The sequence below is a fragment of the Tachyglossus aculeatus genome, chromosome 9, assembly GCF_015852505.1.
Source record: "Tachyglossus aculeatus isolate mTacAcu1 chromosome 9, mTacAcu1.pri, whole genome shotgun sequence".
NCBI lineage: Eukaryota > Metazoa > Chordata > Mammalia > Monotremata > Tachyglossidae > Tachyglossus > Tachyglossus aculeatus.
In genome coordinates, this window is record NC_052074.1 from 60,458,411 (window position 1) to 60,602,589 (window position 144,179).

The window sequence follows — 144,179 nt, forward strand, 5'->3', positions numbered from 1 at the left end:
AAACACTTAACAAATACCGTTATTATTCTTACCATTATTATTACTATTGATTGTGTTACATTTGCAAAGGTTTAAAATATCATGTACTTGACAGTTGGAGCTAGACAATACGGGAAAGTTTGGGGGTTGATATTTATTTTATTTTGACTGATCAGTGAAATGTGGCTGGAAGTCAGTAGGGTAAATTTCTTCTTTCAGTACCAAATATGACTTGATGTAGCTACCAGAAAATCAAAGCACTGCCGGAAAAAAAAAAACCATCTCTGTTAAAATAGAAATTTCTCCCAAATGAGGCTCACTCTTTCTAGATTTTAATCAGGCTTGTCAGGTGAGTTCTGAATTCTCACTGGGTATGAATGGGAGGAAATCAGCGCCAACCAGCTCACTGGGCTGTTACAAGAAATAATTTTAAAACTGATTGCGAATTGTAAATCTCAAAATATGGTGGGGGAAATACTCAGGTCTTTGTTGGAGATGGAATTGTAATCAAAGGGAATTGAAGGAGGAATAATTATTGTAGCCCTTGTCTCCTGAGAACTACGTGTCCCAAGATATACATTTCCCAAGGATTAGATTTTGTAGAATTTACTGGGAGACTTTAATCTTCTGAGGTTGAATGAGACCACCTAGAAGAATTCAGGAGGTCCTTGGCTAATCACCAAGCCATGTACAGTTTTTAAAATTAGGAGAGAAGAGGCTTCTGCTAAACCGTTTTCCCATCTCCCTCTTCAACCTCTGGCTGGCATTTGGAGAAGTAGCGTAGCCTCAGTGGATAGAGCCCAGGTCTGGGAGTGAAATAGCCATCTGACTAATTCCGGCTCTGCCACTTGCCTGCTGGGTAAACTTGGGCAAGTCACTTCACTTCTCTGTGCCTCAGTTTCCTCATCTGTAAAATGGGGATATAGACTATGAGCCCCCTTTGGGACAGGGACTGAGTCCAACCATGATTTACTTGTATTTCCCCCCAGCACTTAGTAGAGTGCCTGGCACCTAGTAAGTGCTTAACAAATACCACAATGATTATTATTATTGTTATTTGGTCTCTTTCACTTAATGTCTAATTCCCCACTTTGTCCCATCACAGTGCTCTGCATTTATTCATTCATTCTATTGTATTTATTGAGCACTTACTGTGTGCAGAGCACTGTACTAAGCACTTGGGAGAATACAATAGAACAATAAACAGGCACATTCCCTGCCCACAATGGGCTTACAGTCTAGAGGGGCACACAGTACTCTGTGAACAGTAAGCACGTAATCTATACTATTACTAACTCAAGAGCCCCGATTCAGTGCCTAAGGGCTCAGAGCACTGTTTTGAGTGCTTGCAGAGCACTGATGGGTCCCTCCTGAGTGTGGGTTAGGTGGGTGGGTACTGAATGTCATCTAGGTGCTGGATGTCTGTTTAAGGGTGGAGAATGCATCTGCTAATTCTGTTGTATTGGATATCCCCAAATGCCTCTGCTCGGAATCGACGCCTTATCGTGGTAGGAGAGTTTGTGTCTGCTGAAGAAGCTTAGCGCTGTGCCAAATAGGGCTCCCCGTAATGGAAAGGTGTGAGCCGATGCATCAGACAAAGTCTATTCACCTGTGCTGGGCAGAAGTGGCATGGGAAAGACTCAAAGGGGGATGATCAAGCCATCAAAACATTGATCAAAGACAACAGCAGAGACTAAAGTTTTTACTGCCTGGAAGAAGGCAATGGTAAACCACTATGATATCTTTACCAAGAGATCTCTGTGGATACACATACCAGAATGATGTCCTGCCTGTAGCTTGGAATGCCCTCCCTCCTCAAATCCGACGGACAATTACCCTCCCCCTCTTCAAAGCCTTATTGAAGGCACTTCTCCTCCAAGAGGCCTTCCCAGACTAAGCCCCACTTTTCCTCATCTCCCACTCCCTTCTGCGTCACCCTGACTCGCTCCCTTTGCTCTTCCCCCGCCCAGCCCCACAGCATTTAAGTACATAGCAGTGATTTTATTTATTTGTATTGACTGTAAGCTTGTCGTAGGCAGGGAATCTCAGTGTTTATTGCTGTATTGTACTTTCCCAAGCACTTAGTACAGTGTTCTGCACACAGTAAGCACTCAATAAATATGATCGAATGAATGAATGAAGGAAGGAATGACAGAAGATGAGACGTTCTGAAGAGGCCGTTTCCATGGGAGTCGCTCTGGGTCAAAAACCACTCAGCATTTGAAGAAGACGGAGTGCTTCTGGAGTGCTTCTGATTGAATTGCTCTATCCATCAGGCAGAGATGGCTACTACCAGAGGCCAAGGGATCAGCTCAGAGGTGGAACTAGTGGTCTTCAGCTTATGCCCTTCTGCCTTTTCCAGGTGCATTTAGCATCAGGGTCACCTCAGGCTGAAGTGGAGTTTTCTTCTAAAGCAATTGTGCACCGGAATTTCGACAAATTTCTACCAAATCTACCTGAGCTGTGAACACCCACGACCAGTCAGCCTGTGCCCACGGTAGGGAACAATTACAAGCGAGGTTTAGCAGGTGACTTTTCACCATTTCACCTTGGCTGTCGGACACAGGCGATAATAAGAACGGTATTTGTTAAGCGCTTACTATGTGTCAAGCACGGTTCTAAGCATTGGGTTAGATACAGCTAATCAGGCTGGACACAATTCCTGTCCCTTATGGGACTCACAGTCTTAATCCCCATTTTACAGGGGAGGGAACCAAGGCACAGAGAAGTGAAGTAACTTGCCCATGGTCCCACGGCAGACAAGTAGCAGAGCTGGGATTAGAACCCACGCCCGTGCTCTTATCCTCTAGACTATACTGCTTCTCACCAGGTAATGTCCATGTGTCTGTAATGCTGGTGATTTTATACCTGCCATTCCATCTTGGTCTGTATGGACTAAGCTGGGGTGGATTGATCCCTAAGGCACTTACAATTTTCTTTCATCCCGGTTCAATTTAGGGTTCAGCTAACTCAATTTCCAAATGTTTTGGTCTAGCTAAACTATGTGAAATAGTTCAAGATTCCTAATGCAGTTGCCTGAGGAATGAGAGGCAATGACTGAATCTGCATAAAGAAAACCTAATGTCAGTTGGAGAACATTTTTGAAAATCCATATACTTCTTAATGGCCCTAATGAAATCTGCCTCATTAGCCAGTTAATGATCGGGGAGTTTGCTAGCCGTATTTTATGTCACGCTTTCGACATGTTCTTACATAAAAAGCATTCGTTTGGGGTCGGGCACGTGTTTTTATTTTTTCTCCCCCGTAAGATTACGTCAATCAATCAGTGGTATTTACTGAGCTCTTTTTGTGGTATTCATTGCTAGCTATGTGTCAAACACTGTTCTAAACACTGAAGTAGATACAAGTGAATTTGGTTGGACACAGTCCGTGCCCCACATGGAGTTCACAGTCTAAGTAGGAGGGAGAACAGGTATCCCCATTTTACAGTTGAGGAAACTGAGGCACAGAGAAGTTAAGTTGAGTTGCCCAAGGTCACACAGCAAGCAAATGGCAGAGCCGAGATGGTGCAGAGTACTATACTAAGCGCATGGGAGATTACGATAGAGATGATAGATACAATCCCGCCCTCACGGACCTTGCAGTTTATCCTCAAATTTGCCTTTTGATTGGTCCAGGAGGTGTTTGATTGACAGCTGCTACCAAAGATGTTAGCAACCCTTACGGCAGACTCTCTGGACTCTGGGAACTGGCTCTTCCCCTTCCCGCTAAGTGAGCCCAAAGGAAGGGAATCAAGATGGGTGACTGGAAAATCTGAAGTGACTTCTAATAATAATTAATAACAATTTTGGCATTTGTTAAGCACTTACTATCAATTGCTTCAGATACCTCAGGGCCTGAGATGGAGTCTGTGATAAGATGAATGGTCAGTGGTCTCAGGAACTAAATCTGCTATAATAATGAGGGGCATTTAGGTTACCGCAGAGATTTGTGTTCAGTACGGGATAACTGGGATGCAGGGCTTTGCAGGTTTAGATGCTATAAATTATTTATGTAAGACTTGTTATTTTTAACCTTGCATATGACACGCTGGAATTTTGCCAATCTCCAGTGAAATGTTCTAAATAATTTATCGTGTGTTCCTTCAAAGTGCAATAAATTCTAAAGCCTAAGAAATGTTAAATTTAATTTTTTTTGGCTCTTCGGCTAAGAAGAGGGTTAAAGGGGTGAAACTCTTCTATTTTCTTTGAACTTTTCTCAGTCCCTTGTCTCCTCTCAACATGCTAGTTGCTTTTCTCTTCTTAGATGGTGTTTTTCCTCTCATTTGGCATTTCCAATTTACTGGACTTTTTTCGTTGGCCTCCTTTATCTCCTGCTAATTTTACTCTGCCCGAGTTGCTAATTTCTAATTTTATTTCCAGTAAGAGGTTGTGTGTCCTACTGGAGAATTGGTTTATTTCTGAGTTCTCACAGCTTCCAGGGGTATGCATAAATCTAAATTTGAATTGGGATTTATGGAAGTGCCTGGTAGACTTAAAGACGAGGGAGCACTGGGAGATTTAGCAGCTGACTTGGAAAAGAATGCCAGGCCTTGTCGGGATTTCAAGTTCATCATTTCTCACTTTGAAGTCTTGAGAAATTGAGTGAGCTTTGACTCACGATTTTCATAGCCCTTCATATTCTCATCCAGTTGGGATTATATCTGATGTCCATCCGGGGTGGAAGTAGGGAAGCGGCCTGGCCCCATGGAAAAATGACTGGCCTGAGAGTCAGAGGACCTGGGTTCTAATCCCAGCTCCACCATGGATCTGCTGTGTGACCTTGGGTAAGTCACTCCACTTCTCTGGGCCTCAGTTCCCTCATCTAAAAAATGGGGATTCATTACTTGTTTTCCCTCCTACTTAGACTGTGAGCCCCATGTGGGATTTGATGATCTTGTATCTATGCCCAGTGCTTGGTAAAGTGCTTGGCATATAATATATACCCCACAATGATTATTAGTCAGTCAATCGTATTTATTGTGCGCTTACTGTGTGCAGAGCACTGTACTAGTGCTTGGGAGAGTACAATAGAACAATATAACAGACACATTCCCTGCCCACAACAAGCTTTCAGTTTAGAGGGGGAGACAGACATTAATATAAACAAAATCACATATATGTACGTAGGTGCTGTGGAGCTGGAAGAGGGTGATGAATAAACGGAGCAAACCAGGGTGACGCAGAAGGGAACGGGAGAAGAGGAAAGGAGGCCTTAGTCAGGGAAGGCCTCTTGGAGGAGATGTGCCTTCAATGAGACTTTGAAGGCGGGGAGAGTAATAGTCTGTCGGATATGAAGAGGGAGGGAGTTTCAGGCCACAGGTAGGATGTGGGCAAGAGGTTGGCAGCGAGATAGAAGAGATTGAGGTACAGTGAGACGGTTGGCATTAGGGGAGCATAGTGTGAAGGCTGGTTTGCAGTAAGAGAGTAGCTGAGGCGAGATAGGAGGAGGCAAGGTGATTAAGTGCTTGAAAGCGGATGGTAAGGTGTTTCTATTTGATACGGAGGTGGATGGGCCACCAGTTATTAATATTATGAAGTAAAAAAGTTAAAAATCAACTGATACTGGAAGAAGGGGAAGGGCTAAGGGAATTAGAGGAGCCAGGGCTGTGGTCCCTAGGCTGAATTGGACACAGCGGTCCCACTAGCCGGAGGGAGGGAGAAGCAGGAGCGTTGGGATAGCTTCATCCGTCTCCGTTTTGGGGCAGGTCCGCGCCCCTGGCTGGAGCCAGTCCCCCTGTCCTAGCATCTGACATCTAGCATCTAGAGAAGCAGTGTGGCTCAGTGGAAAGAGCATGGGCTTTGGAGTCAGAGGTCATGGGTTCAAATCCCAGCTCTGCCAATTGTCAGTTGTGTGACTTCAGGCAAGTCACTTAACTTCTCTGTCCCTCAGTTACCTCATCTGTAAAATGTGGATTAAGACTGTGAATCCCCTGTGGGACAACCTGATCACCTTGTAACCTCCCCAGTGCTTAGAACAGTGCTTTGCACATAGTAAGCGCTTAATAAATGCCATAATCATTATTATTATTATCTGATGGCTCCTCTGTGGCTGGCTAGGGGCCTGGAAACCTCTGGAAAACACGGCTCTCTTTATGGACAACATTCCTCCTACCTGCCAAATCCCTTCAAGATCTTCCATTCATTCATTCAATAGTATTAATTGAGTGTTTACTGTGTGCAGAACACTGCAGTAAGCTCTTGGGAGACAGACACATGCCCTGCCCATAACTAACTCACAGTCTAGAGGGGGAGACAGGCATTATTGTAAGTCAGTAAATGACAGATATGGACATGAGTGCTGTGGGGCTGCGGGGAGTGGGGATGAACAAAGGAAGCAAGTTGGGGTGATGCAGAGGGAGTGGGAGAAGAGGAAAGGGGATTTTAGTCAGGGAAGGCCTCTTGGAGGAGGTGTGTTTTCAGTAAGGCTTTGAAGAAGGGGGCCATAATAATAATAATAATAATGGTGACTGACTTGGTGCTTTTCCAGGGGGTTTAGGCCTTGGGATCAGTGTTGTTACCAAAGGGGAGGCACAGTGATGGGGGAAGGAGGAAGGGTGTGGGGTCTTTATTTTTCTTTTTTAATAGTATTTTGTTAAGCGCTTACTATGTGCCAGGCACTGTTCTAAGCGCAGGGGTAGATAAAAGCTAATCCAAATGGGCACAGTCCTTGCCCCACAATCTTAATTCCCACTTTATGGATGAGGTAGCTGAGGCCCAGAGAATTGAAGCTACTTGCCCATGGTGAGCCAGCAGACAAGTGGCAGAGGAGTGATTAGAACCCAGGTCCTTCCGACTCCCAGGCCGAGGCTTTAACCACTAGGCCACATTGGTCTTCCACTCGTCTCCATCCATCTCCGGCAGCTTCTTCCCCTCAGCTCCAGGCAGCCATCACTCTTCCCTACTGCCCCCAGCCACCCCAACGTGTGCCAAAGTTTTTCCGGGGGATTCACAGGGAAGTGGGGACAATGTAAGCAGATTTCGGGGCTCAGTCTCGAAGCTTAACAAGCTGCAGGAAGCTATGGTTTCACCCCTGGCTTTATCTGTCTTTCTGGGACACTTTGTCCCTTCTGATTGGGCTGTGGAAAAATCAGTCAAATGGCTCTGCCCCTCGTCTCCTGGTTGACGTTGGGCAAATCACTCAACATCTCTGTGCCTCAGTTCTCATCTGCGAAATGCAGTACCTGTTCTTCCTCCTACTTAGACTGGAGAGCCATATGGAACCTGATTATCTGATTATTAGGAGAAGCAGCGTGGCTTAGTGGAAAGAGCATGGGCTTGGGAGTCAGAGGTCATGGGTTCAAATCCCGACTCTGTCACGTGTCAGCTGGGTGGCTTTGGGCAAGTCACTTCGCTTCTCTATGCCTCAGTTCCCTCATCTGTAAAATGGGGATGAAGACTGTGAGCCCCATGTAGGACAACCTGATGACCATGTATCTACCCCAGCGCTTAGAACGGTGCTTGTCACATAGTAAGCGCTTAACAAATACCCTCATTATTATTATTATTATATCTTTCCCAGCACTTAGGAAATTGGTTAACAAATACCATTATTATTATAACTACGATAATAATCATTCTTATTAATGATAATAAATAATAATAACGATCATCATGCTAATAATCAATAGTACTGTTTGTGCTTATTCTGTGCTGAGTGCTGTACTAAATGCCAGGGAGAGTACAGTGGAGTTAATAGGCACGATTCCTGCCCACAAAGATCTTATAATCTAGTAGAGAAGAGAGGCCCTAAAATAAAGACACATTTCTCCCGGAACGGCCCCAACTCCATCTGCAATTGTTCTGGTCGTGTATCCATAGAGTTTTCTTGGTAAAAATATGGAAGTGGTTCACCATTGCCTCCTTCCATTCAACTTGAGTCCCTGCCCTCGACTTTCTCCCGTGCTGCTGTTGCCCAGCACAGTTGAGTTTTGACATGTAGCAGACAACCTAGACTTGCCACTGGCCAAGCTGGGAATGGAATGGGTAGGCCTCTGCTTGACTCTCCCTCCCATAGTCGAGACTGGTAGAGGACTGGAAACTCTACAGGTGCGACCCTGAGAGGGGAGTCATAATTATCAGTAGATTGATAATCCAAACTGGTCCTTTCGTTTTAAAATATCTCTGCATTGCTACATTTGGCTTCGGTGGGACTAATAAAATTGTACTAAAGCCTGGTATTAGTTCGCTTAGCTCATAAATTCGATTCGGTGTTTTAAACTCCGTGGGATTTTTGCAATCAGAATCGACTAAATGAATGCACCTCCGTGGTATAAATCAGCCAGTGTGATAGACCTTTTTGAAGGTAATATAATAGTCGAATAAGAATTCATTTAACGTCAAAATCTCTGTGATGTAGGCATGTCCCAGTACCGTTAAAGAAGAAGGGAATTAAAGGCTCAGGAGTAGAATCTATAAATCTGGGAAAAGACATTATAAATCATCACTCCTATGTTCTAACTACCTAACTACATTCTCTTATCTAGCCTGAAGAGCCAATCCACACCTGGGGATTGGGACAAAAGCAAACTCTTTTTAGGGGTCCTGTGAGACCTATTAAGAAGGAGTGTTAAAGACTGTTGGATATGGGAATTACCAACATTTCGGATAAAGTATGTCCCATTACTAACCCGTTATGATCCCTAAGTTGAAGACACTAATCTACATTCTGTTTGGTGTCCCCCTTTGGAAGTACTGAGGCAATTTTAAATCTAGTAAAGAAAATGGGAACGGACTGAAATATCATTTCCAATCAGTGGCATAATAGAGAACAACTGGTAAGACAGTTGCGATTGGCTTCACTCCATAAATTCTCTCCCTCTTATTCACCTGCTTCTCTCACTACCCTCCAGATCACACTCTTCACTCCTTTTCAATGGATCTTCTCACAATAAAAAGCAGCGTAACCGAGTGGATAGAGCACGGGCTTGGGAGTCAGAAGGACCTAGGTTCTGCTCCTGGCTTTGCCACTTGTCTGTTGTGATTTCACTTATCTGGGCTGCAGTTTCCTCCTCTGGAAATGGGGATTAAGACCATGAGCCCCATGTGGGACAGGGACTGTGTCCAACCTGATTAGCTTGAATCTACTCCAGTGCTTAGTACAGTGTCCGATACATACCATGGTTATTATTGTTATGTCTCAATCTCATCTCCTTGGCCTCTGGCAAACTTAAATTGGTATTATTTTTAGGTTAATTCTGTAAGTTTCTATGCTTCTGACACTGTCTCTTTCCACCGTTTGCCGTATACAGCACTGCGGTTAGTCATTTGTGATTGCTCCCAATGTTATGGCCCTGATCACCGCCTTGCTAGCATTTCTCTCAGGTGATTTGGGGGGCAGGAGGGACAGGGAGGTTATTTTGGCACTAGCTGGTAAAATAAATCACTGTTTGGGGACCTATCACAAACGGGAGTGGAGGAATTTACAGGTTTCCCAGAGGGGATAAGTCATGCGATGCTGTTGAACAGAGAATAATTGGGGATTCTTCCATCTCCCTTAGCATTTCATTTCTTTACTAAAGTCTCTTGGGAATTTAGGCCCACAGGTTCATACCAGCTTCCAAACATACGACGTGAACCGGTTTTCTGCACAGAGCTTTCAGTCTGGATTTCAAGTTTTTATCTCAGGTGGCTATTATTGAAAACTAGGTCTAACACTTGCGATGTCTTTCTGAGCATCACATTTGAAAGATATCTATTCGTATGAGCTCTGATACGCTTGTGAACTCTTTGGCATTTGGTCCATTCAGTTGGCTGTTTACAAATGAGGGCTCCAGCCACATCCAGTTGGCTAAGTTGACTTGGGACTAATTTATGTGCCTTATTAAAGGCACATCTCCTCCAGGAGGCCTCCCCTGACTAAGCTGTCGTTTCCTCCTTTCTCACTCCCTTTAGCATCACCCTGACATGCTCCTTTATTCATCTCCCATCCCTATGGCACTTACGTCCTTATCTGCCATTTACTTATTTATATCAATGTTTGTCTCCCCCTCTATCAATCAATCAATCAGTCGTATTTATTGAGCGCTTACTGTGTGCAGAGCACTGTACTAAGCGCTTGGGAAGTACAAGTTGGCAACATATAGAGACGGTCCCTACCCAACAGTGGGCTCACAGTCTAGAAAGTGGGCTCACAGCCCCTCTAGACTGTGAGCTCATTGTGGGCAAGGAATGTGCCTGTTTATTGTTAAATTGTACTCTCCCAAGTGCTTAGTCCAGTGCTCCGCACACAGTAAACGCTCAATAAATATGATTGAATGAATTGTGAGGGGTTGGGAATGAGATGGATGAGATTGAGGCACAGTGAGAAGGTTAGCATTTGAGGAGCGAAGTGTCCGGGCCGGTTTGGAGCTCACAGGACACCGTTTCGAAGACGCCCTGAGAGCCCAGGGGATTGTGGAATCCCAGGTGCCATTTTTTCCTTAGCACGACATGTAAATTCCTTGAGGAAAGATGGCTCTTCCATTTTAGGGATAAAAGCCACACGCAGAGTCTGGAAAACCTTCTTCAAGTCCACTAGATGGTGCTGGCTATTTAGGAGCTGATTTTTGGTTCTGCCCGGTTTTCTGCATCATCCCAAGATAAGGTTTATATCTGTCCTTGGGGCCTGTTAGAAACCCTCCAGAATTCCCATCCTTATAGATTCATCCATTCATTATTTCGATCATATTTATTGAGCGCTTACTGTGTGAGGAGCACTGTACTAAGCGCTTGGGAAGTACAAGTTGGCAACATATAGGGACGGTCCCTACCCAACAGCGGGCTCGCAGTCTAGAAGGGGTAGACGGACAACAAAACAGAACATATTAACAAAATAAAATAAATAGAATAAATATGTACAAATAAAATAAATAAATAAATAGAGTAATAAATACGTACCAATATATATACATATATACAGGTGCCGTGGGGAGGAGAAGAGGAGGAGGGAAGTACAAGTTGGCAACATATAGAGACGGTCCCTACCCAACAGCGGGCTCGCAGTCTAGAAGGGGGAGACAGACAACAAAAGAAAACATATCAACAAAATAAAATAAGTAGAATAAATATGTACAAAGAAAATAAATAAATAAATAGAGTAATAAATACGTACCAATATATATACATATATACAGGTGCTGTGGGGAGGAGAAGGAGGTAAGGCAGGGGGGATGGGGAGGGAGAGGAGGAGAAGAGGAAGAAGGGGGCTCAGTCTGGGAAGGCCTCCTGGAGGACGTGAGCTCTCAGTAGGGCTTTGAAAGGAGGAAGAGAGCTAGCTTGGCAGATGTGCGGAGGGAGGGCATTCCAGGCCGGGGGTCGATGGCGGGACAGGCGAGAACGAGGCACAGTGAGGAGATTAGCGGCAGAGGAGCGGAGGGTGCGGGCTGGGCTGGAGAAGGAGAGAAGGGAGGTGAGGTAGGAGGGGGCGAGGTGATGGACAGCTTTGAAGCCCAGGGTGAGGAGTTTTTGCCTGATGCGTAGGTTGATTGGTAGCCACTGGAGATTTTTGAGATCCACAGATCCACCGCAGCCCCACTGGGCTAGATTGGCACAAATGCAATAACATTGGGGGTCCTTGGTCTTCTGGTGACAGAGATTTGGAGTTTTGGGGAGACCACCCATCATCAGGATTTGACAAAATCTCAAGAGTGAGATAGATCTCGGGCGTGCAGGCTTTGAGAGTTCCTTTTTAAGATGCCAAATGAACAAGCAAATGAAAGAAAAGAGTGTTCCCTTCTGCCCCCATTAAGTATGAGGTAAGCCTGGGCCTGAGCTTTTGAAAAAAAGAAAATAATAGCACTTGTTAAGCACTTATTATGTGCCAAGCACTGTTCTAAACACTGGGGTAGATACAAGTTAATCAGGTTGGACACCACTTGGGGCTCACTGTCTTAGTCTCCATTTCACAGATGAGGGAACTGAGGCCCAGAGAAGTAAAGCGATATACCCAAGGTCCACACAGCAGACAAGTGGCAGAGCCAGGATTAGAACCCAAGTCCTTCTGACTCTCAGGCCTGTGCTCTATCCATTAAGCCATGCTGCTTCTTATATGACATCATGCTTTGCTTATGACATTGCAAGCATTTTAAACCTCTTCTGTTTTGGCACCTGTTTTGAATTTTTTTTTTTTTAGTGGTAATTGTTAAGCACTTACTATTCATTCATTCATTCAATCGTATTTATTGAGCACTTACTGTGTGCAGAGCACTGTACTAAGCGCTTGCTTATTATGCCAGGCACTGTTCTAAGCACTGGGGTAATCAAGCTAATCAAGGTGGACTCAGTCCATGTCCCACATGGGGCTCCCAGCTTTACTCACCATTTTACAGATGAGGTAACTGAGGCCCCAGAGAAATGAAGTCACTTGCCCAAGGTCGCATAAGCAGACAAGTGGCAGAGCTGGAGTAGAACCCAGATCCTTCTGATTCCCAGCCCCATGCTGTAGCCACTACATCACACTGCTTCCCCAATCAATCAATCGTATTTATTGAGCACTTACTATGTGCAGAGCACTGTACTAAGTGCTTGGGAAGTACAAATTGGCAACATATAGAGACAGTCCCTACCCAACTTTGGGCTCAGATGGATATGCCAGTGGATTCTGTTGTCTTCACCTGGGAGGGCCTAAGTTGTCTGAGGTGAAAGTGCCAGAGCAACATATCATCATGCGTTACGAGCTCTGTGAATATCATCAGAGTGGGCTCTTTCACCAGCTGGTGAAACAGTGATTTCTAATAAGGTATTTGTTAAGCACTGTTCCAAGAACAGAAATACAAGAAATACAAGTTAATCAGGTTGGTTACAGTCCATGTCCTGCACGGGGCTTACAACATTAATCCCCATTTTAATATTATTAATAGTAATAATAATAATTGTGGTATTTGTTAAGCATGTACTATGTGCCAAGCACTGTTCTAAGCACAGGGGTAGATACAAGGTAATTAGATTCATTCATTCATTCAATTATTGTTGAACGGAACTGTGAGCCCACTGTTGGGTAGGGACTGTCTCTATATGTTGCCAACTTGTACTTCCCAAGTGCTTAGTACAGTGCTCTGCACACAGTAAGCGCTCAATAAATACAATTGATTGATTGATTGATTGATTGTGCGCAGAACACTGTACTAAGCAGGGTACTAAGGTTGGACACAGTCCCTGACCCAAATGTGGATATGTACCTAAGTGCTGTGGGGTTGAGGGAGGGGTGAATAAAGGGAGAAAATCAGGGTGACGGAGAAGGGAGTGGGAAAAGAGGAAATGAGGGCTTAGTCAGGGAAGGACTTGTGCAGGAGATGTGCCTTCAAAAAGGCTCTGAAGGTGGGAAGGGTAAGAGAAGCAGCGTGGCTCAGTGGAAATGAGCCTGGGCTTTGGAGTCAGAGGTCATGGGTTCAAATCCTGGCTCCGCCAATTGTCAGCTGTGTGACTTTGGCCAAGTCACTTCACTTCTCTGGGCCTCAGTTACCTCGTCTGTAAAATGGGGATTAAGACTGTGAGCCCCCCGTTGGACAACCTGACCACCTTGTAACCTCCCCAGCACTTAGAACAGCGCTTTGCACATAGTAAGCGCTTAATAAATGCCATTATTATTATTATTATTGTCTGTTGGATAGGAAGAGGGAAGATGTTCCAGGCGAGAAGCAGAACGTGGATGAGAGGTCGGCAGCAAGAGAGATAAGATTGAGGTACAGTGACTAAGTTGGCATCAGAGGAGCGCAGCATCTTTCTAGTCTTACATATATGTGTTTCATCTTTTCCTGTGTGTCTGCCGCCAACCTCATCCTTCTCTGCCACCCGGCATTTTCTTAGATTGCCAGGCCCCTTGAGGGCCAGGACCGTGTGGAGATCTCATCTGTGTACCTCTTTCCCAGTGCTTAGCACACAGTAGGTGCTTAATACATCTGCTTACTATGACTATTACTGTGGGGTTGGATGGAACCTGGAGTGGTCATGAAGCCCCAACTTCTTGCTTTTAGATGAAACCAGGGTAGGGACCGTCTCTATATGTTGCCAACTTGTACTTCCCAAACGCTTAGTACAGTGTGCTGCACTCAGTAAGCACTCAGTAAATATGATTGAATGAATGAACCAGCTCAGAACCCTCTTGGTCAGATGGACCCAGCCATATCCGTCCCACACGATGTGAATGTAAGGAAGAACTGGTCACTTTCCCAGGATCAACTCGAAGAGGAGGGATAGTTGTCCTGTAGACAATCACCTTCAAGCATCATGTGATCAGTATCATTCATTCAGTCATTCACTCAATCAATTGCATTTATTGAGTGTGTACTGTGTGCAAAGCACTGTACCAAGCGCTCAGGAGAGTACAGTATAAAAATAAATAGACACAATCCCTGCCCACAAAGAGCTCACAGTCTAGAGGGGGAGACAGACATTAATAAAAATAAATGTCACTTATGTACATGCATAAGTGCTGTGGGGCTGGGAAAGGGGATGAATAAAGGGAGCAAGTCAGGATGACGCAGAGGGAGTTGGGGAAGAGGAAAGGAGGGTTATTATCAGGGAAGACCTCTTGGAAGAGATTTGGAGCCTCTTGGAAGGCTTTTAAGGAGGGAGAGTCAATGTCTGTGGGATATTAGGAGGGAGGGCTGGAGGCAGGAGGTTGGCAAGAGGCCGGCGGTGAGATAGATGAAATCTATCATTCATCAATCTATCATCACAGTGAGATCTGTGGCTCTCACGGGATCACCGACTGCTGGCAAAGGGGTGGGGATTTAACCTTCACTTTTTTCTTTTTATTCATTCATTCATTCATTCAATTGTATTTATTGAGCACTCGCTATGAGCAAAACCCTATGCTCAGCGTTTTTTTTATCAATCCATCTCTGCGGTTATGGCACGGCACATTTTTTAGTCCCGGCTCTGTTCAGTCTGAAAACCCAAATCTATTCAATTAATGAGAAGCCAAGGAGCATTTGTTTCAATAGCTGCTTTGATTTTCTTTGGTTGGTATCATGAAAGTAGTTCAACAGTCACATTCACCTCGGACTATTAAAAGGAGCTCCATAAGGCACAGGAAGCTTGCTTGTTGGGTGATAGTTAAGACACCCTGCTGTGAGAAGGAGATGAATAATGTTTTTTAATCTTTCACATATCAACTTTCTCCCTCCAGCTTACTGCAAGCTGCATTTTGTTCATGGTTTATCTTTTCTCATCTTTGTTACTAAGTCAAATCGTCTTTGCATCTGCATTATGTGAAACCTCTGACATTCCTTACAGGTTATCATTCCATTTTGGAAAATCCAGTCACATACTTTTGTATTAAAAAGAATCTCTCTGACTATAGATCCAAAGGCTTCATTTTCATTCCTGTGCATTTGTCAGTTGAATTTCCCATTTTTAGCATTATCTTGTCTGTGTATTGTACTTTCTCTGCCGTTTGTCAAAACGATTTTAAAAGTGGCATTTTCTAGTTGTCCTGTACAATGGAGTATGAAGAATAATTGGACATAAAAATAATGTTGGAAAATATCTTTATTTAGTAAAACATATATACATATATATATATATATTTTGAGAAACCCAGAATTCAGCTGCACAAGTTACAGCTATCAGTCATTGATCTTATTGAAGACATGGAATAAATTGCTTACATTTTATTTATTTCTCATTGTGGGGAGGGTTGACTCTTGTAGAATCAGCAGGTATAAGAGAGATTGGATCTGTTGTTAGGCAAGCAGCTATAATGGATTCCTAGTGATAAAGTCACATGGTCAGTCAGTTAATTCTATTTATTGATCACTCACTATGTGTAGAGCACTGTACTAAGTACTTGAGAGAGTACAACACAGCAATATAAGCAGTTTCAAAGATGATTCTACTGACAGCAACGGTTTTATCATTACTAAATTGTAAGCTCCTTGAGGTCAGGGATTCTTTCTGCTAGCTCTATAGAAATCTCTCGTGTGCTTAGTACAGTGCTCTGCACAAGGCAAGCACTCAACAAATACTGTTTGATTGATGATCGTTATCATCACCGTGATTTTCATCTGTATTTCTGGAGTGCCTAGCATGGGCAGAACACTATACAGGGAAGTTTGGGGCCTCTAATAGAGTAAAAAAAAATGGTCCCTTGTGAGCAGAGTCTTGTAGGACAAGAGGAAGTAAGAGCTAGAAAAGAAAACTGAGAAGGAATCAGAGATGTAGGTAGAGTCATTACGGGCATTCATTCATTCATTCATTCATTCATTCATTCAATAGTATTTATTGAGCGCTTACTGTGTGCAGAGCACTGTACTAAGCGCTTGGGAAGTATAAGTTGGCAACATATAGAGACGTTCCCTACCCAACAGCGGGATCACAGTCTAGAAGGGGGAGATAGACAACAAAACAAAACATATTAACAAAATAAAATAAATAGAATAAATATGTACAAGTAAAATAAATAGAGTAATAAATATGTACAAACATTTTTACATACATACAGGTGCTGTGGGGAGGGGAAGGAGGTAAGGCGGGGGATGGGGAGGGGGAGGAGGGGAAGAGGAAGGAGGGGGCTCAGTCTGGGAAGGCCTCCTGGAGGAGGTGAGCAGGAAGCGTGTCTGCTAATTCTGTTGTACTGTACTCCCCCAAGGGCCTAGTACAGTGCTCTGCACATAGTAAGCGCTCAAAAAATACCATTGTTTGATTGATAGGGAACCAAAAAAGAACCGTGTTAGTGAAACCAAGGATGGACACTTGCTCCTTTTATTCATCCCTCTTCCCAGCCCCACAGCACTTACGTACATATCTGCCATTTATTTATTTCTATTCATATCCATCTCCCCATTTAAACTGTAAGCTCACTGTGGGCAGGCGATGTGTCTGTTTAGTGTTGCATTGTACTTTTCCAAGCAGTTAGTACAGTGCTCTGCCCACAGTAAGCACTCAATAAATGTGATTGAATGACTGATTGATTGAATGAATGATTGAATAAGGGGGGCCTTCATCTTAAAGAAGAAGGGGAATGCCTTCATCTTAAAGTTTCTGCTTTAAACTAATATTAAATAGTGCATTTGGAATGACAATTTCTCTTGCTGCTTTGGAAAGCAAATCACTAGGATTTAGGCAGTCAGTCCCCATTCTTTAAAACTAGTGGCTCTCCCCTCCCTGACCCTTGGATATACTCTCTTGCTCCATCTATCAATAATGGGTTTTTTCGTTTGCTTGTTTGTTTCCTCCTGACCCTCAATCTAATTATTCTACTCTACGGTCAGCTGGTTTGGTGTCTCTATGGACAGCAGTCTCTCTCTCACTTTCTCTAAGCTTCTGGTGGTTTGATACGCTAGTGACTTCGAAAGAAAAATCTCAGAATTTTGAAAGTTCCGAATACAGAGCATTAAAATGGGAAATCCATTCCACTGAATTCAAGTGGAAAGAGCTTGGACCTGGGCGTCAGAGTACCAGGGTTCTAATTCCGGCTCTGCCATTTCATCATCAATCATATTTATTGAGCGCTTACTATGTGCAGAGCACTGTACTAAGCGCTTGGGAAATACAAATTGGCAACACATAGAGACAGTCCCTACCCAACAGTGGGCTCACAGTATAAAAGGGATATGTACAAATAAAATAAATAAATAAATAAATAAATAAATAAATAAATAGAGTAACAAATTTGTCTACTGTGCAATCCTAGGCTACTCACCTAACGTCTAATGTCTCTGTGCCTCAGTTATCTCAGCTGTAAAGTGAGGATTTAATACCTGTTCTCCTTCCTACTTAGGCTGTAAGCCCAATGGGGGACAGGGACTCTAACCTGGCTAACTTGAATTTACCCCAGTGCTTAGAACAGTGCTTGACCCGAGAAGCAGGGTGGCTTCATGGAAAGAGCCCAGGCTTGGGAGTCAGAGGTCATGAGTTCTAATCCTGACTCCACCACTTAGCTGTGTGACCTTGGGCAAGTCACTTAACTTCTCTGTGCCTCAGTTACCTCATCTGTAAAAGGGGGATGAAGACTGTGAGCCCCACATGGGACAACCTGATTACCAGTTACCTCATCTGTAAAAGGGGGATGAAGACTGTGAGCCCCACGTGGGACAACCTGATTACCTACCCCAGCGCTTAGAACAGTGCTTGGCACATAGTAAGCGCTAAACAAATACCAACGTCAATATTATCAATAAGCATGAAACAAAATATCAGTTAAAAATAAATAAGTAAAACCTCGTCTGTGGCCCAGTCCCATCCCAAATAGATGGAAAGGGATGTTTTTTAAGTATTAAAATACCACGCTGTTGGGATGCCAAATGAAGACAACATTTAAAAAAAATTATGGAAGTTCTTAAGCACTTACTATGTGTCAGGCATGGTACTAAGCACTGGAGTAGATGCAAGCTAATCAGGTGGGATACAGTATATGTCCCACTTGAGGCTCACAGTCTCCATTTTATAGATGAGAGAACTGAGGAACATAGAAGTGAAGTGATTTACCCAGGGTCACACAGCAGACAAGAGGTGGAAGTGGGATTAGAACCCAGGTCCTTCAGACTCTCAGGCCCGGGCTCTCTATCCACTAGGCCACACTGCTTCTTGTCCCAGAGTTGCCAGTTGCCTCTGAGACTTTTTGGTGTGACTCTCTGTCCCGTGGATTTCAGAGTCCTCTCTGGATTGTTTCTGGTTGCTGCGCTCTGCGGCTGAAAAGTTTGGAGAGCATTTCAGGCCTGGGTTGATTAGTTTGCCCCTCCTGCAGGTGATGATATCTAGAAGAGTGGCAAAAGACAAAATAATAGTAATAATAATTATGGTACTTGTTAAGTGCTTGTTATGTGCCAAACACTATTCTAAGTACTAGGGTAGATACAAGTCAATCAAGATGGACACAGTCCCTGTCCCACGTGGGGCTGACGTTCATTCATTCAATCGTATTTATTGAGCGCTTACTTTGTGCAAAGTACTGTACTAAGCGCTTGGGAGAATACATTCTTAATCCCCATTTTACAGATGAGGAAACTGAGTCCCAGAGAAGTGAAGTGCCTTGCCCAAGGTCACACAGCAGACAGGTGGCGGGGCTGGGATTAGAACACAGGACCTTGTGACGCCCAGGTCTGTGCTGTGTCCACTAAGCCACACTACTTCATCATCAATCGTCATCAATCGTATTTATTGAGCGCTTACTGTGTGCAGAGCACTGTACTAAGCGCTTGGGAAGTACAAATTGGCAACATATAGAGACAGTCCCTACCCAGCAGTGGGCTCACAGTCTAAAAGTGTCTAAAACTAAAACAGTCTAAAACTACTTCTAACTACTGAACTCTGTGTGTGTCTCTGTGTGTGTGTGTGTGTGTGTGTGTGTGTGTGTGTTTATGTGAAAATCAGTGAGTGCAATTTGATATGCCAAACTATTTTCCATTTTGAACCCTAAAAAGCTTGGAAGGAGTCATCTTATATCCTCTTGTTTGAGATCAAGACAATTTCCTCGGACTCAAAGGGACAGTTTATGGGTAGGCATATCGAGTCCATAAGCTACCAAGAGCTCAATGTATTAAGTAATATTTGTCCACATAATTGGAAGAGAAATAGTAAGTCTTTCCACTTTGTATAACATTTGCCTAAGTCTGTATATTGTTCTTCGCAGCCGTAGACATTTTAATCATTGTCATCCTAGAGGGCTATGCAACGGCTTGATTTAAATCAAGGTCGTGGGAAGTATTTTAAGAGATTTGTTCCCATTAATCAGAGGAACAAGCATAATAAAACCTTTTACAAAAGAACAAAAGTCACTTCACTTGTATCTAAGATGCCCATCCCAGAATTCCTCTGTGCTGGAGACTTAAAATGATCAAGTTCACAATTCCTCTTTTAATATTCTGATAAATTATGTTGGCAAACACGGTAATGTATGTGCAAGCCAGTTTCTCTAGTGGCATGCCAACCTTCTGCCATGTGTTTTCATTGATTGAAGGCCATCATCTTGTAACGTATTGGCTCTCAGTGCTACCGCTTGGATGAGAGACCAGAAATAAGACCTTAATTGCAACAAGGGAAAACCGTTCGGGGTTCCGCAGACTAGAAGTTGGTAAAGCATAGTCATGAACTGAATTAACAGACTATCTCAAAAGACTGCTATAAGTTTGAAAGATTGCTGCTTGAAGGATGGTGAGATTAGCAGAATAAGTTCCTGGACGTTTACTCTGATAATATGTGGGGAAAATGAGGCCCTGTGGATATTCCCAAGGTTCACATTATCTGAGGAAGGCCTTGGAAGCTGATTTGACAATTTATGGGCGCCAAATGGCAGTCACACTCTTTTCAGGTATCAAAAAGGGATTTATTATCCTCTAATAGGTTACAGCATGATAACATGGTTCAGTGTTAGGATGATAGGAAAGCCTGTGTAGTTGAGCAAAAATCCTCAGGGCTTGAGGCCAAGCAATGTATGGGCTTTGAACTTTTAGGTCATTTGTGCCAGTCTGTGGACTGATCTTTCTATCCCAAGAGCAGAATGTTTTATACTCAAATCCGTTACTCATTTATTTCTATTATCGTCTATCTCCCCCTCTAGACTGTAAGCTCCTTGTGGGGAGGGAACTTGTCTACCAACTCTGATATATTGTACTCTCCCAAACACTTAGTACAGTGCTCTGCACACAGTAAGTGCTCAATAGATACCATCGATTGATGGACTGATGGGGCTCACAGTCTAAGTAGGAGGGTGAACGGAGGAGGCCGCAGAGCAGGAATGGGAGAGGGATCTGGAGGGAAAGAAAATGGGGAAAGGATCCAGGAGTTTGGCCACAAGGAGCATCTCAATAAGGGCCCTATTATCATCATCATCATCATCATCAATCATATATAATAATTAATGATGATAATAATTATAGTGGTACTTGTTAAGCGCATACTATGTGGCAGGTACTGTTCCAAGCTCTGGGGTAGATACAAGTTAATCAGGTTAGACACAGTCCCTGTCCCACACAGGGCTCACACTCTTAATCCCCATTTTACAGATGAGGTAACTGAGGCCCAGAGAAGTAAAGTGACTTGCCCAGGGTCACACAGGAGACATGTGGCCGAGCTGGGATTAGAACCCAGGTCCTTATGAGCCCCAGGTCATGGTCAATCCACTAAGCCACTCTGATTCTCATATTTACTGGGAGCTTACTGTGTACAGAGCTGTACTAAGCACTTGGGGGAATATAATGGAAAAGAGTGGGTAGATGTGTTCCTTGCCCATCATGAGCTGACAGTCTAGAGTTTGTCAACCCTGCCATATTGTACCTTATCCAAGGGCCTAGTATGGTGCCCTGCACACACCGATATTTACATAGATCGATCAATCGATTGATTGATAGCAGTATAACAGAGGTCAGCAGTTGTGCGTGCATGATGTGTTGGATTTGTGGGTCCTCCGGGGGCTTATTCAGCCCCACACAGTGTGGCCCAGTGGATAGAACACGGGCCTGGGAAACAGAGGACCTGAGTTCTAATCCCAGCTCTGCCACATGTCTAGTGTGACCTTGGACAAGTCACTTAACTTCTTTGCACCTTAGTTCCCTCATCTTTCAAAAGGGGAATTAAAAGTATGAGCCCCATATGGGACATGGATTGTGTTCATCCTGTATTAGCTCGTATCTACCCCAATGCTTAGAACAATGCCTGGCGCTTAACAAATCCATTAAAAACAAAAGCAAAACCAAACCAAAAAAATGTAGCCATAGGGGAATTTCCCCATCTGTGGCTTTTTCTTCGATAAGCAGGGGCATACGTAGATCTTTTCTGTTAGAATCAGTTCGGTTCATGAAAGGGATGCTTTTCAAATCATCCTTTACCCATGATTAATGTCCCTGTTGTTACCTGAGACAATTGACAGCTTCTACACAGCCATTGCAGTGTCAAAATCAGAAAGAGGACATTGCATGTTTTCCCGTCTTCTTTCCTTTTCAATGGAGAACATGCTTGTATTTCTTTTGACAGGCAAGGCCCAGAATAATGCTCCACTCAATTTTTAATCAATCAGGATTTAGAGAGGGAAGCCCTCTCTGATTTGAGTCACATGGTGGAACAATTGGTAAATAAAAATTAATCATATCTAGGTTTTCTAAAGGAAAGTCTATATAGTCAAGGAAAGAATGATTGTTTCTGCCGGGAAATATGCTATTGTTTTCCAGCAAGTATTGATTGCCAGTGCAAATGCCTGTGCTGGAATAAATCATAGATATCTCTAAATCATAGAGATCTACTTGTTTTCCACAGGTGGAAGTTTAACCTTCAGAATGAAAGGAAGAGTTTCCCTCTAACATGGTTGACAATGAGAAGGAATCTCCATCTAATTGCAAAAGTCGGTTTTTTTTCTTTAATGGCTGCCTTATTATTATTTTTTTTCCAGATAAGGCCTGTCCCCCTTCTCCAGGGATGGGTGAATAATTCATAATATCTCCTCCAAGAGGCCTTCCCTGAATAAGCCCTATTTTCCACTTCTCCAACTCCTTTCTGCATCACCCTGACTCTCTCCCTTTATTCATCCCCCCTCCCAGCCGCACAGCCCTTAGGTACATATCTGTAATTTATTTATTTACATGAATGTCTGTCTCCCCCTCTAGACTATAAGCTCACTGTGGCCAGGGAATGTGTCTGTTTATTGTTATATTGTCCTCTCCCAAGCCCTTAATACAGTGCTCTGCACACGGTAAGCACTGAATAAATGCGATTGAATGAATGAATGATTACCCCAAACACTCACAAAATGATGCTTTTTTCCCAATAATAATAATAATAATGATGGCATTTATTAAGTGCTTACTATGTGCGAAGCACTGTTCTAAGCGCTGGGGAGGTTACAAGGTGATCAGGTTGTCCCACAGGGGGCTCACAGTCTTAGTCCCCATTTTACAGATGAGGTAACTGAGGCACAGAGGAGTTAAGTGACTTGCCCAAAGTCACAAAGCTGACAGTCGGTGGTGCTGGGATTTGAGCCCACAACCTCTGACTCCAAAGCCCATGCTCTGTCCACTGAGCCACGCTGCTTCTCTAAAGCAGTTGGCTATAAAGATCACTCCCGATGATCATTTTTTCCCCCCTCTATTAGCTCGAATTCCAGGAATTATCAGCCTATAAAACAAGGCCCTAGTCACTATCACAGGATCAGAAGAGTTGTATTCTGGGAATGGTTCATAATTCAGAACCCAAAGGATAGTCTGTCATGCTTTTTAAAGCCGCTTCTTCCATTAGCAGCTCACCTCCTGCAGGGCGTCCACCCTGAACCCTCAAGGGTGCAGGCGGCCAGGAAAAAAAGATAACTAAAAGGAGACAAACCCAGACAAGCCACTTATTTCTGGTCAGAGGAGTCCGGAGGCTCTTGGCCCAATTCTGCCAAACCGAAATGGGGATTTAGGAGGAATGATGACGACGCTGGTCCACCAGAGGGTAGTGGCCTTTGTAGAAAAATGGAAATCGCTTGCAGTCCACTGAGCCTCATCTGACATTCTGTGAAAATGTTTTGCCCTTATGAGTTAAATCCTTCTGACAGACACATCCTTCAGGCTGAAGTCATAAAGATGACTACCTCCGTTTTAGAGGAGGGAAAAATAGCAAAGTAATATGTTTTGTACATATCTATCCTATTTATTTTATTTTGTTAGTATGTTTGGTTTTGTTCTCTATCTCCCCCTTTTAGACTGTGAGCCTACTGTTGGGTAGGGACTGTCTCTATATGTTGCCAATTTGTACTTCCCAAGCGCTCAGTACAGTGCTCTGCACATAGTAAGCGCTCAATAAATATAATTGATGATGATGATGATATGTTACCTTTCTCAAAGACCTCCTCCCCTCCACCTAACTTTCCCAGCACAGTTGATAGGTACCACTCATTCGCATTTATTGAGCACTTACTCTGGCAGAACATTGTACTAGGCGCCTGGGAGTGTACAGTATAACAGTGAACAGACACATTCCCTGCCCACAACGAGCTTATGGTCTAGAGGGGGAGACAGACATTAATAGAGAAGCAGCATGGCTCAGTGGAAAGAGCACGGTCTTTGGAGTCAGAGGTCATGGGTTCAAATCCTGGTTCCGCCAATTGTCAGCTGTGTGACTTGGGGCAAGTCACTTAACTTCTCTGGGCCTCAGTTACCTCATCTGTAAAATGGGGATTAAGGCTATGAGCCCCCCGTGGGACAACCTGATCACCTTGTAACCTCCCCAGTGCTTAGAACAGTGCTTTGCACATAGTAAGCGCTTAATAAATGCTATTATTATTAATAATAATATAACTCCAGCACTTAGTACAGTGTCTGGTTCATAGTAAGTGCTTAAAGAATACCATTATTATTATAAATATATAAATTACAGATGTGTACGTAAGTGTCCCCTTCTCTAAAGCCACAACCTTGGCATTATCTTTTTCTCTTAGGCATTTGTTAAGCACTTAGTATATGCCAGCCACTGTACTAAGCTCTGGGGTGGGTACAAGACTGGTTGGACACAGTCCATGTCCTACTTAGGGCTCTCAGTCAATCCCCATTTCACAGATGAGGTAACTGAGACAGAGAGAAGTGAAATGACTTATCCAAGGTCACACAACAGACTAGTGGCGGAGCTGGGATTAGAACCCAGGTTCTTCTGATTCCCAGGCCCGGGCTCGATCCACTGGACCTCACTGCTTCTCACATCCTTGACCATTCCCTCTTGGTCAACCTCCATATTCAATTACGTTGCCAAATTCGTTGGTTTTTCCTCCCCAACATTTCCAGGATTCACCTCTTCCTTTCCATCCAAACAACCCCCATGCTGCTCCAGGACCCTGTCAAACTCGGGCTGATTTCTGCAGAAGCCTCCTCACTGATCTGTCTCCAGCCTCTCTCCTCTCCAGTGTATACTTCACTTTGCTGCCCCAGTCATTTTTCTAAAATGACGTTCCACACGTCTCCTCACTGCTGAAAAATCTCTGAGAGTTGCCCAAGTAAGCGCTTAATAAATGCCATCATTATTATTATTATTATACAAAATAATCAGGTTGCACATGTCCCTCACAGTCTAAGTTAGAGGAAGAACAGGTATTGAGTACCCATTTTGCAGAATAGGGAACTGAGCACAGAGAAGCTAAGTGACTTGCCCAAGATCACATAGCAGGTAAGTGGCAGAGTCAGGATTAGAACCCAGGCTCCTGCTCTTTCTACTAGGCTACACGGCTTCCAAATCATGGACCACAAATAATCACTCTCGGGAGGGCTGGAATAGAGAATGAACAGTTTTTTTCTTCAAAGTATATTTTCTTTGATTGGATCTGTGAGTGAGTCTCATCTGGCTATTATTTATAATGGCTGGGAACCATCACAGGGCATGATCATGAACTCAGCTGTCCAACAGAAGTACAACTTGGCTAAGGCGGCTTCTGTGATTTTCGTTTATCTTGTGGCATGGAAATACACCTCTCAAGATTAAGTAGTAGTTAAAAAGCACTTTATTCTTGTCAGACAAAAGGTGTTTTACTCTTAAAAAGAGTTATTACTAACGCTGACATTTGGAAAACTGAAGCAGCGTGTTTATGTAAAGCTGTGAAGAAAGAGTAAGTTCTCCATAAAATGATGTTGGGTTACAAACACTGTCAATTTACCAGTGTGAATCAGCACAAATTCTGGATGAAGTTAGGACGGGTCAGACTGAATTATGGAAAGGAGACGGCAGGGCTGAGCGCGGTCAGAGGTAATTGAAGATTGCTCAAGAAGAAGTAAGTTCCGGACAAAAGAAGAGATAAAAATAAAAAAAAAAACCACTTTGGAAGAGCATAAAAAGGTTGAGGACAGGCAGTGGAAAAGCTGAAGCTCTGACATTTTAAACGAAGAGCTTGAAGAAGTTGAAAATGCAGCATGGCTTCGTGGATAATAATAATAATGGCATTTATTAAGCACTTACTATGTGCAAAGCACTGTTCTAAGCACTGGGGAGGTTACAAGGTGATCAGGTTGTCCCACGGGGGGCTCACAGTCTTAATCCCCATTTTACAGATGAGGTCACTGAGGCCCAGAGAAGTTAAGTGACTTGCCCAAACTCACACAGCTGACAATTGGCAGAGCTAGGATTTGAACCCATGACCTCTGACTCCAAAGCCCATGCTCTTTCCCACTGAGCCACGCTGCTTCTCTAGAAGCATGGATAGAGCATGGGCCAAGGAGTAAGGAGCTGGCTTCTAATCCCTGCTCTGCCACTTGTCTGCTGTGTGACCTTGGGTGAGTCACTTCACTTCTCTGAGCCTCAGTTCCCTCAGTTGTATAATGTGGATTAATTAATTCAGTTGTATTTATTGAGCACTTATTGTGTGCGGAGCATTGTACTAAGTTCTTGGGAGACTACAATATAATAATAATCCAACATTATTCCCTGATCACAATGAGTTTACAGTCTACTGTGAGCCCCAAGAGGGACATGGACTGTGTCCAACCTGATTAGCTAGTATCTACTGCAGTGCTCAGTACAGTGCTGGGCACGTAGTAAGCACTTAACCAATATCTTAAGATAACAGAAAAAGGCTCATGTGGTTTCTCAGCCAATCCATTAATCCATCAAATAACCAGTAGTTAGTGAGTATTTGTTCTCAATCAGTTTCATGATCACGTGTTAGTCATGTAGCTAATGGGAAGACAACACACACTTAATAAGGCCCTGGGCTAACAGACCACAATGGGTCATATTGTCTTCAAAACGAGGTTTAGAAGGGAAGAGAAGCAGTGTGGCCTAGTAGAAAGAGCACCAGCTTGAGATTCAGGGGACCTGGGTTCTAACCCCAGCTCTTTCAAATCCTTGCTGTGTGACCTTGGGCAAGTCAATTCCCTCCACTGTGGGAATTACCTCATCCGATTAACTTGTATCCACATCAGTGCCTAGAACAGTGCTTGAGACATGGAAAGCGCTTAGCCAATACCATAAAAAAAGCAAAAAACAGACAAACTAAAATCCCTCAGAGATGTGCTGAGAGCCAGCAGGGCTAGCAGAATGGGAATGTGTCTGTTGTACTATTGTGCGGTACTCTCCCAAGCACTTTGTACAGTGCGCTGCACAGAGTAAACACTCAATAAATGCGATTGATTAGTGGTTGATTGTCCAGCAGGGCCAAGGTGAGTGGGAAGGCTGAGATACCATCTTTCAGGCTAAAGTGATGAAGTGGCTTTTTTTTTCAGGGCCAGGCATAAATACTTTGGAATCTCCCTTGCTCGTATGCTGAAAGGGTTGGTATTTCCTGAGCAAAATTTGATTTCCTTGCCTATGCACCCCCTTCAGGTTACTACAAAGGTGATTAGCATCGGTTCATTAGAGCTGAAGCATCAGCTAGGGAGGGAAAGATACTAAACTGAAATAGAAAGTCGAGCTAACAGTAAGGTCTTAAAATAGTGGAGATACCTTTGATCTGATAGAAAAATAATAATCATTGTAGAATCTGTTAGGTACTCTAGACTATCTCCCCTTCTAGACTGTAAGCTCCTTGTGGGCAGGTGTTTACCAACTCTTGTTATATTGTACGCTCCCAATAGCACAGTGCTCTCTATACAGCAAGTGCTCAAGAAAAGTGATTGATTGATTGATTGAAATCCAAAGATAAGGACATTACTAGAAAAAGGGATGGTATTCGTTTCTCGCAAATATGAATTATGAATTTGAACACCAATGTAGGTTCAAATTAAAAGGCCAACTCTTACACAAAGTGTGAAGTTCAGTCAGACCCAAGTTTAGAACATTCTGACATCTGGAAGTGGAGGGGAAAATTTGACAGTTGAATTTATTGGTGACCCAGGATCTGACAGGACTCTGTAGACCTGAAATGCGATAGGCTGAAAGCGAGAGAAAACCCAAATCATCAATCCGTGGTATTTATTGAGTGCTTACTATGTGCAGAGCACTGTTATCAGCTCTCAGTAGAGTACAATACAACAGAATTAGGAGACACGTTTCCTGCCCATAATGAGCTTGCAGTCCAGAGGATGGAATCATGGAAACAAATAAGGAGTGAGGCCCCTTAGCAAACTCGAATATTAAGATGAGAAAATCAACTTCATTAGAGCAATCTGGAAAATTGAATTTCTAGATTACCATGAGTAAATTGAATCTACAGGCACTGGGGGAGAATTTCTGATGGATACATGCAGAGGTTAAAATCTTTGATTGCTTCATAATCAGCATCCATCAATTATGTCTATTCTAATTTTCAGTCATTCCTGAAGATGGCGAATGGAGTGATGGTCTATAATTTCAGTTGAGGAGAAACAATTTAGGAGACTATTTAACCAAGCTGGGCTACCCAGTATGACAGCTGCTAGTGATTAATTACAGAGAGCTACCTGTCTTTGGTTGAAGAAAAAAACAGCAGCAACAAGTTAAGATATGGTAATCTGTGGTAGGCTTTAGAATGTCAAAATCATGGTCTTCTTGATGGACCAAAAATCATTTAAGTAGACTTTGGCTGACAGAACTATGACCCTGAGATATATTTCTTCTACAATGAGCCTGTCTTCTCACATTTCATCCTTTTACTCTCTGCTCCACTGGTTGGCACTGAAGTTGCCAGCAGCTTAATCCTAATTTCTAAAACTCTGTCAACAACAGTTTCTAACCCTCGAAAATGATCCCGAAGGTTTAGGAACAGATTTGCAGGTATAAAAATGACTGTGCCCCTTGGGAAATGAAACAAGGACTCTGCAGAATCACATCTTCCCCATCTTTCTTCAGGGAGTAGTTTTGAACTGTCAAGAGCCTTAATGCCAGGGCAAGGAGGTTTCCAGCATTTGTAAAGCTTTTAGAAACGCCTCTCTTCTCAGAATGCGGTATAGCGTCTCATCCCATTCAAATGCTGTCCTTAACTGAACAAGCTTTCTAGAAGAGGTAGTGACGTCAGAAGGTTGCGGTCTTTCAGGAGGGCAAAACTAACCTGGGAGTTGGAGGACCTAGGTTCTAATTCCGGCTCTGCCACTTGTCTACTGTATGACCTTGGGCAAGTTACTTAACTTCTCTGGGCCTCAGTTACCTCATCTGTAAAAATGGGGATTAAAACTGTGAGCCCTATGTAGGACAGGGACTTTGTCCAACCAATCTTGCCCAAGATCACACAACAGACAAGTCCTTCTGGCTCCTGGGCCCATGCTCTATCCTCTAGGCTATGCTTCTTCTCGCTCCATCTGCCTTTCCATTTTCCAACCTTCTCTAACGTCTAATCATTCCACTCCATTGACTGTAGTGCCCACTGTATCTGCATTGACATTTTTTGATTGTATGTTTATCTGTCCTATTTCCTCCAGTAGGCCTCAAGCACCTTGTGACTAAGGATTAAGCTGATTCTTCATCACACACCCCAAGCATCTAGTGCAGCGTTATTTGTACTCTGGGCACAACAAATATTTGGGAACTAGATTTTTTTTGTTTGGCTGATAAATAGATTTTAATCCCCATCTTTGAACCTTCCTCATTCAGATGCCGCTTTTAAATTCCAGTATTACACATACCAAGATCCAAGTGTGTCCTGAATGCGTATTGAGGGAAAGTCAAGTTAAAAGGCAAAAACAGTAGAAAGAAATGATGAACTCAAAACATTCTTTTATATTAATGTCTGTCTCCCCCTCTACACTGTAAACTCATTGTGGGCAGGGAATGTGCCTGTTACACTGTCATATTGCAGTCTCCCCAGCGCTTAGTGCAGTGCTCTGCTCACAGTAAGCGCTCAATAGATAGGATTGACTGACTGACTGACTCTTTTGTGGTCATTTGATCTTTTGCTTACCGTACAAAGATACCATCAGTGGTGGAGATATTCATTTAGAATTAGTAGAGAAAAGACACTTCGGAGCAGTTAAACTTTTACACAATTAGATGAAAACCAATTATATAATATTATTCAAAGAAAAAGACATCTAAATGTTCAAAACAAGGGAGAGTCAGTGCCTTTATACATCTGTTTAATTTAAATATCACTCATCATGATGCTGTCAGTAATAATAATAATGATGATGGTATTTGTTAAGCGCTTACTATGTGCCAAGCACTGTTCTAAGCGCTGGGGTAGATACAAGGTTATCAGGTTGTCCCACAACAGGCTCACAGTCTTAATCCCCATTTTACAAATGAGGTTACAAATTGTGGTCTTTCAGGAGGGCAAAACTAATCTGGGAATCGGAGGACCTGGGTTCTAATTCCGGCTCTGCCACTTGTCTACTGTATGACCTTGGGCAAGTCACTTAACTTCTCTGGGCCTCCATTACCTCATCTGTAAAAATGGGGATTAAAACTGTGAGCCCTATGTAGGACAGGGACAGTCCTACATAGTCAAGTCAGGTACGGAGAAGTTAAATGACTTTCCCAAAGTCACACAGCCGATAAGCGACAGAGCTGGGATTAGAACCCAGGACCTGACTCCCAAGCCCGTGCTTTTTCCAAAATTCAACTAGAGTTCCGGTGCAGGAAACTCATGGAGAATGGCAGTGAAAATCCCAAATGACTGGTTACAAATATTTTAATTTCAAATTAGTCAAAGCTTAGTAGAACAGGAAAGCAATTTTCCAGGACTGCTATTTATCTATCAATCAATGATCTACTTTGAGCACTTACTTTGTGCTAAGTACTGTACTAAGCATTTTGTAAAGTGTAATACAGCAGACTTGTCAGACATGATCCCTACCCACAGGGAGCCTACAGTCTATGACCTGTCTTCCTTAAACATCAAAATGTTGAGACTTTTTCCAGGCCCATTTATATTCTATTCAACAGGGTGACCCTCACCTAAGTCACCAAGTAATGGTCTCTCAACCTGTGGCATTTATTGAATGCTTATTGTTTGCAGAGTCCTGAGCTAAGCGCTTGGGAGAGCATGCTACAACAGAGTTGAGAGCTACGTTCCCTGCCCAAAATTTTGGGTTCTAATCCCGGCTCCGCCACTTGTCCACTGTGTGACCCTGGGCAAGTCACTTCACTTTTCTGTGCCTCAGTTACCTCATCTGTAAAATGGGGATCAAGACTGTTAGCTCCACAAAGGACAGGGACTGTGTCCAACCAGATTAACTTGTATCTACTGCCACGCTTACTACAGCGCCTGGCAAATAGTAAGCGTTTAACAAATTCTATAGAAAAGAAAAAAGGAGAAAATGTATCACAGGTAAGTTACAGCATTTGCAGATAGCAGAGAAAGAATAATGCAGACGGACACAATCGATGCTATAGAGCCGTGCTCTTATTCTGGGTTTCGGCCCAGGTCTTTATGTTGCTTTAGTCGTTTGTTTCATTGTTCCTTAGGTGTCTCTCTTCCCCTTTACATTTTTAGATTGAGCCCCCTGAGGGACAAGGCCTGTTTCTGGTTCCCCCATGTCTTCTTTCCCGGCATTTAGTACAGCGCTTTGCACATGGTAAGCGCTTAATAAATATCATTACTACTACTAGGTGACTTTGTGATTTGAATTTCCAAATGGGTTTCTGGGCCTCGTCAGAGCCTTTGCCCAATCTGATATTCTAAATCCGGGTTAAACATATTAAAATAATTCAATGTGACGAATGGGCGAAGCAGTTTTATAAGGTCTCTGCGGCACGGGAAATGACAAAAAAATCGAGCTAGCGAAAATCGGTCATGAGCAGTGGCTCCTGAAGTATCTTTATTTGAGCAGCAGTGACAAATTGAATAGTCTTGTAAGTGTATACCTTCACCTTTGCCAGTTCGGGATATTCTTTTGGATACTTCTCATACTATTTCTTCCTGCCTATCAATCCCGCCTTGGTCTTATCAGGGTCATGTTTCAGCCTGTTAGGTTTCATCCAAGAGCGGAATTCCATTAGTCACTGAGACGGCTGATTCCCTGCTCTCTGTGGATCAGACACGTGAAAAAAAGATGTCATTTGTGTCCCAGTGGCAGTGAGGACTTATCTTCGTTACGGGCTCTCCTGAAGTTATTGAAAAGGAAGTTTGATAGCTCTGCAGGCTGATGCAAGTATTAAACTGTATGGATTTTGACAGGGTAAAATGAAGTCATGAAGTCAAGACTTGTCCATCTCACTGCTTCTTCCATTAGTGGCTTGTTAGTGAAGGGCATGATAATAATTGGGGTATTTAAGTGTCTGCTGTTTGCAGGAATAGATGCGAGATAAGCGGGGTCGGCATATGGAGGTCACAATCTGAGGAGGGAGAATAGGTATTGAATCCCCATTTTACAGGTGAAGAAACTGAGGCCCAGAAAAACTGTGACTTGCCCAAGGTCACACAGTGGACAGGTGGAGGAATCGGGATTAGAATCCAGTTCCTCCATCTCTCCCAGGCCTGGGCTCTTTCTACTAGTCCATACTGCTTCCTTGAAGACTCTAATGCAGTCACATTCCAGTCTCTTCTTTTGCAACCCAAAGAGTACTCAAAAGATTATTATTTTTAAAATGAGTACTGAATTTTATGTCTCTAAAGTGCTCCAAAGTGTTTGCCAACTGCGCTTTTAGCTGGCAATCAACTGGTCATATTTATTGAGTGCTTACAGTGTGCAGAGCACTGTACCAAGCACTTGGGTATAGTATAATAGAGTTGGTAGACTCATTCCCTGCTCACAACGATCTTACAGTCTGAGGGGAGTCGGACATTAATATAAATAAATAAATTACGGATATGTGCATAGCGTTGTGGGATTGAAGGAGGAGTAAATAAAAGGTGAAAATCCAAATGTAAGGGTGATGCAGAAGAGAGTGTGAGAAAAGAAAATGAGGGTTTAGTCGGGGAAGGCCTCTTGGAGGAGAAGTGCTTTTAATAAGGCTTTAGGAGGTGGGGAGAAGTAATTCATTCATTCATTCAATTGTATTTATTGAGCGCTTACTGTGTGCAGAGCACTGTGCTAAGCCCTTGGGAAGTACAAGTTGGCAACATATAGAGACGGTCCCTACCCACCAACGGGCTCACGGTCTAGAGTAATTCTTTTTATTTATAATAATGCTACTGATTCCTGTTTACTTGTTTTGATGTCTGTCTCCCCACTTCTAGTCTGTGAGCCCACTGTGGGTGGAGTTTGTCTCTCTTTGTTGCTGAATTACACTTCCCAAGTGCTTTGTACAGTGCTATGCGCATAGTAAGCGCTCAATAAATATGATTGAATGAATGAATCTGTCGGAAAAGAACGGAGAGGGCATTCCAGGCCAGCTGCAGGACATGGACGAGGGGTTGGCGATGAGATAAATAAGATGGAGGCACACTGAAAAGGTTGGCAGCAGTGCGGGCTGGATTGTGTGGGAGATCAGGAAGATCAACCTGTTTACATTTCAATCTGTAGGATTTATTGAGCACTTACTGTTTGCAGAGCACTGTAGTAAGCACTTGGGAAAGTACAGTAATAATAATAATAATTTTGGTATTTGTTAAGTGCTTACTATGTGCAAAGCACTGTCCTAAGTGCTGGGGAGGGTACAAGGTGATCGGGTTGTCCCATGTGGGGCTCACAATCTTAATCCCTATTTTACAGATGAGGCACAGAGAAGTTAAGTGACTTGCCCAAAGTCACACAGCTGACAAGCGGAGGGGCTGGGATTTGAACCCATGACCTGTGACTCCCAAGCCCGTGCTCTTACCACTGACCAACGCTGCTTCTCTAGTAGAGTTAACAATAACTCTCTAACAGTAGAGTTAGTAGAAAAGGTCTAAGCCCTCAGGGAACTTCTGTTTATGGATGAGAGACACAGGGTCGAAAAGATGCTTTGTCCTCGCAGAGGACCTGGAAAGGGGGTAGAGCACTGGACTCAGGAGTCTGCAGACTTGTTCAGTTCATTCATTCAATCAATCATATTTATTGACTGCTTACTGGGTGTAGAGCACTGTACGAAGCACTTAATTTGGTCTACTGAGCAATCTCAGTTGATGAGAGATTGTGTCTACTTACTCTCTTGCATTTTCATAAGCACTTAATGCAGTGTTAGCACCCCATAAATGCTATTGATTAATTGGCATGTCTCCCCACTCCTCAAAAAATTCCAGCGGTTGCCCATCCACCCCCGCATCAAACAAAAACCCCTCACTATTGGCTTTAAAGCACTCAGTTACCTTGCCCCCCCGCCCCCCACCTCACCTCGCTATTCTCCTACTACAATAATGATAATAATAATGATGGCATTTATTAAGCGCTTACTATGTGCAAAGCACTGTTCCAAGCGCTGGGGAGGTTACAAGGCGATCAGGTTGTCCCACAGGGGGATCACAATCTTAATCCCCATTTTCCAGATGAGGTAACTGAGGCACAGAGAAGTTAAGTGACTTGCGCAAAGTCACACAGCTGACAATTGGTGGAGCTGAGATTTGAACCCCTGACCTCTGACTCCAAAGCCCATGCTCTTTCCACTGAACCACGCTGCTTCCCCTAGCCCACACACTTTTCTCTTCTGATGCCAACCTCCTCACTGTGCCTCCATCCTCCTATCTCACCACCGACCCCTCCTCTATGTCCTGCCTCTAGCCTGGATTGCCCTTTCCTCCTCAAATCTGACAGACAATGACTCTCCTCTCCTTCAAAGCCTTATTGAAGGCCCATCTCCTCCAAGAGGCCTTCCCTGACTAAGCCCCCCTTCCTCTTCTCCCACTCCTTTCTGCATCGCCCTGACTTGCTCCATTTGTTCATTCCCCCTGCCAGCCCCAAAGCACTTATGTGCTTGCCTGTAATTTTTTTATTTATATTAATATCTGTCTCCTCCCTCTAGACTGCAAGCTCATTGTGGGCAGGGCAAAATGTGTCTGTTTATTATTGTAGTGTACTCTCCAAAGTGCATAGTACAGTGCTCTGCACACAGTAAGCGCTCAATAAATACGATTGAATGAATGAATGAATGATTGGCGTAGCTCAGGACATTTTTTTACAGTATTTGGTAAGCGCTTATTATGTGCCGGGCACTGTACTAAGCGCTGGGGTGGATCCAAGCTAATCAGGTTGGATACTGTTCATGTCTCTAATGGGGCTCACAGTCTTAATTCCCATTTTACAGATAATAATAATAATATTGGTATTTGTTAAGTGCTTACTATGTGCCAAGCACTGTTCTAAGCACTGGGGGAGGTAAAGGGTAATCAGTTTGTCATCATCAGCATCAATCGTACTTATTGAGCACTTACTGTGTGCAGAGCACTGCACTAAGCGCTTGGGAAGTACAAATTGGCAACATATAGAGACAGTCCCTACCCAACAGTGGGCTCACAGTCTAAAAGGGGGAGACAGAGAACAAAACCAAACATACTAACAAAATAAAATAAGTAGAATAGATATGTACAAGTAAAATAAATAAATAAATAAATAGAGTAATAAATATGTACAAACATATATACATCTATACAGGTGCTGTGGGGAAGGGAAGGAGGTAAGATGGAGGGGATGGAGAGGGGGAGATGTGGGAGAGTTTGTCCCACATGGGGCTCACAGTTCTCATCCCCATTTTACAGATGAGGTAACTGAGGCTCAGAGAAGTTAAGTGACTTGCCCAAGGTCACACAGCTGACAAGTGACAGAGCGGGGAATAGAACACACATCTTCTGACTCACTAGGCCATGCTACGTCCCCCAAATTATCTTTATAAAAGCACATTTCTCAGAAAAACACAGTGAAGAAATTAACATCTAGTTCCATCTGGAGCCCACATAGTTTAGATTGCTGAGATTTCAGTAAGACTGGGGAGACTGGGGAAAAGTAATTAGATTAATAAGAGACTGGAGAAATTCCTGTCTTCCTCCTCTAGCTATCCAACCACCCTGACTCCCCTTCCAAATATTTAGGAATAAGAAAAGTACTTTTGCATTATCGGCAACAAAATCCACAAGATCGTAGTACTCTCCTTTTGATAAGTGAAATTCTATTTATCTCTTTATTTTTAAATATGATTTCATCGCAAAGCATCTTTCTCCCTCCTTCCCTTTGACATACAAAAACGCTCAGCCTACCACCTTCAATATATTAAATGATCCAAGCTCCCGGAGGGCAGCTAATTGATTTTTGTTGAGCAAAGATGTTGGTCGGGAAATCCTCAGAGCACAGGGCTATCTTTGAGTTCGACCATGAAAAAAGCCCGCTGCAAAAATCACTGGGAAAAGTGTTTTGAAAGGCAAGTGGGTTTTTGAATAGGATAATAAAACGTGATGCTGTTAATGTTTCACCCGGATGAATCAAGACCTGTACAAAAGAATAGTAATTCAGAGATTTTTTTAAAATATTACATATGTTTATATTCTGGCTTGGTCCCCAGCCAGCTATGTAGCAAGTGTTTGTAATAAGAAAATATTGATTGTTTTTAGTGGCAAAGAACGGATAACAGAAACACCAGTTCAGTAATAAAAATATTTAAAATATCTCCCCGGCAGGGGGTGGAGAGGGGGAAGAGGGAAGGGGAATAGATGGATGACTAAGTTTTATTTGTATCTTTGATTTTAGCGGCAATATTTTCCACATAACTATAAAACACTCAAATGGCATATGAAAAATGAGACACGAAGGTTGGTAGTTACTAGTTTGGCTTCCGTTATGGTAGCTGTTATCCTGAAAGTGGTATTTTAAAGCCCGATTGTATACTTTTGCTACAAGTGAACATGGCAATAAATTCCAAAGATGCAGTTATCCGTCAGTCAGATCAAATATCGAATACAAGCGTATCATTTTAAAATAATGTGCGGTGCACCACGTAGAGAGCAAACTGACAATCTGCAATAATGCTTGCTGACCTCAACCTCCGACCAAGCCACAGTTTAACTGCCTTAGTGACAAGATAGATTATTATTTATTAGAGTGGTTGTTGAAAGATAGTGTTTTCCATCCTTTTCTCATAAAATTACTGTGGTCTTCTAAAGAGCTTTTTATTATACCGTGAATGTATAATCTGATTATTGGGCATTCATCCCATGCTTTAGTTGGGATAAATTTGGCCAATTTGTTCTGTTGTCTTTGTCATTTCATTACACACAACAGGGTGAGGCTAATCTGATTTATCTCATTTTAAAAATGGAGCATTCAGCGAGCATTCTGGGAAGGAATATAAGAGTAGTATTAGTAGTGGTAATAGTATCTATGACATACTTATTACGGGCAAAACACTGTCCTAAATGCTCGGAAAGATGGATGAGATATATCAATCAATCAGTGGTATTTATTGAGCGCTTACTATGTGCACAGCACTGTACTAAGCTCTTGGGGGAGTACAATATATATCAATGTCATTGACTTTTACTGGGTGCTTACTGTGGAGTCAGAGGTCATGGGTTCAAATCTCAGCTCTGCCAATTGTCAGCTGTGTGACTTTGGGCAAGTCACTTAACTTCTCTGTGCCTCAGTTACCTCATCTGGAAAATGGGGATTAAGACTGTGAGCCCCCTGTGGGACAACCTGATCACCTTGTAACCTCCCCAGCGTTTTGCACATAGTAAGTGCTTAATAAATGCCATCATTATTATTATTATTACTATGGACTGAGCATTATACCAAGAAGCAGCATGGCCTAATGGAGAGAGCACAGGACTGGGAGTTAGATGGATCTGGGTTTAATCCCCACTCTTCCACTTGTCTTCTGTGTGACCTTGGGCAAGTCACTTCACTTCTCTGTATCTCAGTTTACTCAACTGTAAACTGGGGATAACTCTTTTCCGTCCTAATTAATAACAAATGTAGTATTTGTTAAGAACTTACTGTTGTTCCAAGCACTAAGGTAGATAGAAGCTACATGTAACACAGTCCCTGCCCAACATGAGGCTCATCGTCTTAATCCCCATTTTGCAGATAAGGGAACTGAGGCCCAGAAAGTGAAGTGACTTGCCCAAGGTCACACAGAAGGCAACTGGTGGAGTCGGGATTAGAACCCAGGCCCTTCTGATCCCCAGGCCTGTGTTCTACCCATTAGGTCAATGCTGCTTTATTATCCCACAGATTGGCTCCATATCCCAATTTGGTGAAATCATGTTCTCTTTTCTTCATAGTTTTCCAGCCAGGATTGTAGAAGTATGTATGACAGGTGATTTCCCAGGTTTAAGAAGCAGACCTTTTCTTGATCTGTCACTCCATACTCCTCTTATAAAGAGGATCAGTCAGCCCTTGGACCTGTCTCAATCATGTTTTGACAGTGAGCTCTGTTAATCGTATGTCAGTTAGCCATCAAGTCAAGCTGAATTTCACTCTTCCTTCAACCTTTCCAACTTCTCTGCCTTGCAATAGTCGGGTTCATTTCTAGCAAAAATGTGGGCCAGTAAAAAAGAATAGATCTGTTTTGCAGTCTCAGTTTCAGGGTGGTTAAAAGATCACATTTTTTTTTGGTTTTTTTCCTACACTGAATTGCCTTTAGAAGTCTTAAAAGAATTGAACTACGATGCCTTCCTACTATACAGTGATAGGCAGAGTCCATTCATTCTGTGGAATTTATTGAGCGTTTACTGTGTGCAGAGCCCTGTACAAGGTACTTGGGAGAGTAAATTAGAGTATTGTAGATATGATTCTGGCCCTCCAGGAGTTTACAGTCTAATGGGGAAGATGGACATTACAATAAGTTACAGTAGGAGAAGAAACAGAGTAGCAGGATATGTGCAGAAGTTATGAAAGTGGGTTGCATACTTAAGTGTGTAGAGGATAGTTTTTTTTTCTTTTTTAATGGTATTTGTTAAGCGCTTGCTATGTGGGAGGCAACAAGGTGGATGTAATGTTGGATACAGTCCCTGTCCCACATGAGGCTCATGGTCTTAATCCCCATTTTACAGATGAAGTAACTGAGGCACAGGGAAGTGAAGTGACTTGCTCAAGGTCACACAGCAGACAAGTGGCGGAGCCAGGAATAGAACCCAGGTCGTTCTGACTCCCAGGTTGGTGCTCTAGCCAAGCAGCGTGGCTCAGTGGAAAGAGCCCGGCCTTTGGAGTCAGAGGTCATGGGTTCAAATCCCAGCTCCGCCAATTGTCAGCTGTGTGACTTTGGGCAAGTCACTTAACTTCTCTGTGCCTCAGTTCCCTCGTCTGTAAAATGGGGATGAAGACTGTGAGCCCCCATGGGGCAACCTGATCACCTTGTAACCTCTCCAGTGCTTAGAAAAGTCCTTTGCACGTAGTAAGTGCTTAGTAAATGCCATTATTATTATTATTATTATTATTATTTATTATTATCCTCCCCTTAATGCCAGGTAGGTGTGCCAGGCCCATACCAGCTGGGCCTTCTACAAATTCCTCCCATTTCAGTCAGGTTTCTTATAGCCCCTTCCCCGGATGTGGAAATGCTGATGGCTGCCACCTAATAATAATGTTAACTTTGGCATTTGTTATGCTCTGATTATGTGCCAGGAACTGTACTAAACGCTGAGGTAGATATAAGCTAATCGAGATGGACGCAGTCCATGTCCCATATGGGGCTCATAGTCTTCATCCCCATTTTACAGATGAGGTAACCAAGGCACAGAGAAGTTGAGTGACTGGCCCAAGGTCACACAGCAGATAAGTGGTGGAGCTGGGATTAGAACCCAGGTCCTCTGACTCCCAGGCCTGTGATCTTGTCGCTCATGATTGTCCACGCTCTGTGGCAACCTGAACCACTTCATCATCATCATCATCAATCGTATTTATTGAGCGCTTACTATGTGCAGAGCACTGTACTAAGCGCTTGGGAAGTACAAATTGGCAACAGATAGAGACGGTCCCTACCCAACAGTGGGCTCACAGTCTAAAAGGGGGAGACAGAGAACAAAACCAAACATACTAACAAAATAAAATAAATAGAATAGATATGTACAAGTAAAATAAATAAATAGAGTAATAAATCTGTACAAACATATATACATATATACAGGTGCTGTGGGGAAGGGAAGGAGGTAAGAAGGGGGGGATCATCATCATCATCATCAATCAACTTTATTGAGCGCTTACTATGTGCACAGCACTGTACTAAGCGCTTGGGAAGTACAAATTGGCAACATATAGAGACAGTCCCTACCCAACAGTGGGCTCACAGTCTAAAAGGGGGGAGACAGAGAACAAAACCGAGCATACCACTTGCTGTTCTTCACTTATGCCAGGCCACCTGGGCAATCCGGGTGCCTGGATTCTCAGCGTAAGCTCCTGAAGGACCACGTTTGAGACCCTTTACAGGCCTGAGGCAGGTCGTCTGTCACACAGGCTTCAACACCAAGTGCAATGGAGTGTCAGGGGTCTACTTCACTGTGGTGGTCCCTCTGCGTCTCCGAGAACTCAGGGAATAAGCCTTATTTCTGCTTCAGTATCCCCCAGACTCTTCGTGGACTGCACAATGGCTGCTACAAAAAGAATAAGTGCACCGAGTCCAATCGATTGATCAATAATCAATCAACCGATTGTATTTATCAAGAAGCAGCGTGGCTTAGTGGATAGAGCATAGGACCTGGGTTCTAATCTCAGCTCCACCACATGTCTGCTGTATGGCCTTGGGCAAGCTGCTTAACTCCTCTGCACCTCAGTTATGTCATCTATAGAATGGGGAAAAGAGTGGGAGTCCCATGTGGGACAGGGACTGTGTCCAACATGATTAACTTGTATCTACCTCAGTTTGTAGAGCAGTGCTTGGCTCATAGAAAGTGCTCAACAAGTACCATAATTATTACTATTATTATTATTGAGCACCTACTATGTGCAGAGCACTGTAACTAAGCACACTGAGAGAGTACAACACGACAGAGTCAGCAGACACATTCCCTGACTATAAGCTCATTGTGGGCAGGAAATGTGTCTGTTTATTGCTGTAGCACTCTCCCAAGTGCTTAGTACAATGCTCTGCACACAGTAAGCGCTCAATAAATACAATTGAATGAATAGTATAGTGCTTTGCACACTGTCAGCACTCAATAAATAGGATTGAATGAACGAATGAACAAAGATATCACCCCCTCCCCAGTCCAGCTAAGAACCCCAGATTTCAAGTGGAATTGTTTGTGGCTAACTATATTAGGATTTATTTTCCTTAGACAGATCTGCCTTAGTCTTGGGCTTTGTCTTAGTTGTTTGCAAGGAGGGGCTGGATTTAGGCCCGAACCTTGAAAGTTCTCCCCTCTGGTCTTTGAACATTTCAATTCCTCTTCTCACTGAACCGAACTGATTTCCGTTGTCCTTTCAGAGTGGGATTTGATATATGCGGTGTTTAAAAACTCATGCGATTCTTCATTGCTGTTTCTAATGAATGCTATTCTTCGTGGCTGTCACGTCTTTTTTTATATAGCTAGACTGATGGAAAACACATACAGCCCAATGCTGCTTCACGCCTCGCGCGGTATAATTGTAGTTCATGGCTGAGGTCTGTCAAAACATTGCTCCTTTTAGCTAGTGGGCTGTTTGGAAAAAAACGGGAGCTCTCTAGGAGGAAGCACCTGTCTTTGTAATAATTCCAAGCTTGAAATAAATAAAACAGTAAAACGGACCTCTGGGGGTCCAGGAGGCATCTGGAAATTGAGACCTGGTGATTTGATTAGAAAACTTTGGTATTTTCTAAGCACTTACTATGTGCCAGGAACCGTACTAAGCTCTGGGGTAGATACAATTTAAATAGGTTGGACACAGTCCCTATCCCACACAGGACTCACAGTCTTAATCATCACTTTACAGATGAGGTAACTGAAGCACAGAGTGGTGAAGTGATTGTCACACAGCGGGCAAGTGGCAGAGCCAGGATTAGAACCCTGGTCCCTCTGACTTCTAGGCCCAAGCTGTATCCCCTAGGGCACGTTGCTTCTCGTATGGCATGACAAGATTGTGATTTTCTTTAGCCTTGACAGTTTACTGTTAGAGAAGCAGTGTTACCTCACCACCTGTCTGCCACGTGATCTTGGGTAAGTCATTTAACTTCTCTGTGCCTCGGTTCCCTCATCTGTAAAGTAGGGATTAAGACCGTGAGCTCCCTGTAGGACAGGGAATGTGTCCAACCCAGTGCCTGGTACATAGTAAGTGCTTAACATAGCACGATTATTATTATTTATTGTATTCAGAGTGAAGCAGGTCTGTGTAATAGGCACAATCCTCTTTGACATTCATTTGGTAATCACATAATGTGTCTTTTCACTAATAATAATAATAATAATGTTGGCATTTGTTAACCACTTACTATGTGCAAAGCACTGTTCTAAGCGCTGGGGGGGCTACAAAGTGATCAGGTTGTCCCACTTGGGGCTCACAGTCTTAATCCCCATTTTACAGATGAGGTAACTGAGGCTCAGAGAAGTTAAGTGACTTGCCCAAGGTCACACAGCAGACGTGGTGGAGCTGGGATTCGAACCCATGATGACTATCTCCAAAGCCCGTGCTCTTTCCACTAAGGCACGCTGCTTCTCTACTGGTTTGGGAGAGTATACTGTTGAATCGTGGAATATTCTTCTGACAACGCATGTCTATCTAGATGGAACCTGAGGCATTGTGGCAAGAAATGCATGCGTGCATTCGGATCAAGGCATGGGCACGATGCTGTGATTTCCCTTTAACATACGGTTCTTCAACAAAGCACTGCTGTGCTATAGGAAAACCAACCCTATTCATTGCAACAGGCTTGAGGATGTGATGAGGGTGTAGAAACTGCTGCCAGAATGCACTTCTGAACTTTGAGAAAATTCTTCAGACGTCAAAGATTCTGAGCATCATCTAACGTCTTCGAGACTGTCATCCAGGGATTTCTGGAGGCTGAAAAAGAGGAAGGCCTTTAGGGGATTCATGAATCACTTTGCCAAGTGAGCTCAGCCTGAAGAAAAGACATTGTGTGTCAGCCTTCTGCTGGAAACATTTCCGTCAAAGATGATCAGCAATACAATATTGAATGCTGCCACCCCGATTCTGCTACTCGTTAAGGCTCACAGGGAAATAGCAGGGCTTAATGAGAAGCAGCATGGCCTAGTGGATAGACCTCAGACCTGGGAATCAGAAGGACCTGGGTTCTAATCCTGGCTCCGCCACTTGTCTACTGTGTGACCTTGGGCAAGCCACATCACTTTTCTGTGCCTCAGTTCCCTCGTCTGTAAAATGGGGATTAAGACTGTGAGCCCCAGGTGGGATGTAGATTGTGTCCAACCTGATTAGGATGTATCTACCCCAGTGCTTCGTACAGTGCGTGGCACGCAGTAAGAGCTTAACAAATACCGTTAAAAAACAAAAAAGGAACAGAACTGTGGATGAGGGTGGCCAGCATTCTTAGAGGAGATTAGTAGGCAAAATGTAGCAGCAGCACTTAGAACAGTGCTTGACACATTGTAGGAGCTTAACAAATACCATAAAAAAAGTCCAGTGCCTGGGTCAGTCTGAGAGCCCAAATCCATTCATTCATTTAATCATATTTGTTGAGCGCTTACTGTGTGAAAAGTACTGTACTAAGCGCTTGGGAGAGTACATTCTATAATGAACCCAAATCCCTCAGGAAACCTTGGAAGCCAACCGCTCAAATGGGATAAATTAGGACTAGAGAAGATGACTTGAAGATAATCAAGCTCCTCTCCTTTCTTGACCTACATCTGGGTTAAAGGTGATCAGATCAGAAAGGTGCGGAGAGGGTGATGCAGGTTTGATGACCAACGATTCCATAAATATGGGGATGAGGGGGACCCCCATCAAAGCTGGAAGCTTGATGGTGAGAGTTCAAGCCAAATGGATGGAACACAGCATGTGTTAAGCATGTGGAATTCGTGATCATAAAAAAAGTGCAGGCCAAAGAATCACCATCACTGAGATCCCTGCTCTGGAGACATGAGCCTTTCTTTAAGAGAAGAAAGGAAAAAAAAGATAGACAGGCATCAATAGCATCAATATAAATATATAGAATTAGAGATATATACACATCATTAATAAAATAAATAGAATAACAAATATGTACATATATACACAAGTGCTGTGTGGTGGGAAGGTAGAGCAGAGGGATATAGTTCAGCTTATAGAACTCAGGAACACAGCCTGGAACCCAGCCCCACAGCACTTAATATACACATTTTATTCATTAATGAATTTATTTATTCATATTAGTATCTGTCTCCCTCTTTAGACTATAAGCTTGTTGCGGGCAGGGGATGTGTCTCTTTATTGTTATATTGTACTCGCCCCAGCACTTAGTACCGTGCTTTGCACACAGTAAGCATTCAATAAATATGATCAAATGAATGAATGAACCCATGTGGGGCACTTAGCACAGTATTTGGTACCCAGCAAGTCCTTAAGTACAGTGCTTTGCACATAGAAAGTGCTCAATAAATACGATTGACTAAATGAATGAATGAGCAGTGACCAAAATTATTAGTGCTTCTTTTAAGACAAAATTGTGGGGCTCTTTGCTGCTTGTTGCAGCCTCCTCTGTAAGACCAAAAACTCCTTTAGCGAAACAAGAAAGTTGATTACTTCTATTTTACTCTTTTTTTAAAAAATGGTCCTTGTTAAGTGCTTACTATGTGCCAGGCATTGTTCTAAGTGCTGGGGTAGATACAAGCTAATCAGGTTGGACACAGTCCATGTCCCTCATGGGGCTCACCGTCTTCATCCCCATTTTCCAGATGAGGTAACTGAGGCACAGAGAAGTTAAGTGATTTGTCCAAAGTCACACAGCAGACATGTGATGGAGCCAGGATTAGACTCCCAGGCCTGCACGCTTTCCACTTCTGCTTCCCTCTGGTCAAGCAGCGCTTTAATCAATGCTATCGATCGACTAAGTTGCTGCTTATCGTGCCTAAAGAGAATTCTTTTTAATTTTCTGATTGAATTCCCTTTTGTGGAAACCACTGTGTCTACTAGGGCCATAGAGGGTTGACTCAGATTACCAATGTCCTGGGTGTAAATAGAGTGCTCAGGACCCCGAGGGAAGTAAATATGTTTCCTGGGCATGCTGATAATAAGTTATTCAAGATGTGTTGGCTACATTAGCACAGGGAAAAGGAAAATCAGTGGGAAGGGAATTTCACCCTTGGAATATTTTCAAGACATTTCCCCTCTGAAGCACTGGGGTAATCACTTCGGAAGTAAAATTGCCCAAAGAATGCACAACGTGTGGAACATTTTGATGAAAGGCAGCAGGTCCACAGAGGGAATGGAAGGCTGTTATTTTTATTTTCCCCTGTGCTAATCTGCCTCCATTAGAGTTTCTGTACGTCACCGCATTGGAAACCAGGCGGTTTTTTCAGATCCACCTGTAGTTCTTTTTGTTCACCACCACTCTGGTAACACAGGGCTGTACCATTTCCAGAAGCTTAAAACAGGGTGATTTCAGAATCCATTGCTTCATTTTTCTTTAGCAAACAGGAGGGTGGCAAATTACCTGCTAATCCTGGTTTGGGATAGCATCCATTGGTGTGTGTGTGAGAGAGAGAGAGAGGAAACTGGGAGAGAGATTTGAGCGAGAAGGTGAAAACTCCCTACTTTTGATAGGGCCCACTCTTTCTGATCGGCTAATTCCGACTGCCGTCATTTAGTCAGAGGAGGATTGCTTTGCTTATATACTAAGGTTCATATATGTGAAGTCTTCTTTAGAATATTCAAGCCCATTTGTCCTTCTCAGTCTCGTGGATGCTGCATGAGAAGTAAACCTTTGACATTTTGCACCTCGCTGAGCGCATTGTTGATTTCCACCCCCATAAATGTTAATGAACGATCACGAGTATTTCTGAAGAGTTCTAACTGTGCTGCATGAATTCACGACTCTTGCTCCCAGGGCCAGAAGATAGAGACGTCAATGGGTATAGGCTTTATTGCAAGAAAGTGTTCTTAAAAAAAAAAAACCACTTTCGTTCAAAGCTAGAAACACTTTGAAATCTTGTAAGGAGGGGAACTGGTCTTCCTCCGTTGGAGGAGGTGAAATACTCTATTGCCCTGTAAACAGTATTTTGGGCAGTAAGATTTGAGTCCCTTAATTGAAGTGTCATAAGAAGTGCGGTTCATTGAGGGTCTTTGTTCAACAGCTCCAATCTATTGGAGATTGGAAACCTGATGAAGAAACAGAGCTAGGAAGGATGTTGTGGACTATGTGGTAGTTTAGCATCATTTTAAAGGGTAGAACTCCATCAGACAGGTCTTTGCAAATACCGGTTCTAAAGACATGAAAAGCAGCATGGCCTAGTGGGAAGAGCATGAGCCTAGGAGTCAGAGGACCTGGGTTCTAATCCCGACTCTGCCTCTTGTCTACTGGGTGACCTTGGGTACATCACTTCACACTTCTCTGGGTTTCAGTTTCCTCATTTGGAAAATGGGGATTCAATACCTATTCTCCCTCATTCATTCATTCATTCATTTGCTTACTGTGTGCGAAGCATTGTTCTAAGCATTTGGGAGGGTACAATATAACCATGAACAGATACATTTCTTGCCCATCTAAGACTGTGAGCACCACTTGGGTAGCGATCGTGTCCAGCCTGACTAACACATACTTAACTGGGGCTTAGAATGGGTGACACATAGTAGGTGCTTAACAAATATCAATCAATCAATCAATCGATCGTATTTATTGAGCGCTTACTGTGTGCAGAGCACTGTACTAAGCGCTTGGGAAGTACAAGTTGGCAACATATAGAGACAGTCCCTACCCAGTAGTGGGCTCACAGTCTAAAAGGGGGAGACAGAGAACAAAACCAAACATACTAACAAAATAAAACAAATAGAATAGATATGTACAAGTAAAATAAATAAATCATCATCAATCGTATTTATTGAGCGCTTACTATGTGCAGAGCACTGTACTAAGCGCTTGGGAAGTACAAATTGGCAACATATAGAGACAGTCCCTACCCAACAGTGGGCTCACAGTCTAAAAGGGGGGGATAAATATATATAAATAAATAAATAAATAAAAATAAATTAAAAAAAATAATAAATAAATAAATAAATATATATATAAATAAATATATTGAGTAATAAATATGTACAAACATATACACATATATACAGGTGCTGTGGGGAAGGGAAGGAGGTAAGATGGGGGGATGGAGAGGGGGGCGATAATAATAGTAATAATAATGATACTAATGGTAGCATAGGGGTATTTGTCCCTCATGTGCCTCATGGCTCTTCTGGATATCTTTAGGGAAGCTAATGGCCAATGGCATTGTGGATAGCACACTTGCCTGGGAGTCAGGAGATCATGGGTTCTAATTCTGGGTCTGCTACTAATCTGCTGTGTGGCCTTGGGCAAGTCACCTTACTTCTCTGTGACTCAGTTACCTTACCTGTTAAATGGACATCGAGACTGTGAGCCCCACATGGGACAAGGACTGTGTCCAACCCAATTTGCTTGTATCCACCCCAGTGCTTAGTACAGTGCCTGGCACATAGTAAGCATTTAAGAATACCATTATTATTATTATTACTAACTCAAATGTTTAGAGGTTAGTGCCCTACTATCTTTGACTGATGGTTCCCTGAAAGGCCAGAGTCCCTTTCGTTAATGCAGACAACAGCTGCAGCAAGGGGGTGTCTTTCCCAGAGGCCGCTCTCACTAGGAGCTTTCAAGAAAATGGGGCTAGAAATGAATGAATTGTCTGAAAATACACAGATGGGGAAATCTCTGGTTACCATTAGCATATGATTTCGGAAGCATGCTGTTCGGATCCAAAATCAGAGAGTGAGAGCAAACATTTGGATCTCTATGAAAGAGAGAATGAAATGTGGAATACTTTAGATAGAAATTCAGCTGGTTTCTTTAAAAAAATGATCCACGTTTGAAGCTTGAAAGATATTAGAATAAGGTGTCTAACGGGTCCAAAGCATTTCACATTAGTTGTCTCATAGAGAAGCAGTATGGAGTAGTGGATAGAGCACACCCCTGGGAGTCAGAAGGTCATGGGTTCCAATTTCGGCTCCACAACTTATCTGCTGTATGACCTTGGGCCAGTCACTTCACTTTTCTTTGCCTCAATTCCTTCATCTGTAAAATGGGGTTTGAGACTGTGAGCCCACGTGGGATAGGGACTGTGCCCAACTCGATTTGCTTGTATCCACCCCTGTGCTTTGTACACTACCTGGCACATAGTAAATGCTCAACAGATTCCATCATATTATCCTTCCCACATTCCTCCTGGAGAGGGGGAATGCATGTGTTATTATCAATCAACCAATTGTATTTATTGAGCACTTACTTTGTGCAGAGCACTGTACTAAGCTCTTGGAAGAGTGCAGCGTAACTGAATTGGTAGACACATTCCTTGTGCACAACTAGCTTACAGTCTACAGTCTGTTATCCTCCTAATGTAGATAAGGAAACTCTGGTCTCAATCAATGGTATTTACCAAGTGCTGACTAGTAGCAGAGCACTGTATTAAGCTCTTGGAAGAGCACAATACAAAAGAATTAGCAGACATGTTCCCTGCCCACGATGAGCTTACAGTATGCTGCTTTCTTGCCCCCGGCTTTTCCCATATGATCACACCACCTTTCCCTGTACGTGCCGGCGATTAGTGTAGTCAGTCATATTTATTGAGTGCTTACTGTGTGCAGAGCACTGTACTAAGCGTTTGGGAGAGGACAATATTACAATATAACAGACACATTCCCTGCCCACAATGAGCTTACAGTCTAGAAGGGGAGACAGAGATTAATATACATAAACCACAGATGTGTAAATTACAGATATGGTTTTATAGCCCATCTTTTGCCATCATTTTCGGGTCTTGGTTCACCTCCAAGTTGTATATTGTGTTTAAGACTATCCCTGCAGAGTTCCACCCCTCCCCAAGGCAGGAGGCCATGATCTTACTGTGTTCAGGGACACAACACTTCACACTTTATAGCCTTTTTTTAATGCAGTTCATTTGTACTTAATATGTGCCAGGCACTGAACTAAGCACTGGTATAGTTACAGGCTAATTCATTCATTCAGTCATATTTATTGAGTTCTTACTGTGTGCAGAGCACTGTCCTAAGCGATTAATCAGGCTAATCAGGTCAGGCCCAGTGACTGTCCCACATGTGGCTCACGATTTTAATCCCCATTTTACAGATGAGGTGATTGAGGCATAGAGAAGCTAAGCAACCTGCCGTCACACAGCAGACAAACGGCAGAGCTGGGATTAGAACCCACGTCCTTCTGAGTCCTAGACCTGTGCTCTATCCACTAGGCCACACTGCTGTTTCCTGAGGATCGCTTCTTAACCGTCTGAGAAACACCTGCTGATATCCTCCTGATTGGACCCTTAGAGAAATAGAGGTGGGACACATGGAAAGATTCATTTTCCCATCTAATCAGAAACGAAGCGTGAATAGTAGATTCGTGGTTTAGACTTCACCTAACTGTAAACCGACGCTCCGGCTAATTACCAAATGTTCTTCTACTTTTGTTGAAACGGAATCTCTGGTCCTTCAAGGATTTCTAAGGGGGGGAAAAAAAGGTGTCAGTGTCTCAAAGAGCTGGGAGGCACAGAGGGAAGGTGTGAAGTAAATAGGAATATCATTATGTCTTTGACACAGCTAGCCAAAACCTATATCACTCATCTATCTACAGCATTTGAAAGAGGCAGACCGTCTTTACTCCGAGTGGGGTTATTCCTGAAGTCACAGTGAACATATGTGGAGATGGCCAGGTTTTAAAGCAAACAAAAATGTTCACGCTAGCGGTGTCCAAGACAATCTGTGCAAAGTGAATTGTTTTGCCAAGCAAAGACCAACTGTAAACTGATAATTAATAACTCAGACGTGTTCATTTATTCATCCCCTTAAGACGTCCTACATCTAAAAATGCAAGGCGAGCTTCCATCAGAGAAGATAGCGTGCAGCGTGGCTCAGTGGAAAGAGCGCGGGCTTTGGAGTCAGAGGTCATGGGTTCAAATCTTGGCTCTGCCAATTGTCAGCCATGTGACTTTGGGCAAGTCACTTAACTTCTCTGTACCTCAGTTACCTCATCTGTAAAATGGGGATTAAGACTGTAAGCCCCCCCATGGAGCAACCTGATCACTTTGTAACCTCCCCAGTGCTTAGAACAGTGCTTTGCACATAGTAAGCGCTTAATAAATGCCATTATTATTATTATTATTATTATTATTATTATTATTAGTCTTTCATTGTAATTCCCACTTAGCCCATGGGCCCCCTATGGAACAGGGACTGTGTACAGCCAGCTCTTAAAACAATGCCTCTTTTCTTTTTCTTTCTTAAATGGCATTTGCTAAGCACTTACTATGTGCCAGGCACAGTACTAAGTGCTGGGCTAGATGCAAGGTTGTCAAGTTGTAAGCATTCCTTGTCCCACAGGACACTCACAGTCTTAATCCCCATTGTACAGATGAGGTAACTGAGGCACAGAGAGTGAAGTGACTAGCCCAAGGTCACACAGCAGACAAGTGGCAGAGCTGGGATTCAAACCCAGTGACACATAGTGAGTGTTTAACAAATATAATGATCATAATAATAATTCTCCAGTAATCTAGGTCACAGGAATTCAGAATTTGGGTTCAGCTAAGATGTAGATTCGTTCATTCAATCGTATTTCTTGAGCAAGAATAAACAAGTATATACAGATGCATTCACATTCCCCGCCCACACGAGCTTGCAGTCCTCCAAATCATGGTTGGGACATGGCTGAGAGGTTGGATGAGAGTGTATCTCAGAGAACATGATGATTATGTTCTCGCGGATGCCTATATTCAGGAAATCTCTCTCTGTAGTTTTTTTTTTATAGTGTTTGTTGAGCACTTACTATGTGCCAGGCACTGCACTAAGTTCCAGGATAGATATAAGCTGATCAGGTTGGACACAGTCCCTGTCCCACCTGGGGCTCACAGTCTTAATATTCATTTTATAGATGAGGTAACTGAGGCACAGAGTAGTGAAGGGACTTGCCCGAGGTCGCACAGCAGACAAGTGGTGGAGTCAGGATTTGAACCCAGGCCCTTCTGACTCCCAAGCCCATGCTCTATCCACTAGGCCAAGCTGCTGCCTAATTGATTGAAAGGAGTTTGTAAGACACCTAGAAGATGGATGCAGTCACTAGACAGACACCTCACTCAACAAGTAATTATTTTTACAACTGGCAAATCCAAAGGATTGTTTTCAGAAAAAAAGAGAAGAGTTGCTAAAATGTAAAGCTGCCTAAGTTTCTCCTGTGGTTGTAGATTTTAATCATAGGAAGAAATTTCATTCTGATGTCACTTAAGTGAATAAAGAGTTTTCTTAGAGCCTGGAACAAGATCATTCATTCTCTCGTATTTATTGATCACTCACTAAGCTCTTGAGCACTGCACTAAGTGCGTGTACTAAGAAGATAAGTTCATATTGTAAACCATGGCTTCTTTCTCGTTATATACTCTCTTAAGAAACACAGAGCTAAATATGATGTGAATCAATACATCTCCGTGTTCTTTGTCTTCACAACATTCTTTCCACCAGCAGGAAGGGTGATGGGTTTTGGTTCTTATGGAAAAGTGGCAGTTGAAGCTAACAAAATGTATTTTGTCAAAATAGTTGATTTGGTTTGAGGTAAATTGCCAAAGCCACTACTTAATCGAACTCAGAGTGTTAAATGATGTATGAATTCTTTCAAAGCAATCGAGTTTCACCTTCAAATTTGGTTATGACTGAGGTGTAAAACAAAGACAGCCCAAATCATTTATATAATACAGGGTGAGTGTGTATCTCACTCATCTGAGCTACACCAAGACCCAAATCACTTTCTAGCTTTAAACCTTTGCTTGATCATTTTTAATGGTATTTGTTAAGTGCTTACTCTGTGTCAAACACTGTTCTAAGCATGGAAATAGGTACAAGCTAATTAGGTGGGCCACCCTGTCCCACTCACAGTTATCCCCATTTTACAGTTGAGGAAACTGAGGCTCAGTGAAGTGAAGAGACTTGCCCAAGGTCACACTGCAAGCGAGTGGCAGAGCTGAGATTAGAACCCAGGTCCTTCTCAATCCCAGGCCCGTGTGCTTTCCACTAGACCAGGCTGCTCCTGAATGGATGGACAAGATTGGCTGTCAGCCATAAAAAAATTTCACCAAGAAAACCAAAACCAGAAAGTGAAAAACCAGACCCTGCCAATTTCAGTGCTGCCCTAGTAAGACCTCATTTGTTAGGAGAAATGTTAGCGCCTGCCAATACTCTCTAGTGAGGAAACGTAAAAGGTCTCCACTCTTGAAGATCAACTGTGAGATACCAGCCTAGTTGAAAAATGAATGAAGGGAAGGAAATATACAGCATTTAAATATGCAGGTCCTATTCCAGATCCTAATAGCCCTGCTTTATTCTCCAAAGCCGGTGAAAACATTCCTTGGATCCCAAATCAAAAATGCCAGTGAAAATCATCATCATCATCGTCATCAATCGTATTTATTGAGCGCTTACTGTATGCAGAGCACTGTACTAAGCGCTTGGGAAGTACAAGTTAGCGCTTGGGAAGTACAAATTCCCAAATCCAGTAACGGCAGCCTCCAGGTAGGTTGAACTCTGCCATACCTGCAAGAAGCACTGAGCTCTTTGTCATCTTCAGTGGTCCCGATCAATCATAATTATTGAGCACTTACTGTGTGCACAGCACTGCTTAGAAGGGAACAGTATAACAGAGTTGGTAGACACATTCCCTGCCCACAGTGAGCTTACAGTCTAAAGGAGGAGACAAACATTAATAGAAATAAATTACAGATATGTACATAAGTGCTTTGGGGCTGACGGAAGAGTGAATAAAAGGAACAAATCCGGGTAATGCAGTAGGGAGTGGGAGAAGAGGAACGGGGGGCTTAGTCAGGGAAGGCCTCTTGGAGGAGATGTGCCTTCAATAAGGCTTTGAAGGTCGGGAGAGTAATCATCTGTCAGATCTGAAGAGGGAGGATGTTCCAGGCCAGAGGGGGGACATGGGCGAGAGGTCGGCAGTGTCGTTAGACGAGATCAAGGTAGAGTGAGTAAGTTGGCATTAGAGGAGCGAAGTGTGCAAACTGATTTGTAGTAGGAGAGCAGCGAGGTGAGGTAGGAGGGGGGCAAGGGGATTGAGGGTTTTAAAAGCCGATGGGAAGGAGTTTCTGTTTAATGCAGAGGTGGATGGACAACCAAGGAGATTCCTTATGGAAGTCTGAATCCCTGAGGTGCAGCTCCAGTGAAGATTCAGAAAGAAGACAGATGGCACACTAAAAAGCATCCCTTCAGGAAAAATAACGGATGAGTAGATAGAGGCTTTCAATCTGGGAGCGGAATTTGGAGCAATCGGTATCCCAATCACATAGTGGATGGGGACGGAATACACCAGTGGAAGGATGAATTAAAATGACGTGCTGGGTTTTATCAATAAAAGTAATGGTGAGAGATCTATTTCTTCCAATTATTTAACCAGAAGAAAGCTCCCAAGGATGATACGTTTTACTTATAAGCCCTGTGAAGTGGAATAGATCACACTGTCAATTTAATGGCTCAGTTTTCCGCATTTGTATTAGCAGCGAGATTATTCTTTGGAGTCATTCGAGATGAATAAAAACATATAAAACCTTTTCTGACAACAAATCTTTTGCGGGAAATCTTTTGTCATCTTTTTTCCCTTCTGTCTGTTAGACTGGAAAGGGATGTAGACTGGATAAATGACTTCCTTTGTTGAGTGCTGTTCATTATGTGCAGGAGAGTACAGGGTAAACCAATGGAATTTGCTTTCCTCTATAAATTAAGGACAACATTTCCATATTTGAAAAACAGCGCGGATCCGAGGCGGTAATATCATTATAACTCAGCATAGTAGAATGTAAGCAAATGGTAAATGTGGGGTAGTTTGAGTGAAAGAATACTTTGGCCTCTTACAAGTGGGGCTATGTGATCATTGAACTGTGTTCACAGCTGCCAAAGCACCACCACTCAATTAATCAATCATATTTATTGAGCACTTACCGTGTGAAGCGTACTGTACTAAGGAGCTCAGAAGAGTAGAAGGAAGGAAGGAAGGAAGGAAGGAAGGAAGGAAGCACCAAGTACAGTTCCTAACACATAGTAAATGCTTAATGAATGCATATTAATATCTTATATGCTTAATATATGTATATTATGTATATTATACATATTGCATATGTATGGAACAAACATGCCCAAATGTCCTTAGCTCAAAACTAGTACAGTTCCTAGCACCTAGTAAACGCTTAATGAATGCATATTAATATAATATACACTTAATATATGTATATTATATGTATTGCATATATAGAGAACAAACACGCCCAAATGTCCTTAGCTCAAAACTAAACTATTCTTTTCACCTACTATGAACTTCAAGCAGCTTGAATGCGGGCCAGATTTATATTCTATGTGCTCTTTAACCTCCCCAAAAATGCAACATCCTGCCTTCCCATGAAGTATTCATGACTTTTTTTATAACATTCATTACCATTTTATGTTTTTTTTTTTTACGTGGTCTAACAACAATCCTTTCTCGCACTCTATTAAATCAGCAAGATAACTTCGTAAATCACTAGCCCCTCTGTGCGAAACCATGGCTCGTTAATGTCTTAGCCAGGCTGTGGAATTTGCTTCAGCAGAGATGAAACCCATGATGCCATGACTCTACCCTATTCCAACATGGGGAAATTCTCCCCATGTCTGATTCTCCTGGGGAAATTCCTACCTCACTCATTCGGAAATGGGTTTTCTGAGTTCTGCAGTCATGAAAGAAGATTTTGAAGCCTCTAGCTAAATGTTTAACTGTGTAAGGTGCATAACACAAAAGACTGCAGAATACTGCTGCTTGGATTCTATTCTAACCAGGTTGCCTGAGAGAGAGGGAAGAGAAAAAGGACATAATAATAATGGCATTTATTAAGCGCTTACTATGTGCATAGCACTGTTCTAAGTGCTGGGGAGGTTACAAAGTGATCAGATTGTCCCACAGGGGGCTCACAGTCTTAAGCCCCATTTTACAGATGAGGTAACTGAGGCCCAGAGAAGTTAAGTGACTTGCCCAAAGTCACAGAGCTGACAACTGGCGGAGTCGGGATTTGAACCCATAACCTCTGACTCCAAAGCCCGTGCTCTTTTCCACTGAGCTACGCTGCTTCTCTGCTGCTTCTTCTGAGCCACGCTGCTTCTCTGACATGTATCAGTCAGATTGGCTGGGCAAGTCACTTAACTTCTCGGTGCCTCAGTTCTCCTGTTCCCTCTCCTCTTTAGACTGCGAGCCCATGCTGGATAGGGACAATGTCCAACCTAATTGACATATAGTAGTAATAATTATAATTGTGGTATTAGTTAAGCACTTACTATGTACCAGGTGCTGTAGTAAACACTGGGGCTGGTACAAGCAAATCGGGTTGGACAGAGTCCCTGTCGCACGTGGGGCTCACTGCCTCAATCCCCATTTTATAGATGAAGTACCTAAGGCACAGAAAAGTGAAGTGACTTGCCCAAGATCACACAGCAAATACGTGGCAGAGTTGGGATTAGAACCTATGATTTACTCCAGAATTTAGAACAGCATTTGACACGTAGTAAGCACTTAATAAATACATAAATAAATACTGGACAGCTCAGTTCACACCAACTCATGAGATGCTTCAAACAAGTTTCTCTCTACATTTCTCAGTTTCTTCCTCTGGAAAATGAAGGCCCCTCTTGTGTTTCCCTTGTTTCACAGAAGCAGGGTTAGGGTTGGGTTAAGATCTGAGAATCAGTCCACAGTGAGGTTATTCCGCGGGACATTTAAAGGAAGCTTTCAGTTTCATGGGATTTGGATCACTCATGAGACGTTTTGGACCCCAGTTATTATACTCCAATGCTTTTTTCCACCCTTAGGTCACAAATAGGGCCATAAGGACCAAAATTAGCCATCTTTTTAAGAAAATCGTATTTGTTAAGCACCTATTATGTGTCAGGTACTGTATTTAGCGCTGGGGTAGATGAATGCTAAGCAGATTGGACACAGTCCCTGCCCCACATAGGGCTCAGAGCTTTAATTCCCCATTTTACACTTGGGGTGAAGGGATGGGAGGCGGCACTTTTGTTGTTGAAGTGTTCGATTCGGGAGGGCAGGCAATTGGTGAGAATGGAGTTTCCAAGGGCCGTGGAGAGGGCCGGGTGAAAGGAGGTGGGGGAGAGGAGCTTGTCAACCAAGGCGGGAGTGGCGACATGTTGGAACGAAATGTGAAAAAATGTCTCAAATTGAAAGATGGCAGGCTGTCGTGCACCTACCCCACACAACCACAGGCTCCGTCAAGCTAAAAAGAAAGATTTTTCCATCCCATAACAGCTGAGGTTTGAACCAATTCAGCCCACGGCTGCCAAAAAGAGAACTGCTTTATTGGGAGCTCATGAATGTTCACATAAGAAATGCTTTGGACAGCATCTGTGCTCATCGGGGATCAGTGAGAAGCAGTGTGGCTTAGTGGATAGAACACGGGCCCGGGAGTTAGAAGGACCTGCTGTTGAGTGATCTTGGACAAGTCACTTTCCCTCTCTGTGACTCAGTTCCCTCATCTGGAAAATGGGGATTAAGACTGTGAGCCCCATGTGGGACAGGTACTGTGTCCAACCCAATTGCCTTATACCTTCCCCAGACAGAGTAAGCACTTAACAAATACCACAATTATTATCTGCCCAGATGAACGAAGCTGCAGAAGCATTGAGCTGATGGGGGTCTAGGGAGATGCTAACTCCAGCCTCAGGCTGAGAAGAGAAGACTCGTTTTGTTCAGAGTCTCATCAAGGTAAAGGATCTTCTGGATCAGAGGAAGTTATTAACCTGACTTTGGCGGGGGGAAGGCTCGTGAAGGAAACGGAGCCGAAAGGTCCCTGCAGAGACAAGATGACACTTATTTGCATCAGGAAGTGTTTGTTTTTCAGGAGCTTGGAAAAATCTTTAAGAGCTTAGCGAGCCGCCTGTGAAAGAATTTGGGGAAAGAAATTGTGCCACTCAACCTCTGCAGGATCTGAAGCGCTGGCGGCACAAACATTCTCATTTTGAATATTTTTCTTCAGAACGAATTAGTTAGAAAAACTTAATAACGTTTTCCAAACAGTAGAAACAGCAGTGGCAAAATGCCATAAAGCCCAGAGGATTGATTTTACAGAACTTTACCTTGGGGAAAATATCACGGCCTAGTGGAACGAGCACGGGCTTGGGAGTCACAGGACCTGGGTTCTAATCTCAGCCCCGCCACCTGCCTGCTCTGTGACCTTGGGTGAGTCACTTAACTTCTCTGTGCCTCAGTTTCCTCATCTGCAAAAGGGGATTCACTACCTGTTCTATTTAGGCTGTGAGCTCCATGTGGGACTGGGACTATGTCCAACCTGATTACCTTGAATCTGCCCTAGTGGTTAGTACAGTGCTTGGCACATTGTAAGGGTTTAACAAATACCATTATTTTATTCGATCCTATCAAAGTCCCAATCCTACACAGGGCTCACAGTTTTAATCCCCATTTTACAGATGAGGGAACTGAGGCCCAGAGAATACAAGGTCACACAGCAGGCGAGTGGCAGAACCGGGATTAGAAATCAGGTCCTTCTGACTTTCAGGCCTGTGCTCTAAGTTATCTACCTGTCTATCAATCTATATCTATCTATCTATCTTTCTATCTATCTATCTATCTATCTAATCTATCTATCTACTATCTATATCTGTCTTGTCTGTCTTCCCCTCTAAATTGCAAGCTTGTTGTGGGCAGGGAATGTGTCTTTTATATTGTTATATTGTATTCTCCCGAGTGCTTAGTACAGTTCTCTGCATACAGTAAGTGCTCAAAAAATAAGATGGACTGATAATATCTCATCTATTTCAGAATTTTTTATTCATGGCCCCCACATCCTAGATTAGAACCTGAAACGGAACTGGGAGTGTTATCTGGAAATGATTTGAAAAGTCCTACAGTTATCATGGAGCTAAAATGGTCTCCGCCTTCAAGGTGGTGACTGATACACCATTGAAAGTAACAATGGCCAATGCTTTTTTTTAAAGGGATTGGGTTTCCAAAACTCCTATCATAAACCTGTTACAGGGATTTTTCATTCTGGTTGTCAAGAATGATAATAATAAGACTTGGGATATTTGATAAGGGCTTATGATCTGCCGGGCACTGTGCTGATGATCACTGTGATAATCAGGTCAGAACGTAGGCCCTGTCCCAGATGGAGCTCACAGGAAGAACAGGCACTGAATTCTCACTTCACAGATGAGGAAGCTGAGGCACAGAGAAGTGAAGTGACTTGCCCATAGTCACACAGCAGACTAGTGTTGGAGCTGGGATTAGAACCCATATCTTTATGATTCCCAGGCCTGTGCTCTATCCATTAGGCAACACTGCTCAATTTTGAATCCACTACTGTTCTACGGTGTTGGACAAATATTGGCTGGTCATCTTTTCTTCCACAGAATGATATTTAACTAAAACATGCTATTTTCGTCCCTTTCTGGAAGATTTTAACTTCTTGAGGTTTGAAAGGAAAAAGAAAAACCCAGCAACAACAACAAAAAAACCTCACCTGCAATTACTTGTATCCCAGTTCTGATTTATCTGTTTTAATAAAGAAGCGCCTAGCTGCAAACTGCCTTTGACAAACTGTTTCATTATGCACACAAGCATGAATACTTTTTTAGTTGGTCATCAGCTCCTCGTTCTTAAGAAACATGGAGAAAATTCAGAGAGGAGAGCGGACTGGAGATAAATGAAAGGAAAACAAAAGAAAAAACTTTGATTAAGAAGCTGAAGCAGCCAAATTGTTATTGGACAGGTGCCATATTTCATTTCCAGAAGTGATTATCTAGTTGGGTTTTTTTTGATGATCCCGAAGATTGGAAGTTCATTATGGGCAGGGAACACGTCAACTAATTCCGTTGAATTGTACTCTCCCAAGTGCTTCGTACAGTGCTCTGCACATAGTAAGTGTTCAATAAATACTATTAATTGATTGATCCAGTCATCTTTCGTCTTGCTGTAACTGTGGGCAGAGAGTTGTGGGGGAGGGGGAGGAGGGGCAAGCATAATTAGCGAAGGTCCACAGGGGAGAACTAAGGGGAAGGTGGAGTACTTTAACACTAAAGATGCTTTGCCAATTCAGAGCATAGAACTCTGTCTAATTGTTCCCAGGTTTGCTGCAGGCCCCAAGGCTGTATATCTCCTGAACAAATCCCAGGTAGGAAGAATTGCACCTGCTTCTGTCTTTTTATCATTATTATTATTTTTATTTTCTTTTTAAATTCTTTGTATTATTAATATGGTATTTAAGTGCTTAAAAGGCACCAGGCACTGACTAAGCACTGGGGTAGAAACACGCTAATCAAGTTGGACCCAGCCCCTGACCCACATGGAGTTCAGTCTTAATCCCATTTTACACATGAGATAACTGAGGCCCAGAGAAGTGAAGTGACTTGTCCAGGGTCACACAGAAGACAAGTGATGGAGCCAGGATTAGAACGCATTACCTTCTGACACCGGGGCCCGTGCTCTACCCACTAGGTAGCTGTGCTTTGAACTGGGTCATATTTCTATTATCTCTGTTGCCGTGGTCTTGTTCTCTGTTGTCCCTCTGTGTCTCTTAGAATAGGTTCAACTTCGTTTCTCCCCTTGGAAACTCTACCTCAGAAATCCCACCCCAACTTTACCCCCTCGCTCTCCGAATCAAAAGTTGGCACCCCTATTCTTACCCAGCTTGGGCGGGGGGCTACTACAGTTTGAGGTCGACTTGAAAACAAATGACTTGCACATGAAAGAATTAGCAACCCTAACAGCCCAATTCCTCTTAATGGTAATGCGGTTAGCTCATAAGATTAGCTGTGTCTAAAGAGGACAAGAATAATAGGAAACATTCCTTGTTTCGGGTACGTTTAGAGGATCGAGAATTTCCTTCTGCTTTAAAACTAAATCAGCCAGAAAATAATAGAGCTCAGAAAGGGGCAGAATGTTCCCAGTTTTGGTACATATCTCTACACTCTCTTGCTTCCCTCTACCAGTAATTTATTCTGGTAGTCTGTTTTATCCATTAGATTAAAAGATTCTTGATTAGTTAATTGATGGTATTTATTAAGCACTATCTGTGTGCAGGGCATTGTACTTAGTGGTTGGGAGAGTAATAATAATAATGAAAATTAATAATATTGATGGTATTTGTTAATGGCTTACTATGTGCCAAGCACTGTTTTAAAGCACTGGGGTAGATTCAATTTAGTGAGACAGTCCCTGTCTCACATAGGGCTCACACTCTTAATTCCCATTTTACTGATGAGCTAACTGAGGCCCAGAGAAATGAAGTCAGTCGCCCAAGGTCACACAGCAGATGTGTGGCGGAGCCAGGACTGGAACCATGACCTTCTGACTCCTAGGCCTGTGCTTTAGCCACTAAGCCAGACTTGGTAGCCACGATCCTTGCCCTCAAGGAGCTTATAACCTAGATGGGGTGACAGACGTTAAAATAAATTACAGATAGGGGAAGCAGCAGACTATAAACTCGTAGTCATGGGCGGGGAATGTGTCTGTTTCTTGTTCTATTGTATTCTCCCAAACGTTTATTACAGTGCTTTGCACACACACTAAGTGCTCAATCAATTGAATAAATGAATGAAGGAAATATACATAAGGGTGGTAGGAGTGATTAAAGTAACAAAGTGCATAGGGAGAATAGACCCAAGTATATAGGTGATACAGAAGGGAGGAGAAGGTGAAAGGTTAATCAAATGATCGAGTATTTATTGAGCACTTACTGTGTTCAGAGCACTGTAGTAAGTGCTCAAAGGAGCAGAGTACAATAGAATTGGTAGACACAAACCCTGACCACAAAGAGCTTATCTTGAAGGAGATATATGTTTAGTAGGGCTTTGAAGATCTGAAGAGCTGAAGCTCTGTTGGATATGAAGGGGGAGAAAGGTTTTTTTTGAAAAATAGTATTTATATCTATGTGCCCCCTCTAGACTTATGGGGAGGAAACATGTCTGCCAATTCTGTTGGAATGTACTCTTTCAAGTACTTAGCATAGTGTTGTGCACACAGTAAGCACTCAATAAATACCATTGATTGATCAGTCGATTGATTGATTGCCAGGAAAGATACTAAGCACTGGATTAGAAGCAAGACGATCTGGTTGGACTTGGACCACGTTCCACAGGGGTGTCCACATCTTAATCCCCATTTTACAAATGACTTCCAGAGAAGTTAAGTGATTTACCCAAGGTCACATAGCAGATGAGTGTCAGAGCTGGGATTAGAACCCAGGTCCTCTAATTACTAGGCCCCTGCACTTTCCACTAGGCCACAGTGCTTTCCAGGAGGGAATTCCAGGTAGGTGGGAGGATGTGAGAGCAAGAATCATGATTAACAACTCTATTATATCCTTGCAAATCCTTAGTACTATACTCTGCAAGAGTATGTGCTCAATAAATATCATTTTTTCATGGGCTGATTTTCCACCAAATCGAGAGCTGGTGAGATGTTTGTGGTTCAGGCGGAAAGTCTGTTTAAGGAAAGAACCAAAATAGATCAATAAAAGGCCAAGATTAGTCTTGTTTTGTCTTATGCTGTCGAGCCATCTTCGACCCATAGCAACACCATGGACTCATCTCTTCCCAAATGCCCCACCTCCATCTGCAATCGTTCTGTAGTGTATTCATAGAGTTTTCTTGGTAAAAATATAGAAGTGGTTTACCATTGCTTCCTTCCACGCAGTAAACTTGAGTCTTCGCCCTTGACTCAAGTGGTTAAATTGAAAGATTTAAAAAATATTTGAGGAAGAATATGTAAGGGCAGTCAATAACAAAGAATTTTTATTAAAGATTTGGGAGGAATGCTAATGTAGGTAGCAGAGTGAAAGTTTGATCTTCTCCGTAAACCTTTTGAACATAGATTAAATGCTGTGTTTCGTGGTTAAATTAATTTTCCGTGTTCACGTCAGACTCCTTGATATATCCTTGCCCTTTTTAGTTTAGTTAAAACCTTCAATTATACCCCATTTCCCTCATCTGCTGAGAAGTCTTTATTTCACTGATGCTAGACCGAGTCCTCCTTAAGTGAACAGTGTAAGTTGGATTCCAAGTTTGGCCTGTTTCAGATCATCTGTCTCTTGATTCATAGTGAAGCTAATGGACAAAGAAAGTGTGAGCCAGGATGGTCAGCCTGAACAGTGACTTGCTTTAGCCCTTTATGGGATTGAGATCATTCCATCAGTCAATAATCAATCAATAATATTTATTGAAAGCCAATTGGGTGTAATCAGTCAATTGTATTTGTTGATCACTTACTGTGTGCAGAGCGCTGTACTAAGTGCTTGGGAAAGTTTACTTTAACAATATAACAGACACATCCCGTGCCTACAATGAGCTTGATAGTAATATTATTATTAGAAACACTATTACATATTAATAATAATTATTAACAATTTATAATGATGATAATTATGGTATTTGTTAAGGACTTACTATGTGCCAGGCACTGTACTAAGCACTGAGGTGGCACTGAGGTGGATACAAGCAAATTGGGTTGGACACAGTCCATGTCCCACGTGAGGCTCACAGTCTCGATCTTCATTTTACAGATGAGGTAACTGAGACACAGAGAAGTGACGTGTTTTGCCCAAGGACACACAGCAGACAAGTGGCAGAGCCAGGATTAGAACACATGACCTTCTGACTTCCAGTCCCACGCTCTATCCACTATACCACGCTGCTTACAGTTTAGAGGGTGCAGAGCACTGTATTAAACTCTTGGGAGAATGCAATAAAATTAGTAGACGTGGTATTTGCCTTCATGGAGGTCACAGTCAAATGGGACTGACGGACACTTAAATTCTAGATAAGTGGAAATAAGAAGAGTAAAGAAATACGTACATGAATGTCAGAGAGGGCAGTGGTGGTCATGCTGAAGTGCTCTGCACCCAATACACTGAACAGAAGTACAGTGCTCTGCACATGGTAAGCGCTCAATAAATATGATTGATTGATTGATTGATTGAAGCGACACTACGGTAGAGAAAAGCAGCATGGCCTAGTGGAAAGCACAGAGGCCTGGGAATCAGAAGACCTGGGTTCTAATACCGCCTCTGCCACATGCTGGCTCTGTGACCTTGGGCAAGTCCCCTTCACTTCCCTGTCCCTCAGTTTCCTCATCTGTAAAATGGGGTTCCAATTCCTGTTATCCATCCTACTTAGACTACGAGCCCCAGGGGACTGTGTTTGACACAAGTATGTTGTATTTCCCCACCACAATGCATAGTACAGGCCTTGCCACATAGTAAACACCTAACAAACACTATAGTTATTATGATTGTGAAAGGTGGAGGGAGTTCCAGGAAGGAGGCAAGGTATGAGCAAGAGGATGGCAGTGAGAGAGGTGAGAATGAGGCACTTGTTAGCTTGTGAAGAATGAAGCAGGTGAGCTGGGGTGGAGTGGAAGAAGAGAGAGGATTAAGTGGGGGGAAGAGAGATGATGGAAAGGCTGTAAAGCCAAAGGTCAGGAGTCATCAGAGAAACCACAGCTCGAGCACCTCTTTGACCCGGAGAGTCAAGGATTTGTCTATGTTCAGTGAGATCAGAGGCTTTTCTCCAATCAGAAATTAGCAAGGCCCCACAGGCCAGAATTAGAAAGCAGTCAGGCCCAGATTTAAAAGAAATCTGGAGACCTACAGACAACATTTTGACCTAATATCAAGCTCTGACCTGTGGCCCAGTCTCAGTTGAGAAACCTAGATAATGTGGACAGAGAACATGTCTATCAATTCCGTTATATTGTATTCTCCCAATTCATTCATTCATTTATTTGCACTTATTGAGCACTTACTGTGTGCAAAGCACCGGGCTAAGCACTCGCAAGAGTATACTATACCAATAAACAGACACATTCCCTGCCCACAACGAGCTAACAGCCTAGAACACTTAGTACAGTGCTCTGCACATGGTAAACTCTCAGTCAATATGATTAATTGGTTGATGAATGGCAGGCTAAAGTAAACTATCTTGAAACAATGACAACAATCAGATGAAAATTCATTCTCTAATTCCTCAGGCTCCTTGGCTTTCCAGTTTGGTTCATCCCATTCAACATTATAAATGTTGGGAAGTTAGGCTTCTTGTCCAAACAAATACCACTTCTTTCCCTCCTTGGAAGTCATTCTACCTTTTTTAGCCTTGGCCTTTTCTTTTGGGTGTAACTATGTATGTAGGTATGTATAATCAATTCTTCAGAAAGCTCTGAAGGTGAGGCTTCAAAGAATGCTTTAGTCATTTTGAGTAAGGGATCCCAATCAATCAAAGGGTATTTGTTGAATTCTGATTGTGCGTAGAGCACTGTACCAAGCTCTTGGGAGCATACACTATAAAAGAGTTGGTAGACACATTCCCTGCCCACAATGAGCTTACAATCTAGGGAAGTATAATGCCGTTTAATAGTAATAATCATAAATATGGCATTTGTTAAGCACCTACTATATGCCAAGCACTGGGTAGATGCAAGTTAATTAGGTCAGACACAGTCCCACATGGGGATCACACTCTTATCCCCATTTTACATGAGGTAACAGACACAGAGAAGTTTAGTGACTTGCCCAAGGTCACACAGGAGGCACATGGTGGAGCCGGGATTAGAACCTAGATCCTTCACTTCTCTGGGCTTCAGTTCCCTCATCTGTAAAATGGGGATTGAGACTGCAAGGCCCATGTGGGACAGCATCTACCCAGCGCTTAGAACAGTGCTTTGCACATAGTAAGCGCTTAATAAATGCCATTATTATAGAGAAGCAGCGTGGCTCAGTGGAAAGAGCCCGGGCTTGGGAGCCAGAGGTCTTGGGTTCTAATCCCAGCTCCGCCAATTGCCAGCTGTGTGACTTGAGGCAAGTCACTTCACTTCTCTGGGCCTCAGTTCCCTCTTCTGGAAAATGGGGATTAAGTCTGTGAGTCCCACGTGGGACAACTTGATTACCTTGTATCTACCCCAGCGCTTAGAACAGTGCTTTGCACATAGTAAGCGCTTAATAAATGCTATTATTATTATTATTATTATTATTCTGGCTCCCAGGCCCAATTTCGATCGACTAAGCAATGCTGCTGATTAGGTGTTCGTGTAGCCAAAAGTAGTTGCCTTTCTAGTTACTTTCACAGGCATGGCAAGGATCTCACCTTGGGAAACCAAGAGTGGCTAAAATACAGTATTAAGAAAAACTTCCTTTCATGAAGTCCTAATATGGATGGGTGTAACATTGTTTAAAAGTGTATCTAAAGATTGAGGTTTTTTCAGAAAATGATTAGGCATTTCATTTTACATCTTTGTGCCTTGAATATAACAGCAAATATAATTTCTTATCACTTGACCTAGGTGATCTAATTTAATTGCAGTTTTATTCAACCATTTACTATGGGCCAAGCATTCTACAAAGTGCTCGGGTAGATACAAGATAATCAGATCTGATTCCAGTTATCTGTTTTTCTATGGTACTCAGTTTTTTAAAAAATCAATTTTACCTTGCCCTTTGATTCGCTCTTGGACTTCAAAGTTCATAAACTCAAAAAGTAATAAAGCACACGGGTGCATGATTAAGATACAAAAAGCCAGAATGGTAAAGAAAGTTAAGTTCGAATTCCAGCATGGGGATAACAGACAAAACAAATGATAAACAGACCCACTATGGTGATATCTTCTTGTTTCCACTGCTCAGAGATAAAAATTTGCCCTCTAAACTCAATGGGGAGATAATACCTTTAAATTTACTTCCCAATTCTCTGCAGAATACATTTATTAAGAACATCAAACTGTTACTTGGGAAATGAAAAATGCATTTGTTTTAAGTGGTAACTGGAAAAAAGCCATAGCTGCTGGTTGTAAAGATAGAAAAACATGAAGCCACAAATTTGCTAAGGCCCAGATGAAGCAGAGAAGCCAAATAAAAATGTGTATAGAAAAGCATTGACAGAGGCTGTAAATTGGAATGAAACTTTAGTATCTGAAAGCAGATTAAAAAATCTATTGGTTTTTAATCTTCCCAGAACAATGAAGATGATTAACGTTAACCACTCGGGACCCTTTTAGAGATGCATTTATGACTGTTTCACAAGTGCCGAATCTTTAATTATAGCCTGTAAATACTTTTAACATCATTTTCTAAATTAAAACAAAAGTTTCTCTTCACTCAGAGCTCAGCAGGCACTGTTTTTCAGTTTGGCTCAAATGAGAGAATAAACTATAACAGACATGATGGCCAATCCACCAGGAGGTTAGCTTCACTTATCCTAGTTTTCTTCTATTTAATAAAAGGGGGTTGTATCCTGGTGGTCTTCATGTCTGCTTAGCGCTTGTTTTCTGATTTCTGTAAGGTTGTAGGGTTTGTTGAACTGAAGTCAGGCAGTTTCATGATAGGAAGTTAAACTTCACCTTCCGACAAAGCTCCTTGAGCTAAGAGTCGTCCTGTATGGGCTCCATCCTCGACCATGGAAGTGAACCTCATCTGGCTTTCCTCCTCCCTCTCCACCCTGGCCCTCACTTTCCCTCATTTAGAAGCAGTGGCCCAGTGGATAGAGCCCGGATCTGCGAGTCAGAAGGACGAAGTTTCTAATCCCCATTCTGCCACTTAATAATAATAACAATTATGATATTTCAAGGCCCTGCTGAGGGCTCACCTCCTCCAGGAGGCATTCCCAGACTGAGCCCCTTCCTTCCTCTCCCCCTCGTCCCCCTCTCCATCCCCCCATCTTACCTCCTTCCCTTCCCCACAGCACCTGTACATATGTATATATGGTTGTACATATTTATTACTCTATTTATCTATTTATTTATTTATTTTACTTGTACATTTCTATCCTATTTATTTTATTTTGTTGGTATGTTTGGTTTTGTTCTCTGTCTCCCCCTTTTAGACTGTGAGCCCACTGTTGGGTAGGGACTGTCTCTATGTGTTGCCAATTTGTACTTCCCAAGCGCTTAGTACAGTGCTCTGCACATAGTAAGCGCTCAATAAATACGATTGATTGATTGATTGATTAAGCGCTTACTATGTGCCAGGCACTGTACTAAGCGCTGGGGTGGATTTAAGCAAATTAGGTTGGGCACAGTTCCTGTCTCACATGGGGCTCATAGTCTTAATCCCCACTTTACAGATGAGGTAACTGAGGCGCAGAGAAATGAAGTGATTTGCCCAAGGCTACACAGCAGACAAGTGATAGAGCCTGGATTAGAACCCATGACCTTCTGACTGATTAGAACCCAGGCCCGTGCTCTAGCCACTATTCCAAGCTGCTTCCCACTTGTCTGCCGTGTGACCTTGGGCAAGTCAGAGGATAATAGGGTGAGGCCAAACCTCCTAGCATAGTTATGATTCAAACCTGGCTCAGGGTGAGATCACAAAAAATTTGCCAGCCCAACCTCAGGACACAAACTTATGTTTTATTCTACTCTTGAAAGGTGCCCCTGACTATTAAAAAAAATCCATTTTTAGCAGTGTTAATCTTTCAGCATGAAAACAATTCTCCCTGCTTCTTTCCCCCCATTCCACTTTATAAACAAGAATGTCTTAGGACCGCCTTGGTGTTGGCAGTAGATGAGGCAGAAACCGCAGGTGTGAAAGTATTAAGCGTGGCTAATAGCTATACAAAATCAACCCATCTTAATCTCCCCTGCTGTGAGGAGGTACTGAAAAATCAATTAGTATCACGGAAGGAATCTACAGCACTATTCCATTCACACCCCTTATCGCTAGTTGGCCTTCGCCATGTTTAAAATACAAAGTTAATTGATTAAGCGTGGTACAACACCTTCCAAAGTGGTCTCAGATGGTTTCATTTGAGCAGGACAAGCGGGCAAGGGGAGAGTTGATGGAGATGATGGATGATTGGTGGGGAGAACCCTGCTCCATTATCACCCCTGCGATGGGCAAGAGGTTGGGGTAGAGATTGCTGCGTGACTCTGGGCAACTCACTTTAGTTTTCTGGGCCTCCATTGCATCATCTGTAAAATGGGGATTAAGACTGTGACCCCCGTGTGGGACAGGGACTCTGTCCAACCTGATTAACTCATTTCTACCTCAGTGCTTAGGACAGTGTTTGGTACACAGTGCTTGGCGAAGAACTGTAAGCGATGTAGTTTCTGCGAGAAGGCAGGAGGATTTTACCGGCAGTAGAATTTCAATAACATCCCAGATATCGCACAGGCTCTTTTGCTTGAACAAGTTGATTTACCCTCCCCCTAAGACATTTATAGATCCGGTTAGCTACGGGGAACGGGTTTAAAGATTTCCTAGATTGGGCATACTGAACTACAAATGCGTTTCTGGACTGTGAGAGCGGGGCCTTAAATAGTTCCCCGAGGTTACTCCCGATGACTGCAGGGAGATAAGGCCCAGGAAATCGACGAGGAGGGAGAAACCAAATATTTAAAGTGCAGATCTGGCAGACTGCAGGACATATCCGTGCCCAGGAAAGAAAGGGCTTCCTGAGGTTCGGCAAGACACAATTACAGCCAAACTAGGCCAAATGCAAACACGCTGTCGGCTTCCCAGGATTTGGAAGGGCTAACTCAAACAGCAATGAGGGAAGACAAATATGCACATAAGGAAGACAGACAACTCAGTCACGCTGGGATCCCTGCCACAGGGAAGCAACTCAGCATTGGAAGGAACGAGTTGGTGCAATGAAGTCTGAATTCACAGAAAATGAAATTTTAGTGGGGTAAGCAGCCTCCCCAAGACACTCTTTAAAAGCCACAAAATGGCACTAGGGAGGACACTCTGTTCACACTGGTAATGTAATAGAAAAGCAGCGTGGCTCAGTGGAAAGAGCCCGGGCTTTGGAGTCAGATGTCATGGGTTCAAATTCCAGCTCCACCAATTGTCAGCTGTGTGACTTTGGGCAAGTCACTTAACTTCTCTGGGCCTCAGTTCCCTCATCTGTAAAAAGGGGATGAAGACTGTGAGCCCACCGTGGGACAACCTGATCACCTTGTATCCTCCCCAGAACTTAGAACAGTGCTTTGCACATAGTAAGCGCCTAATAAATGCTATCATTATTATTATTATTATGTTGCTCATGTTCCTTCCCTGCTTATAACTTGTCTATCCCACTGGTAACCTGTTCCTCACAACATGCTTTTGTCCTGGAATGGTCTCCTTCCTCATATCTGACAGACAACTACTCTTCCCCCACTTCAAAGCCTTACTTGGAAGCACGTCTCCTCCAAGAAGCCTTCCCCGACTGAGCCCTCATTTCCTCTTCTCCCACTCCCCTCTGCGATGCTCTTGCACTTGGATTTGTTCCCTTTATTCACCTCTCCCCTTCCTCAGCCCCACGGCACTTAGGTCCATATCTGTCATTTATTTCTTTTATTAATATCAATCTCCCCCTCTTGTCTATAAGCTTCTTGTGGGCAGGGAATGTGTCTACCAGCTCTGTTACATTGTACTTTACCAAGCACTTTGTATAGTGCGCTGCACATAGTAATTGTTCAATAAATACCATTGATCGATCGATCAATTTTATGAAATATTTCGAAGTCAGAAAGGTATCTCCATATTCTGAGTGGTAATGTTATGTGCTAATCTGTTCAGAGTGATATCTGTGGTACCTGCCCCCTTTCTTCTTCTTCTTCTTCTTCTTCTTCTTCTTCTTCTTCTTCTTCTACTTTTTAAGTACTTAATATGTGCTAAGCACTGTTCTAAGTGCTGGGGTAGATGCAAGTTAATCAGGTTGGACACAGTCCCTGTCTCACATGGGGCTCACATATTTAATCCCCATTTTACAGATGAGGGAACTGAGGCACAGAGAAGTGAAGTGACTTGCCCTGGGTCACGCAGCAGACATGTGGCAGAGCTGGGACTAGAATCCAGGTCCTTCTAACTCACTGGCCCATGCTGTATCCACTAAGCCACGCTGTCCGCTTAGACTGAAGCCCATTATGGACAAGGATGGGTCTATCATCATCATCATCATCATCAATCGTATTTATTGAGCGCTTACTATGTGCAGAGCACTGTACTAAGCGCTTGGGAAGTACAAATTGGCAACATATAGAGACAGTCCCTACCCAACAGTGGGCTCACAGTCTAAAAATATCATCTCTTATTCATCCATTCATTCATTCAATCAATCATATTTATTGTTCATTCATACAGTACTGTGCACACAGTAAGCCCTCAATCAATGCTTTAGATTGATTGATTGATTATACAGGAATGGGGAAAAAATTCGTAGGGATCATTGAGGGAGGGCACTTCTGGTTCAGAGGCAAATGGAAGGTCATTGCCTTGTCCTACGCTGTCGAGTTATCTCCGACCCATAGCAACTCCATGGACCCAGCTCTCCCAGAACGCCCCACTCCATCTGCAATCGTTCCGGTAGTGGATCCGTAGAGTTTTCTTGATCTAAATCTGGAACTGGTTTACTATTGCCTTCTTCTGCGCAGTCGACTCCAGTCTCCACCTTCGACTGTCTCCCATGCTGCTGTTGCCCATCACAGGTGAGTTTTGACTTGTCGCAGATTGCCTTCCCCTCGCTAGCAACTGCCCAAGCTAGGAATGGAATGGGTAGGCCTCTGCTTGACTCTCTCCTGTAGCCAAGACTGGTAGAGTACTGGAAAATCTCCAGAAGTGATCCTGAGATTTGGGGGGAGGGTCATTAGGTCCTATGCTTCCAAGCATATTTGGAAAACTCGAGGTAAGTCGTCCAGTTGTGACTCTCATACCTTACAAGCCTTCATTTGGAAAAGAGAAGATCTTTGCAAATAATCATAATGATGGTGATATTTATGCCAAACATTCTACTCACCTCTGCGGTAGATATGAGATAATCAAGCGGGACAGTCCCTGTCCCACACAGGTCCCACAGTCTAGGAAGGAGGGAGAGCAGGTATTGAATTCCCACTTTACTGCTGAGGCGACTAAGGCATAGAGCAGAGTCACTTGCCCAAGGCCACATAGCAGGCAAGTGGTAGAGCCAGGATTAGAACCCAGGCTCTCTGATTCCCAGGACCATGCTCTTTCTACTAGACCTCAGTGCTTGGGAGATGCTAAGCACTGGGGTAGATGCAAGACTATGACACATTCCCTATCTTGCATAAGGTTAGCAATCTATTTTGTTCCCATTATACAGATGAAGAACTGAGGCTCAGAAAGGCTAACTGACTTCTCCAAGGTCACACGTTAGCTAGAGGGATTCAAACCCGGATCTCTCTGACTCTCAATTCCATGCTCCATACACTGGGCCATGCTGCTCCTTTGGATCGTTTTTGGTAAAATAAGTTAGGGAAAAAAATATTCTTTAGGAAACCGATTTGCCATGTACCCAACATCCGAAGAAGACTAGTGAATCTGTCATTGGTGCTGTTGGATGCTAATTTGTGTGTAGAAATGAAGTGACAGACCGTTATTTCGCCTTCAGTTTTTTTTTGTCATAAATGCAGTGATGAAGTCTTCCAGACATGTGCATTTAGTATGAAACACTGAAGGGATGTTTTAGATCAGATTTATGGGTTTATATTTTTCTTGTTTGAAAGCTACATTTATGCATCATCGCTGAGGTTTCAAATCAACACAAGGGTGTCGTGTCACTCACAGTAATGACTCAGTAAGTTGGGGTTGACTCCGTGTAAGCTCGTATGGGTAGGGATCAAATCTGCCAACTCTGTCTCAGGGGTATAGTGCTCTGCACATAGTAAGCGTTCAGTAAGTACTATTGATGATGATGTAGAATGACAGAAATAATTGAATAGAAATATTTTCCAAAACAAGCCGGTGATCAAGTCAGAAAGTCTAGGGATGTAGGAGTCCACAGGAGGTTTAAGAGTCTGTCTGAGGCTGGGGAGGAGTTCTAATGAGACTCCTAGCTAAAAACTTTAGAGGGGAGGAGAGAAGGAAAAACAAAGTGGAAGGAAGGGGAGGGGAAATGCAAAATGGAAATGATGTAGAACAGGTGCAGAAACTCCTGAACAAATTAACCTGAATTTTATTAGTAATTATTTTCCCCCTTGGAGTAGGATTTAACAAGGCCCAGTAGATAGAGCATGGTCCTGGAAGTCAAAAGGACATGGATTTTAATCCCGACTCTGCCACTTATCTGTTGTGTGACCTTGGGCAAATCATTTCACTTCTCCGGGCCTCAGTTACCTCAACTGTAAAATAAGGATTAAGACTGTGAGCACAGTTGGGAGGAGCTAACCTTACTTTTCAAACAGATTTACTCTCAGGTGAAAGCAATGAATTTGTACACTAAAGTAATAATAATAATGGTATTTGTTTAATGCTTATTATGTGTGAAGCACTGTTCTAAGCGCTGGGGGGGATACAAGGTGATCAGGTTGTCCCATGTCGGGCTCACAGTCTTAATCCCCATTTTGCAGATGAGGTAACTGAGGCGCAGAGAAGTTAAGTGACTTGCCCAAGGTCACACAGCTGACAAGTGGCAGAGCTGGGATTCGAACCCATGACCTCTGACTCCCAAGCCCGGACTCTTTCCACCGAGCCATGCTGCTTCTCTAACAATTATGTTATTCTATAACTGTATTACTAACGGAACTTCTGAAGTAGGAATTATGTTATTATATAACTGTATTACTAACGGAACTTCAGTTATTGAAACTGGGTCCAATTAGTGAGAGCCCCTTGCTGTAAATGACACTCAAAGAATTGCATGGTCAGATTAGATTGAAAGTACTGGGAATTTTCTTGGAAAATGAATAGATTCCTCCATTGAACAGTTCTTCATTTAGGGCACTGTCTCTCTTCTCTTTAACATTCTGGTTTGGCAGTCCCTGCAAAAGCTTATCTTTCACACCCTTTCCATTGGAGCACTTTGGAATAGAGAAATTAAGAGCTGTTTGTTTTCTGCATGACATTAGTAGTGAGTAGCATTTTGCAGGGCCTATTTGTTGTGGCCCATTGTTGGGTAGGGACCATCTCTATATGTTGCTGACTTGTCCTTCCCAAGCGCTTAGTACAGTGCTCTGTACACAGTAAGTGCTCAATAAATACGATTGAATGAATGAATGAATGGTGCATAGTATTAGGCACTTGAGAAGTTCAGAATAACAAAGTAAACAAATCCTTGCTCACAAGTTTACACAAGCAAAAAAAAAATAGATTATAATATAGATCTTTACTGAACAGGATGCAAAAGATAACATCTCAAAAATGTACAAGTGCACATTTCTTCAATCATTTGGTCATGCAACTAATGATTGGTGTTATCGCTTTGATATATTCTTTTGGGAATTTTTTTTAATAATTTGGGAAATCTTGAGTTCCCTTTGAATTGTTCCATTATCCTAAGGAAAATCATTCTGTGCTGTTGTTACACTTAAAACCCTAATGACATGGATAAAGTCATTGACACTTAAGTCCCCCTCTAGACCATAAACTCATTGTGCAGCGTGGCTCAGTGGAACGAGCATAGGCTTGGGAGTCAGAGGTCATGGGTTCGAATCCTGACTCCGCCACTTAGCTGCATGACCTTGGGCAAGCCACTTAACTTCTCTGTGCCTCAGTTACCTCATCTGTAAAATGGGGATGAAGACTGTGAGCACCACATGGGATAACCTGATCACCTTGTATCCCCACAGGGCTTAGAACAGTGCTTTGCCCATAGTAAGCGCTTAACAAATACCATCATTATTACTGTGGGCAGGGAATGTGTCTCTATTGTTGCACTGTATTCTCCCAATCACTTGGTACAGTGCTCTGCACACAGAAAGCACTCAATAAATATGATTGATTGATTAATAGGGACTGTGTCCAACCCAATTACCTTATATCTACCCCAGAGCCTGATATACAGTAAGTGGTTAAGGAACACCACTATTATTAGTACTATTTCATCCCCATTTTACAGCTAAAGAAATTGAGGTGCAGAGAAGTTTAATGGCTTGCCCATCATCACACAGTAGACAAGTGTCTACTAAATGGGATTGTCTTTTATCCTGGAAGAGGATGCCACGTCCCAAGGAGAGGGTCACTAGTGTGAGACTGAGGCATGTTCATCATTCCTGATTGGGGAATATTTACATGTTCATGCTTAAAAAGGAAGTTAATACATGCATGGGTAGATGCCCCTACTGGGTGACTTTCAGCAAGTCATTTAGCCTCTCTGGGCCTCAGCTCTTCATCTGTAAAATGGGGATAAAATAGATTGTGAGCCCTATGTGAGACTGGGAAGGTGTCTGATTTTACAACTTTTCAGCTTCCTTTTTTAATGACCCTCTTCCCAGTGGTTCTCACTAGATTGGCCAGGATCTAATTTTTACCACCCTCATCCAGGTGTAAGAACTTCAGTAGACATTCTGTGCTGTTTTTTTTTTCTTCTGAATATTTGCAAGAGGAGGTAGAAATACTTTGAAGAACTCCCTGGTAATTATGAAGCTGGATTCTAAGTAGACTTTAGTAGAGCGCAGCCTGGATTTTTAATATCAAGCCATTTTGCTTCATGATCTGCTTTGTATTGCTTGAAGAATGACTTATGAGCTCACTTGTGCTGTTTTGAAATTTTTGAAGTAGTATCTAATTGCAACCCCCCCAAAAAAAAGAATTGTTTGTCTAATTATGCTCCCCCTTGCTAATATGAATATTGTTGATGTGTCTTGTTTGTAGGATAAGGTGTAAAGCACTTCAGGCACGTTGGAGATTCAAAGTTGCCTTCTTTGCCCTTCCACTAGAATAATAATAATGGTATTTGTTAAGCTCTTATTATGTGCTAAGCACTGTACTAAGCACCGAGGTGGATACAAGTAAATTGGGTTGGACACAGTCCCTGTCCCACATAGGACTCATGGTCTCGATCCCCATTTTACAGATGAAGTAACTGAGGCCCAGAAAAGTGAAACAAACTGTCCAAGGTCAGACACAGCAGACAGTGGCAGAGCTGCAATTAGGACCCGGGTCCTTCTGATGTCCAAGCCTGTGCTCTATTCACTAGGCCGTGTTCATTCATTCATTCAATCAGTCAGTCAATCGTATTTATTGAGCACTTACTGTGTGCAGAGCACTGTACTAAGTGCTTGCTAAGTACAAGTTGGCAACATAACTTGTACTACAACTATAACTTGTACCTGTACTAAGCAACATAACCATATTGCTTCTCAGGACTCACTTCCAATCCACCAGGATGGAGAAGCAGCGTGGCTTAATGGAAAGAGCGCGGGCTTGGGAGTCAGAGGTCATGGGTTCTAATCCCAGCTCCGCCACTTATCAGCTGTGTGACTTTAGGCAAGTCACTTGACTTCTCTGTGCTTCAGTGACCTCAGCTGTAAAATGGGGATTAAGACTGTGAGCTCCACGTGGGACAGGCTTGATTACCTTGTATCCCTCCATCATCATCAATCATATTTGTTGAGCGCTTACTATGTGCAGAGCACTGTTCTAAGCGCTGTAAGCTCTGCACATAGTAAGCACTTAACAAATGCCAGCATTATTATTATTATCATCCTCTGTGCTTCAGTGACCTCAGCTGTAAAATGGGGATTAAGACTATGAGCCACACGTGGGACAACCTGATTACCTTGCATCTCCCCCAGCGCTTAGAACAGCGCTTGGCACATCGTAAGCTTTTAAAAAAATATTATAAAAAAAGTCTTCCCCCTTGAGCTATCCACCTAACAGTGAATAGCCTTTTGGATAGTATTCTGGAGCAGCTGCCTGCCTGCTGAAATAGCCGCTTTAGAAGCATATTCCCAGGAGACTGGTAACACAATTATGGACCATTTTGCCTGGTCAGCAATACAGTGCTGGGAGGTGATGAGCTAAAGGAATACCAGCCTGCAGCCGATAAAACCTGTACCCAAAGAAAGATCTTCAGCAGCAGCGGAGAACAATGCAGGGACCCCAGTCGAATTTCTAAGCAGTCTGGGAAACCGATATTTTAAAGCCTCAGGGAAGCACACTGTCAGTCAGGGTAATTCACTAGGTTAACAGGCAGATGAGCCAGGTGTGTGTGTGTGAGAGAGAGAGAGAGTGTCCAGGGAGGGTTGCTGTTGGAGTCTGCGCTGGAGTCTGGGACAATCAGAAAGGTGAGAACTGGGTTTTCTAGACTCTCCCCTGGGCGAAGATGAATGCAGCTGCCCAACAAATATTATTTTTCCACTCTCACAGTAGAGAATGTGGGCCCAGTGACACATTGGCGTGGCCTAGTAGGAAGAGCATGGGCCTGGGAATTGGAAAGTCATGGGTTCTAATGCCGCCTCTGTCACTTGTCTGCTGTGTGACCTTAGGCAAGCCACCTCACTTCTCTTTGCCTGTTAGCTCATCTGTAAAATGGGGATTGAGACTGCGAACCCCATACGGGACAGGGACTGTATGCAACTCGATTTGCTTGTGTCCACCCCAGTACCTAGTACAGTACTTGGCATATAGTAAGTGCTAAACAAGTATCGTTATTATTGGCCTTTTTGGGACAGGGACTGTATGCAACTCGATTTGCTTGTGTCCACCCCAGTACCTAGTACAGTACTTGGCATATAGTAAGTGCTAAACAAATATCGTTATTATTGGCCTTTTTGACCATATTCACAGGCATGGAGAGGAACTCACTGGCGATAACATCATCTGGGAATTTGAAGACTGCCCCCCTCCCTAACCCCACTACATCCACACATCCACACTCTCTCTCTCTCACTCTCTCACCCAGTGGGAAGAGCATGGCCCTGGAAATCAGAGAATCTGGGTTCTAAGTCCAGCTTTGCCACTTGCCTGTGTGACTCCAAACAGGCAAGTGTGGCTGGCCTGCGTGACTGAGTGACTGAGATAAGTCACTCAGCTTCTTGGTGCCTCACTTTTCTCACCTGTAAAATGAGGATAAAACACTTGTCCTCCCTCCTACTTATATTACGAGCCCCGTGTGGTTAGTTGTTGGAGTGTGGTCGGCACTTAAGGAAAACCATTCTTCTTATTATTACAGCTTAGTGATGGTTCTGGTCATTTGGGGAGCCAGTCTGAGGCAAAGATGGATGGAATACATTTTCCCTTTCCCTCTGCAAAGAACAGTTGAGTGGCAAGAGCACAGGTTTAGTAGTCTGAGGACATGGGTTCTAATCCCGGCTCTGCCACCTGTCTGCTGTGTGTGACCTTGGACAACTCACTTTTCTTTTCTGTGCCTCAGTTCCCTCATCTGTAAAATGGGGATTAAGACTGTGAGCCCCATGGGGGACAAGGACTGTGTCTGACCTGATTGCCTTGTAGCTACCTCAGTGCTTAGCACATAGTAAGTGCTTAACAAATACACAATAATTACATGAGGGGAGCTGGCTGCAGGTGAAAACATTTATTAAAATGCTGGGGAAGTAGAGGCTGTTGGGTCAAACTCGATGCTTCCAGGTCAAATAGTCAGTCAGTCAGTACTGTTTATTGAGTGCTTACCATGTACAAAGTACTGTACTGAGCACTTGGGAAAGTATAATGCAACAAAATGAAAGACATGTTCTCTGTCCACAACAAGCTTACAGTCTAGAGGGGGAGATAGACATTAATATAAAGAAATGAATGACAGATATGGACCTAAGTGTTGGGTAGGGACCGTCTCTATATGTTGCCAACTTGTATTTCCCAAGCGCTTAGTACAGTGCTCTGCACACAGTAAGAGCTCAATAAATACGATTGATTGATTGATAAGTGCTGTGGGGTTGGGAGGGAGGAGTCATTCATTCATTCAATTGTATTTATTGAGCACTTACTGTGTGCAGAGCACTGTACTGAGAGCTTGGATAGTACAGTTTGGCAACAGATGAATAAAGGGAGCAAGTCAGGTCGATGCAGAAGGGAGTTGAAGAAAGGGAAAAGAGAGTTTAGACAGGGAAGGCCTCTTGGAGGAGATGTGCCTTCACTGAGGCTTTGAAGGGGGAGAGAGTAATTGTCTATCGGCTATGAGGAGGGAGGGCAGGATGTGGGCGAGAGGTCAGTGGTGAGAGAGACAAGATTGAGGCATTTATTGAGTTCTTAATGTGTGCAGAACACTGTACTATTCACTTGGGAGAGTGCAATAGAGCAATATAACAGACACATTCACTGCCCACAACAAGCTTGCAGTCCAGAGCAGTGAGAGATCTGAGACTACCACCTCCTGGCACCTATGCCCGGCTGCTTTGGCTGCGGACAGTGTCCAACTATTAGAGACGCTGAGTTTGCCTGTTATTTCCTTCTCTTTGGGTTTGTCCTCCCCCAAGCCTTTGAGATCTTGAGCCTACCGTGGACCCCAGGTCCGTGTCTAATTTCAGGTCCTTGTGGTTTTCCTCAGCATTTGTGAGCCACGGGGAATTGGTTGATTTTCCTGGACAGGCAAGGCGAGCTTGAGCCAAATGGGGAAATCAATCAATCGTATTTATTGAGCGCTTACTGTGTGCAGAGCACTGTACTAAGCGCTTGGGAAGTACAAGTTGGCAACATATAGAGACAGTCCCTACCCAACAGTGGGCTCACGGTCTGGAAAGGGAAGCTTCTGTCGAACAATGTCAATTCCAACCCTATCAACTCGACTTCCAGCAAAGCATCACTAGACAGACCCTCTCTGCCACTTTCGTTACACAACAAGTCTCAGTTTAGAGCCATCTGGGCCAGGGACAATATCATTCAAGCTATTCCTGGTAAAAAAAAGTCTCCCATTAATTGAGCCTTCCCCATTCATCTTTTTTTTTTTTTGCGTTCGTGTCAATATTTTGAAATTCGATGTGAGTTGGGCTTCTGACCAAATGTGATGGTGCAATTTCGATCCCCTCCAAGGATTTTTCCTTTCGAGTAGGTAGTCTGCAACAGCAGAAAATAAAATGGAGTGATTTTACAGAGAATGGATTTTTTCATGAATAAATTGATATGAGCTGGTACATTCAACGTGGAAAATTCACTTTTTGATATGTTAAATTTAGGAGCCTCTTAAGCTATGACTTTCCTGCACTCTCTTTGAATGATGAAGACTTCATTTCTGAAATTTGTCTGGGGAATTTTACAGACTGGGAAGACCATATTTCTTTTTATATGGTATCCTGGGGCTCCAACTCTATTGTTATTTCCAGTCAGGGTTGAATTTTCTATACGTCGTTTTATTAAGGATTTCTAGAGCAGGATGGGTTTGGAGAATGATGACAACTGGGCTTGTCAACGTGTATCCAGGTTGTAGCTGAAACAAACATGTTTCCATTGGAGCCTCCTGTGATTGAGGATGTTGAAATATATATTAGGTGGTCCTTCTCAACCACCTAGAGTAGTAGTGTGGCTCAGTGGATATATCACGGGCCTAGGAATCACAAGGAAGTGGATTCTATTCCCAGCTCTTTCACTCTGCTGTGTGACTTTGGGCAAGTCACCTGTGCCTCAGTTTCCTCATCTGCAAAATGGTGATTTAGACTGCGAGCCCTATGTGGGACAGGGACTGTGTCTAATCCGATTATCTCGTAACAATTAATCAATAGTATTTATTGAGCACTTACTGCATACAGGGCACTGTACTAAGAGCTTGGGAGGATATCAACGTTGCAGAATGTTAGACACGTTCTCTGCACCTGGTTCATAGTAAGTGCTTAACAAGTACCATAAAAACAAAACAACAAAGAAAGAACGGCTGTCTTAGAGAAATTGGGTCAGAACAGGAGCCGTTTTTGGCTGATACCTAGAACTTTCTTGCTGATTAGGTGATCATTCACACCTCAATGAAGCAGCTTTGCCGGCAGTCCTCTGACAACAGAACCACCTCAGCAGCCAAGCACTCGCCAAAACATTCTGATCTGTCTTTCTCTAGTTGTTTTTCTTTCCTTTTCAATGTATAGTAAATCAGTAGAGCCTTCATCTCCCAAATGGATGACTTGGCTTAACTGAGCTGTAACAAAGCCCGGTTAAACTCACTTTACCCTTCTGCTTTAGAACACCCAACATTTTCCCAGTATAATTTTAGGTAGATGCCAAAGGCACTTTCGTACTATGACCTGTTGCAATTGAATGAAAGAAGATTGTTGTCCCCGAGTGCTTAGTAGAGCGCCTTGCACGCAGTCTTCTTCAAACGCCATTGAGTCATTTCCTATTCATAATGACTTTATAATAATAATAATAATAATGGCATTTATTAAGTGCTTACTATGTGCACAGCACTGTTCTAAGCACTGTGGAGATTACAAGGTGATCAGGTGTCCCACGGGGGGCTCACAGTCTTAATCCCCATTTTACAGATGAGGTAACTGAGTCACAGAGAAGTTAAGTGACTTGTCCAAAGTCACACAGCTGACAATTTATGGACATCGTACCCATAGAATTTTCTTGGTTATAAAATAAGAAAGTGTTTTCCTACTGCCTTCTCTCACGCAGTAAAAACTTAAGTCTCTGCCGTTGTCTTTGATGAACATTTTGATCACTTGATCATCCGCCTTTGACTCTTTCCCATGCCGCTGCAGGGAAATGTCTGACACTTCAGTTTAGACCTTTCCATTCTTGTAACCCTGATGAGAGAATATCCGCATTGACATAGCTCTAAGCTTCACTGGCATACACAAACTCTCCGGCTGTGATAAAGTGTTGATTCATAGGAGAGCCTGCACATAATAAAGGCTCAATAAATGCCATTGATGATGATGAGGAAGAGGAGGACAAGAAGGAGGAGCAGAGGAGATGGGAGGGTGTAGGAATGGGAAAGGAGGGAAGAGGAGGTGGATCTAGGAGGTTATGTCCTGGAACAGTTTGATGACACAAGTGTGATAGGGGTGTGCATGACAGAGATCTAAAGAGGGGCAGTGTTCTCTATGGCCAATAAACCTTTCAATTAATAGATTGATAATACGGGCTTTGGAGTCAGAGGTCATGGGTTCAAATCCCAGCTCCGTCAATTGTCAGTTGTGTGACTTTGGGCAAGTCACTTAACTTCTCTGTGCCTCAGTTCCCTCATCTGTAAAATGGGGATTAAGACTGTGAGCCCCACATGGGACAACCTGATCACCTTGTTTTCCCCCAGCGCTTAGAACAGTGCTTTGCACGTAGTAAGTGCTTCACAAATACCATTATTATTATTATTTATTGAGCACCTATTTGTGCAGGATTAGGTGCCTGGGAGAATACACTTGGAGCAAAGCACAGGTGCACTTAATAATAATAATAATAATAATAATTGTGATATTTGTTAAGCCTTTCCTATGTGTCAGGCCCTGTTCTAAGTGCTGGGGTGGATACAAGCAAATCGGTTTGGATACAGTCCCTGCCCCACACGGGGTGCACAATCTTAATCCCTGTTTTACAGATGAGGTAACTTTTCTGTGAAACAACTTGTCCAAGGACACACAGCAGAAGTGTGTTGGAGGGGGATTAGAACCCAGATCCTTCTGACCCAGGGCCAGGCTCTATCCACTAGTTCATGCTGCTTCTCCTTAGTCAGGAGGAAAAATGTGGAAAATGGTATTCTTCAGACAAATCATCATCATCACCAAGAACGACATTTAATTATTTATTTTTTATGGTATTTGTTAAGTGCTTACTATGTGCCAGGCTCTGTGTGGAAGCATGGGGTAGATAAAAACTAGTCAGGTTGGACACAGTTCCTGTCCACAAAGGGCTCACAGTCTTAATTCCCATTTTACAGATAAGGTAACAAAGGCTCAGAGAAGTTGAGTTCATTCATTCATTCAATCATATTTATTGAGCACTTACTGTGTGCAGAGCACTGTACTAAGCACTTGGGAAGTACAAGTCAGCAACATATAGAGACGGTCCCTACCCAACAACAGGCTCACAGTCTAGAAGGGGGAGACAGACAACAGGCAGACAGGCATCAAAATTGTCAGAGCAAATAGAATTAAAGCTATATGCACATCATTAACAAAATAATAGTAAGTATGTACAAGTAAAATAAATACAGTAATAAATCTGTACAAACATATATACAGGTTCTGTGGGGAGGGGAAGGAGGTAGGGCGGGGGGGATGGGGAGGAGGAGAGGAATAAGGGGGCTCAGTCTGGGAAGGCCTCCTGGAGGAGGTGAACTCTCAGTAGGGCTTTGAAGGGAGGAAGAGAGCTAGCTTGGCGGATGTGCGGAGGGAGGGCATTCCAGGCCAGGGGAGGATGTGGGCCGGGGGTCGACGGTGGGACAGGCGAGACTGAGGTACAGTGAGGAGGTTAGCGGCAGAGGAGCGGAGGGTGTGGGCTGGGCTGGAGGAGAGAAGGGAGGTGAGGTAGGAGGGGGCGAGGTGATGGACAGCCTTGAAGCCGAGAGTGAGGAATTGCCCCGGATCACAAAGTGGTGGAACCAGGATTAGAACCCAAGTCCTCTGACCACCAAACCTGGGCTTTGTTCACTAGGACATGTTGCTTCTCACACTGCTTGAGACTCCAACGGGAGAAGATTGATCCAGCATTGGGGAAAGGGCCTTATGGTGCAGACTGCTTAGGAGAGTACAATACAACAGAATTGGAAAGTACATTCCCTGCCCAAAAAGAGCTTAAGTGGAAGTTTAAATCCTTTCTGCAGCAGGCTGAATGCAAGGAAGCTTAGTCCACAAAAATGATGGTCTTTGAGCATCTCACCACTTAAGGCACAGTCATCCTCAGTGAGAAATGGCCACAGAGTGTCTGTTTTCAGCGGTATTTTTAAGTGCTTACTGTGGGCACTGTTCTAAATGCTGAGGTAGATGGAAGTTAATTGGTGGAGACACAGTCCCTGTCCACCTGTGGCTCACAGTCTCAATCAATCAATCAATCAATCAAAATTTAAGGAGCACTTGCTGTACTAAGGGGTAAGTAGGAGGGAGAACTGGTAATAATAATAATAATAATCATGGTATTTGCTCAGCGCTTACTATGTGCCAAGCACTGTTCTAAGTGCTGGGGTAGATACAAGGTAATCAGGTTGGACACAGTCCCTGTCCACATGAGGCTCACAGTCCTAATCCCCATTTTACAGATGAGGTAACTAAGACATAGAGAAGTTACGTGACTTGCCCAAAGTCACACAGCTGACGAGTGGTGGAGCTGGGATTAGAACTCACAACGTCAAAGTCCCAAGCCTGGGCTCTTGCCACTAAGCCATGCTGCTTCTCATAACAATATTAATTGTGGTATTTGTTAAGCGCTTACTATGTGCACTGTTCTAAGTGCTAGAATAAATACAAAATTATTAGGTTGGATGCAGTCTCTGTCCCAGAAAGGGCTCACAGTCTTCATCCACTTTACAGATGAGGAAACTGAGGCCCAGAGAAGTGAAGCGACTTGCCCAAGGTCACACAGCAGACAAGTAGCGGAGTTGGGATTAGAGTCCGTGGCCTTCTGACTCCCAGGGCCGTGCTCTAGTCACTAGGCCATACTGCTTCTACTGTTGTAGTATTGTTGTCTGGCAGAGGAGAGGGCCAAATTGAAACGGGTAAGAAGAATTTAGGGGGACAAAGTCAGAGAGTTGTCTGGATTTCCTCCAACAGTGCTCCATAGATCGGGCAAAGGAGCAGAGGAGACTATGAAGGTCATCCAGGGTTGGGGGTTACAAGATACAAGATCAGCAGAGAGACGGGGGAGCAAGAGAGTTGGGTTCAATGGAGAGGGTGATGCTGAGGGGGTTGATTTGTGCATCAAGAGACAGAAATTTGGGTATGGAGACCAAATGGGATAGGCCAACTAGACTATTGAAGGGGATCAAAAGAATGGAGGTCTCTGTGGGGGAACAGGACAGATCTGTGGAGAGTGGTTGTCTGGGAAAGAGCGCAGGTGAGGAGGTTGGGGTCTGGTAGAGATATTCCAGAATGGGTGCAGTTGGAGATTGTACAGTGACTGGTGAATATAAAATCAAGTGCGTGGTCCAGTTGGTGAGTGTGTGAGATGGGGTGTATGGTTGTACATATTTATTACTCTATTTATTTATTTATTTATTTATTTTGCTTGTACATTTCTATCCTATTTATTTTACTTTGTTGTTATGTTTGGTTTTGTTCTCTGTCTCCCCCTTTTAGACGGTGAACCCACTGTTGGGTAGGGACTGTCACTATGTGTTGCCAATTTGTACTTCCCAAGCACTTAGTACAGTGCTCTGCACATAGTAAGCGCTCAATAAATACGATTGATTGATTGATTGATTGATGGGTTGGAGGAGAGTGAGAAGAGTGGCCAGCAGAAGGATTGTAGAGTCCACTGGTATCTTTGTGCAAACCCTAGTATTCTCAGGAGAGGAAGACAGAGCTAATAATAATAATAAGAATAATTTTGGTATGTGATAAGCACTTACTATGCGCCAAACACAGTTGTAAGTGCTATAATAGGTACAATATAATCAGATTAGACACAATCCCTGTCCCACATGGCTCTCGCATAGGAAGGAGGATAATTTACTCCCAACTTTACTTCTGAGAAAACTGAGGCACAGAAACTTTAGATGGCTTGCCGACAAGTGGCGAAGACAGGATTAGAACCCAGGCCCTCTCTCCCGGGGCATGTGCTCTATTCACTAGGCTGTACTGCTTCTCTTATTCATTTAGGGAATAGATGAAAAGCCACAAAACTCTCTTGCTGCCCAGTGTATTTTCTGGTTTTCACAGTGCCCATTTAAGTGAGGCCAACACAAACCTGAGAGAACATAGATGGATTTCTTTCTTCGGAGAAGAATTTGCTCACCGGGTAGCTTGGCTAAGTTTATTACTGCAGCCATTTAGTGCTAACCCTGTAATTATCTGGCTAGGTGATGGATGGGCATAATTGCAACTTGAAGACGGTGGAATGTGTACAGTATGTACTCCCAGCAGAAAACAGTTACTTCTGCGGGCAGACAATACAGTACATACGCTGGTTTTCTTTTGTGGACTCTTGAATGATTTGGCACCATTTGCAAATCAGTGCCATTGTAAGCTGAAGGTATGTTTCAGCAAGAAATCATCGCAGAGGCCTAAAAGTGCATTCCCACCCACCTCTACTCTGCCAATTCTTCCCATTTGGTGAACTTAAACAGCAGTTGTGAAGCAGCATGGCATAGTGGAAAGAGCCTAGGCCTGAGAGTCTGAAGACCTACATGGGTTCTAGTCCTAGTTTTGCCAATTACCTGCTCTGTGATCCTGGGCAAGTCACTTCACTTCTCTGGGCCTCCGTTCCCTCATCTGTAAAATGGGGATTCAATATGTGTTTCTCCCTCCTACTTAGGCTGTGAGCCCCGTGTGAGATCTGGTTATCTTACATCTTCTGCAGTGCTTGTTACAGTGCTCAACAAACACCACAGTTATCGTTATCTTCATCATCATTATTAGTATTGCTATTATTATGATTTTAAATGACCTATCCGTACACATACATATTCCGAAGCATACACATATATAAAAATAGATTGACACATGGATAGATGGGAGAGACTAGAAGCTCGTTCTTTACACTGTACGCGCCTTGTGGATAAGGAATATGTCTACCAACTCTGTGACATTGTACTCTCCCAAGTGCTTAATACAGTGCTCTGCACACAGCAGGTGATTCATAAATACAATTGATTGATTGATAAATAGAGATGTCATAGAGCGATAGATGGATCCCTGCAGTGGGCCCAGAAGAAAGAGATCAGCTCTGGGAATCAGGATTGTAGTCCCAGCCCTGCTGGTAGAGGAAGGCTCCGTTTCTGACCACCTCCGAGGGAATTCTTTTTCCTTTTTTTTTCTAAGTTCTATCATTAAACTCTTACTATGTGCCAGGCACTGTACTAAGCACTGGGGTAGATACAAGCTAATAAAATTGGACACAGTCCATGGTTCCACATGGGGCTCACAGTCTTCATCCCCATTATAGAGATGAGGTAACTGAGGCCCAGAGAAGTGAAGTGATTTGCCCAAGGCCATGCAGCAGACAAGTGGCAGAGCCAGGATTAGACCCCAGTTTTTTTTCTGACTGCCAGGCCTGTGCTTTATCCACTAGGTAACACTGCTTCTTTAATAATAATAATAGTAATGATAATAATAATGGTACTTGTAAGTTTTTACTATGTACAAGGCACTGTTCTAAGTGCTGGGGTAGATACAAGGTAATCAGGTTGTCCCACATGGGGATCACAGTCTTAATTGCCATTTTACAGTTAAGGTAACTGAGGCACAGAGAAGTTAAGTGGCTTGCCCAGGTCACCCAGCAGACAAGTGGTGGAGGTGGAATTAGAACCCACATCCTCTGACTCCCAAGCCCGTCCTCTTTCCACTAAGCCACACCCAATAGGGGTTCTAAAGCATAGCTGGACCATGTGGGCGTTGACTGTAAGCTCCCTGTGGGCAGGGACTGTGTTTCTCAACTCTGTTATACTGTAATAATAATAATGATGATGGCATTTGTTAAGTGCTTACTATGTGCAAAGTAATGTTCTAAGCAGTGGGGAAGATACAAGGTGATCAGACTGTCCCACGTGGGGCTCACAGTCTTCATCCCCATTTTACGATGAGGTAACTGAGGCACAGAGAAGTTAAGTGACTTGCCCAAAGTCACACAGCTGACGATTGGCAGAGCCGGGATTTGAACCCATGACCTCTGACTCCCAAGCCCGTGCTCTTTCCATTGAGCCGTGCTGCACTCTCCCAAGCGCTCAGTACAGTGCTCTGCTCACCAAGGGTTCAATAAATACTACTGTTTGAAGGCCACAATAGTTTCCAAAGCAACCGGGGCAGGCCCTCCTGTTTGTTTTTTCCAGCCAATCAATCGATAGATCAGTCGGTGGTATTTACTGAACGCCCGCTGCGCGCAGAGGACTCGGGAGAGTACAGCACAGCAGAGTTGGTCAACACAATCCCTGTCCACAAAGAGCTCACAGTCTAGAAGATGGCGGTATTGGACTGGAATTGAGACGCCCTCCAATTCTCACCCATTTCTGTCAGGACTGGCAGGGTATTCAGTGAGTCAATTAATTAGAGTTAATGGGCCACAGTGTCTGGCTGTGGAGGGGAATGTCTCTGAGAACCTTCAACCAGTCACAATCAGTGGTATTTACTGAGCGCTTACTGTGCACAGAGCATTGAACCAAGCGCTTGGGAGAGTTCAGCACAACAGAGTTGGTAGACACGGTCCCTGCCTATGTCTTCCTCTCAGCGGAGTCTCTGATCCTTTGCGGATATCTAAAAAATCACCGTGAGAATCATCATCAATGGTATTTATGGAGCGCTTACTGTGTGCAGAGCACTGTACTAAGCGCTTGGGAAGTACAAATTGGCAACATACAGAGACAGTCCCTACCCAACAGTGGGCTCACAGTCTAAAAATCTAAGAATCCATTTTCTGCCTGAGGCAGACTACCCCCGGTGAGGACTTCGGCATTTGGTGGAAATTAAAACAGCGCCGGGTGAGCTGGATTTTTCAAAAGTGGCCTTTAAAGTGGGGAATCTGTTTTCATCCTGCCTAAAGTGAGTCTCAAACACCCCGTTCAGATTAGAAAACCAGTCAACCCCTCCAACTACCCAGCTCTGTCTCACTGAGGGCTCCGGAGAACTTGGGATGTGAATGAAAGATTCATAATCATCAGAAAGGAGTGCATCTGTGCCCGTGAAAACAGGAATCCAAAATCTTCTGCCATGCTTCTGTTTGTTGCTCGATAGAGTGGAAATCCTATGTGGAGATGCGATCATCACTACATTGAATTTTTGAGCAACTGAAATGTCAACCAAATGTATAACTGGAGTATTTCAGAATCCAACTGTGATGTTAATGGAATGCTATCTTTTCTCCTCTCAGTTTGCTCCTTTATTGATTTTAACCTCCGTTTTTTTAAAGTAAAATTGGTGTTTATGAATGGTGTTAGATGGCCCTCCTCTCTCCGCAGAACAGTGGCAGCGATGGTGACATTCTCTACAGTCTCATCTCATCACCATTTGGAAGGCACAGATAAGGCAACATTTCTAAGGGGAAGGTTTTCATTCTTGACCCCACAGGTAGAACTGTTTCAGGTGAAAATTTGGATGGTGGACATCCCTCTGGATATCTGTATGGATAGTTTAATCCTGGCTCTTCTTTGTCAACTTCCCTTGGGCTATAACTTCTCTGCGCCTCAGTTTCCTCATCTGTAAAATGCGGATTAAATACGGTTATTCCTCCCCTTTAGACTGCAAACCCCATGTGAGATAGGAACTGTAACTGATCTGATTGTAATGTTTCTACCCCAGTGCTTAACACAATTCTGGACACCTAGTAAATGCTTAATAAATGCCACAGTTATTACTATTGTTCATTCATTCATTCATTCAATTGTATTTATTGAGCGCTTACTGCATGCAGAGCACTGTACTAAGCACTTGGGAAGTTGTAGTTGTCGTCTAGGGGATAGAGTACAGGATGGGGAGTTAGAAGGACCTGGGTTTTAATCCCAGCTCCACCACTTGTCCGCTGTGTGATCTTGGGCAAGTCACTTGACTTCTCTGGGTCTCAGTTACCTCATCTGTAAAATGGGGATTGAGACCGTGAGCTTCATGTGGGACAGGAACTGTGTCCAACCTGATTTGCTTGTATCCACCCCAGCACTTAGTACAGTGCCTGCCACAAAGTAAGCACTTAACAGATACTACAATTATTATTATTATTATCATTATTGACTACACTAACCAACCTGAGAAGCCAAATTGATGGAGAGCGTGGGCAATGAATTATTATTATTTCTGAATTTATTCCTGGTTTTCATTGCAGCTAATCTTTCTTTCATCCTTTACATAAAATGGCAAAGCATGGGTGAATGCTGACAGGAGTTATGATGACAGGTCCTTCGTTCAAGGATGTTATTACAATTTCTTGATGACAATTTGGGAACAAAAGGGGAAACTGCTGTTTTATTCCTTCCAGATTCAAGAGGAGAAAACTTGGGTTCCTCATCTATTCCCAGGGAAAGCCTTTCATTGAATTTCGAGAACAGAATGAAAACTACCAGGTTTCAGGCTTACCAAAGCGCAAACCGCCAACTTTTCACCAATGCAGTAGTGATTCATAGAGTCTTGTCCAGACATCTTACTCGGCTACCTCGTTGCTTTCTTAACTGTAAGGAACTTTTCACCAATGAATACTGACAAGACAGATGTAACAGAGTAGCCAGTCTTTTCGTAGAGAAGCAGCGTAGCTCAGTGAAAAGAGCACAGGCTTGGGAGTCAGAGGTCGTGGGTTCCAATCCCGACTCCGCCACTTGTCAGCTGTGTGACTTTGGGCAAGTCACTTCATTTCGCGGTGCCTCAGTTACCTCACCTGTAAAATGGGGATGAAGACCGTGAGCCCTGTGTGGGGCAACCTGATTACCTCGTGTCTACCCCAGTGCTTAGAGCAATACTCTGCAAATGGTAAGCGCTTAACAAATACCATAGTAGTTGTGGACAGTCTTTAAAGCCTGTGGGTACATCTAAAAATGACAGGGCAGTCACTGGATTTGGAGTTTGCTAGCAATGTTTCTTCTTCCTCAACCTCCAATCCAGGCTTTCAATTTATTTTCAACCTCATCATCTTTTTCCTCTCCTCCTCCCCATCCACACCGCCCTACCTCCTTCCCCTCCACACAGCACTTGTATATATTTGTACAGATTTATTACTCTATTTTACTTGTACATATTTACTGTTCTATTTATTTTGTTAATGATGTTCATATAGCTTTAATTCTATTTGGCCTGACGATTTTGACACCTGTCTATATGTTTTGTTCTGTTGTCTATCTCCCCCTTCTAGACTGTGAGCCCGTATGGTAGGGATCATCTCTATATCAATCAATCAATTGTATTTATTGAGCGCTTACTGTGTGCAGAGCACTGTACTAAGCGCTTGGGAAGTACAAGTTGGCAACATATAGAGACAGTCCCTACCCAACAGTGGGCTCACAGTCTAGAAGGACTCTATATGTTGCCGACTCTATATGTTGCCAACTCTATATGTTGCCGACTCTATATGTTGCCAACTCTATATGTTGCCAACTTGTGCTTCCCCAGCACTTAGTACAGTGCTCTGCACAGAGTACGTGCTCAATAAATACGATTGAATGAATGAATAAATCTTGAGATGAACGAATGCTTCACGGTCCTGTGTGAACCAAAATAGTAAGTGAGCTCTAATCATGAAAAGCAATATAAAACAGTATAAAAGAAAGTAATGGGGATGGTCAGCCAACCAAGGCGGGATTGTAAGAGGAAAACCATCTGGCTTTCTTTGGATTTTGTTTTCCTGGTGAGTTGTTTGTGGGGGAACACAGTGAGAATTGTGGCCCAGTGGATAGCGCACAGGCCTGAGAGTCTGAGGACCTGGTTTCTAATTCCTGCTCAGCCACTTGCCTGATGGATGACCCTGGGCAAGTCACTTAACTTTCACTTAACTTCTCTAGGCCTCAGTTCTTTCCTCTGAAAAATGGGGATTCATTACCCATTTTCCTGCCTACTTAGACTGTAAGCTTGTTATGGGCAGGGACTGTGTCTGCTAATTCTGTTGTATTGTCCTCTCCCATATGCTCAGTACAGTGCTCTGCACATAGTAAGCACAAAATAAATACCATTGATTGGTTGATTGATTAGACTGTGAGCCCCAAGTGGGACAGAGGCTGTGTCTGATTTACAAATACTGTAACTACTCGGGCACTTAGTGTGCTGCCTGGCACATAGTAAGTGCTTAATAAATGCCATGATTGTTACTATCACAGTATATTTGCCGGAACCAAATGCTTGATTTCGCTCAAGTCTGGAGTGGGCAGGGAAAGGAAGAGGGATTGCTCACAGGTGAGAGAAAATGGCATTGTGAAGGAAGTAAAGCCATTGTGAGGTCTAGAGACTTGAAAAGATAATTTGCAAAATGAAAAAGAACCACAGAGAAGAAGAGGCAGAGAAGTAAAAGAGAGATGATTGAAAGGGGCAACAGGGAAGAGACAGTGGTTTAGAGCTTGGGCCTAAATCACTTCAGAAATTAGAAATCACTTCACTTCTCTGGGCCTGTTTCCTCATCTGTAAAACGGGGATTAAGACTGTGAGTCTCAAATGGGACAGGGACTGTGTCCAATCTGATTAACTTGCATCTACCCCAGTGCTTAGAAAAGTGCTTAATGCATAGTAAGAGCTTAATAAATATCATCATGGTGCTGTGGGTAGGAGATGGGCCCGGGAGTCAGAAGGTTATGGGTTCTGATCCTGGCTCCTCCCCGTGTCTGCTGTGCGACCTTAGGCAAGCCACTTCACTTCTCTGTGCTTCAGGTACCTCATCTGTAAAATGGGGAATTAGACTGTGAGCCCTATGCAGGACAGGGACTGTGTTCAACCCCATTTACTTGTGTCCACTCCAGTACTTAGTACAGTGCCTGGCACATAGTAAGCGCTTAACAAATACCATGATTGTTATTACTGTTGTCATTATTATTAACAAATACCACTACTATTATTGTTATTCACGTCTCCCAAATTCTCTTGAATCAACTTAATTTTTCAGCCTACTCAACTTCCCGAGGTAACAAATCCCCCTTATGCCTTCCATTCACTGGGGGAAGAAAACCTTCCTTTTGCTTATTTGGACCTTCATGCTCTGGGGGAGCGGGTGAGAGTTCTCCCTCGTCCTGGAGTCATGAGAATTGAAACAGAACAGAAAGGCACAACTCTGTAGCGATAACTATAAGGCTCATCTATATGGAGGACCCACACGGGATACCTGTTGACAAGCAGTGGGATGGAGGAGGATGGGAGATAACCTGCCTTTCTTTCTCTCTCAGCCATAGGCGGTGTCCCCATTCACAACCAGGATCATCCAAATGTGACATCTCGGGTGTGATTTCTGAGAGCAGGAACAAAGGTCAGAAATTTCTTTCCCAGCTGAGCCCTCCTGGTATGTCTCAACCCGAAAGCAGAGTCGACATGCCCGCTTCTTTTTGAGGGGGAGTTTGATTCCCATTCGTGTAGCATCGTGAAAAGGTCAGGATTTCCTCTCCTGATCGATGTGTACGTTTCCATGGTGACCGGGCCACTCCATCCCTCCCCACCGTTAAAATGAGGTTGTTGAGTGGAGTAGATAGCAAGGCTGCTGAAGCATCACATTTGTCATGTCCTGGGAGCTGAAATCAGAGGAGGTGGTACTGAACTTCCTAATTCCCCTGCAGAAATTAATGGACGTCATCCGTTTCTAGAAATCTGGGGCAATCAATTCCCACTCTCTAACTGACAACCCATTTGGTGACTTGGTTGAAATATAACCAGGTGGGAGGGTGAATGTGAGGAACATTTACAAATATGGGAAGGCTCTAAATGCCAAGACGAGAAAGACTTGTTAAAGCAACAGTAATAAATTTAAACACAATACCATTTAGGCCGCCTATCAATAGTCATGTCCCAAACGGGAGGTGAGACCATTCCTAACAGGAGAAGCAGATGCTGTGCACAATGTGACATAATGAAAAGAGTAACTCTGGGCCCCAGAAGGGAAGGGGCTAGATCCCACCCAGGTTCCTCCAAGGGGGTATAATGGGAGGGGGAAGGAATTTGAAACTCCTACTGCCATGTGTGGTTGGGAGGATGAGGGATTTAATACCATTGAATTCGTAGTGAAGTGAGCAGTGAAAATGTATGCTCAAGATGTGTGATTACCTCTTTCCCACTAGTGGCTCAAAGATTTTGTTTCGTTTGGCTCTTCTGCACAGGTCGATTGCCTGGCCCCTGGACCCTAGACATTCTCTCCTTTTTACGATCATGTCATGGGCCATCGATGTCCGTTAAGTGAAACCGATTCAGACTATATGAGCTCTATTAAGAAAATACTGATTCCTTTCTTCGGATTTCATTATATATTTCCAAGTGGAATATTCATTTTAATCATAGTCTATTATCCTGACAGCGAAAAAAGGGCGAACAGGAATGCTAGAGCATAACCCGACTATTAAACATTTAATATAGGCACTTCGTTAATTTTCAGAGAACGCCATAAAAAGTTCATAAAATTTCCCCTTCAATCAGAAACACATATTACCATCTGTTAGGTCATCGTTCTTGGAGTGGACTCCAAGGATTTAAGTGAGGAGTCTCAAGCAGTTGCTGAAGGAATAGAAGGTTGGGTTTGGGAATGATATAGAATAGGGACATTAATGAAAAGATTAATAATAATTGTGGTATTTGTTGAGCATTTACTCTGTGCCAAGCACTATATGAAGCACTGAGTTAGGGACGAGATAATCAAGTCCCAGCATCCCTGTCCAACAGAAGGCTCACAGTCTAACTAGGAGGGAAAGCACTGAGGTAGATAAAAGGGAACCAGGTTGGACACAGTCCCTGTCCCACGTGGGGCTCACAGTCTTAATCCCCATTTTACAGATGAGCAAACTGAGGCACAGAGATGTTAAGCGACTTGCCAAAAGTTGAACAGCGGGCAAGTAGTGGAACTGGGATTAGAACTCAGGTCCTCTGACTCCCAAGCCCGAGCTTTTTTCACAAAGCAGCGGTGCTTTGGCTTCAGGCCAACGACTAAAGTGCTCTGTGCCAACCAGTCAGGAAGGTGACTCTAAAAATGCTCTTTCTCTTTCCTATTATTATTTGAAAAACATAAAACCTTGTCAGGTAAAATTTATACAATGTTTCAGAAGCTGGGAGGATGGAGCAGTAGAATAAATTATATACTGGTTCACCCAGCAGTTATTTTTGTGACACATTTAAAGATTATGATATATTGATACTTCTCTCTTATAATTCCTTTCAGCCCTGGGGTGTCAATCTAAATCAATTTTTATTATGTCTCCTTCAGACCCTACCACAACTACAATAAATCCCTGTTAGCAGCGAAATTTTGCTGCACGGAGAAACCAGTCACGATCCAGTTTTCACCCCAAAAGACTCTCCGGTCCTATCAAAATGATGTGATTAATTTTAGCACGGACCATTACTAAAAATTACCCGATGAAAACCTTTTAGTTTGGTTTTTATTTCACCGACTGTGTCATTCGTTTCTTAGACGGATAACAGGCCTCATCAAATTCCCACCCACGAACCCCCAGATTTCAGGGGCGGTTTAGGAGAGGCAGAGACGATGTGGAGTTTCCTCGCGATTCAGGAGGCTAATGCCGAGATTCAACCCGGTTCCCCGAAGCATGCGACCACACACGTTCTAGCCAAACTTCTTCCTCCACATTTAAACACGTGTTTTCAGAGGTTAGAGTCGTTTCTTTCCTCTGAGACATGTTTGATCTTCTAGGTCTCACCTTCACCCTGACTTAAAACTGTGACAAACTTAAGCACTCAGTCAGCTCGCCTGCTCCTTCTTCTCTTCGCTGATCTCCTACTTCGGCTCAGCCCACACACTTTGCTCCTCTAGCGCTATCTTATTCATCATCATCATCATCAATCGTATTTATTGAGCGCTTATTCTGTGCAGAGCACTGTACTAAGCGCTTGGGAAGTACAAATTGGCAACATATAGAGACAGTCCCTACCCAACAGTGGGCTCACAGTCTAGAAGGGGGAGACAGAGAACAAAACCAAACATACTAACAAAATAAAATAAATAGAATAGGTATGTACAAATAAATTAGATAAATAAATAGAGTAAAAAAAAATGTACAAACATATATACATATATACAGGTGCTGTGGGGAAGGGAGGGAGGTAAGATGGGGGGATGGAGGGGGGACGAGGGGGAGAGGAAGGAAGGGGCTCAGTCTGGGAAGGCCTCCTGGAGGAGGTGAGCTCTCAGCAGGGCCTATTCACCGTGCCCCGATCTCATCAAGAGAAGCAGCGTGGCTTAGTGGAAAGCGCACGGGCTTGGGAGTCAGAGGTCTTGGGTTCAAATCCCACTGTCGCCACTTGTCTGCTGTGTGACTTTGGGCAAGTCACTTAACTTCTCTGTGCTTCAGTTACCTCATCTGTAAAATGGGGATTAAGACTGGGAGCCCCAGGTGGGACAACCGGATAACTTTGTATTTACCCCAGTGCTTAGAACAGTGCTTGGCACATAGTAAGTGCTTAATAAATACCATCATTATTATTATTATTATTATCTATCCCACCGTGACCCCTTTCCCACATTCTCCCTCTAGCCTGGAACTCCCTACCCCTCCATATATGTCAGACTGCCAATCTCCCCACCTTCAAAGCCTTATAAAGGTCACATCTCCTTCAAGAGGCTTCCCCAATTAAGCTCTCTTTTCCCCAAATCCAACTCCTTCTCCCTTCTGCATTTTAAAAGTGCCATTTAAGCACTTTTTTCATGGTATTTGTTAACTACTTACTATGTGCCAGGCACTGTTCTAAGCTCTGGGGTAGATACAAGCTAATCAGATTGGTCACAGTTCATGTCCCACAGAGGGCTCACAGTCTTAATCCCCATTTTACATATGAGGGAACTGAGGCACAGACAAGTTAAGCGACTTGCCCAAGTTCACACAGCAGACAAGTGGCAGAGGCGGGATTAGAAACCAGATCCTTCTGACTCCCAGGCTTATTCACTGCTTCTCACTTGATATTCACCCCACCCTCAGCCCCATCAAACTTATATATATATATCCATAATGAATTTATGTCTGTTTCTCTCTCTAGATTGTAAACTCCTCGTGGGCAGGGAATGGGACTACCAACTTTGTGGTATTGCTGTATTGTATTTGGGAATCTAATCCCGGCTCCATCACTTCCGTGCTGTGTGACTTTGGGAAACTGCCTTAACTTCTCTGTGCCTCAGTTTCCTCATCTGTTAAATGAGCATTCAACACCTGCTCTCCCTCCTACTTAGACTGTGAGCCCCACATGGGACAGGGATAATGTGAACCGATTGTCTTGTCTCTACCTCACTGCTTAGTATAGTAAGCGCTCAACAAACAGCGCAAGTATTGTCATCTCTCTCATCCGGTCCCTGCTCAATATCCTTCACAGACACATAATTTTCAGCCTGGCTCAATGGAAAGAGCCCGGGCTTGGGAGTCAGAGGTCATGGGTTCAAATCCCAGCTCCGCCATTTGTCAGCTGTGTGACCTTGGTCAAGCCACTTAACTTCTCTGTTAAGACTTTTAGACTGTGAGCCCACTGTTGGGTAGGGACTGTCTCTATGTGTTGCTAACTTGTACTTCCCAAGCGCTTAGTACAGTGCTCTGCATACAGTAAGCGCTCAATAAATTCAATGGATTGATTCTCTGTGCCTCAGTTCCCTCATCTGTAAAATGGGGATGAAGACTGTGAGTCCCACGTGGAACAACTTGATCACCTTGTAATAATGATAATAATGGCATTTATTAAGCACTTACTATGTGCAAAGCACTGTTCTAAGCGCTGGGTAGGTTACAAGGTGATCAGGTTGTCTCACGGGGGGCTCACAGTCTTAATCCCCATTTTACAGATGAGGTAACTGAGGCCCAGAGCAGTTAAGTGACTCGCCCAAAGTCACACAGCCGACAGTTGGCGGAGCCGGGATTCGAACCTATGATCTCTGACTCCAAAGCCCGGGCTCTTTCCACTGGGCCACACTGCTTCTCTTGTATCCCCCCCCAGTGCTTAGAGCAGTGCTTCACACATAGTAAGCGCTTAACAAATGCCATCATCATTATTATTATTTTCAAATTATAATAGGAGAGGGACAGAGCAGTTCGTGTTAGATTTAGGGGCACCTTCCTAACTTGTTGTCACAGAGTAGTCTGGTTACTACCCCGGAACCAAAGTAGCCTGACCTAATAGATAGAGCTTGTGCTCTGCACATAGTGCTCTGCACATAGTAAGCGCTCAATAAATACGATTGATTGATTGATAGAGCTTGGACCTGTGAGTCAGAAGGATCTGAGAAGCAGTGTGGCTCAGTGGAAAGAGCCCGGGCTTGGGAGTCAGAGGTCATGAGTTCTAATGCCAACTCTGCCACTTCTCTGCTGTGTGACTTTGGGCAAATCACTTCACTTCCCTGGGCCTCAGTTACCTCATCTGTAAAATGGGGAATATGAATGTGAGCCCCATGTGGGACAACCTGTCTACCTTGTATCTATTCCAGCGCTTAGAACAGTGCTTGGCACATAGTGCTTAACAAATACCATTACTATTATTATCTGGGTTGTAATCCCAGCTCTGCCACTTGTCTGCTCTTTGACCTTGGGCAAGTCACTTAACTTCTCTGTGCCTCAGTTACCTCATCTGCAAAATGGGGATTAAGGCTGTGAGCCCCAGGAGGGACATGGACTATGTCCAGTCTGATTAGCTTGTATCTAACCCCACGTTTAGAACAGTGACTGGCACATGTGATCCCATTGTGGGCAGAAATTGTCTCTTTTTGTTGCTGAATTGTACTTTCCTTCCCATCTTAACTCCTTCCCTTCCCCACAGCACCTGTATCTATGTATTTATGTTTGTACATATTTATTACTCTATTTATTTATTTATTTTACTTGTACATATCTATTCTATTTATTTTATTTTGTTGATATGTTTTGTTTTGTTGTCCGTCTCCCCCTTCTAGACTGTGAGCCCGCTGTTGGGTAAGAACTGTCTCTATATGTTGCCAACTTGTACTTCCCAAGCGCTTAGTACAGTGCTCTGCACACAGTAAGCACTCAATAAATATGATTGATTGATTGATTGATTGATTGATTTCCAAGTGCTTAGTACAGTGCTCAGCACAAAGTGCTCAATAAATATGATTGAATGAATGAACTTAACAAATAACATAAAAATATTTTCTGTTCCTCAGCTTCCTCACATATAAAATGAGGATTAAAAACCTGGAGCTTTTATACTGTGAGCCTCTTGTAGGTCAGGGACTGTTTTCAAGCTGATTGTCTTTTATCTACCCCAGTGTTTGAAACATAGAAAGCACTTAGCAAATACCACCATTATTATCATGATGATTATTATGATTATGATGATTGAGAAGCAGCGTGGCTCGGTGGAAAGAGCATGGGCTTGGGAGTCAGAGGTCATGGGTTCTAATCCCAGCTCTACCACTTGTCAGCTGTGTGACTTTGGGCAAGTCACTTAACTTCTCTGTGCCTCAGTTACCTCATCTGTAAAATGGGGATTAAGACTGTAAGCCCCACGTGGGACAACCTGATTATCTTGTACCCTGCCCTCCCCCCCCAGTGCTTAGAACAATGCTTGGCACTTAACAAATGCCATTATTATTATTATTATTAGTTATGAAGCAATCAAGTTAACTTAATGGACTCATATAAGATGTGGGATGAAGACAGGGCAGAAAGATGCCAAATAGTAGCCACATTAGCTTATGTGACGGCCAAAACTGGATGAAATATTTTCCAACACAGTTCTGTTTTATTGGTCAGCAAGGCCACATTAACTTTTAACATAATTTTAAGGACCCCTTTAGACATGAACGGTATTATTGGGTTGCTCGATTTTCAGTTTGTCAGAGTACATTCCAACACAGGATAACTTTACCAGTGGTTGAAAACCTTATCTCTGTCCCACACTGTCTCCTCATCAAACGGTGATACTTACTAGCCTCTCCTGAATTCTGTAAATGAGCAAAATCCCATGAAGGGAGCCCCTGAATTGAGATTATGCTACACATCTGAGGGAAACTTATCTCATTCGCACCACATCTTTACACTAGGTGGACAGATTTCCTTCTGGAAGATGAAGTCAGAGGGTTAAGCAAAGTCAGAGCGAAGCAGAGATACGACTCTTCTCCCTTCTTGTTCTTGGTAGAGGATTAGTCTTTGAGGATAGTTATAACCCGCCAAGCACAGTGTAACAACTGTCGAGATTCAGTGGCTGTCTCTTGCTTACTGATTTTTCTGATAATGTAGCCCATTTCTTCCGTCAATAGCAAAATAGAACCAGATATCACATGAGAATAAGCCTCTGAGCAAAAATGTCATAGAAAGGAGATAAATAGGGTCAATCCTGCAGCCCACTGGAAATATGGACCCTATCAGGGACCCGGGGTAATTTCTGAATCTGGGCCGATGGGGGAGAGGTGAGCCTTTCGGAGAAGCGGTGGTTGATTCCAACTATTAAGTCTGGCTGCAACATTCTCATTCATTATGGTGAATAATCTGAGGGATAAAGCATCCAGGCCATTGAAAACTCACTGATATTTTGAAGCACACCTACAGATTGTTGAAGAGGGGATTAGCCGGATTGTTTGGCCAAATGGAAGGAGTACAGTGAAACTAATAATAGTTCTAGACTGTGAGCCCACTGTTGGGTAGGGACTGTCTCTATATGTTGCCAACTTGTACTTCCCAAGCGCTTAGTACAGTGCTCTGCACACAGTAAGCGCTCAATAAATACGATTGATTGATTGATTAATAATAGTAATGGTGGCTTTTGTTAAGTCGTTTGCTGTGTGTCAGGCATTGTTCTAAGTGTTAGGGTAGCCAAATAGCCAGGTTGGTCACAGTCCCTGTCCCACCTGGGGCTCACAGTCTTAATCCCCATTTTACAAATGAGGGAGAAGAGGCACAGAGAAGTGAAGTGATTTGCCTAAGGTCACGCAGCAGACAAGGGGAGGACCTGTGATTAGAACCCATGTCCTTCTAACTCCTGGGCCCATGCTTTATCCACTGGGCCACACTGAAAATGGTTTAGCACTTCTGAAAGGTTCTCTGTCATCATCTGTAAATATGGTGGTTATATGGTATTTGGTCTACGGTGATGTCGAGAGAATTGAAAGAGAATTGGATTGGTGTCTACATTCGTGGCTTAGCCACAAGGTCCGTCCATTTGGAAAGATTCACAAGAGATTCAAAATGGTGACTCTTAATTTAGGGTTTCAATTCCTTCGACTAGGGCAATAGAGTGGACTCCACACCACTTGTGTCTGTCTATTGTTGTATTGTACTCTCCCAAGTGCTTAGTACAGTCTCCTGCAACACAGTAAGTGCTCAGTAAATGCAACTGATTGATTGATAGGTATACTAATTACTTCTGTCACCAGGCCTATAGCACACATGAAGGATATCCCATGTTAAGAATTTGGTTTCTCATGAAGTTTTTTTCAGGAATCAAATCCCAGCTGACAGACCATTTATTTAAATGTATCCCCAAGTCTGGAGCAGGGATAGTTTCATTTCAAAATAAACATTATCCTTGATACCTAGTGCCTAGAGTTCCTGATCTTCAATAGGTGAATAAGAGGCCATCGCAGTGGGTTAAAGTAGAAATTATGCCTAGGTGCCTAGCAGTGATTTCAAAAAGAATGAAGATCGTTCTGAGGAAGAAGACAGGAGGCCCTGAAGGTCTTCCAAATTATCAGCCAGTGACCTCATAAAGATAATTTCAATAGAGTTGGATAAAGGCACATCACAAACAGCCTTGAATTGTGTCCGAGTAAATGAGGCAGGTCCGCTCAAAATATTCAACCCATCCCTCTCACCAATGAGCAGAAAACTCCGCAAAATACCCAACTCCAGTTCATTTCATGTTGGAAAGCATTTTGATGCAACGGAATGCAAGGCTGATTTCAGTGGGCTCAACAAAACTGTAATTGACTCGATCCAGATGGATTTCTTTGAGGTGATGAACTGCAGTTGCATAACGGAAATTGTGGTGTTTAATAGCCCAGGCTATATTAACCCCTTGCTGAGGAGCAGGGCAGAATGACACAATCTCACAAAGCCATTTACTACCAAATCGAGGTTGTGTCAACAAACTCAGCCAGGAAAAGAAAACTGGCACTGAGGTTGGGTAACTGCAAATTATGGAGAGGAAAAACATAAGAATTACAGCTATGCTCTTCCACTTGTCTGCTGCGTGACCTTGGGCAAGTCATTTCACTTCTCTGTAAGCCCGGGTTAAGGCTATGAGCCCCAAGTGTGACAGGGACTGTGTCCAACCTGATTACCTTGTAACTACACCAGGGCTTAGAAAAATTCTTGGCACACAGTAAGGGCTTAAATACCATTATTATTGTTACTATTATTATTCTCTGTGTCTCAGCTACTCATCTAAGAACTGGGACAGGGAGACTGTTAAGCCCATGTGGGACAGGGACTGTGACCAAGCCAATTTACTATTCAACTCAGCACTTAGTACAATGTCTGGCACATAGTAAGAGCTTAATGAATTCCACAATTATGACGTTGTACTAGAGATGATTCGGTGACCTAATGGATGGCTAACAAATAATATCAGGAATGATCCATATAAGCGTTAAAGAGATTGAAGAGAGATATAAACTTCATCCTGCCTTGGCAGGAATTAAAGCCAACCCGGCAGTCAGGGAATTCAGTGGGGTGAGAACAAGTTGTATTTGTTTCAGAACTATCAGAATGACACTCCTGGGTAAAGAGCTGTACATGATAAGGAGAAGTTTTCTCTTAAATGACATATAGATTAAAATGATTTTGAATATGTGTCCTGAAGAAGAGTCAATGGCTGTAACCCAAAGAGCAATGGACCAATATACATAACCATTGCTCCTTCAAGAAATGACTTCATTTTGGTTTTTTGAACATTTTGCTCCATCAAAACTGCATTAATATCACCAAAGACCTTCTTTATAGCCAAGTCCAATATCTTGTCTCTTCCTTAATCCTCTGTGGCCTCTAATAATAGCAATAATAATAATATTGGTATTTGTTAAGTTGTTACTATGTGCCAGGCACTATACTAGCTCTGGGGTGGATACAAGCAAATCAAGAGGAGGAAGGGCTTATCTGCTTAATAATATTAATAATTATTAATAATGATAATTTTTGTATGTGTTAAGTGCTTACTTTGTGAAAAGCCCTGTTCTAAGCTCTGGGGTAGGTACAGCAGCTTTGAGGTCATCAGGTCAGACATTTTCTTAGTCTCACTCACGGTCTAAGTAGGAGGAGATCAGGTATTGCTTTTGGTCAATTATAAGGCTGAGGTGAATTAAGTATCCTGGTTTTGGAGGAGTGGAATTTGATAACTGCCTGTTGCAGATTAGGTAGACTTCACTGGGATAAGATAAGAGCGAAGTAAGCATGAGAAAGAATAAGCTTGTTTCACTTTCATACTTGAGAGTTTTCCTCTAATGGAACTTCCTTTATCACTGCTCAGAAGAGCAGCAACCATATGCTTTGTGATGTAAGAACAGCATAAATTTAGCTGGCCACTTCTAGCACACAAGTACATTTTATTTTCTGGCTAATCATTTCCAGCCAAAAGTTTTGTGAGAGTGCATCTGCTGAACATTTCATTTTTATTTCACATAGCAGTCAGCTCAAGCAAGTGAGGATCTGCTTTATAGAAAATGATTTTATTCATGTACTTTCTCAGAAGTGAGTCTGCATATACGTTGGCATACTTTTGATTTTAAAAACATGGGCAAAGTCAACTTAGTAAATAAAACCAATGTGGCCCGGCCCTAGCATTTAGAAAACGTTTTACAAACAGGTTCAGTGTTGTTCCAGAAGTGATTTTCACCATGAATAATTTAGTCTTCCCTAGGTTCCCCATTACATGGCATTTTCTGCTTCTTGGCACTGAAGTGCCTTTTGCATATTGAGGAGTTGTAGCTAAATCTCGGATAATGAGGTACAACAGATCATTTGTTTTGCTTTATATAATCACCACAAAGGACATGCTTCTGTGGGTGTATGTTAGGGCTTAACTGCCATTAACATTGCCTGATTCCCCTCTTCCCCGCCAATCTGTTGTGCAGGAAGGAGAACTGTGTTCATTCCTTGAGCATATGTGGAATGAAACTGCCCATTTTAAAATAGGATTTGTTAAGCACTTATTATGTGTCAGGCACTGTACTAAGCACTGGTGTGGGTACAAACTAATCAGGATGGACACAGTCCCTATCCCACAGGGGCTCACAGCCCCACCCCCTCCCTTTCCTCCACAAGGCCATTAGGGAGAGGTTACTATCCGAGAACAATAGCCTTTTATTCTGTATGCATTTTTCTCTTTTGCTTTGTCCACACCCGAACTGTAACTGTTCAGAAAGTATCTACTGGCTGAATGTGACCACTATGTTGTCATTGGTTTAATGGACTTTATACAATCTGCTGTGACAATCGTTAGAACATAAATATGGTATGGAATTGATCAATCAGTCGTATTGAGTGAGTGTTTAATTGTGTGCAGAGCAGTGTAATAAGCACTTGGGAGATATACAATACAACAGAGTTAGAAGACACGGTCCCTGCCCACAGTGAGCGTACAGTCCAGAGGACTGTGCTACTCTTGGAGACTTTTAGCAATTATCCCACCTCAAAAGTTCTTTCCCAAACCATATCTTTCTTTCTACTGAAAAGCCTCTTTCTTCATGAAGATTTTGCACATTCAATTAAGCTAATTCTGGGCACTCTGAGCCCTCCAACCAACCAATCAATCAATAATATTTCATGAGCATATACTCTGTGCAGAGCACTGTACTGAGCACCTGAAAGAGATCAATACTAGACTGTGAGCTCGTCTCCAGGCTGTAGGCTAGGTGTGGGCAGGGAATGTGTCTACCAGTGTGGCTCAGTGGAAAGAGCATGGGCTTTGGAGTCAGAGATCATGGGTTCAAATCCCGGCTCCGCCAATTGTCAGCTGTGTGACTTTGGGCAAGTCACTTCACTTCTCTGGGCCTCAGTTACCTCATCTGTAAAATGGGGATGAAGACGGTGAGCCCCCCCACCCCCCATGGGACAACCCAATCACCTTGTAACCCCCCCCAGCACTTAGAACAGTGCTTTGCACATTGTAAGCACTTAATAAATGCCATTATTATTATTATTATTATTATTATTAACTCTGTTGTATTGTGCTCTCCCAAGTGCTTAGTACAGTGCTCTGTGCTCGGTAAGTGCTCAGTAAATACCATTGATTGATTAATTTCAGACCATAGTTATGCTCTAACAAATACACCCAAGTTGGTAGACACAATCCTTGCCCTCAAGGAGCTGACAGTCGAATTGGGGGAGGCAGAGATAAAAATAAATCACAGAGAGAGGAAGTAGCTGACCAAACCTGCCGGTTACTCAGATTTTCATGATTTTGATTTACTTTTACTTTTCTATTCCCTCCTTAATATTCAATTTACCAAATGCTCAATGGCACTGAGGGTTGGGTTGCTTTTTCAGTTTTCTAACACCTCTGTTCATATAAATTGAGGTATTGATTTCTCCAAATGACCTAATGGTCTCCTTGAATTATGGGCAGTCTATACTGATCTCGTCTTGCTCCATTTACTCGGCCTTGTTTAATCAATCTTTAAGATACTTAGCAGAACACAAAGATGTTTACCAATCTTCTTTGGAAAGGATTCCTGCTATTCAATGCCTAGGTTTATTATGTCAAAAACACATTTGACTGAGAAATTTGGAGGAAGTAGTTCAATATTCCTGCATTTAAAAGAGATTACTTGGAAGACAATGGGTATCAATATCCCAACATAAAACTGGCATGATAATCAGAAGCTTAGCCATTGCTATGATGATAAAATCATTGGGGAAATTTAAGAACTAATCCAGGTCAGATCGATCATTCTGTACAGAGAATAAATTTCAATGATCATAACACAAATATCATAATGGGAAAATATCAGCCGATCCAGGGCCAAACATGACTCTGTTTGAACATTAGGAACATCCCTACCGTGACTGAGCAGTTAAGAGCTTTGACATTGAATAACTACCCCAAGGACTATGCCAATAACACTGCTAGAAATTTTTCTTATGGTATGTGTTAAGTATATTATACTCTCCCAAGTGTTTAGTACAGTGCTCTGGACATGGTAAGCGCTCAATTAATATGATTGACTGACTGACAAGTGCTTACTATGTGTCAGGCACTGTGCTAAGCTCTAGGGTAGACACAGCAAATCAGGTTGGACACAGTCCATGACCTGCATGGGGCTCATGATCTTAATCCCCATTTTACAGAAGCACAGAGAACTGAAGTGAGTTGCCCGAGGTCACATGGCAGACAAGTGGAGGATCCAGTATTACAACCCAGACCCTTCTGACTCCAAGGCCCACAAAGTATCCACTAGGCCACACTGCTTCTGTGACCTGATTAATGTCCTTACACAAACCTCCAAAACCTAGAGCTGACGGTTCGATTATTTCCACAAAATGCTTATTTGGCAAGGCCTAGTATGAAGAGAACAGATGTGTAAATCAGGAGACTGGGTTTCTAATCCTGGCTCCAGCACTCACCTGATGCACAACACTGAGCAAATTGCTTAATTTTCGCTGTAACTCAGTTTCCTCGTATGTAAAATGGGGTAGAAATACCTGTCCCATTTCCTACTTAGACTGTCAGCTCCGTGTGGGGCAGGGTCTATGTCTGACCTGATTATCTTGTATCTACTCCAGCATTTAGTATAGTGTGTGACATAGTATTAGCTTAACGGTTATCATCATTATCACTAGGTGCAGACTGATACATAATCATGTTTTCTGTCAGTTCTATTGTCTGTCCATAGCCTGATGCCAAATCCACAAATTAAACATGAGAATTTGTATGCCTTCCTGTATAGGTGATTCGAAAATTCAGTATCAGCACAAGGCACTTCTTGGATAATGTTCTCAAAGACTGTTGATGCTATTTTATCTGTAAACTGGAGTTTGAGATCCCCACGTGGGACAGGGACTGTGTCCAACCCAATTTGCTTGGATCCATCCCAGTGCTTAGTACAATACCTGGCAAATAGTAAGCACTTAATGAATACTATTATTACTATTATTATTTATAGTATATTGAATTGGAAGAATTTGCTGGGGGAATAGAAGTGGATTCTGACTCCATTTTTCATGTCCCCCATTGCACCCGCAAACTTGATGAAAAAACATACATTGAACAGAACTGGGTCTACTAAACAGCCTTGCGTATCATCATCATCATCAATCGTATTTATTGAGTGCTTACTGTGTGCAGAGCACTGTACTAAGCGCTTGGGAAGTACAAATTGGCAACATATAGAGACAGTCCCTACCCAACAGTGGGCTCACAGTCTAAAAGGGGGAGACAAAACCAAACATACTACAAAATAAAATAGAATAGATACGTACAAGTAAAATAAATAAATAAATAAATAGAGTAATAAATATGTACAAACATATATACATATATACAGGTGCTGTGGGGAAGGGAAGGAGGTAAGGTGGGGGGATGGAGAGGGGGACGAGGGGGAGAGGAAGGAAGGGGCTCAGTCTGGGAAGGCCACCTGGAGGAGGTGAGCTAAATAGTATTTGTTAAATGTTTACTATGTACCAGGCATCGTACTAAGTGCTGGGATAGATATAAGCTAATTGGGCTGGACACAGTCCATGTCCCACGAGGACAGTCTTAATCCCTATTTCACAGATGAGGATCTGGAATTAGAGACCATGACCTTCTAACTCCCAGCCCTCTGCTCTATATACTGTGCTGTGTATTCTTCTAGGTGCTACGGTAGTGTGAGAAGAACCATAAAATTTACTAGTGAGTAAAGTGTGTAGTTTGGTAACTGTCAGCATGCTTGAAGTTTTGGCTTCCTACTACTGGACACGTGTTTCTTGGCTTGTTTTGCAGGGTTTTTTCTTAACAGTATTTAAACAGTAATTAAATGCTAATTAAACGGTACTTAAATGGTATTTAAACGCTTACTACATGTCCTAAACTCTGGGAAAGATACAAGATAACTGGGTTGGACACAGTCCCCATCCCACAAAAGGCTCACAGCCTTAATCCCTATTTTCTAGATGAGGTAACCAAGGCACAGAGAAGTAAAATGACTTTCCTGAGGTCACACAACAGGTAAGTGTGGAGTCAGGATTAGAACCCGGGTCCTCTGCCTCCTAGGCCTGTGTTCTTTCTACAAGACAATGCAGCTTCTCACATGTTCAAACCTATATTCTGCCAAAGGTATGTAGGCCTCCATTTTCTTAAAATCAGGGCTTTTCCAAGATGTTATTGATGCATTTCTTGTTTTTGCTACAAGTGGTTTCTTAGTGTCAATTTGCTTGAGCCTGGCCTCATCTACTATCTTGCTAATTGCCCGGTAGTGTTTACAGTAGAGGACTGTAAATAAAACAATGTACATATTTACATGAAACACTCATCACATGGATATCAGCTCTAGGACCAGTTTTGCTCCTGTTATTATTTTACTAAATGTACAAGCCAAATGACTATGGGGACTTTTCTATTTTCTTGGAATAGATGTCGCTTGGGAAGTAGACATATGGTTGCATGCATTTAAACTCTTCATTTTGAAAGAAAAAAAGGAAAGAAATGTTTTGTGTGGGGAAAAGGAAATTTATTTCAAAATGGCAAGCGTTATCTAAGAAAAGCTGCAGATTTCATTGCCGGAGAGTTTTGTGTCATTATTTAACCACTTAAAACAAACATTATCCTTCAACATGTTTTATACAGCTTACTAGCACCCTGCTTCCTTAAGAAAACCTTTCAAATGAAAAGTTTGCTAGAAGCAGCATGGTGTAGTGGGAGTCAGAAGGTCATGGGTTCTAATCCAACTCTGCCACTTGTCTGCTGGGTGACCCTGGGCATGTCACTTTATTTCTCTGTGCCTTAGTTACCTCATCTGTAAAATAGGGATTGACACTGTGAGTCCCTTGTGAGACAGGGACTGTGTTCAATTTGCTTGTATCCACCCCAGTGCTTAGTAAAGTGCCTGAAACACAGTAAGCGCTTAACAAATCACAGATTATTATTGTTAATAATAATAAATAGTTTTCCAGCACCAGTTCCCCTCTCCAAAGGTATAGAATAACAAGCACTGCCTTGGTTGTCCTTCTGGTATGTGAATTAGAGTCTTTCAATTAGTCAATTGATGATATTTATTGAGCATTTACTGTATGCAGATCACTGAACTAAGGAGTCAGTTAATCAGTGGTGTTTACTGAGCACTTACTGTGTGCAGAACATTGCATTTAAGTGCTTGGGCAACAGAGGTGGTAGACTCGTTTCCTGTCTTTGTAAAGTAGATGTGGATCGTTGCCTAGGAAAACGATCCTTCGTGTTCATCCCAGAAATACGAGGGACAAATTAGGTCATCTCGATCTTATCGTGCCTAACCGGGTGATTGTTCTATAGGGCTTTAATTGAATGCTTAAAGGCACTAACGAGGAGTGTTTGCTTTATTTAGCATCAGAGACTGATCTCCACAAATAAAATCTTCACGGACTCTCTGGAAGTAAATATTCTCCTATTCCGCTTGACTCGCTACTCATTTAAGCCCCCCCACGGTGAGTTGCTCTTCCTCCTGAACACTGGCAGGATCTTGGCAGCAATCTCTTAGGTTCTCTGCTGATAAGAGTTTTTGCTCCCTTGAAGGTTGCAATTTGAATTGGACCTGGAAAAAAATGATTTTATCCTCATTTCAATACACCGTGGCTATCTATCCCTCACTGCAGTTTCTTCTCAGTTCCACCAGCAAAATACATAAGAAAACCTAGAGAGATTCTAGTGGCTTTTTCAGGCTCTCCTGACTCTGGCCTTTTCCAGATCCCCACTGGACCTCAACACACCAATCCATTGCCCCAACCTAAGGGTGACTCGGATCCATTAAACGATTTCGAAGTCTCTCTATTCCATCACCTCACTCCCTCCTACCTCACCTCCCTTCTCTCCTTCTACAGCCCAGCCTGTACCCTCCGCTCTTCTGCCACTAACCTCCTTATTGTACCTCGTTCTTGCCTGTCCCATAGTCGACCCCCAGCCCACGTCCTCTCCCTGTCCTGGAATGCCCTCCCTCCACACATCCGCCAAGCTAGCTCTCTTCCTCCCTTCAAAGCCCTACTGAGAGCTCACCTCCTCCAAGAGGCCTTCCCAGACTGAGCCCCCTTTTTCCTCCCCACCCTACCTCCTTCCCCTCCCCACAGCACCTGTATATATGTTTGTACAGATTTATTACTCTATTTATTTTACTTGTACATATTTACTATTCTATTTATTTTGTTAATGATGTGCATTTAGCTTTAATTCTATTTGTTCTGACGACTTGACACCTGGCCACATGTTTTGTTTTGTTGTCTGTCTCCCCCTTCTAGACTGTGAGCCCGTTGTTGGGTAGGGGCCACCTCTATATGTTGCCGACTTGTACTTCCCAAGTGCTTAGTACAGTGCTCTGCACACAGTAAGCACTCAATAAATACGATTGAATGAATGAATGAATTAGTAAATAGTGAGAAGCAGCGAGGCCTACTGAATAGAGCACAGGCCAGGGAGTTAGAATGACCTGGGTTCTAATTCTGGCTCCATCACATGGGTGCTGTGTGTCCTAGGGCAAAGTCACTTAACTTCTCTGAGCTTCAACTAACTCATCTGTAAAATGAGGATTAAGATTTTGAGTCCCATGTGGGGCAGGGACTGTGTCCAACCTGATTAGCTTGAATCTACCCAGCCCTCAGAACAGTACTTGACACATAGTCTGGTATTGGTTAAGCACTTACTATGTGTCAGGCACTGTACTAAGTACAAGCTAATCAGGTTGGACTTAGCTCGAGCCCCACATGGGGCTTCCAGTCTGAAACCCCATTTTACAGATGAGGGAACTGAGATGCAAAGAAGTTACGTGACTTGCCCAAGCTCACACAGCAGACAAGTGGAGGAGCAAGATTAGAATCCAGGTCCTTCTGACTTCTAGCCCAGGTTCTACTCATTAGGCCGTGCTGCTTTTCTCCCATCTTAGCCAACTGCAAGAGCTGAACATCAGGGCAGAGGTCTACAACCTTTACTTCCCCAACAGCGATGAACAGTGAACAGAGATGAACAGGGGACTTATCTTTTGGTGGTTGGCAGCCACTGACTGAGTATTCATATATGTGGGTAAGCATTTACATTAGAATAGCAGCGTGGCTCAGTGGAAAGAGCCCGGGCTTTGGAGTCAGAGGTCATGGGTTCGAATCCCGACTCCACCACATGTCTGCTGTGTAATCTTGGGCAAGTCACTTAACTTCTCTGGGCCTCAGTTACCTCATCTGTAAAATGGGGATGAAGACTGTGAGCCCCACGTGGGACAACCTGATCACCCTGTATCCTCCCCAGCGCTTAGAACAGTGCTTTGCACATAGAAGCACTTAACAAATGCCAATTATTATTATTATTATTATTTAACCCTCCTTTGGAAAACAAGGACAATTGTAAGCCTGAATCGCTACTGCTGGGCTCCCAACACTTCAGCTGTGGAGAAAACCTTTAAAATTCAGAGGCCAATTAAAAATCCTTTTTTTTTGCCTGGAAATCAAGCCTTATAGGAATAGTAAATTTCCAGCGAAGGAAGGAAGGAAGAAAGGAAGGAAGGAAGGAAAGAAAGAAAGAAAGAAAGAAAGAAAGAAAGAAAGAAAGAAAGAAAGAAAGAAAGAAAGAAAAAGAAATCTACTACTGGTAATTAACTAATTAGTTCTCACTGTGATTGTGTCAGGTGGCTAGAGAATTTGAAGCTGACTTTCAGAGGCTTTTCTCACCAAGCCAAAGTCATTAGCCCTAGGGGTGGGGGGTTTTGAAAAGTAGAGCCTGAACTGCTTCCATTTGATGTTTTCACCTCAGTGTAGACTTCAAGAAAGCACTAGAGACTGAAATTTATTTCCATTAGCTTTGGTTTTATATTTCCAACCGAGATCTAGGCAGGCTTTAATTTCTCCTAGGGTCCATCTTCAAAATGATCACCTTCACAGAATAAAACTGAAGCCTGAATGATACACTGTATGGCAGATGGCAGATGTGTGTTGTCTGCTTCTGGTGAGAAGACTTTGATCTCTAAGACTGTCCCATGATCTCCTCCTTATATCAGTGTGAATGAGAAGCAGCGTGGCCTTGTGGATAGAGCACGGGCCCGGGAGTCAGAAGGATCTGGGTTCTAATCCTACTCCTGCTACTTGTCTACTGTGTAATCTTGGACAAATCACTTCACTTCTCTGCTCTTCTGTTATCTCTTTTGTAAAATGGGGATTAAAGCTGTGAGACCCATGTGGGACAGGGACTGTGTCTAACCTGATTAGCTTGTATACACCCCAGCGCTTAGTACCATGTTTGGCACACAGCAAATACCATGAAAAGTACATAGTGAATACACAGTATTTACTAGCAATGTCATAAGAAAAGTGTCTGCTAATTCTTCTGTACTGTATTCTCCCAAGTGCTTAGTACAGTGCTCTGCACATAGTAAGTGCTCAATAAATACCATTGAATGTTTAATTCTAAATGGTCATACCTCCTTTCTTTGTTGTCCCTGCTTAATTGCTGACATTAAGTTCAAGAAAGCCACTCTTTGATAATTGGTTGTGTCACTTCTGTTACCTACAGGTTCTCAGTTTGCTGAGTTGGATTTACACCAATAGACCTACCATTCGGTTCAGGCAGGCATCAATCACTCTCCATTAAAGATGGGGAACTTAGCCTCCTCCAATAACATGTTTGAATCCAAAGAGGAATATAATATCAACCCCTTTGGTGTGGAGGGCAGACTACAGGGTACAGTGAATAAACAAAGATTAGGAAGGTTTTTGAAAGCCTAAAACACTCCCTAGGAGTGCGTTTGATAAAATAATAATAATTACAGTGAAGGCTGAGGCTTGGGATGGAAAACCCGTAATTTCAAACAGCTGTGGCATGACTATGACAGATACTACCAAATATAAATAAAACACGAGTTTCTCTTGACTGAGATTCCCCATCCATGCAAATATCATTCTGTTTTCACCTTCAGCTGCTCAACTGGAAAGGTCCGAGAGCAACTCAAATTGAACATGGTGTTGGATTTATGAGCTTCCCGGGATATTTTTGAGAGTCACAAGGGCTCTCTTGATGTCATCTTAATAATAATAATGGTATTTGTTTAGCGCTTACTATGTGCAAAGCACTGTTCTAAGCACTGGGGCGATACAGTTTTCACTTTGGGGGGAATGTCCAAAATGTCCAAAATAGAAGTTATGTTTATGCTTTGTTCATGTAGTAGATGGGAGTCTATATTATTGTTTACCCTTTAAAGAAGAGTTGATAGGGTGTCCCCAGAGATCAGAATATTATTGAGTAGTAGAGTTGTACTTCAGTTCCAAATAATTAATAGGTAACGCCAGCATCGGTGGTATTTCAGCAATAGCAAAATGCTAGGTGTAGGTTTGGTGTTTATCTCTTTGTAAAAGTAGGCAGAGTTTAAATAGTCTCCCTTGATCAGTTATGTGTCTGATTATTGTTATATCATACTCTCCCAAGTTCACAGTACAGTGCCTTGCACACAGTAAGCGCTCGATAAATACGAATGAATGAATCAGCTACAGCATTCTGAAACCAGCCACTTTGGCATTCCCTGAATTGTTACAGTCACTAGATTGGGTGTTTTCTGCACAATGACCATAAGAAGGCTGCCTGCCTCTAACTGATTCCATCTGGAACCTCAAAAAGCTGTTGAGGAGATAATGAATTTATCATCAAGCCTGCAAAATGCCATTATTATTATTATTATTATTATTACTGTTATTATTATTATTATTATTTTTATTCTCTGCTCCTGCCAATGGTTTCATTTAAAAATGTGTGCAGCAAACACGACCTATATAAACCTTAGCTGCTCCCAAAGCCATAGCACTTTTGGAGGGAGTGGGTTAAATGATGCAAGTCTTATAATGTGAACTTTCTTCATTGCAAGTAACTATTAATGTGGGGTAGAAGTAATAGTATTTGTTATTAAGAGCATTGTATTTAGTGCAGGGAGAGAATGCATAGGTGAGAAATGTCTGTTGTTGGGTGGGGATTGTCTCTATTTGTTGCCAAATTGTACTCACCAAGCACTTAGTACAGTGCTCTGCACACAGTAAGCATTCAATAAATACGAATGAATCAATGAATGAATGAAATAGTTTGTCAGCATCACATGACTCTTTAATCCCAGAAAGTTGGACTTTTCCCCATTGTTTAAAAGTCAAGAAGTTACCTGGCAAATGATGAACAGACACTATTTTTATATGCCCATTTGAGACATTCAAATGAAATTGAAACTGCACGATGTTTAAACTGGAAAAGAAAAGGTATAAGTAATAAAAGCTAGCAATTTTATCAAAGAAAGAAACTTAATTCTAAATTTAAGCTAGTTTGCTTCAGCCTCCATAAATTTCCAAACTTTATTTGATTTAATTAATGCCTAAAAAGTCCTTAACAGATCCCATAAAAAATAAACGCAAAGCATTCCAATATGAGGAGACTTGCAGTGGCACGATGAGATCTTTTTTTATGGCATTTAAGTGCTTTCCATGTGTCAGGCACCATTAGAAGAAGTGTGGCTCAGTGGAAAGAGCACAGGCTTGGGAGTCAGAGGTCATGGGTTCAAATCCTAGCTCTGCCACTTGTCAGCTGTGTGACTTTGGGCAAGTCACTTTAACTTCTCTGTGCCTCAGTTCCCTCATCTGTAAAATGGAGACTAAGACTGTAAGCCCATGTGGGACAACTTAATTATCTTGTACCCTCCCCAGTGCTTAGAACAGTGCTTTGCACATAGTAAGCGCTTAACAAATGCCATAATTATTATTATTATATTCTAAGCATTGGGACAGATACAAGCTAATCAGGTTGGACACCATCCATGTCCCACATGGGGCTCATGGTCTTAATCCCCATTTTACAGCTGAACGGCATCTATAAAATGACATGGTGGCAGTTCCGCCATTGTATTTGGAAATTCAAAACATACACCACCACAGTTGGAGGAAAAGTTTTCTTCTTCCTACTTGTCAGGAGCTAAACCGTAGTCTCCTCTTCAACAGGGGACCTGTCTACCAACTCTGTCATAGTGTACTCTCCCAAGCACTTAGTGCAGGGCTCTCACACAGTAAGCACTTGATAAATGCAATTAATCAATTGATTGATCTAATCATTCTGTCTGTGGGTTGTTCAAACCCCCTGTGTCTCTGTTCCTCCTTATGGAAGCTGCACTTTCTAACATTTTCATTTCTTAACGTATAGAAGATTAGGCAGACGAAGGAAGTGACGTGGATAATCGGCAAAAAGTCTTTGGGGGAACAGGTTGAACTTCATGGTAGTTTGGGGATTTCAATTTATCCATTCAGTTTGTTATCAAGAAAAATGGAGGGTTGGAGGGATATGCTTTGAAAGAAAGGAAATTTACGGGCTAATGACAGTGAAGAGAGCCACTTGGAAGCAAGGTAGAAGCTTGCCCTGCAGGCTTAATTTGTTTAATGTTTTCAGTCCGAACCTCTCTGTAGCTTTCCATTCTGTCTCACTGCCTGCCTTCTGGCAGCTCTACCTCATTCTCAAATGAAGTGGAAATGACACCAGACTGAAAATCAGGAGATTTAGATTCCAGGGCCAGAGTTGACTCTCTCCACAGTCTAATAACAATAATAATAATAATAATGAAAAATCATAATCATAATAGTAACAATTGTAAATCTGTTAAGTGCTCAATATGTGCCCAGCTCTGTGCTAAAGCACCGGGATGGATACAATACAATTGATTGATCAATCAGTGGTATTTATTAGGGGCTTACTAGAGCACTGAACTAAGCACTTGGGAGAGTACAAGAGAATTAGCATACACAGTTCCCCTGCCCATAAGGAGCTTACAGTCTAGAGACAAGTTAACAGTCTAGAGTTACCACATATGGCTCAGAGTCTAAAGGGAAGGGAGAACAGATATTTTATCCCCATTTTGTGGGTGAGGGAACTGAGGCACAAGGAAGTTAAGTGACCAGCCCAAGGTCACACAGCACACAAGTGGAGCTGGGATTAGAACCCAGGTGTCCTGATGCTCAATCCTGTACTCTTTCCTCTAGGCCATGGTTAATCTCTCTATCTCTCAGTTTTCCCATCTGTAAAGGGCAGAAAAGGGATGGGGATAGAGTAAGATAATATAGTGACATTGTGGGCTACTTAAATTGACCCGGGTTCTAGTCCCACCTCTGACACTAATCCACTTTGTGACCCTTAGCCAAATCATAACCACACTGGCCTCAGTTTCCTAATCCATAAAATAGGGACAATATTAATTTGCCCCGTCCTACTTCACAGGGATGTTTTGAGGACATATCAGCAATTTATTTATTTATTTATTTATTTATATTAACGTCTGTCTCTCCCTGTAGACTGTATACTCGTTGTGGCCAGGGAATGTGTCTAAGCACTGTACTAAATGCTTGGGATAGTACAGTAGAGTCGGTGGACATGTTCCCTCCCCTCAAGGTGCTTGCAGTCTTGAGGGGAGACAGACATGAATATAGTTACAAAGCTCTTGGTTTGGAGACAACCAAGCTTCCAAACAAAGCTTCCAAAGCTTCTTCACCTGAATGATCACAGCACCTCTGTGAGGTATGGAGAGGCAGGAATTATGGTCCCCATTTTTCAGGCAATGGAACTGGGGTTCAGGGAGATTGTGGGGCAGGAGGTGATGTGGCTGAGACAAATATTTGCAACCACAGATTTCGCAAACTCCACTTGTGAATTCTGGCCAACACACTAGTTCTTGATTTTCTCAATTCCATCCTTCATTTGATATTAGCAGGGGTATTTACTCTCTTTAGTTCCATTTAGCATCTGAAATGTTAGGGTTGTGGGTTGAGATATTCTTCTGAAATCCTCATCTTTGTCTCCTTTTTTTTTCAAATGGTATTTGTTAAGCACTTACTGTGTGCCAGGCACTGTAGTAAGTGCTGGGGTAGATACAAGCTAATCTGGTTGGACACAGTCCATGTTCCACATGGGGCTCACAGTCTTAATCCCGATAGAGAAGCAGTGTGGCTTAGTTGAAATAGTATGGGCTTGGGAGTCAGAGGTTGTGGGTTCTAATCCCTGCTCCACCACTTGTCAGCTGTGTGACTTTGGGCAAGTCGCTTAACTTCTCTGTGCCTCAGTTACCTCATCTGTAAGATGAGGATTAAGACTGTGAGCCCCACATGGGACAACCTGATTACTTTGTATCTGCCCCAGTGCTTAGAACAGTGCTTGGCAAGTAGTAAGTGCTTAACAAATACCATTATTATTATTATTTTACAGCAGAAGCACAGAGAAGTTAAGTGACTTGCCCATGGTCACACAGCAGACAAGTGCCAGAGCCAGGATTAGAGCCCAGGCCCATACTCTATCCCATCTCCTTGAAGTTGGGAATGCAGTTCCCTCTCAGCATCGTATCCTGATAAATGTTCTGGTTTTGATTCTTTGAACTGGTCCAATCTTGTTAGCTTCCCATTTGCCTGGGCTCTAATCCTGGCTCTGCCGTTTGATTACTATGTGATTTTGGGTAAGTCACTTCATTTAACTGTGCCTCAATTACCTCACCTGTAAAATGAGGATTAAGACTGTGAGCCCTACATGGAACAGGGACTGTATTTAATCTGATTAGCTTGTATTTTCCCCAGTGCTTAGAACAGTGCTTGACACTTAGTAAGTGCTAAACAAATACCATCATTATTATTATTAGCCAGAGCCAGCTGACATTATGGAGAATGGAGCTATTTGGAGTTTCACTATCATATTTCCATTTCTTTCTGACAGAGAATAGTTCCCATGCCTTCAACGTGTCTGTCATTATATCTTGCATGTCAGTGAATGCACATAAACTCAATTCAGAAAAGACCGAGATATTGCTTCTTGCATCAAAATGTTGTTTAAAGCCATTGAATGTGTCTGTAATGGAAATCTAATTGCTCCAGACTCTGGGATAGAGTCTAGAGGTCATTCTGGTTTCCTGAAAATACAGGAATTCTGGGGCTTAAACACGCTACTGCATAGCTTAAGAAACTGTATTAGACTTAGTGCCTTTTCTCCCTTATTCTGTCGTAATAATTATTTATATATATTTTGTGACCTATGCTTATAATAGTAATGCTATCTGTTGCTGAATTGTACTTTCCAAGTGCTTAATACAGTGCTCTGCACACAGTAAGCACTCAATAAATATGATTGAATGAGTACTACTATTAACGCATGATTGAGGAAGAACCATAAGAGAAGATTTTAAAATATGAATCTTTGTTGAATTCTCTTCCAAACAATAAGGCTAGAGACCCTCATAATATATAGAGCTAGAAAATGGTACTGATGATAAAGAGATATTAAATTATAATTGCTTATGGCCTATAAGCTCCATCTATCCTGATCTTCACAAACCCTTCTCTCATGGTATGCAACCTTCTTCCTCCATTCAGGCTGCTCTGTCTGCCACAATACAACAGCCTAATGTTAAAACTCACTGTTTTAGTTGAATCTCGGAATCATTTCTTCAGCTCTCCAGCTGCATGCTCCCCTTTCAGGCTCCCATAGAGCAGACTTCTTCATTCACTGATGCTTTCCATTGTATTTATTGAGCTCTTACAGTGTGCCAAGCACTGTACTAAGTACGTGGGAGAGTACAATGTAACAATAAACAGAAATATTCCCTGCTCACCATGAGCTTACAGTCTAGAGCATATGTTTGGACATCCTATTCCCAACCATTCTTCCAAACTCTTAGTGGTGAGCGTTTTTCACTGATGGTGAGCTGGCTCTATTACTGGATTTCATGGCTGGTAATCTTGTTCTGCCTTTTTCTGGGGAGTTTGGTTGAAACTGAGAAGCAGTGTGGCGTAGTGGATAGAGAATGGGCCTAGGAGACACTTTAGACTCTTGTCTATCCTCACCAGGCTCTGGGGACAGACCAGACAACCAGACTATTTCAAAGTTTCCACTGGTCCGTAGCCCAGCCCCAGCACCTAATAATAATAATGGTATTCGTTTACTGCGCTTACTGTGTGCCAAGCACTGTTCTAAGCACTGGTATATACAACCAATTAGGTTGGACACAGTCCCTATCCCACATGGGGACTCACAGGGCTCACAGTCTCAATCCCCATTTTACAGATGAGGTAACTGAGGCAGAGAGAACACCTGTGAGAATGAGCTGTTCACAGCCTTGGGGCCCTTTTCTTATCCAGTGCTGTTGCCCACCTGTCTGCAGATGGAGGCAGCAAACAAAAATCGATGACTCCCAAATAAATAAATCAATCAAACAGTTAATCATATTTAGTGGGTGTTTACTCTATGTAGGGTACTGTAATAATAATAATGGCATTTATTAAGCAGTTACTATGTGTGAAGCACTGTTCTAAGCACTGGAGAAATTACAAGGTGATCAGGTTGTCCCACGGTGGGCTCACAGTCTTAATCCCCATTTTACAGATGAGGTAACTGAAGCACAGAGACGTTAAGTGACTTGCCCAAAGTCACACAGCTGACAAGTGGCAGAGCCGGGATTTGAACCCATGACCTCTGACTACTCCAAAGCCCATGCTCTTTCCACTGAGCCACGCTGCTTCTACAAGTGCTACAAGCTCTACTTCTACACTGTATTAAGTGCTTGGGAGAAAGGCACAAAACAAGAGTTGGCCGACAAATTCCCTGCCCCGAACAAGGTTACAGGCTAGAGGGGGATACAGAAATTAATATAAATAAATGAATTATGGATATGTACATAAGTCTGTGGGGCTGGAGAAGGGGGGGCTAATCCAAGTGCCAAAGGTGACACAAAAGAAGAAGAGGAAATGAAGCTGTACTGTAGTCAGGGAAGACCTTTTAGAGGAGATGGGCCTTCAATCAGGTTTTGAAGGAGGGGAGATTGTCTGTAGGATATGAAGGGCTGGCGGGGGTGGTATTCCAAGCCAGAGGCAGGACTCGGATGTGAGGTTGGCGGTGAGATAGATGAGATTGAGGTACGGTGAGTACGTTGTCATTAGAGGAGCAAAGTCTGCAGGCTGGGTTATAGTAGGAGAGAAGTGAGGTGACCTAGGAAGGGGCAAGGTGACTGAATGCTTTAAAGCCGATTTGTGGAGGTGGATGGGCAACCACTGGAGATTCTTGAGGAGTGGGGAGATGTGGACAAAGCGGTTTGGTAGAAAAATCATCCGGCAGCAGAGTGAAGTATGGACTGAAGTGGGGAGACCCAGGAGTCAGGGAGGTCAGCAAGGAGGCTGATGCAGTATCAAGGCAGAATAGGATAAGTGCTTGGATTGATGTGGTAGCAGTTTGGATGGAGAGGAAAGCGTGGATTTTAGAAACGCTGTGTAGGTTGAACGGATGGGGATTGGTGACAGGTTGAGTATGTGAGTTGAATGAGAAAGATGAGTCAAGGATAATGCCGACAAGGTTGGGCTTGTGAGAGGAAAGTAGCGGTGCTGTCTGTAATGATGGGAAAGTCAGTGGGGGACAGGGCTTGTGTGAGAAGATAAGGAGTTCTCTTTTGGGCATTTTAAGTTTGAGGTGTCTTTGGGACATCCAAGTGGAGATGTCCCGAACGCAAGAGGAGATGTGAGACTGAAGAGAGGGAGAGAGATCAGGGCTGGAGATGTAGATTTGGGGAATCATCCACATAGAGGTAATAATAATAATAATAATAATGATGGCATTTATTAAGCACTTACTATGTGCAAAGCACTGTTCTAAGTGCTGGGGAGGTTACAAGGTGATCAGGTTGTCCCATGGGGGGCTTACAGTCTTAATCCCCATTTTACAGATGAGGTAACTGAAGCACAGAGAAGTTAAGTGACTTGCCCAAAGTCACACAGCTGACAATTGGCAGTGCCTGGGTTTGAACCCATGACCTCTGACTCCACGCTGCTGATAGTTGATGCTATGGGAGCAAATAAGTTTTCTCCAAGGAAGTGGGGTATAGATGGAGAACAGAAGGGACCCAGAACCGAACCTTGAGGGATTCCCACAGTTAGGGGATGGGAGGCAGAGGAGAAGCCCATGAAAGAGACTGAGAATGAGCAGCTAAATCAATCAATCAATCAATCGTATTTATTGAGCGCTTACTATGTGCAGAGCACTGTACTAAGCGCTTGGGAAGTACAAATTGGCAACACATAGAGACTAAAGAGATAGAAGAACCTGGAGAAGACAGTGTCAGTGAAGCTGAGGTTGGATAATGTCTCCAGCAGAAGTGGGTGGTCGGCAGTGTCGAAGGCAGCTGAAAAGTCGAGGGGGAATAGGAAGGAATGGAGGCCATAACTGATCGATTGATTGAGTACTCTGGAAAACCAAAATGCTGGCCACGATTCCTAGAGAGTTCGTTAATTCCTCAGACTCACCAGGCCCATTAAATCCTCCTGTAGTGACTCTTTTTTTTAAATCTGGTCCTTCTTCCACAAAACCAAGTAACAGTTGGGCGTAGCTCCTCAAGCACATCCACTTCTGGTTAGTCACTGAGCGGCATCGCAAGAACATTCATTCTCAGCGAAGAGAACAATTAGAGCCTCAGCCAGTAGATGGCTTAATGTGTACGTGAAAATCCCAAGCAATGCAGATAGGCACACATTAGCTTGTTTATAACCCATGAGGCAAAAGCGTGGCTCTATTTTCCAACGAAAATGCATCAAATCCCATCCAAAGCACAAACCTCAGTATCGTGCCAGAGCAGATGCAGAAAAAAAAAAACCCTAAAAAAGGGCAGAAAACTTAATCCTTGCAGCAGAACCCCAGAAAAAATGAAGCAGCAAGCTGCTATCGTCGGCTTAAATTTCTCAACTATGGAGCACTGCAGTAAAGAAGCTATTTTTAGGTCCTATGTCTCCTTCAAACCCTTATCTTGTGGAGGTTAGGCTGAGCCCCATCGGTTCAACACAACAAAGGCTGCCAGCCGAACTCGTTATCGAATAAAGCAAGTGTCCGATTGCATTCGCTGCAAGTATGTGTGTGCATGCAGTGCCTATTAATGATTTTTTTCCATCGCCATTTAATGAGCATTACCTGTGGATAAATCACCCCCTTTCCCTTGCTCCAGTAAATAGAGTTTGGGATGGTCAGTCTGGATAAGCGGTGAGCATTCATGGCACTGAGACAATGAGAATTTGAATGCCGTCGTTATGATTTGGATCATCATCATCATCAATCGTATTTATTGAGCGCTTACTATGTGCAGAGCACTGTACTAAGCGCTTGGGAAGTACAAATTGGCAACATATAGAGACAGTCCCTACCCAACAGTGGGCTCACAGTCTAAAAATGATGGTATCTAATGATGGTATTTGTAAGTGCTGGATTTTTATCAAATCGGGAAAAGGTCCAATCAATCGATCAATTGGTCAAACAATCACATTTATTCGGCACTTTCTCTGTGCAGAGCACTGCAGAGAGTGCTTGGGAGAGTAAAGTAGATATGATCTCTCTAGACTGTAAGCTCGTTGTTGGCAGGGAATGTTTTAGTTTTAGACTCTGTTTTAGTGTCCTCTCCCAAGCTTTTAGTACAGCTAGCTCTGCACACAGTAAGTGCTCAATAAATATGATTGATTGAGATTGATAATTCCCACCTTCAAGGGTTTTACAGTGTAATGGTGGGGGAAGTAGACGCTAAAATGAATTACAAGTAGTGGAGGTGAGGTGAGACAGAGTTTAAAGGCAGGCAATGAGAGCTGGGGCAGAGAAGATGTGTCAGTACCTAGGCACTTAGAAACCAGGGCTCAAGGGCGTTGGTGATATGGAAGTGATGAAGTGGTGGTGATGGGGGAAATAGGGTGGAAAGAAGAGAGTTTAGTCAGGGAAAACTTCTTGGAGGAGATAAGATTTCAGGAGATCTTCAAAGATGGGGAGAGCAGTGATCTGTTAGATATGAAAGAGTTCCAGATCAAAGGGAGGGTGTGAACAAGGTGTTAGAGAAGCAGTGTGGCCTAGTGGATAGAGCACGGACTCAGGAGTTTCTAATCCTGGCTCCGCCACTTGTCCGCTGTGCGACCTTGGGCACATCATGTAACTTCTCTGTCCATCAGTTTCCTCATCTGCAAAATGGGGATTAAGACTCTGAGCCCTATGTGGGACATGGACTGTGTCCAACCTGATTAGCTTGTAGCCACCCCAGTGCACAGTGCCTAGAACATAATATGGGCTTAACAAATACCATTAAAAAAGGTGTCAGAGTGTTGGCAGTGAGAGAGATAAGAGTAAAGTGCAGTGAGTAGGTTGCATTACAGGAGTGAAGTGTGTGGGTTGCATTATAGTGGGGTAGGTGGGCAGAAATCTGGGGGTTTAGATGGAAATCTTGTGACTTGTGGCCTCAGGGTGGGCTCAGAATGCCTTTGCGATTTTCAAGTCAGCCTAGCAAAAGGCAGAAAATCCTTGAACGGCAGCAAATCCTGGAGGGGAATAAGTCAATCTCTTCACAGCTTCCCAATAATCCACTGGATTAAGGGGAACTAGATTGTAAATTTCATGAGGGCAGGAACAGTGTCCCAATCAGGGTTATGGAGGATTCTGCAAAATTCCCTAGGGTAATGGGAAACTGAGCAGTGACATGAAGAGGGGAGGTAATGAATGAGTGTATTTTGCAAATTAATCCATCACTCAGTCAATGGTATTTATTGAGCACTTGCTATATGTGGAATACTATATTAAACACGGGAGAGAATTCAATATAACAGAGTTGGTAGACATGTTCCCTGCCCACAGTGAGCATACAGTTTAGAAGCTGATGGATTCAGACTTGGGAATCCTCTCTGAGATATTAAATGGGTCCAGGAGGAAGATGAAGCATACTGAGACTCAAAAAGGTATATGATAGGTTGCTTATCGAATAATCATAATAATATTCATTCATTTATTCATTCAATCATATTTATTGAGCAATTACTTGGGCAGAGCACTGTACTAAACATGTGGGAGAGTACAATAATGATAGTAATAATATTTAAGTGCCAAGCACTATTCTAAGCACTGGGGTAGATACAATCAATCAATCAATCAATCGTATTTATTGAGCACTTACTGTGTGCAGAGCACTGTACTAAGCACTTGAAAAGTACAAGTTGGCAACATATAGAGACAGTCCCTACCCAACAGTGGGCTCACAGTCTAGAAAGATAATCAGGTCCCAGTCTGAGTAGGAGGGAGAACAGGTATTTAATTCCCAATTTGCAGATGAGGGAACTGAGGCACAGAGAAGTGAATAACAATAATAATTATGGTATTTGTTAAGTGCTTACTATGTGCCAAGCACTGTTCTAAGCACTGGGGTAGAGCCAAGATAATCAGGTTGTCCCACATGGGGATCACATTTTTAATCCCCATTTTACAGATGAGGTAACTGAGGCACAGAGAAGTTAAGTGACTTGCCCGAGGACACACAGCAGACAAGTGGAAGAGGCAGGATTAGAACCCATGTCCTCCGACTCCCAAGCCCGTGCTCTTGCCACTAAGCCACGCTTCTTCTCGTGGCCTCTCCTAAGGACGCAGTACAATGCTCTGCATAGAATAAGCACTCAACAAATACGGTTTGTTGATTGATTGATAAATCCTGTGGAGCTGGGTTGAATATTGAGGTGCTTAAGGGGGCAGACAGCCGAGTTCATAGGTAATAATTTTTTTTTTTTATTTTGTTGAGTCATTTGTGACACACAGTGACTCCATGGATACACCCTCTTCAGAACATCCAAACTTCTGTCATAAAGTCATTTTGGTATGTGTATCCATAGAGTTTTCGTGGGAAAGATACAGAAGTGGTTTTCCATCACCTTCTTCCGCAGGTAATATTACCCCAGCAAAATGGTTGTATTAATTAATACTCGTTGTATTAATGGTGATGGAACTGTATCACTTGAACTGCAAACCAAATGGATGAGGACAAAGCACCTGTCTTCTCGGGACCCCCTTAGTGATAATTTTGGTCTCCATACAGAACCAAGTTTTTGCTATTTGAGGCAACTTACTCCGCATGCCTCAAGGGGAAAGATTGGCAGCTTAGGATGGATCATCCAACACAAGTCAGGATCATTTTGTATCGTTCAAGCCCAGATCTTGCTCACTGGAAAAACCAGGAATATCAAATTTATCATCAGCAACCTTGGGTTTTAGCTAGAAGCACTTCAGCTATAGAAAATGGTATTGCTGACAGGCCAGTGCAGTGGCAGTGTTATCTGGAATCCCGGCTCCTCCAGTTGTCTGCTGTGTGACCTTGGGCAAGTCACTCAACTTCTCTGTAGATGCCAGTTAATCAGGTTTGACACAGTCCCTGTCCCACTTAGGACTCACAGTCTCGATCCCCATTTTACAGGTGAGGTAAGTGAGGCACAGAGAGTTGAAGTGACTTGCCCAAGGTCACACATTGGTCAAGTGGCAGAGCCTGGTTTAGAACCCAGGTCCTCCATCTCCCAGGCCCGTGCTCTTTCTATTAGGTCATGCCCCAGGTCCCTTGACAAATGACAGGCTTGCAGGAAATCTTCGTTGTCTGAATTCCTCCAATTAAAACATGGTTTTACCGTCTGTTCCTCCTGTATCGCCTAAGATTGTTTCTTTCAAATGTGATCTGATTTGTGAGCAGATCTGCCTGTTGGGTCATTCAGTCAGTTGTATTTATTGAGTGCATACAGTATGCAGAGCACTGTTCTAGGCACTTGGGAGAGATCAATACAATAATATAACAGACACACTCCCTGCCCACAAAGAGTTTGCATCCTAGAGGGGGAGACTGGCATTAATATAAATAAATAAAATAGATAAGGACATAATATAATAACTGCGGTATTTGTTAAGCACTTACAATGTACCAAGCGCTGTTCTAAGCGCTGGGCTAGATATAAGGTAATCAGGTTGGACACAGTTCTTATCCCTCATGGGGCTCACAATATTGATCCCCATTTTACAGATGCGGTAACTGACGCTCAGAGAAATGAAGTGACTTCCTCAAGGTCATAGAGCAGATTTGTGGCAGAGCTGGGATTAGAACCCATGATAATAATAATAATAATAATAATAATGGCATTTTTTAAGCACTTACTATGTGCGAAGCACTGTTATACAATTCATAAAACCCCCATATGGATCCCACACTGTTTGCTGACACCTCTGCTGCCATATTTCTGCAGAAAAGCCTCAGTGGAAACGTTAGGATGGGGCAAACCCGAAGTATAAACTAGAGAGTAGTAGGGCAGATGAGCAGATCTGTAGGAAGGAGAAAACTGATAGAGAGGCTGAAGGCCAATGATCAGTGGTTTCTGCTCGAGGCCGAAAAAATATGAAGTCACTGGTCTATATGGCAAAAGAGTCTCCACAATTCGTTACAGAGCTATTTTTTTCAAAGGATGAAGGAGGGTCCGGAAGTAGAAACATTCTGTAATGAACTAAGGAAAGAAAATCGAAAATTAGAAATTGAAATCCGTGGTAAAAGAACCACCTGAAATGAAGGAAGAAGAGGTTGTATAGGAATGAAAGTCTACTCTTCTTGTAAAGACTTGTACTTCCCGAGTGCTTTGTACAGTGCTCTGCACACAGCAAGCGCTCAATAAATACGATTGAATGAATAAATGAATGAATAAAGAGTGATTTTTCCAAATTCGGAGAACCAGAGTCGCCAAGTGGATAGAGTGTGAGGCTGGGAGTCAGAGTGCCTGGGTTCTAACTTGGTTTCTGTGTGACCTTGGGTAAGTCACTTCACTTCCTCTGTGATTCTGTTATCATCTGTAAAATGGCAATTAAGATTTGAGCTCTACGTGGGACGGGGACTGTGTCCAATCTGATTATCTTGTATTTACCTACCCCAGCACTTAGTTCAGTGCCTGGCACATAGTAAGTGAATGTGTCTGTTATATTGCTGTACTGGACTCACCCAAACGCTTAGTACAGTGCTATGATTGGCTGACTGGCTGACTGACTGCTTAATAAATACCATAATAAAAACAAAAACTCTTCACACTGAGATTTTTCTGCCCACTTAGAGGGCTTCATTTCTTATGGTTAATCTGGAGCACAAAAGAGGTTGATCCAAACCAACCAGTATGGCTCTGTGTTGATCAAACAATGACTCAGTGATATTTATTGAACGCTTATGTCACCATGATAGTTTCCCCAAACTGGTCCTCTACTTCAGTGGAAGGCAATTATCATATTATGCCAAATTATTTTATATGAACAATAATCATTCTTGCTGTTACTTATTTGTTCTTTATTGGAAACCTTGGTATTATTGAAACATTTGTTTACACTCTTCAAAGAGTGCTGAACATTTAAACTACAGTAAGGCATCCCCTCTTGGGTACATTTCTGTCTCTTGACTGGAGAAACAAACATTCCCCAAGTGCACAAATGACAAGACATGAAGACTTAGCAAATGCTATGAAAAAAATTAAAAAACAAAGTAAAAAACACCATAAGACTTTTGATATCTGTTAAACAAAATGTGGGATTTTGTGTGACAGTTTTAAAACCAGCATATACTATTTCTTTATGGAATTCTTTTCTATTTTTGATATGTTTCCATTTTTTCCTCCTGGGATTAACTTGTTGTATCTGCAAAGGAGCTGGTCCTTGAGAAGCATGTGGTATAATGAACACCTGGATTCTTTTAGGTTCAGTACATTTGGAGGAGGTTAAAGGGGAAGGGGCAAGGTGTGTTTTGGGGTCAGTGATAGGAAACCCAACCAGTATAAGAATAAATATATACTTCTCAGTTGTCATAGCTGAGACAACTGAGAAGTATATATTTATTCTTATACTTGTTTGGTTTCCACTGAGAAGCAGTGTGGCTCAGTGGAAAGAGCATGAGCTTTGGAGTCAGAGGTCATGGTTTCAAATCCCGGCTCTGCCAATTGTCAGCTGTGTGACTTTGGGTAAGTCATTTAACTTCTGTGTGCCTCAGTTACCTCATCTGTAAAATGGGGATTAAGACTGTGAGCTCCCTGTGGGACAACCTGATCACCTCCCCAGCACTTAGAACAGTACTTTCCACATAGTAAGCGCTTAACAAGTGCTATTATTATTATTATTATTATTATTATTACAGCTTGGAAAGTAGCATAACCTAGTGTAAAGAGCCAGGGCCTGAGAGTCAGAGGGCATGGGTTCTAATCCCAGCTCTACCACATGTCCGCTGTGTGACCTTGAGCAAGTCACTTTGCTTCTCTGTGCCTCAGTTACCTCATCTGTAAAACGGGGATTAAGACTGTAAGCCCCATGGGGGACAGGGACTATGTCCAACCCGATTACCTTGTATCTACTCCAGCACTGAGAACAGTGCTTGGCACATAGCAAGCATTTAACAAATACCATAATTATTATTATTATAGCTATGAAACCCAATTGTGTTACCAAATGGGAAATAACCATGACAGCCAATCTAAACCTATCCCAGTGTGATGAATACTACTGGCAGCCCTGTCAACATGTCGAGATCCCCCGTGCCATCACAACGATTTCAGTGGTCACAAACAGAGACAAGCATAGGATCGCATACAACGTGATGATGGTGCCACCAGTTCTGCTAGACCCATGGAACACGATGGCAGAATATCAGTGCCGCTTGACAGGTGTGCGTGGAAATTTATGAGGGCTTTCGAAGCGAAACCGTCAGGCTCCTGAAAAGCATGATGAATGTCTTGAGCCTTGACAATTTATTCTAACTTTGCCTGCGTATCTGTCTTGAAGAGTGCGATGTCTGCCCGTGATCTTAATATGATCATTTGTTCCAGGAATCTCATTGTTTTTGGGCTGGTTGATTCAAAAGGAGTCCATGGACTAAATAATGGATGTAATGCCCCAGTTAAAGGTCTCTGTTCCCGGGCATTAGACATATTGAGAGGACAGACTACTCTATGAAATCCTCTATTAGTCAGACCTCTTTCCTTCTACCCAGCCCTATCACTCCTCTCTTCTAACACCAACCTATGCCCTGTACCTCAGCTTCCTGCGGCGGGACTGAAACTGTCTCTCCCTTCATATCTGATGGTCCGTCACTTTCCCCACCATCCAAACCCTCCTAAGACCACAATTCCTCTAAGGGACCACCCCAGACTAAACCCTTTATTTCTCCTACCTACCTTCCCCCACACCCCTGCCCCGCATCACTTATGCACTTGACTGTGTGCCCTTTAAGCGCTGTGATATTCACCCCTGGCCCACGGAACTCTTGTAAATATTCTTATATTCTGTGATTCCCCCTGTCCTCCCTAATCTATTTTAATGCCCGTTTGCCGCTGTAGATTGTAAGCCTCTTGTGGGCAGGGATTATGTCTACCAACTCTGTTGAATTTGCTTTTCTAAGCACCTAGTACAGTGCTCGGCAAACAGTAAGTGCTCAATAAACACCACTTATTGTTCAATAGAGGAGACCTTCTCTCCAGACAGGACCCCAGCCCTGAGCCCTTTGATTGACTGGGAGATGGATCCCAGACAGGAAAGTAGGAAGATAGGGGGTAGAAGCAGGGAGAGGGGCAGCAGCAGAAGAGCAGAACCAACCAATCAATCAATCAATCAATCAGTCAATCAGTTAATTAGTCAATTAAGCAGTTACCATGAACAGATCACTGTACTAAGTGCTTGAGAGAGTATAATATACCAGAGTTAGTGGACACGTAGTAGAAGCGAGGGAGAAGACGCCCGAGAGCAGACTGGGCATCTTTCAGTAAGGAAATTCTAATGATAAAATTCTACGTGTCCCTCCTCCTTCCAACATTCTCTGAGGGATATCGGGAGCAGATATTAATAATTGTGGTATTCATTAAGCATTTACTAGGTGCCAAACACTGTACTAAGCGCTGGGGTGGATACAAGCAAATCTGATTGGACACAGTCCCTGTCCCATGTGAGTCTCACAGTCTTAATCCCTATTTTACAGATGAGGGAACTGAGGCACAAAGAAGTTAAGTGACTTGTCCATCTCCCGCCACAGCCCCACAGTCGCTTATGTACATATCAATCAATCGTATTTATTGAGCACTTACTGTGTGCAGAGCACTGTACTAAGCGCTTGGGAAGTACAAGTTGGCAACATATAGAGACAGTCCCTACCTAACAGTGGGCTCACAGTCCAGATGTACATATCTGTAATTTATTTATATGAATGTCTGCCTCCCCCTCTAGACTGTAAGCTTGCTGTGGGCAAGGAATGTGTCTGCCAACTCTATTGTATTGCTATATGGTGCTTGCCCAAACGCTTAGAACAGAGCTTTGCACACAGTAGATGCTCAATAAATACAATTGATAGATTGACTGATTGGGTGTGTTTAAACACACACGATAAACACAAACTCCGTAGAATACAATAGACCTAGTTACAAATATTTAGAAATTAAAAGCCTCCCTCAATGTATGACTTGCCTGAATATGAACCAATATATTATTTAAATGTAGCATCTGGTTCAATTTATTTTCCTTTTAACATTATTCAAAAACGTGTTTTACCCGTGATATATGGAGTGCTGTGTGTGAATTTCAAATTACTCTGCCCTTAAGCTTTTAAAATAGTTATCCCAAGCACAATATACTTAAGAAATGATTTAAACCAATATAAACCTTCTATTCGGAAGAATTTCAAGCATTTCCATGCATTATCTCTCTTTTCCTAATAGCTTTTTTTTTGTTGCAGTATTGCTTTTTTCTTGTACTGTTGTCTAAGTAGGGAATTCTTAAACATTTAAAAATACGTGATTACCACTGTCCATTTCTACTTCTCCTCTTCCCTGCCTATTGACAGCCTTCGTTTATAATCCCATTCTGCTGATTTTCACATCGCTTATCACTGACCGACTGTGGCCTTAAAAGTAAACTGAGTAATGAGCACTGAGCAACATCAGGAAGGGAACAGAAAATAAAATGAGAAGCAGCATGGCCTAGTGGAAATAGCACGGGCTTGGCAGTCAGGGGACCTGGGTTCTAATGCCAGCACTTCCTGTATGAACTTGGGCAAGTCACTAGACTTCTCTGTGCCTAAATTCTCCCTCCTACTTAGACTGTGTGACAGGGACTGTGTTCAACCTAATTATCTTGTATCTACCCCAATTCTTCGAACACTGACACATAGTAAGTGCTTTAAAAAATACCATAAAAATGACACAGTTTTTCCATCATCATCATCATCAATCATATTTATTGAGCGCTTACTGTGTGCAGAGCACTGTACTAAGCGCTTGGGAAGTACAAATTGGCAACATATAGAGACAGTCCCTACCCAACAGTGGGCTCACAGTCTAAAAGGGGGAGACAGAGAACAAAACCAAACATACTAACAAAATAAAATAAATAGAATAGATATGTACAAGTAAAATAAATAAATAAATAAATAGAGTAATAAACCATGGTATGCCTGTGTCTGGAGTAGCAGTGCCTAATGGAAAGAGCACAGGCCTGGAAGTTAGGAGACTTGGGTTCTAATTCCGGCTCCTCCTCTAGCTTCACAACTATTCTATTCTACTGACCGATACCAAATCAAATCCCTCAATTAGAAAGGGACCATATTATAGGTGAAGGAGGTAAGTTCCAGAGACGCAGCATGGCCTAGTGGAAAAAACACGGTCCTCGGAGTCAGGAAACCCGGGTCCTAGACCCAGCTCTGCAGCTGGCCTGCTGTGTCACCTCGGGCAAATCACAATAACCTCCCTTGACCTTGAGACTGTTGTTGTTAGTCAATCAATCAACCATATTTATTGAGTACTTACTGAGTGCAGAACATTGTACTAAACACTTTGGGAAGCAGCATGACCTAGTGGTTAGAGCAGGGGCCTAAGAGATAACAGTGCTCTGCCACTTGTCTGCTGTGTGACCTCGGGTAAGTCATTTCACTTCTCTGTACCTCAATTACCTCATCTGTAAAATGGGGATTAAGACTGTGAGCCCCACGTGGGACAGGGACTGTGTTCAATTCAATCACCTTGTATTTACCCCAGCACTTAGTTCATTGTCTGGCACATCGTAAGCGCTTAACAAATATCACAATAATGATGATGATGATTAAATTTAGATTTAGACTCGTTCATGTCCCATTGGGCTGACATCTTATGTTCTTTCACATGTCAGAAATTGCTGATCTAAAAGTCTAACCACATCTAAATATTGTTGCCTTCTCTAGTCCTCATTTTCTCCAAATTCCCCTCATGAGGATTCTCTTCAGTTCCTTTAATGGTTTTCTAGTATATAATATTATCCATCCCCTTTGCCATTTATAGTATTACTTGGATATTCACCCCTGAAACTGTTCCTAGTGCTTTAATATCGACCTTAATATTGGCTTCCATTCCCATCTTCCCTTTCTGCTTTCCCATCATCCCAGTCATGCTTTCCCTTTTCCAAAGCTACCTGATTCTCAGGGACTCCTGGCTTCTCCTTTGGCCTCTTGGGGACTGCTCCAATAAGCGAGATTTTCTGAGTATCTTCCATTTCTCTCTCTTCATTTTTTTCCACACACAGTTGGCTCTGCTATCATCGGTGTTTTTGTGTGGCTAACAATCGGGGAAACTGATGGACACAATGAGACTGGGAATTCACCCGGAAGTGGTTAAAACATATCAGGAATAGTGTTAAAAGCAAATGCAGAGATCAGATGGAAGTAGCTACGCTTAGTGGAAAAAGCACAGGCTTTGGAGTCAGAAGACCTGGGTCCCAGCCATGTCACTTGTCTATTATGTGACCTTGGAAAAGTCGCTTAAATTCTCTGCCTCAGTTCTCTCAGTTGTAAAATGGAGATTGAATACCTATTCTCTTTCCCCCTTAGACTTTGAAATCTCCGATCAATTGCATTGCAGCTATCAAGGTATTTGTCACATTGTAAGAGCTTACTATTATTACTGTTGATATTATTATTATTATTACAGGATCCTAGAACAATATCCTTATTCACTCTCTGTCAGGGCAGCCTTGCCTTGAACACTTCTAGTTGTGAATACATGGCTTAAATGTGGTGAAAGATCCTTTCAAAGCACCCATGAAATCTCTTAGGCTTTTTTTAATGGTTTTTGTTAAACGCAAAAATTTGCCAGATCCTGTATTAAGAGCTGGGGTAGATGCAGTTTAATCAGGTTTGACACTGTCCATGTCCCACTTAGGACTCACAGTCTTAATCCCCACTTTACAAATGAGGTAACTGAAGCCAAGAGAAGTGAAGTGACTTGCTCAAGGTCACACAGCAGTCAAGTGGATAAGCTGGAACTAGAACCCAGGTCCTTCTAACTTCCAGGCCCGTGCTCTATCCACCAGGCCTGGCTTCCAACCCTAAACTCCAGCCTCCCTCTTTAATCTCCCAAATCAGTTCCGAAAGTGCTTTACGGTACTATAGTGTTTAGTGCCATGTCAGCTGGCAATACTGTCTTCTATGGGTGCCATCTAAGGGAAAATCTACAGTCTTCACTCTAATAGTTTCAAGGACATTTTCTCCATATTAGTCATGCACTGTTCTATTCTTGAAATTTCTTTCAGATTTTTATGCCTTAAATTTGCCTTCCAGAAACACTATCTCTGGGCACTAGTCCCAGCGAACAAATATGAACATTTCATGTGCCTGCTTCTCCAGTATCTGATTCTGAATACTTCTATGATCTGGTTTTGAACCCAAGAGACCAAAACTGCAGTCTTCATTTTAATAAACAAACCAAAAAGAAGATGAAATGAGTTGTGCTTCCTCTACTCCTGGGACACTGTTAAAGAATCAGGAAAACACTTCCCCTGAGTCAGGAACATGATTCCCTTTCTCTTTTTTCTCTCCATGAAGGATTTGTGTTCACACCTCCAATCTGCTAAATTGTAAGCTCCTATGGGAAAGGATCATGTTTACTATCTCTACTGTACTCTCCAGGTGCTTAATACAGTGCTCTGCCCAGAGTTGGTGCTTAATAAATAATTTTGATTGATATGATTGGTTGGCTTGCTTGGTAGGACAACAAGGCCTTTATCTAGATCAGATTCCATTTCGGTATTGTGACTGAAGACAGAAAAAGAAACTTTATGGGAGAATTTGCATTTATGGGGTAAGGAAGCGAGGTGGATGTATTAACACATAAAGTTCACAGTCTTAATCCCCATTTTATAGATGAGGTAACTGAGGCCCAGAGAAGTAAAGTGACTTGCCCAGGGTCACACAGCAGACAAATGGCAGAGCCGGGATTAGAACCTGTGTCCTTTTACTCCCAAGCCCTTGCTCTTTCCACTAAGCCACAAAGATGGGAGAGTTGAAGACCTGTAGCCAGAGGGAGGGAGTGGAGAAAAGCAGGGGAGATTATAAAGAGAACATGCATATTGTAGTTTCCCAAACTCTAGTTCAATCCTCTGCACACAGTCAACGCTCAATAAATTGCATTGATTGATAACCTTTTGAAAAAGTCACTGCCAAAGAAATACTTACTTTTCCATCTTATTTTAAACACCCCTCCCCACACCAAATATTCCCTCTTTGAGAGGGATTCCTCATTTTCCAGAGTTTCATAGTAAGAATTGCTCCAGCCTGGAAATATTTTTGTCCGTTGCAGAAGCCATTCAAATAGTGGAATTTATTAATTCCCAAAATGCTGTTTTTAAAATTATTTTTTACTGATCATATATTGGAGAGATTTTTCAAATAGATATATCCACTTGCAAACAAAAGCCTTATTTGTTTAATGCTCTGAAAAGTGAATGGCATTTTGATCCTAGAAACTATTTCAGGAAATCCACCACTATAAAAAGTGAGATATTTAATGCTTGCCAAAACGCAGGTTGGTTTAAAACATCGGTTGTTAATTTTTTTTCTGAATGGCTGTGCTAAGTCCTGGCAAATAGTCAATAAAATTGAGAGACACTTGAAAACATCAATTTTTTTTTTCTGATTTGGTGTGTAAAGTTCTGGTAATTAATCAATGTCAATGGAAGCTTTATTTTTAGCAAGTTGAGTGTGGACATATGAATTGCATAAATATATATCTCAGCTACACTTCCAAATTGTACCTCTTAAATTTATTACTATGGGCAACCATTTCTTAAAAGTTGGAATGTTTACTGTTCAATAGAGGATAAATAATAGACGGCCTTTTAAAGATCTGTAGAATAAACGTTACTAAGCCAAAGGCTAACGATAAATATATATGTACATATAGACATTTTTCCTTCTGTTACAACCTCCCTGTTAATTTTCAAATACATTTGGTCAGTAAAAATGTTTAATATTTAATAACTCAATCTCATTCCCTTTTGCCTAAGACTGCTTTTGTTCTATTTTCCCCCTTCAATCTTCTGAGATCAGTCCATAAATCAATCATTCAGTGGTATTTATTGAGCACTTACTGAGTACGGAGCATTGTACTAAGCACTTAGGAGAGTATTGTACAACAGAATAAGTGGACACGTTCCCTGCCCACGATGAGATATTAGTATTGTCTCAACTACACTCAGAGAACCCCTCATTCTCTAATTCTCACTAAGCCAAACACATACCCTTCTTGGCCAAAAAAAAGAAGGTAAAATACCATACAAACTCTTTAGCTGAAATATCTCAGAGCAAAACAAGAGTGCACTGATCCTATAGCTGAAATTTAACTATAATGGGAATATACTGAAGACACTTCTGGGTCAAATGAACAGGAGAGGTTTCAGGCCTTTTCCTCTCTCTTTGGACCCTTTGGGAATATACTCCAATGAAGGACAATTGATGAATCAATGATATTTACTGAGGAGCTTACTTGTTGCAGAGCACTGTACTAAGCACTTGGGAGAGTACAAAATAACAGAATTATCAGTCATGTTCTCTGACTGGAATGAGCTTGAAGTTTTCAAGCCACATTCCTATGATGATGCCATGAGATTATATTTGTGACAATTATGGGTTCTCAGAGATTGGTCTCAGCTGGCCTCCCAGAGGCTATCTCCTTCAAGCGGCCTTCCTTGACAGCCTCTTTTCCTTCTCTTCAACTCCCTTCTGTGTTGCCCTGACGTGCTTCCTTTATACCTCCACAGCAAACAAAAACTCCTCACTATTGGCTTTAAAGCACTCACCTTGTTTCCACCTACCTTACCTCACTACTCTTTTACTACAACCCAGCCCAAATACTTCACTTGTGCCTCTAACGTTAACCATCTTATTGTACCTTCATCTCATCTATCTCACTGCCAACCTCTTTCCCAAGTCCTACCTCTGGCTTAGAATGCCCTCCCTCCTCATATCAGTTGGATAATTACTCTCCCCCGACTTCAAAGCCTTATTGAAGGCACATCTCCTCCAAGAAGCCTTCCCTGACTAAGCCCTCCTTTCCCCTTCTCCCACACATCTGCATCTTCCTGACTTGCTCTGTTCAGTCAGCCTCTCTCCCATCCCCACAGCACATATGCATATGTCTGTATATATCTGTAATTTATTTCTTTATGTCTATTAATGTCTGTCTCCCCCTTTAGACTGTGAGCTTGTTGTGGGCAGGGAATATATCTGTTTCTTGTTATATTGTACTCTCCGAAGCACATAGTGCAGTGCTTTGCACACAGTAAGAGCTCAATAAATACTATTGAATGAATGAATGACTATACATCTCCCCTCCCAGCCTCAGAGCACTTATATACACAATCTGCAATTTGTTTATTTATATTAATGTCTTTCTCCCCCTCTAGACTGTAAGCTCACTGTGGGCAGGGAAAGTGTCTGTTGTACTCTCCCAATCACGCTTAGTATAGCATTCTGCACACAAGTGACTGACTGACTTCAGGGTCTGTGATTGGCACCTTTATGAATCTACTTTTTGCTGGTGTATTTCTAGTTGGAATAACATGGCCCAAAAGTATCCCATCTCACATTGGGAGTCAAGAGACCTCGGTTCTAATTCTAGCTTTTCCACTGGCCTGCCCTGTGGCCTTGGACAAGCTCCACCACTTATCAGCTGTGTGACCTTGGGCAAGTCACTTCTCTATGCCTCAGTTACCTCATCTGTAAAATGGGCATTAATGCTGTGAGCCCCACGTGGAACAAGCTGACTACCTTGTATCTACCCCAGTGCTTAGAACAGCGCTTGGTACTTAGTAAGCACTTAACAAATACCATTATTATTATTATTATTATGTAATTTACACCTCTATGTACCTCAGTTTCTGGGTCTGTAAATGGGGATGAGGCCTGTTTTTCCTGGCCTCTTTGATTGGGAGCCTTACATGGGACAGAGACTATGTTTGTTTTCATTGCCTACTATCTTTCCAACTCTTTAGAACAATGCTATGGCACCTCACAAGGGCTTAATACTTTCTCTAATTATTGGATAAATATTTTCCATAAGTCATTGTTAATTACCAGTTATTATCACATTCCCGGGGAGAGGTTTTGACCCTAAAAGGTAGCTTTTATTTGCCCAAAGTATCCCGAGTGTTCCCCTCTGTCCTAAAATCTCCATCCATCCCCCAAGCACTCCAGATGTATACAACACACCCATATTTAGATAATCATCTCCCTCGCCTCCCTTCCTTTGTTATAGGAATCTTCAAGAAAAGGACCCTGTCTACTCTTTAAAATCAACCACCAGAGCCTGGTACATTTCTACACACCCTGGGGACACTCAATAAATACTTGATGATGATGGTAATGACTCTCATAAAAATTAAGCCAAAAAAGGAGTAAAGAGAAGAGGCAGAGTATAGTAAATTTTTCATTAGGCCACTGCTTTACGCTCTTTAGGCTTTCTGATTTCTTACAGCCTGGGGGCATGTCCCCCTGTGCTTTTGTTTAAAGCTAGTTTAAAAAATGGTTAAATAAGTCATTTTTTCCCCAAGATATAGTTAATCACGTCGAATGCTCCAAAGATGCGGTAACTCTGTCAAAGAAATGCTGATACAAGATTCAGTGGCGGGGAGACCTATCCGGGGAGAAATGGAGGTCAAAACATGATCAGAATCGGAACATAAAAGGCAAAAGTATCATCCTTAAGAAAACGTGTCCTTGTTCTGGGGGAAGAACTTCAGCAAGCAATGAAAGGTGCTTGACGTTGGGGTTTGGGACTGACTCAATCACTAATATTAATATTTAGTGCTCCCAGACAAGTTAATCAGATTGGACACAGTCCCTGTCCCATGTGGGGCTCCTAGTCTTAATCCTCATTTTACAGATGAGGTAACTGAGGTACAGGGAAGTAAAGTGATTTGCTGAGGTCGCCCAGCAGGCAGCAGACAAGTGGCAGAGGGAGAATTAGAACCCAGCCCCTCTGACTGCCAGTCTCATTCTCCTCCCACTAGGCCATGCTGCTTCTCAGTGGTAATGAGGAGAAGGTGGTTCTTTTCAGTACCAATCAAGAAACACTCTGTGAGCATTTGCCTATCGATTTACGTACTCTGCTATTTAAGCATTTCTTCCTACTATCTGTAAATTTTCTCCCCATTAGATTATAAACTCATTATGGACAGGGATCATGTTTCTAACATGGATTGTACTCATTCAAGCTTATGGGACACCGATCTGCCAACAGCAGATGCTCAAAAAAAACTATGATTGGTTGATAGAGAAGCAGCATGGTCTAGGGGCTAGACCACAGGCCTGGGAGTAAAAAGGACCTCAGTTCTACCTCGGGCTCTGCTACTTGCCTGCTGTGTGACCTTGGACAAATCACTTCATTTCTCTGTGCCTCAGGTACCTCATCTGTAAAATAGAGATCAAGACCGTGAGCCCTATTTGGGACACGGGCTATGTCCAACCTGATTAGCTGGTATCTACTCCAGTGTTTAGTACAGTGCTTGGAACACAGTAAGCACTTAATAAATTCTGTAACAAAAATACATTCTATATAGTCATCATCATCATGGCCACTGTCTCTTATTTGGCAACTAATTTATGGAGAACAATTCATTCATTCATTAATTCACTCAATCATATTTATTGAATATGCCTACTGTGTCCAGAGAACTATACTAAGCACTTGGGAGAGTACAATACAATAAACAGACACGTTCCCTGCCCACAACGAGCTAACAGTCTAGATGGCTGATGACCTCAGCCATCAACCCTCTCCAGAGGCTTCCTCTTATCCTATCCTAGTCCACCTTGATTACTTCATCATCCTCCTTGCTGAACCTCCCAGCCTCTTCCTGTCTCTCCCCACTTCGGACCATACTTCATCTGCTGCCTGGATCGTTTTTCTACAAAAAAATTCAGTCCTTCTTTCCCCACTCCCCAAGAACCTCTAGTGGTTTCCCATCCACCTCCACATCAAACAGAAACTTCTTAGCATCGGCTTCAAAGCACTCAATCACCTTTTCCCCCTCCTACTTTACCTCGCTGCTTTCCTACTACAGCCCATCTCACACACTTCACTCCTCTGGTGCCAAACTGCTCTATATTCCTCGATCTCTTCTATCTCACTGCTGGCCTCTCGCCAACATCCTGCCTCTGGCCTGGAACGTCCTCTCTTTTCATATCTGACAGACGATCCCTCTCCCCACCTTCAACGCCTCATTAAAAGCACATCCCCTCCAAGAGGCCTTCCCCGACTAAGCTCTCATTTCCTCTTCTTCCTCTCCCTCCTGAGTCATCCTTGCACTTGGATTTGTATCTTTTATTCACCCCTTCCTCAGCTCCACAGCATTTATGTTCATTTACGTGATTTATTTATTTATATTAATACCTGTCTCCCCCTCTGGACTATAAGCTCAATGTAATAATAATAATAATGGCATTTATTAAACACTCACTATGTGCAAAGCACTGTTCTAAGCGCTGGGGAAGTTACAAGGTGATCAGGTTGTCCCACGGGGGCTCACAGTCCCAATCCCCATTTTACAGAGGCACAGAGAAGTTAAGCGACTTGTCCAAAGTCACACAGCTGACAATTGGCAGAGTTAGAATTTGAACCCATGACCTCTGACTCCAAAGCCCGGGCTCTTTCCACTGAACCATGCCATGTAGGTGGGGAATGTCTACCACTCTGTTATATTGTACCCTCTCAAGCGCTTAGTGTAGTGCTCTGCACTCAGTAAGAACTCAGTAAATATGATTGATTGATTGATGATTGATTAATCAGCATAGCAAAGGACAATCTCAATACGTTCACAGTGCCAAAGAGACTGGAGCGCAACACATCAATCTTTTCAGTCAAACTTGTGCACACAGATAATGATCATTGCCAGTACAGTTGGGTTTCATTGAGAGAGATGGCTATCCAGGGGCCTTAATAAGTTCTTGTGCACTTTTAAACCTCGATAGCTGTTGCCGTGGAAAGGATTTAGCCAAGCCTTAAGTGGGAAATGAAATAATATTTTCTTGAGTTCAATACAATTTCAAGAGAGCTTGACTTCAATAAATACCTAAGACACTGATTCAAATCATTGAAAACGTTCTCCAAGTGCTTTGGGTGATCTCACTAATTGCACTGGTGTCCAGAAATATATACTGCAATGGGGCTAAATCACTGTTCAATTTGGTTGTTGCTAATTGTAGATTTTTTCTATCACAATTACGTCAATAGCTATCAATGCTTACCATTGCAAGAAGATTTAATTTTGGGTTATGCTGTATGTATTATGCAATATGAGCACATGGACAGACTAAGGTACTTTTTAAAAAGAGGTACCCGAGCCGACCAACCATGATGACTCAAAGCAAACAGCGGTGCCTTGAAAGTAATTCTTTTATTCATTCGATCACATTTATTGAGCACTTATGGTGTTCAGAATGCTGTACTAACCGCTTAGGAGAGTACAAACCAATATTTACAATTTGCACTTAGTACAGTGCTCTTCACAAAGTAAGCACTAAATAAGGACCATAGATTGATTGGTTGAGACCTGGGACTATGGCAAAACAACTCAGTCCATTATGATATACAGCCCAAAAACTTTTCCAGAGAATTGGCACCAATACTCTGAAAACGGCTTCACCTTTGATAAGCAATTTGGCCTACTAGAAAGAGAACAGGCCTGGGAGACAGAGGACTTGGGTTCTAATCCCAGCTCTGCCACTTGTCAGCTATGTAACCCTGGGCAAGTCATTTAATTTTTCTGTGCCTCAGTTTCCTCCTCTGTAAAATGGGGATTAAATTTTACTCCCTCCTCTTTAGACTGTCTGCTTTTTATTCATTCATTCATTCAATTGTATTTATTGAATGCTTACTGTGTGCAGAGCAGTTAGTATGATTCTTGGGACATAGCACTTAACAAATACCATAATTATTCATTCTTTTTAACCATTAGTAGGCTTTTGATGTATTCCTGATTTATTTCTCTTTTTTCCTAACAAATGTATCTGATATTTAATAAAAAACATACTCTTCAACCATGAAGCATGTAGTATAGTGAAATGTGCTTGGCATATAGTGAGCCCTTAACAAATACCATAATTATTAATTCTTACTAACCATTAGTGGGCTTTCGATGTATTCTTGATCTATGTCTCTTTTTTCCTTTCAAACATATTTGATATTTAATAAAAACCACTCTCTTTAACCATGAAGCCTAGAGGTAATTATCTTGTGTTGTGTAGTATAGTGAGACTTGTAGCAAGAGTGTTAAACACCATAAATAATGTGCAGCTGTAAAGTGCTATAATTAGATTGCCTGCTGAATTCATGGGCTACTGAAAATTGGTCAGACAACAGCTGCTAGCTATTTAAACTCGGAGATCCAGGGTGAAGGTGATGGGATGCGGAGATTTTCTTGTATAAATCAACAGGTCAAATCCAGGATTAGAAGGGTGGTAGTTTAGTGGTCTGTAGAATGGGTAGCATTACATCTAACTCTTTAAGATTTGGGGTCAATAATATCATCTCCCATCCACTCGAGGGAGTGACCATGGATAAGTCATTTGGTCTGTTTCTCCTTTAAAAAATAATCCTCACTACTTTCTGAGGAAGTTGTGAAGTTAAAACAAAGTGCTGTAATTGAAAGTGTTTTTAGTTCTTTGACAGGAAGGCACTATGAAACCCAAGGCAGTTTTGGTCTAGAGGAAAGCGCACAGCTTTAGGAATCAAAAGATCTGAGTTCTAATTCCAGCTCTGGGACTGATGTGTTGTGTGACTTCGAGTAAGTCATTCAACCTCTCTCAACCTCAGTTCCTCATCTATAAAAGGTGGGGCAATAATGTCTCCTGCCCTACCATATTTCACAGGGAACATGTGGTGAGGTCAAGATGAGAAGAAAAATGAGAAAACCCTTTGAAAAAATAAAGGTTTTGCTTGTGATTTTTCTAATCCTGGAGCCAAATCCACTCAGGATCCAGGCTAATTCCTGGCAGCAAGATAGGCAATTTGAGAGAAGCACTGGTTCTTCCAAACCACTGGATACTTTTTAATTCATCCTAGCCATGTGTGTGCTGTAGGTATTTAACAATGGATAAAGCCGTCCCTTTAGAAATAAAAAAAAATCACCTTCTATATAGCCACCTGGTATATTTGGAAAATGATGGCTATTGACAGTGAAATTTCATCTGTTGTTGTTGTTCTTGTAGCAGTGGTATTTATTGAGTTCCCCCTGAGTGTAAACCACTGTACTAAGTGCTGAGAAAGTACAGATGAATTAACAAGACACATCTGCAGTGTCCACAAGGAGTTTACAGTTCTAGGAATACGCGAGGCCGAAGAAAGAGCCTCATCCGTGCTGAACCCACTGAAGGCCATGTTTTCCAGTCACAGACCCAATCGGGGTGAGGAATGAATGATCAAAAAGGCTATTCAGATCCCCAGGGTGAGACTGAAAGTCCTTCTGTCTCTTCAGTAACCAAGCAACCAACTTGGGGCTGCCATTTTACTTTGGAAGTGAGTGGACAAAGGGGTTAGAGCACAGAAAAAATGATACCCTAGCTCTCCCTTTGTGTTTCTCCCTCCAAAACATTTCTAAGTTCTGCCCTTCCTTCTCCATCTGTTCAGCAACCACACTGGCCCATGAAGTTAGAGAAGCAACATGGCTTAGTGGGTAGAGCAGAGGCCTGGGAATCAGAAGAACTTTGGTTCTAGTCCTGGATCCACCGCATGTCTGCTGTGTGACTTTGGACAAGTCACTTCTCTTTGCCTCAGTTACCTCATCTGTAAAACGGGGATTAAGAGTGTGAGCCCCATGTGGCACAGGGACCGTGTCTAACTGATTAACTCCTGAGTTAATCAGGAGATTAACTGCTGAGAAGCAGCGTGGCTCAGTGGAAAGGGCCCGGGCTTTGGAGTCAGAGGTCATGGGTTCAAATCCCGGCTCCACCAACTGTCAGCTGTGTGACTTTGGGCAAGTCACTTAACTTCCCTGTGCCTCAGTTCCCTCATCTGTAAAATGGGGATTAAGACTGTGAGCCCCCTGTGGGACAACCTGATCACCTTGTAACCTCCCCAGCGCTTAGAACAGTGCTTTGTACATAGTAAGCGCTTAATAAATGCCATTAAAAAAAAGAATTAGGAGCTTTTTAGTTTATAGAGAAGCAGCGTGGCTCAGTGGAAAGAGCCCGGGCTTTGGAGTCAGAGGTCATGGGTTCGCATCCTGGCTCCACCAATTGTCAGCTGTGTGACTTTGGGCAAGTCACTTCACTTCTCTGGGCCTCAGTTACCTCATCTGTAAAATGGGGATGAAGACTGTGAGCCCCACGTGGGACAACCTGATCACCTTGTAACCTCCCCAGCGCTTAGAACAGTGCTTTGCACATAGTAAGCACTTAATAAATGCCATTATTATTATTATTACTATTATTATTAACTTGTATCTATCCCAGCACTTAGAGCAGTACTCGGCACATAGTAAGCGTTTATCAAGCACCATACTTATTATCATTATTATTAAGTTGTCATATCCTAGCTTGACTAAGGCAGCCTTTCTCACTGATGTCCCTTCCTCTGGTCTCTCCCTCTCGTCCACACTTCTCTCCGATGCCAGGATCACTTCTCCAAAACCTCATTCTGCACATCTCCTTACTCATTAGAACTATCCAGTAATGACCATTCCCCTCCGCACCCATCAGAAACTCCTGAGCAGTGGCTTTAAGGCGATCAATCAGCATTATCCACTCTCTTCTTCCGCTGCATCCCAGCTTGCACTCTTTGTTCCTCTCCAGCTAATCTTCTCACTGTGCTTTGTCTCTCGCTCTCTCGCTCCCTCCCCACTACATGGAACTCCTTCTCCCCTTCATATCCCTCCCCCTTTCTCTCTCTATCGTCAAAGCCCTTCTGAAACCACATCTTTTCCAGGAGGTCTTCCCCAGCTGATTTCTAATCTTTCCATTTTGTATTCCTGAAAACTTTCAGACCACCTAAAAACTTAATTTCTGAGCACGGGCATGGGAGTCAAAGGACCCGGGTTCTAATCCTGACTCCCACACTTGTCTGCTGTGTGACCTTGGGCAAGTCACTTCATTTTTCTGTGCCTCAGTTACCTCATCTGTACAGTGGGAATTGGGTTCTGACTTCCTAGACTGTGAGCCCACTCTTCTAGACTGTCTCTATATGTTGCCAACTTGTACTTCCCAAGTGCTTAATACAGTGCTCTGCACACAGTAAGTGCTCAATAAATACGATTGATTGATTGATTTCTAGGTGTAATAACAATCCATAGTGCTCAATTTTCCCTGCATCTAGACTGTAAACCTGTTGATGTAGGGGATTCATTCATTCAATCGTATTTATTGAGTGCTAACTGTGTGCAGAGCACTGTACTAAGCACTTGGGAAGTACAAGTTGGCAATATATAGAGCAGTCCCTACCCAACAACAGGCTGACAGTCTAGAAGGGGGAGACAGACAACAAAACAAAACACGTGGACAGTTATCAAGTCATCAGAATAAATAGAATTAAAGCTAAATGTACATCATTAACAAAATAAATAGAATAGTAAATATGTACAAGTAAAATAAATAGGGTAATAAATCTGTACAAACATATATACAGGTGCTGTGGGGAGGGGAAGGAGGTAGGGCTGGGGGCATTGGGGAGGAGGAGAGGAAAAAGGGGGCTAAGTCTGGGATGAGTCTGCCAACTCTGGTATAGTGTATTCTCCCAAGTGCTTAGTTTAGTGCTTTGCTGTTAGTAAGTGCTCAATAAATAAAATTGATTGATTGTTTGAAGCAATATGCACACCCTTCTGTTGTGGAACTGTCTCCTCAAATCTGCCTCATTCTTCCACAACTTCAAAGCCTTCCTGAAAAAATCACCTCTTCTAGGAGGCATTCTCCAACTCTAATCTACATCTCCTTGAGTGACTTGTCTTGGAGAGAATGACCGGAGGAGGTCCAGGAATCCCTGAAAGCTACAGGATGTTAATTCTTTAATAAGATCTTTTAGTGGTAAAAGGGATCAAGCACCCAATATTGATTTTTTTTTCCTTTCAAGTTGCTTAGTTACTCCTCCAAGAACAATTTTGGTAACATGGTAAACTGCCTGGAGACAGAGAAGAGCCAATCCAGAGGAGGATTTGGGGGAAGGAGAAAAAAATAGAAAGGTGGAAAGATAGGATTTTAGACTACAAAGGGGAAATTGGGGGATGTCTTCTGGTTCTCAGTCAGAGGACCAAGAGAAGCAGTGTGGCTTAGTGGAAAGAGCGCGGGCTTGAGATCCAGAGGTCATTCATTCATCATTCAATCATATTTATTGAGCGCTTACTGTGTGCAGAGCACTGTACTAAGTGCTTGGGAAGTACAAGTTGGCAACATATAGAGACAGTCCCTACCCAACAGTGGGCTCACAGTCTAGAAGGGGGAGACAGACAACAAAACAGAACATATTAACAAAATAAAATAAATAGAATAAATATGTACAAATAAAACAAATAGAATAATAAATATGTACAAACGTACCTATAAACAGGTGTTGTGGGGAGGAGAAGGAGGTAAGGCGAGGGGATGGGGAGGGGGAGAACGGGGAGAGGAAGGAGGGAGCCCAGTCTGGGAAGGCCTCCTGGAGGAGGTGAGCTCTTAGTAGGGCTTTGAAGGGAGGAAGAGAGCTAGCTTGGTGGATGTGCAGAAGGAGGGCATTCCAGGCCAGGGGGATGATGTGGGCTGGGTGTCGACAGCGGGACAGGCAAGAACAAGGCACAGTGAGGAGATTAGTGGCAGAGGAGTGGAGGGTGCGGGCTGGGCTGGAGAAGGAGAGAAGGGAGGTGAGGTAGGAGGGGGCGAGGTGATGGACAGCGTTGAAGCCCAGGGTGAGGAGTTTTTGCCTGATGCGTAGGTTGATTGGTAGCCACTGG

The 144,179-nt window shown here is 42.8% G+C and overlaps 1 non-coding gene across 1 annotated transcript; it reads right to left on the minus strand.

The window, feature by feature from the left end:
- Positions 1–70,158: 70,158 nt before the first annotated feature.
- On the minus strand, positions 70,159–70,294 carry LOC119932712. Its single transcript, XR_005452452.1, has one exon. It is a non-coding gene; the product is annotated as a small nucleolar RNA SNORA7 (small nucleolar RNA).
- Between the last annotated feature and the right edge of the window lie 73,885 nt (positions 70,295–144,179).